Source organism: Squalius cephalus, assembly GCF_949319135.1.
Source record: "Squalius cephalus genome assembly, chromosome: 8".
In the NCBI taxonomy this organism is placed as follows: domain Eukaryota; kingdom Metazoa; phylum Chordata; class Actinopteri; order Cypriniformes; family Leuciscidae; genus Squalius; species Squalius cephalus.
In genome coordinates this window covers 16,570,435-16,714,613 of record NC_137129.1, presented here as the reverse complement: position 1 = coordinate 16,714,613, position 144,179 = coordinate 16,570,435, and the positions used below count along the sequence as shown (strand labels likewise).

Here is a 144,179-nt window from a genome sequence, read left to right as displayed (position 1 = left end):
GCTTTGAAAACAATGGATAATAAGTCAAATTCTTTTCATCATTGTAATATTTTAAAGAAACATGGTTTTTTAAACTGGGAAAATATGGTCAAATTTGCTGATATCTTGCTTGTGTATAAAATGTTCCATGGTTTAGCCCCCCCTCCACTCAATGAATTTGTTAAACAAAACCTTAACGCATCCACCAGAGCGACTTCTAGAGGTGACTGTAAAATATCATATAGGAAAAGTTCCTTTGGACAGTCAGCCTTTTCCTACCGTGCAGCGCATACCTGGAACACAATACCTACAGAAGTAAGAAACATTTCTTCTCTTACCACCTTTTCAAACACTATAAAAGAGTGGTTGCTGGACAATCAAATATGTTGTCACAATTTGCAGTAGTGCAGTTATTTATTCACAGGTTGACATATTCTATGTGTCATTATTTGTGCTTGTTTGATGTTGACTGTGTATATGTAATCTGTTTATGTTTTTAATGTGTATGTATGCAATGTTTTTTTATTTAGTTTTATAACAACAACCTGCCAGGGACTCCAGATGAAAATTAGTCTGTACGGCTAAATCTGGCTCATTTACATTTGGACATTGTCCTTATGTTCATTAATGTGCATTGCCCCTTTTAAATAAAAATAAACAAACAAAAGAGGATGGGACCCAAGATGGACCCTTGTGGGACCCCACAGGAAATAGGTAATGGAGCAGAGTAGTTATTCGCAGTCTTCACAAAAAAGGATCTACATTCCAGATAAGAAGCAAACCATTTTAGGACAGTCCCCTGAATACCAACAAACTGCCTTAAGTGAGTCAGAAGGATCTGGTGGTAAATGGTGTCAAAGTCTGCTGACAAATCTAATAAAATCAATGCTGCATGATTACCTGCATCCGTAATTAAAAAAAGATCATTAACAACCCTTAAAAGGGCTGATTCTGTACTGTGCCCACCCCTAAAACCAGACTGAAATTTTTCCAAAATATTATTCTTTGTTAAGAAAGTGGATATTTGTTTAAGCACAACTTTTTCAAGTACTTTAGACAAGCCAGGTAATTTTGAAATTGGTCGATAGTTTTTTAAGTCATATGGGTCCAGACTTGTTTTTTTGAGATATAGGGCTCAACAATAGCTTGCTTAAGGCAAAGTGGTACAATTCTATTCTGTAGACTACTATTAATAATAGATAAGATACTTGGGCTGCCTATATCAGCACCTTCCTTAAGCGCAACTGCATCAGAGGGACAAAATGATCGCTTTATGTGGAGAATGACATTTCTAATATCAGAAAGTTGTCAGCATCCTGCCTCCTGTTGTTAGTCTCCGTGCCTCTAGAGGTCACCTGTGTTCCCCTCTGCTTTTAGTTCTTCCTTGTTAGCGTTATCCAGGTCACCTGTGCCTTGTTTCCTCTAGAGTATTTAAGATGTGTTTTTTCCCCTTGTTCCTCACTCAGTTTTTGAGTCCTGGCTATGTGTCTCCTTGCTGTGACTCTTGAGTCCTTTCAAGTTATCTAAGCTATCCCAAGTAAGCTATTCTGAGTTATTTGGTTGTGTTTTTCTCCCCTCGTGGAGTTATTTTATTTCTCTCCTGTTATCTTTTATTTTGGATTATCTGCTTTTTAATACCTCTTTGTGAGAAGAACTTTTGTTGGATTTTTTTTTGGACTTGCAAAGTATCTTTTTTTGAATAAATCTACTTTGCCTGGATTTTTGGCTTGAGTGTTTCGTTTGGGTCCAACATTACCTCCTCTGTGGCTAAGTGGTAGAACACTCACTCTCCACACCTAAGACCCGAGTTCGAGCCCAGCTTGTGACAGAAAAACTGAGTCAGACATGGACTCAGAAACACTCGGTTCCAAGGACCTTTTGGCGGTGATCGCTCAACATGAGGCATCTTTCCAGCGCCATGAAGCTGTTCTCAGCCGACAAGAAGAGCTGATGGCCAGTCATTCTCAACTCCTGGCTGATATGATGAGTTCCATCCGCCAGCTCTTCGAACGCCTCCCTGTTCCTTCACCTTCCTCTGGATCACCCCCGAGTGGCGACAGGACTTCTCCAGTAGCAGAGCCCAGACTACCACCTCCCAAGCCCTTTGCTGGAGATCCAAGTTCCTGCCAGGGTTTCCTCACCCAGTGCTCCCTCACCTTCGAGCTTCAACCCTCAAGTTTTCCCACAGACCGTTCCAAGATTGCCTATATCATTACCCTTCTTTCGGACAAGGCGCTCTCCTGGGCTTCTGCGGTGTGGCAATCCCAGGATGCCTGTTGTGACTCCTACATGGAATTTGTGAATGAGTTCAAGCGGGTGTTTGATCATCCTGTCAGTGGTCGGGAAGCTTCCAAGCGCCTACTCTCTCTCCGTCAGGGTTCCCGCAGCACAGCAGATTTTGCTATTGAATTTCGGACCATAGCAGCAAGGAGTGGATGGAATGATGAAGCACTGAAGGTCTGTTTTCAGGGAGGGTTGTCTGAGCCCCTTCAAGATGAGTTAGCCACCCGAGAACCAGCTTCAGATCTTGAGTCCCTCATAGCATTGGCCATCTGCCTGGACAATCGTCTTAGAGAGCGGAGAGCGGCTCGCCGCCAGGTCTCTCACTCCCAAGTTCCTCTGAGCAGCTCTGTTTCTCCAGTTGGTGTTCCTTCATCCAGAGCTTCTTCGCCCCTTGAACAACTCCAGGATTCCCCAGAGGATATGCAGTTAGGCCGTTCCAGGCTTTCTCCCAACGAAAGGGAACGTCGCATGAGGGAGCGTCGATGCCTCTACTGCGGGGTTTCTGGCCACTTCCGCTCCACCTGCCCCGAGCTTTCGGGAAACGCCTGTCCCCGCCCGGCTACAGGAGGGCTGTGATGGGGAAAATTAGAGCTCCTCCTACTAACGCTGTCCTAGCTATTCCCGCCACTCTGTCCTGGGAGGGCCACCAGCATCAGGTCCAGGCTATGATCGATTCTGGCTCCGCAGGTGATTTCCTGGATCTAACCTTGGCTAAGGAACTTAAGATCCCTACCCAACTACTTCCTCAACCCCAGGCAGTTACAGCCTTGGATGGCAGACCTCTGGAACCAGGCAAAGTTACAGAGGCTACTCAGTCCCTGCGACTTACCATCTTTCAACACCAGCAGGAGGAGACCTTCTATCTCATTGACTCCCCCGAGTATCCTATTATCCTGGGTCACCCTTGGCTGTGCAGACATAATCCCCAGATCGACTGGCCTACTGGTACCATTCTAAGTTGGGGTTCCACTTGTCAATTCACCTGCATGCTTCAGAGTTCCTCAGCCCCTAGTACAGAGTTTCAGGAGTCGGTCGACCTCTCCCGTGTCCCCAGTGTTTACCATCGGTTCAAGGCAGTGTTCAGCAAGTCCCGGGCTACTTCCTTACCACCTCACCGCACTTATGACTGTGCTATTGATCTACTCCCCGGTTCCTGCCCTCCTAGGGGTCGAGTCTTCTCCTTATCCTCCCCTGAACACTCAGCTATGGATACCTACATTAAGGAGTCCTTGGCAGCCGGCATCATCCGTGCCTCTACTTCTCCAGCTGGGGCGGGCTTCTTTTTTGTAGAAAAGAAAGACGGGGGTCTTAGGCCTTGTATCGATTACCGGGGTCTCAACAAGATCACGGTTCGGAATCGATATCCCCTTCCTCTCATGGCCACTGCTTTTGAGTTGCTTCAAGGTGCTTCCATTTTTACTAAACTGGATCTCCGCAATGCTTACCATCTTGTGCGGATCCGGCAAGGAGACGAATGGAAGACGGCCTTCAACACCCCCACGGGTCACTATGAATATCTGGTGATGCCATTCGGGCTCACAAATGCCCCCGCAGTATTCCAGGCCCTGATTAATGATGTTCTCCGGGACATGCTTAATCTGTTTGTCTTCGTATACCTGGACGATATCCTCATCTTCTCAAAGTCACTGAAGGAGCATGAGGGGCATGTTAGCAGGGTTCTCCAGAGACTCCTTGACAACCATCTCTACGTAAAACCTGAGAAGTGTGAATTTCATGTTTCCCAGACTCAGTTTCTCGGGTTTGTCGTCACTCCTGGCCACCTGGAGATGGACCCCAAGAAAGTCAAAGCAGTCTACAACTGGCCCACTCCTGCCTCAGTCAAGGAGGTTCAACGTTTCATTGGCTTTTCTAACTTTTATAGAAAGTTCATTAAGGATTTCAGCTCTGTGGTAGCCCCCTTGACGGCGCTTACCAGGGGAGGAGGGACCAAGATTCACTGGGGTCCAGAGGCAGCAGGGGCCTTTGAGGATCTCAAGCGCCGCTTCACTTCCGCTCCGATCCTGGTTATCCCTGACCCAGAAAGACCTTTCGTGGTGGAGGTGGATGCCTCTGAGGTGGGGGTGGGAGCCGTCCTGTCACAGAGGGGTGAGGATGGAAAATTACACCCTTGTGCCTTCATGTCTCGCCGCCTGTCTGACGCTGAGCGCAACTACCATGTGGGGGATCGAGAGTTGCTTGCGGTAAAACTGGCCTTGGAAGAGTGGCGCCACTGGCTTGAGGGGGCTCAGCATCCTTTCCAGGTTCTCACAGACCACAAGAACCTGGAATATCTCCAGCAGGCTAAGCGGTTGAACCCTCGGCAAGCGCGATGGTCCCTGTTTTTTAATCGATTCCAGTTTTTCCTGTCTTACAGACCTGGCACCAAGAATGTCAAGCCAGATGCCCTATCTCGAGCCTACTCTCCCGAAATACAAGAGAAGCCCTTGGTATCGATTATTCCGAGTTCTAGCATTGTCGCACCTCTTCAGTGGGAACTTGAAAGAGTGGTACGAGAGGCCCTTGTCCTTGAGCCCGACCCAGGCGGTGGTCCCGCCGGACGCCTGTACGTTCCTCTCTCTGTTCGAGCCCGGGTCTTGCAGTGGGGTCATGAGTCGCCCTTGACATGCCATCCAGGTAGTGCTCGCACACTGGACTTCCTCCAGCGGCGGTTTTGGTGGCCGTCCATCAAGAAGGATGTTCAGGTCTATGTTGAAGCCTGCCCTGTGTGCAACCAGGGAAAGTCTACACGTCAGCGACCCCAGGGACTGCTCCATCCCTTACCTGTTCCTCGCAGGCCGTGGTCACACCTTTCTCTGGACTTTGTTACAGGACTCCCTCCATCCCAGGGTAACACAGTCATCCTAGTGGTTGTAGACCGGTTCTCTAAGGCCGCTCGGTTTATTCCCCTCCCTAAGCTGCCTTCAGCCAAGGAGACTGCTGAGCTCCTCATGAACCATGTCTTCCGGATATTTGGGATTCCCCTGGACATCGTCTCCGATCGAGGTCCCCAATTCTCGTCCCGGTTCTGGGGGGCCTTCTGCAGGCTTATTGGGGCCACCGCCAGCCTATCGTCTGGGTTCCATCCAGAGTCTAATGGCCAGACGGAAAGGATTAATCAGGATCTGGAAACCACCTTGCGCTGTATGGCGGCCAGTAATCCCACGTCTTGGGCCACCTATATCGTTTGGGCTGAATATGCCCACAACACCCTCCAGTCCTCAGCCACTGGATTGTCCCCTTTTGAATGCCAGTTTGGATACACCCCTCCATTATTTCCAGAGGAAGAGGTGCAAGTTGGTGTTCCCTCGGCCCAGCGCTTTGTCCTACGCTGTAGGCGGACATGGAAAAAGGCCAGACGTACCCTCCTTCGGACCTCCCAGAGATACCAAAGCCAGGCTAATTGCCGCCGCCGGATGGCCCCTAATTTCCGAGCTGGTCAAAGAGTTTGGTTGGCCACCAAGAACCTTCCCCTCCGGGTTGAATCCAAGAAGCTTTCCCAGAAATACATTGGCCCTTTTCGCATAGCAAGGAAAGTTAACCCTGTTTCTTATCGTTTGTTTCTCCCTCGCTCCCTTAGAATTAACCCCACTTTTCATGTTTCGTTACTAAAACCTGTCTTGTCTTCTCCTTTTACCCCCCCACGCAGACCCCCTCCACCTCCCAGGATCATTGACGGCCAGCCAGCCTACACAGTGCGCCGGATACTGGACTCCCGGAGGGTCCAGAACTCTTTGCAGTATCTGGTGGACTGGGAGGGCTACGGGCCAGAGGAGCGCTCCTGGGTTCCAGCGAAGGACATCCTGGACCCTAGTTTGATTCGAGAGTTTCGCACCCGTAGGCCAGGGTGTTCTGGAAGGAACGTCAGGAGCCGTTCCTAGAGGAGGGGGTCCTGTCAGCATCCTGCCTCCTGTTGTTAGTCTCCGTGCCTCTAGAGGTCACCTGTGTTCCCCTCTGCTTTTAGTTCTTCCTTGTTAGCGTTATCCAGGTCACCTGTGCCTTGTTTCCTCTAGAGTATTTAAGATGTGTTTTTTCCCCTTGTTCCTCACTCAGTTTTTGAGTCCTGGCTATGTGTCTCCTTGCTGTGACTCTTGAGTCCTTTCAAGTTATCTAAGCTATCCCAAGTAAGCTATTCTGAGTTATTTGGTTGTGTTTTTCTCCCCTCGTGGAGTTATTTTATTTCTCTCCTGTTATCTTTTATTTTGGATTATCTGCTTTTTAATACCTCTTTGTGAGAAGAACTTTTGTTGGATTTTTTTTTGGACTTGCAAAGTATCTTTTTTTTGAATAAATCTACTTTGCCTGGATTTTTGGCTTGAGTGTTTCGTTTGGGTCCAACATTACCTCCTCTGTGGCTAAGTGGTAGAACACTCACTCTCCACACCTAAGACCCGAGTTCGAGCCCAGCTTGTGACAAAAGTGACACCAGTTCAAACTGACTAAAAGAATACATCTCAGTTAAATCCGTTAGCACTGGATTAGCAACCATGGATGAAAAACTTGCTCTGATTGCATTTATTTTCTCAACAAAAAACTTTGAAAATAAATCACATGTTCCCGATGATAAAGTTAAGCCTGGCTTTGTGCTTGGACAGATCAGTCTATTAATAACAGCAAAAAGCTCACGTGGTGGGCAATCACATCAGACAAGTAACATGCTCTATAATATTTCACAGTCAATTTCAATATAATATTTTCCTCTAGACAGTTTATATAAATAGTGAATAAAAGTGGCCCCAAAATGGAGCCCTGTGGGACCCCTTCACAGATTGATACATATTTTGACGTTAGGCCATCAACTTGCGTAGCTTGAGTCCTATCAGCGAGGTAGTTGATAAACCAGCCTACAGAGTGCTGAGACATACCTATACTGATCAGTCTCTGAACTAGTATGCTATGGTCAACAGTGTCAAATACTTTGGACAGATCAATGAACAGAGACACACAGTGTTTCTTATCATCAAGTGGTTTGACTGTATATAATTAATTACTTTTATAGCAGCAGTGGTAGTGGTGTGTTTTTTCCTGAAACCAGATTGATGCTTAGATAAAATTGACTGAGCATTTAAATACTCTTTCACTTGTTCACTAACCAAAGATTCCAACACTCTGGCCAATGCTGAAAGTTTGGAAATGGGTCTATAATTATTAGGCAAGGTAGGGTCACCTCCTTTCAAAAGTGGTAAAACATAAGCAGACTTCCATACCTTGGGAATTTTGTTTGTGACCAGTGAAAGATTAAAAAGATGAGTAAGAGGTTCAGCTAGGATGTCTGCAGCTAATTTCAAAAAGAAAGGTTCTAAGTAATCGGGGCCCGCAGGTTTTCGAGGATTCAATTGTTTCAGGGCTTTATGAACATCAGGAACAGAGAAGGAGCTAAAACTGAAAGTTTTGTTGGCAGTAATAAAGGTGTCATTTACAGGCTCCGACACTATAGGGGCAACAGAATCAAACAAGAAACCAGATGATATGAAATCATCATTAAAACAATTTAACATTTCCACTTTGTCAGATATAGACACACCATTCTTAACTAGAGACAACAGAAAACCTTTTGGTATAGTCGATGCAGATAACGACTTAATAGTTTTCCAGAATTTTCTTGGGTCATTTAGATTCTCTGTGGTTCAGCTAGTAAAATTCAGCTTTAGCTTTTCTGAAAAGTGAAGTAAATCTGTTTCACAACAGTCTGAAAACAAACCAGTCAGCATCAGTATCTGATCTCCTTGCTTTTGCCCAGGCTACATTTCTCTCGTGGAGCAAACTAGAAATCTCAGAAGTAAACCAGGGATTGTCCCGCCCCTTAATTCTAAATTTACGAATAGGTGCATATCTGTTAAGAATATCAAGAAAATTGTTTTGAAAGAAAGTCAGGGCTAATTCCACATCATCAATCAAGGCAATTCTACTCCAGTCAAAATAAAATAAATCAAATAAAAAACCCTGCTCAACAAACATTTTCATATTTCGCCTTTCAACAATACGAGGTGCAGACTTGGGCACTTTAGTATCTCTAACAGCAGCAGTCACACAGTGATCACTCATATCATTAGCAAAAACACCTATTGCAGAGTACTTAAAAGGGGCATTGGTCAGGATTAAATCAATGAGTGATGATTTCTCCGGACATTTAGGATTTGGCCGAGTAGGAGTGTTAATTCATTGAGTCAAATTTAAATTGTCACACTGTTCTTTAAAAGCATCTGATATCGGCCTTAGCCAGTCCCAGTTCAGATCACCAATAGCAATAGTGTCATTACAAATAACTTGACTTAACAAATTTGATAGCGCCGCTATATAGCTACCCTCCTTCGGACCTCCCAGAGATACCAAAGCCAGGCTAATTGCCGCCGCCGGATGGCCCCTAATTTCCGAGCTGGTCAAAGAGTTTGGTTGGCCACCAAGAACCTTCCCCTCCGGGTTGAATCCAAGAAGCTTTCCCAAAAATACATTGGCCCTTTTCGCATAGCAAGGAAAGTTAACCCTGTTTCTTATCGTTTGTTTCTCCCTCGCTCCCTTAGAATTAACCCCACTTTTCATGTTTCGTTACTAAAACCTGTCTTGTCTTCTCCTTTTACCCCCCCACGCAGACCCCCTCCACCTCCCAGGATCATTGACGGCCAGCCAGCCTACACAGTGCGCCGGATACTGGACTCCCGGAGGGTCCAGAACTCTTTGCAGTATCTGGTGGACTGGGAGGGCTACGGGCCAGAGGAGCGCTCCTGGGTTCCAGCGAAGGACATCCTGGACCCTAGTTTGATTCGAGAGTTTCGCACCCGTAGGCCAGGGTGTTCTGGAAGGAACGTCAGGAGCCGTTCCTAGAGGAGGGGGTCCTGTCAGCATCCTGCCTCCTGTTGTTAGTCTCCGTGCCTCTAGAGGTCACCTGTGTTCCCCTCTGCTTTTAGTTCTTCCTTGTTAGCGTTATCCAGGTCACCTGTGCCTTGTTTCCTCTAGAGTATTTAAGATGTGTTTTTTCCCCTTGTTCCTCACTCAGTTTTTGAGTCCTGGCTATGTGTCTCCTTGCTGTGACTCTTGAGTCCTTTCAAGTTATCTAAGCTATCCCAAGTAAGCTATTCTGAGTTATTTGGTTGTGTTTTTCTCCCCTCGTGGAGTTATTTTATTTCTCTCCTGTTATCTTTTATTTTGGATTATCTGCTTTTTAATACCTCTTTGTGAGAAGAACTTTTGTTGGATTTTTTTTTGGACTTGCAAAGTATCTTTTTTTTGAATAAATCTACTTTGCCTGGATTTTTGGCTTGAGTGTTTCGTTTGGGTCCAACATTACCTCCTCTGTGGCTAAGTGGTAGAACACTCACTCTCCACACCTAAGACCCGAGTTCGAGCCCAGCTTGTGACAAAAGTGACACCAGTTCAAACTGACTAAAAGAATACATCTCAGTTAAATCCGTTAGCACTGGATTAGCAACCATGGATGAAAAACTTGCTCTGATTGCATTTATTTTCTCAACAAAAAACTTTGAAAATAAATCACATGTTCCCGATGATAAAGTTAAGCCTGGCTTTGTGCTTGGACAGATCAGTCTATTAATAACAGCAAAAAGCTCACGTGGTGGGCAATCACATCAGACAAGTAACATGCTCTATAATATTTCACAGTCAATTTCAATATAATATTTTCCTCTAGACAGTTTATATAAATAGTGAATAAAAGTGGCCCCAAAATGGAGCCCTGTGGGACCCCTTCACAGATTGATACATATTTTGACGTTAGGCCATCAACTTGCGTAGCTTGAGTCCTATCAGCGAGGTAGTTGATAAACCAGCCTACAGAGTGCTGAGACATACCTATACTGATCAGTCTCTGAACTAGTATGCTATGGTCAACAGTGTCAAATACTTTGGACAGATCAATGAACAGAGACACACAGTGTTTCTTATCATCAAGTGGTTTGACTGTATATAATTAATTACTTTTATAGCAGCAGTGGTAGTGGTGTGTTTTTTCCTGAAACCAGATTGATGCTTAGATAAAATTGACTGAGCATTTAAATACTCTTTCACTTGTTCACTAACCAAAGATTCCAACACTCTGGCCAATGCTGAAAGTTTGGAAATGGGTCTATAATTATTAGGCAAGGTAGGGTCACCTCCTTTCAAAAGTGGTAAAACATAAGCAGACTTCCATACCTTGGGAATTTTGTTTGTGACCAGTGAAAGATTAAAAAGATGAGTAAGAGGTTCAGCTAGGATGTCTGCAGCTAATTTCAAAAAGAAAGGTTCTAAGTAATCGGGGCCCGCAGGTTTTCGAGGATTCAATTGTTTCAGGGCTTTATGAACATCAGGAACAGAGAAGGAGCTAAAACTGAAAGTTTTGTTGGCAGTAATAAAGGTGTAATTTACAGGCTCCGACACTATAGGGGCAACAGAATCAAACAAGAAACCAGATGATATGAAATCATCATTAAAACAATTTAACATTTCCACTTTGTCAGATATAGACACACCATTCTTAACTAGAGACAACAGAAAACCTTTTGGTATAGTCGATGCAGATAACGACTTAATAGTTTTCCAGAATTTTCTTGGGTCATTTAGATTCTCTGTGGTTCAGCTAGTAAAATTCAGCTTTAGCTTTTCTGAAAAGTGAAGTAAATCTGTTTCACAACAGTCTGAAAACAAACCAGTCAGCATCAGTATCTGATCTCCTTGCTTTTGCCCAGGCTACATTTCTCTCGTGGAGCAAACTAGAAATCTCAGAAGTAAACCAGGGATTGTCCCGCCCCTTAATTCTAAATTTACGAATAGGTGCATATCTGTTAAGAATATCAAGAAAATTGTTTTGAAAGAAAGTCAGGGCTAATTCCACATCATCAATCAAGGCAATTCTACTCCAGTCAAAATAAAATAAATCAAATAAAAAACCCTGCTCAACAAACATTTTCATATTTCGCCTTTCAACAATACGAGGTGCAGACTTGGGCACTTTAGTATCTCTAACAGCAGCAGTCACACAGTGATCACTCATATCATTAGCAAAAACACCTATTGCAGAGTACTTAAAAGGGGCATTGGTCAGGATTAAATCAATGAGTGATGATTTCTCCGGACATTTAGGATTTGGCCGAGTAGGAGTGTTAATTCATTGAGTCAAATTTAAATTGTCACACTGTTCTTTAAAAGCATCTGATATCGGCCTTAGCCAGTCCCAGTTCAGATCACCAATAGCAATAGTGTCATTACAAATAACTTGACTTAACAAATTTGATAGTGTAGATGAAAAATCATTTCCTGAGTGTTGATTCAGACGGAGTTCTATAACAACCAACCAACCTGATATAGTAGTCTTTAGAGACTTCATGGTTTAAGGCCAAAAACTCAAATTGTTTACACACTGATTTTGAGAGCACTAAAGTAGAGTTGAATTTGCATTTGATATAAATAGCAACACCTCCGCCTCTTTTTGAGCGATCTGAACGATACACATTATAACCATCAATGCCAATATCTTAATCAAGGACAGATTTAATCCGCCAGGTTTCAGATAAAACAACAATGTCAGCATCAGTTGACCCGACCCATAAATTATCCATATCCAGTTTGGACATTAAACTCCGAACATTGTATAATACCTAGACCAGACCTTGATTTAAAATCTTCAGGTGTATTACATATCTTAAGGCTATCAGGGCCCGGATTAGGCTGAATATTTCCAGAGATTAGTAATAAAGTAATAACAAGGATGCTGTACTTAGATGATTTCCAGCAGAAAGTGCCATATCTAGAATTTAATGATATAAAAAAAAGCAGGAAGTGATTCTGCAGAGACAATAAACCAATCCTTCAAAATGGAGAGGCAGTGAAGGTGGAGTAGATTTGTAGCCTTGTAAACAAACAGAAATGAGTGACTTGCCCCCTGGGATTTAAGTTGGACAGTGGAAAAGTTTTCAGGCCTTGAGACTACATAAGGGAACTGCATATGGATGGACTCATGTTCTGACTGCAAATGGACAACCCCACTGTTAAGGGGGATCAGAAAGATAAACAAGGCTAGATAAAACTTCATTTTTAAAACACAAGACAGACAGCTTTGTGTAACAAAAGGTGAAAATAGATAATGCAGTGAGTAGTTAACAGGAGACCGTTAAGTTGAGGCAAGCGATGGCCCGATTGTGGTGGAGACAGCTGAGGCTGTGGCCGGTGACAGCCTGGTGGTAGTGGAGGCAACCAAGACCTTAGCAGACGACAAATGCGGTGGTGGAGAAGAAGGCAGCTAAGACTGTAGCTGATGATAAGTCCGGTGATGGAGGCAGCTGAGGCTGTAACAGACGACAAGTCCAGTAGTGGAAGATGCGCCTGAGACTGTAGCAGATGACAGCCCAGAGATGGAGGCAGCTGAGGCTGTAGCCGGTGACAGCCTGATGGTTAAAACAGCTAAGGCTGTAGCCACCGAGTCATTGACTGAAACATTGTGGCAAAAACAATTTAAAAAGCAAGGTTCTCAAATGAAAAGAAAAGAAACTGAGAGAAGAAAGAAAACTAAGACAGACAAGAGACAAGAGTAGTTAGATGGTTTGCATGAAGCTGTTCGGTCATAACCCATTTTCATATGATCTGATCTCAACTAGATACCAGCTATCAACAAGATAGCCTTTATCACAGTATATCATGCTATAAAATAATTTATTACATGGCTTGGTTGAATTCTAATGTAGAATGTGGTCTGTTATTTCTTGATAAAAGACCGCTGCTAAGTATAACACACCGTTGCCATGAAAAACAGAGCGTTGCTATAGACGCAGGATTCTAACCAAGACGGAACGGACTATTTTCTTTAGCGGAAGCAATACAATCGTTTTTAAATCAATAAACTCCTTTTTAAATCAATATTTTGTGTCAAATTATTGATTTATTTGGTAGGTAGCCATGTAATAAGTGGGATTTATACTTAAAAACTCCTCTTCGCGTCGGGGTCCTGATCAGCCTGTCGTGGTTGTATTCGCTATAACAACTGCCTCGCTCTACATTATCCCTTACATAATTTATTTTTTTAATTTATATTTGACTGATAACATTATTTATCTATTTTATTTTTCAAGATTTCTATAGATATTGCGATATATTGTCATCGTAAATTCTTTTGGCCAAGGTAATGTAGTGAGAAATCTGGTATTGTGATCTAGTTGGGACCATTTTTTATGGTCTTAATCCTGGTTGGCTAATGCCCAAAATGACAGGGTCTTTGGATTTAGGGTCCTGAGTGTTGACTCAGACCCTCTGGGGAATTCTGCTTCTTTGTCAGTTTGAACGAGTTATCTGTCTGATCCTCTCTTCGTTCCTACACTGGAATGCTGGTGAATCAAGAAACATGTCTATAACTATACGTTTTATAAAATTAATTGTAGTCTGGTACCTTTTGAAATAGAACAATGAACAAATAGCGTAGCTAGAAGATTTTGTATTCACAGTATGTTTTGGGCCTAAAACTTAACCCCCCACTTAGCTGCCTCGTTGGATCCAGTGTAAGGTAAGTGAAGGAGGATGAATGAACTGTCCTCCTTCTCTCTGAAATGTAGGTGGCTGTAATAAAGCCATGTCATAGCCAATGATTCCCAGGAAAGAGAAAAATAAACAGATTATATTTGACAGGAGTTTAGAGGAACAGAAATGAATCCTATGATTCCATTGTTGCCACGAATGGGCAACTTGCTTTTTCCCTATGCTAAAAATACAAGCCAAAAAAACAAACAAATAAAACAGACTCCCTTGGTGTCTGTTTAATTTCATTGTCAGTTGCTGCATGGGCTGAAGGATTGTTAATGGTGATTCACTTCTAATGACCAATAGCATGGCACCCACTGACTCCTAAAAATCAAAACCACGGTTGCATGACTTTAACATCACTTTATTTAAAAACATTTTCCCTGAAAGTTTGAGTTAGAACGGTTTGCAAGAACGGGTTAGTAGGTGAGTTTATCTATTTGGTGTGATGACATTTTAATGTCCCTTTTTCAAGACAAGTCAAAGCTTTACAAAAATAACTGATGTTTTTTATGTCATAGAATGAAACTTGATACTATTTTGAAATCGAGTTAATCACAGACTTTATTTCAGGCATTCACCCATAAAAAAAAAAAATAAAAAATAAAAAAAAAAGTGCTAAAATGCTCATTTCTGGGTTTTTAGCCTACAAAATTATGATATCCCTGCAGCACTCTACTGAAATAAAATAAAATATAAATATTAGATTAAAAAAACTTACACTTAAAACACTTGGCAACTAAATGAAATAAAAAATATATACTAAAATTACTAAAACTAAAATAGAAATAAAATAAAGATAAATAGAAATATTAAGAAAAACTAATAAAAATGATAAAATCACAAAACAAAATGAAAAAACTTCAACTAAAACTGAAAAGCTAAAAATAAAAGCTAAATAAATATATAATACTTTAATAGTATATAAATAATACTAAAATAACCCTATTTATGTGTAATTTCTGCACTACAGTGTCACTAAACATTACTAATTTGAATTTAATTGAATTGGAATGTGATCATGTGACAATTTATAGTAACATACTGCATCAAATGTATACTGTTGCATAATGTTTTACATACTGCAACAATGGGCAGTACCATATTATTGCATTCGTGACGTGTTTCCACACCTGTCACCAAAACTCTCCCTCTGTCTTCCATTGCTTGAACAAACAGACAACAAAACTCACACCACTGTTTGAGTCAGAAGTTGACATGTCAGACTGACTTAAACAGAGCAATGTTTCAAAAAATCCACAGTGCTTGCACTTTTCATAAGTCAAACTGTGAATGGCTTACATACAGTTCCCTCTGCACGATCACAAAAGAGCATCAAACAAATTACACAACTCGCATTTAAGCAACATGAGCAATTCTGACTACATTACAAACACGTAAACACTAAATTTGCTGGCTCAGCCTCTCAGATCATGTAAAGTGTTGATGTAAGAAGAGGAACGTAATCCTTTCTGCCTTTTAAGGAGCTGAGGTAAGTAAGTTCCTCTTTTTGAGCACTAAAATTCAAGTGTGACAAATGATGGTTTGGTTAGAAAAAAACTCAGCAGTTTCACTCCAGTGTACACAATGACATAAGTTTGATATCACTGCTGCCTCTCTGCTTGCCAGTACACTCACAGTCTTTCTTTAATCTTTTGTCCTGTTCAGTGTTTTTATCTCTATGTATTTTTAGTCCTACATTCTGTTGGCTTCGGCAAAGTGAATCAGCAGCCAGTACAAACACAAATACTCAATGGCCTGTTGTGAATCAGACTCCAAGATAGCTTTGTGTACTGGGAACAATAACAGATGTTCCAACTATTTCTATCCATCTGTGAGCAGATGAAGATATCCAGGATGAAAAGCCATGACCAACTCGGAGTGTTAAAGATCAATGACCTTAGGGAGAATTCTGGATTGAGATCACAGATTTTTTAGATGCAATCGTGTTCATCATGCTTGACAAAGATTAAAAATTGGGCACCATAGGCTTTAAAAGTTATCAAGTATTCAACTAGCATTTATGAAAAACCTAATTTTACATTTTACATGTTATGAATTAACATGTCATGGGATGAAAATGTCAAAAAAATATGTAAAAAGCTGTTTTATTCTGCATAAGGTGAGTCAAATCCTCAGCGCCATGTTGAGGTCACATAACCAGTTGAATACTAACTTTTTCTCAGTAATTATTCAGAACTATTCTGAGTGGATTAGTAGCTATTCCAAAAGCTATTGTGGTCCCACAATAGACATTCTACTGACTATTGTCACTAACTGCTCCGAGACTTTATCCAAACGCAGCTTTTATTGGGACAATTCAGGACTATTTAATGATTTGTAAAAAATAAATATAAGAATAACTTTTATATTGTTATTAATATTTCAAGGTGAACACTGAAATATTTCTATTATAAAAGTTATTCTTATGTTTACGTTTTTAGTGTTCTAAAATATTAGTGATTTTTAAAAAATAAACACAAGAATAACTTTTATATTGTTATTAATATTTCATGGTGAACACTGAAATATTACTATTATAAAAGTTATTCTTGTGTTTACTTTAAAAAACAATATATAATATAATAACTTTAATATTGTTAGTAATATTTCGTGATGAACACTTACAGGACTGAAAGTATTTAGGTTTACTTGATTGACAATACATCATTATTTAACAAATAAATGTTAAAATATTGGTATCAAATATTATACATCAGGCTTTAGAGTTCTCGTTCTCAATCATCATTGTAATGTATTGCATTATACATACATACATACATACATACATACATACATACATACATACATACATATATATATATATATATATATATATATATATATATATATATATATATATATATATATATATATATATATATATATATATATATATATATAGGAAGACAGAGAGTGACAACCACTATTTAAATTCAATTGAAATAATTGTAAATTAAATTAAATTAAATTAAATTAAATTAAATTAATGTAATTACTTGTCTGTTATTCTATTAAGTCTTAATAAAGATCTAATTTATTTACATTACAAGCGATCAGAATTTCATCTTGCTTTTTGGCCATATAAATCTGAACCAAATTGCATATTTTTGCTCAGTTTGGGCCCCTGGGGTGTTTAAAACAGTTTTTTTTTTTCTTCCTCATACTGTATGTAAATGTTTTTATTATTTAAAAAAAAAATTGTCTAAAGGTTCAATATAAGGTATATATATATATAGTATGTTCATTGGCTGAGCACTCATCATTACTGCTTGAAATACTTTAAGAATAAATGCTTTCATCATATTGCAAATAATTCAGGTCCTTTTCCAAACTTCTTTCACTGCCTCGGAAGTAGCGCTATTTTAAAGGAATGTAAATTAAGATATTCCACTAATGTTCTTATCTCAGTGGAATGATGTGTCAGGGGATGCCAAATGGCATGTTGCTTCCTCTGCTGTGCATGCGGACCACCCAAAAACACATGCAGAACACAGATGAGAGGCTGATGGCTGACTTCCGACCTTCTGAACGACCACAGCACATTTTTTTTGCAGAGCTGGCATTTGTGGCCTCCGTAAAAGGAAAGTAGCAATGTTTCTAAATGCATATTCTAAGTCTAGTATAAAGTCTTATATAAAGTCTTTTAAAGTCTAATATTTTAAGTCTAGTATAAAATGAAATAAAAATAAATGTATGTATATGTGTCATGTTCCCTTTTGGCTTAAATTACAGGCTTACTGCCTTTGCTCATACATTTTTATTAACTCATTATGCAGTTAGTGTATCTGTATGCATCAGGGTCTTGTGTCACAGTGAAGGGGGTTTTACCTTTCATTATCCCATTTATTCCATAGCTACTTGTCAGGTAAATAAATGGCCATGAAATATTCATTTGAGAATTATTTTATTATGTGAGAAGAAAGAAAATATGAATGAAATATAGGATAAAAAATATAGGAAAATATGAGCAATGCTAAAGAAATCATTAAGGAACTTTTTTGCCTTGGTCATTATCACAAAATAAACCCTGACAGGCTGATCGGGACTCCAACATGAAGCAGGATTAAATGCTATATAGTTTTCCTTGATTGGCAATTCACATGGGCATTCTTTGGTTGCTGTGGATTAAACAGTATAATCGCATTAAGCCCCAATGGTTGTTTTTCAATGGTTGGACTTGTTCCCAGGATTAAAAGTCTTTTTAAAGGCTCACTTAAAGCTCTTCTAAAAATGATCTGCTTGCACAAATGCATGCTCATATTGATTTTCACGTTATCAGATTTTTGCTCTATATATATAAATAGTGCTCTATCTACTCAGTGAGACAATAAATGTGGAAATGTTCTAAACTTGGGTGCCATTAATACATTTTATCATAGAAATGTGCTTAGAAATGTGCTAATTAATACAGCAGAACTCAATGGATGGGCACATCTGCAACGGATCCTGTTGTGGAAACGTAATATTTCCCAGGAACACTGATTATACTTACTTATTGTTATATACATTAGCTGTTATCCAGTCATTAGTTCTTGTTCTCCAAGAGTCCCTATACAACAGTTCACTGTTTGGTATCACTCAAATTTTCCAGTGGAGATTTGTCAGTTATACTCTTTTTGCATGTTATCATTATGGAAGTCGGTGCCAACAAGTGACTTTCTATAATGAGTAAGTCTTCAGTGAATCTTTCACTCAACCAATTCTTTCAAAAAGAATGATTCTGTTGTAGCTTAATTTAGAACTGTTTACATTGTTATATTGAATAAAAAAATCTAGGTTAAATTGTGTTGCATACTGTTATACTCAGACAAAAAAAAAAAAAAAAAGTTTGCATATTTTATGGACACTGTTGACAGGTGACAGGTCAAATATCCTTTGAATTAATATTTGCATCATCTAGGTTTCATTTTATCCTCCATTTTCAACTCAGGCTCATTGCAAAATTATATTACATTGCTTTCAAAGTCAAATGTCCAGTGAGAGGTGCTAAAATAGTTTTTGGTTTTATCTGAAACTGATTAACGTGAATCTGGAAATGTTTTACTACTTTGGTTGTTGTATGTATTGCAGCAATTCTAATGTGTTTGAAAATGACAAACCACCTACAATAAACCCCACCCTAAACCTAACTGACAGTATGAACAAAAGCAAACATGCCATTTTAGCTTGCTTTTGCAAGTCTTCAAGCTATATTATTGTGACTCGTACTGGAGCCTCTGCATCCAGGTGTAACAGGTGAGCTACCAAGCAAGTTCACTACATCAGAAAAGCCATATGGTTTACGAGCTGGTTATGTGATGTAAACATCAAAATGTATTCATTTTCAAATCATGCACTATGGTAAAAGTGTTTTGCGGTCCTAACAAAGCATCATGCAAGGAACTGTGCAAAAATAAGTCTTTACTAATCGATAATCTGCTTCACAATCATAATTTGTGTGAAAAGGAATAAAAGTGGGTGGTGTTTTACTGCCACTAGTATTAATTACAGCTGGAAGGAAACTGCAGTGAATTGTATCTATAGTTTTTGGAGTTTTGCAAAAATGTAAGTATAGAGCCATGTTTTTCCAATTAGCCTATGTGTCAGTTTTGTCCCATTAGTCTTGTTGTAAAGAGTACACAAATCTTTCATATCCTTATTTGTTTTTTTTTAATTAACATGAAGTGTGTTTTGGAATAGAGCTAGCAGTTCACTGATTCACTCTTCCAGCTCAGGAGGGGATGAGCCATTCAAACACACGCTGTCAGAAAGCATTTCTGCCTGGCTAACAGCTCTCTGATATGACAAGTCAGTGTTTCATGCTCCCATTTCATTGTAGCCCAGATAACATGCACCAAAGACTCCTTTTAGCCAATCAGCCACTCACTGACAACCTCAGCACTTAAGTGTGATTGTTTTGAAACCAAGTAACTGTCATTTTGCTCCAACTATCCTCAATTCGATAATGTATACTCATTGTGAATTGTTGTGGTTGGACAAGAAACAGTGCTTGCAAAATAGTTTGGCTTACATCTACATTTCCCCATTCTGTCATTTCCCCGCTGAGATTTGTTTGATGCTTAATTTCAGATGGAGCGTGAAGTTCTTTGTTGGAATTTGTTGGAGTTGTGTAATGGTTTCTGGAATGGTTGGGGGTGGCCTCTTTTGGTTGGGTTGAAGTGTCACACTGGTGGGGAGTTAAACGGGGTAAACCACTGAATGTAATGATGTGGGCTTATTCGCTCTAACTTAACTCATCAGAGTGAAGACCACAAAGGCTTGATTTCCATTAAACTCAATGTGAATGGACAGATCACAGGAATTGCAGATGAAAGCGCTTGCATGGAGAGAATCATGAGAACGGGATGTTGGGAAGAAGGCTAAGAGAGATGGATGAAGTTAAGAGGGAAGATATCAAAGAAGGAGAAAGGAAGCCTAAATAAAAATCTTTGAAAATGTATGTGTTTTGCTTTATAGAATGGTAAACACAGAGACATAGGCTATGTTCCAAAACCTAGGAAATTTTCTACATAGGCACAGAACTTGTTTACATGCACATTCTTATCCTGTAAAATGTGCTGTATGTAAGTTTTTGACTGTACTAAAGCATAAAAATACCATAATATGTTTGCAGATATTTAGTAAATATGAGTTCATATACTTGTTTCTCTGAAAAACTACAGCCAGTTATTTTACTTTGAAATGTGCGTTCCGTGTCGGAATGTATGTTTTTGTTTTGGTCTGTGTGATACCACATGTTGCCAATTTACCCTATAGACCTTTTGTAGCCCCGCCCCTTTTCAGCGCTGTCTTTTGATCTGTATTTTCACAGGATCTTGCATATTTATGAATGAACGGCTCGTTTTAAAATCTTCCCGGTCTACTGACATTTGTTTAGACATCTGCTTTAAACATTACAATCCTCATGATAACTTTCGTTAACTTTACATTAAATAAATCCACTTCAAAAGCGAATTACTCCTGGACAGCAATGCCATAGAAATATACAGAGCAACCGCAAAAACGGAAGTTCAAAGACAATATTCTAAAGATGGTTGAGCCCTCATTTCTCTGGCGCATAAGGTCTAGCCTATAGTATTTTCTCCACCACAGGTTGCCAGTTGGTGGAAAAAACAGCGTATTGCAACCATGGAAGCCAGCGAACAAACAGGGTCAGAGATTCTACCCCACCTAAAAAGCCTCCACACCCATCTAAAAATCTCTATGAACAGGAGCATATTAAAATGTGATATCAACTCATCATAAATCAATAAATCAACTTATCAACTTAGTCTCCTCGCCTTCCATTGTAAATTGCGCTCGTTCCTGTTGCGTGTCCTCAATCTGGCAACCCGCGTGTGTCGAGTCTGAGCAGGAGGGGGCGGGGAAAATATTTTATTTATTCTAATATTTTGAATTTGGACTGCAGTACCCATTTCAACCGCTAGCTGTCAATCTCACAAACCTCACATTTAATGCATGTGTCATGTAAACTCGTTAACCTGTTTTCCTTTTTCTGAGTACGGAAACGGATTAAGCATAAACCAATCAACAAACATTTTTTTTCCATACCCCGATTTCGCCTGGCATGTAAACACCTTAACCTTCATTCTGTTGGCTTATTGAAGTGAGCATGTGTGATATGTAACAGTAAAGCATCATTACTGTGGATTTAAGTGCATCCAGACAGATGTCCATAATTATTTAATTGAATATAAAATTCGACCCGCCAAAGTGGCTAGTGTGAATGACTGTGTTACATGTCACTGCGGAAATCCACCCGCATTTGGCTGGTTGGCAGGTGTTAATGCCAAGCCCTGATTTAGTCATAAACTGATCAGCCACAACATTAACACTACCTGCCTAATATCATGTATGTCCAGTCCACCTTGTGCTGCCAAAATAGCTCTGATGTGTCGAGACATGGACTCCACAAGACCTCTGAAAGTGTCCCGTGGTATCTGGCACCAAGATATTAGCAGTAGGTCTTTTGAGTCTTGCAAGTTGTGAGGTAGGGCCTCCATGGATTGGATTTGTTGGTCCAGCACATCCCATAGATGCTCAATTGGATTGAGATCTGGGGAATTTAGAGGCCAAGGCAACAACTTTGAACTTTTTGTCATGTTCCTGCTGGGTGCATTATCCTGCTGAAAGAAGCCACTGCCTTCAGGGAACACCATTGCTATGAAGGTGGTGTATGTGTTTCTGCAACAATTTTTAGGTAGATGGTACGTGTTAAGGAAAGATCCACATGAATGCCAGGACCCAAGGTTTCCCAGCAGAACATTGCCTAGAGCATAACACACTTCACAATGCACACACGCAAGTTATGTTTTTTTAAATATACTTTTTTGTATCCACATGATTAGAGTCCAGTGGTCTGCTGAATGATATCAGCATCATGGAGAAAATGGAGAATAGCATATGAAAAATTTGAAAAAGATTCTCTTTTAAGTTGCTTCATATTTCCATTTAAAATTGATAATCTTATATAAGAGCATATGGAAATGAGACTGCAAAGTTTGATTTGTCTAAAGAGAGAGAAAGAAAAAAAGGATAGACTTATAGAGGCATAAACTAACTTAGTAAGGAAGTAAAACAAGCTGCAGAGGGTTTGATTATTCCGTTTGAATAACAGAGTAACTTCTCTCTTCAGCTTTGTGAACTGAAAGATGATAAACAAACCTTTGAGCTAGAGAAACCCCCTACAGCACTGTTACACCATCCACACACACACACACACACACGCACGCATGCACACACACATTTTGGGTTTTCATGTCTTATGAGGACTTACCATTGCCGTAATGGTTTTTACACTGTACAAACTGTATGTTCTATCCCCTAACCCTACCCCTTCTCCTACCCTAACACTATCCATTACCCAATACCCACAACTTTATGCATTTTTACATTTTCTAAAGCATCATTTGGTATGATTTATAAGCCGTTTTCCTCATGTGGAACAAACAATGTCCCCACAGGGGCAAAGAGTTCTGTTTTTGCCATTTTGTCCCCATAACATAGAATACCTGAACCTACCACACACACGTAATGGGAAGTTTGGTCCCCACAATGTAGGCAATACGTGACCCACACACTGAACAATATCATACTAATTCAAAAAGGGCCAGAGAGTGTGTGAGCAATGTGAACAGAATAACACAACCAATTCTCAATCATACAGACACACTCACAAGTTTACGTTAATAATAATAATACTGATTTCCAAGAGGTTTATTGAACACTCCCTCCTTTGTCTTCCATTGGTCAATCAAACAGATTTTCTCACCCCAATCACATATTTGGCTGAGTTAGTTTTTCTATGTCAGTTCAGTATATAGTTTGTACTGTTTTTGAAAGACGTCTCTGATGCTCAATAAGGCAACATTTATTTGATCAAATATACAGTAAAAACAGTAATATTGTGAACTTTTTTTTACTGTAATATAGTTTCAAATTTAATTTATTCCTGTGATGCTAAGGCTGAATTTTCAGCAGTCAGAAATTATTCGAATGTATGCTGATTTGCTGCACATCGCACAATAAACATTTATTATTCTTATCAATGTAAATAAAATTGTGCTGATTTTTTTTTTTTTTTTTTTTGCAAACTGCGGTACTTTTTTTCAGAATTCTTTGTTGAAAAGAAAGACACAACAAACAAACAAACAAACAAACAAACAAATCATAACTATAGCATTAATCTAACCATAAAAGGAAACGTTTTGCATTTTTTTTAAATTGTTTACTTCATTAATTAATCATTTCTACATTTCAGGAAATCAGCCAGACACATGTAGCTAATTTGTGGAGAATTTTGAGACAAAGAACAGCACACACACAAACACAAACATCAAGCAGAACAGTGACAACACATGGACAATGACTGCAGCACACAAACACACTCTTCTTGATTATAAACACATAAACCATATATAGACCTGTTTTGCTACTTTCACATCAAAACACATTCATACATTTTATTTACTCCACATTTATATGTTCTCATACACTATTAATGTGACATTTGAGTTCATGACACAAGAAACCATGTGCCAGCTAAAACACACTCACTAAACACACTGCAGCATGCCATGTTACATAAGCATTGGACAAATCCTTAAAATCCTAGCATGAATTCTAGAGCAGAATCATTCTAAGCATAACTCAAAATGTGAGATTATAAGCCTTCATGCAAAGTGAACACACTGACCTCAGATAAAAAAAAAAGAACAATCACATGTAGAATGTATCTCAAATATAGACAGCATTGAGATTAAATGAAGAGAAAATGAAAACATGGTGAGCTGCTTCTCAGTCTCATTTATTTCTATTGTCATAACAACTAAAGAATTTTAGGAAAATTTAAGTCAAGTTTAAGTTAAGCTGAAAGCGTTCTCTTCTTCAGCCCTCAAATTGGTTTTGACACTCAAGAACCAATGCCTGATTGATTTGATGGTTGGATGGATGGATTAATTGATTGATTGTATTACACTTTACACTATTCATACACACAGTAAAACTTAATGTAACTTAATGCTAGAATGGGACTAAGTCTCATAAGATCCACAAATGAGTGTGGAAATCATGTTAACTGTGACTAATGAAAGTTTTCATGTCTCCATTTGAAGCTTTATAGCAGAAAGATTTGCTATAAGAAAGGCTTTGGGGGCTCAAGCCCCTGCCCTTTTTCAAAATTAATCAAAAGTGCACCTCTCAAACAAATATTAATGATAATATTGTGGCCAATAAAACAAAATGCATTTGATTATAATCAACATGACAATGTGTACAAAACTAAAGTAGCCCATAACGTGTTTCGGACTTTACTGACGGGGTCTACAGTGTTTTCAAAAGTCTCAGTTTTCGAGGGTCGAAAACTGCGGAGTAGTGTGGACGGCAGGCGTAACCGTAGCAAAAGTTATGATTTTTAAAACAAAAATGCACTATTGTAAACGTATTCCACAGTCTGCTCGGGAAACTGTGCTCTCGAGCCAAATATGGTTCTTTCAGTGAATACCTATGGCTCGACGCCAGGAAAAAATAAACCAACTTTTTTTTTTTCAATAATAAGGTAGTGTGTTGATTAAATTAAAAATACACATATTACATATTTCATAATTCACTGATGCCGACTAATCGTCATCTGGGCACAACAAGTTCAAATTGTATTGCACAATATGAAGCGGAGTGGTAATTTTCCAGTCATTCATAAATCGGTTGAAAATTACATGGACAGACGAATTCACATCTATGAAGCGATCTGAATCTGTGTCGTTGAAACAATGGATGTTAATTGACTACAAAACACTTTTAGTCTATATTTATTGACACACCGTTTACCATTTGATCAAATTATCATAGTTGGTTAAACGATGCCCATGGTGCATTAGGTGATAGGCCTATTATATGAAGTACTGGTCAAAAGTTTGGACACATTACTATGTTTAATGTTATGAAAGAAGTCTCTTTTGCTCATTAAGCCTGCACATATTTGATCAAAATATGTCCCTTTTTTTACATTTGAGCCCCTGCCCCTGAGGAGCACTCTGCACATTCCTGGTTATAGGTTTAGAAATCAATTCAGCAATGGACAGTCCACAACAGATTGTTGTAAATCCAGTAAGAGGTGGGGTCACATGGGTTACTAATCGGGTTACAATCTGGTTTGGTAGATTCTAATATCTGTAACCAAATCCTCAGCTCAGATACAAAGAGACTCCTTCTCTTTCTTCACCCCTGCTGTCTCAAAGGGAACTCATGAAACATGAAAGGTGTACGTTGCCAAACAGCTCTCTCCAAATGATCGATGGAGACTTGAGAGATAACTTAAAATAACTATAGCAGTCTATTGGAAGTGAAGATCTGAGCTGTCTGCTGGGAGATAAATGAGGAGTGAAAAAATTCTGGCTCAGACAGTTCTGGAATAGCATAAAAAAAAAAATAAAAATAAAAAAATAAAAATATATATATATATATATATATATATATATATATATATAGTGAGGAAAATAAGTATTTGAACACCCTGCTATTTTGCAAGTTCTCCCACTTAGAAATCATGGAGGGGTCTGAAATTGTCATCGTAGGTGCATGTCCACTGTGAGAGACATAATCTAAAAAAAAAAAATCCAGAAATCACAATGTATGATTTTTTAACTATTTATTTGTATGATACAGTTGCAAATAAGTATTTTAACACCTGAGAAAATCAATGTTAATATTTGGTACAGTAGCCTTTGTTTGCAATTACAGAGGTCAAACGTTTCCTGTAGTTTTTCACCAGGTTTGCACACACTGCAGGAGGGATTTTGGCCCACTCCTCCACACAGATCTTCTCTAGATCAGTCAGGTTTCTGGGCTGTCGCTGAGAAACACGGAGTTTGAGCTCCCTCCAAAGATTCTCTATTGGGTTTAGGTCTGGAGACTGGCTAGGCCACGCCAGAACCTTGATATGCTTCTTACAGAGCCACTCCTTGGTTATCCTGGCTGTGTGCTTCGGGTCATTGTCATTTTGGAAGACCCAACCTCGACCCATCTTCAATGCTCTAATTGAGGGAAGGAGTTTGTTCCCCAAAATCTCGCAATACATAGCCCGTCATCCTCTCCTTAATACAGTGCAGTCGCCCTGTCCCATGTGCAGAAAAACACCCCCAAAGCATGATGCTACCACCCCCATGCTTCACAGTAGGGATGGTGTTCTTGGGATGGTACTCATCATTCTTCTTCCTCCAAACACGTTTAGTGGAATTATGACCAAAAAGTTATATTTTGGTCTCATCTGACCAGATGACTTTCTCCCATGACTCCTCTGGATCATCCAAATGGTCATTGGCAAACTTAAGACGGGCCTTGACATGTGCTGGTTTAAGCAGGGGAACCTTCCGTGCCATGCATGATTTCAAACCATGACGTCTTAGTGTATTACCAACAGTAACCTTGGAAACGGTGGTCCCAGCTCTTTTCAGGTCATTGACCAGCTCCTCCCATGTAGTTCTGGGCTGATTTCTCACCTTTCTTAGGATCATTGAGACCCCACGAGGTGAGATCTTGCATGGAGCCCCAGTCCGAGGGAGATTGACAGTCATGTTTAGCTTCTTCCATTTTCTAATGATTGCTCCAACAGTGGACCTTTTTTCACCAAGCTGCTTGGCAATTTCCCCGTAGCCCTTTCCAGCCTTGCGGAGGTGTACAATTTTGTCTCTAGTGTCTTTGGACAGCTCTTTGGTCTTGGCCATGTTAGTAGTTGGATTCTTACTGATTGTATGGGGTGGACAGGTGTCTTTATGCAGCTAACGACCTCAAACAGGTGCATCTAATTTAGGATAATAAATGGAGTGGAGGTGGACATTTTAAAGGCAGACTAACAGGTCTTTGAGGGTCAGAATTCTAGCTGATAGACAGGTGTTCAAATACTTATTTGCAGCTGTATCATACAAATAAATAGTTAAAAAAAATCATATATTGTGATTTCTGGATTTTTTTTTTAGATTATGTCTCTCACAGTGGACATGCACCTACGATGACAATTTCAGACCCCTCCATGATTTCCAAGTGGGAGAACTTGCAAAATAGCAGGGTGTTCAAATACTTATTTTCCTCACTGTATATATATATTGGTGTGGATCTGAATATTAAGTCATTAATCATTATAAATGCAGTTCAGACAGAAAAAATAATAGGCTTCTATGATAAACATGTTTTCAGTTTTGTTTATTAACTGTAATTTTAAAAATGTACATGCAAAGACATGATTTCATATTATTCTTGAAAGTAATTGAGGTCATAATTAATTTATTCATGTATAATTATGTAAAAAGATCAAATTTAATGTTAAAATTAAAATAAAGCTCCACTTTGCTGGTTATGTCAACGTTTCCCTCTGGATAAAGTAAAAAGGATGTTCAAATGTCTTTTATGTTTATTTAATAGCATCCTGATGCTTGAGGCTCAACATGTAATGATGCACAACAGTACATTATGCAGATAAAAAGGTCTAACCAGTAAACTCCAGTAAAGCCTGGTATGTTGCGACCCAGCCCTTATGAAAAAGATATATTTAATAAAGGTATTAAAAAAAGGGCTTAAAATGGAAATAATATGCATAATTCAATGTACACTTAATGGAACTTGTCGCAACTTAATTTTATTTAAACTTGATTCCTTAAAGGTATTTCACGAAAAATGAAAATCCTGTCATCATTCACTCACCCTCATGTCATTCCATTCCAAACCTGTATGACTTTCTTCTGCAGAACATCCATACAATGTTGGTTCAAACCAACAATAAAATAAAAATGTTGGTTTAAAGAAATAAAAAACCCTGAGTCGTTGTTGTTGTTGTTAAAAATATGTTGTTGTTTTTTTCATTAACATATTCATGCCAACTAAGATTTGCCCCACAAATTTCAATGATGATTCTCAACAGATTCACATTACTGCAATGCAGAATGTTTTATAATAACAAGAATCAGAATTTAAGTTAATTTTTTTCTTTATTGTGATGTGAAAATAATGTCACATGCAAATGCAATGCAAAACATGCCTTATCTAATGTATTTTATGTTGTTACATGCTCTCAGATTCAAATAAGAATGTTCCCCTCATTTACCTGATAATATTTCAGGTCAGAGGTCAACATTCTGTATTGTTAGAATATTGATAAGCATCCTTCTCACTTAAAGTTCAAATATGCTCATCATGTGAACGGTGATTAATTGAGGAGTGTCAACAGACCTGTGGGACTCTCTATAAGAAACATGAAGCCTCGTTCTTCTGAAGTTCCATCACATACTTTCTTTTTTTTTTTTACATTTATTTATTTATTTTTGTTCTCTCTTCTGTCAGATTTGCATAGATTTGGAGATGTGTGCTCAGAACTCCTTTATAGAAGTAATCTCATGGGTATAGAGTGCCATAGTAGGTTTCTGGAAGTAAAAATCTCATTCATTTTCTATACAGATATATAAGCCTTTTAACACAGACATAAGAGAGACCTGAGCTCAGAGATTTAAAGAGATGATGTGTGTGTCTGCAAAAGCCACAAGTCAGTGGGATTTGTCCTTCATTTTAAAAAAATAAAGTCATGTTTGATAGCACAATTCCCAGGATAGCACAAACAGAGAGGTTGATGTTACCCATGACTGAAAAATCTGGTACAGGCTGGTTTTATGTTGGTTAGTGCTGGTATAGTGCTGGTCTAGCTGGTGTTCTTAAGCAAAACGGAGCTTGTGGGGAACATTTTATTTGTTTTAGCTATGATTATATTATTAATCAGTGTCATCTGAATAACAAAGACAAAAAGGTTTCAAAGGATCAAAGGATTTGTGTCCAGTTTTAAAGGATCTGTACACAGATCAGTTAAAAACGAGCTTGTGCACACTGCAAAACAAAAGCATTTAGAGATATATGTATAAAAAATAAAAATGCCAAATAAAAGTTTGTTCAATAACAGGGGTTATGAGAAGAGCTCTTTCAATGGTACAGTTAATAACAACTTGATTATGAAAGTTCAAAATTGAAAGTTGTTGTTTTTAAAGACTTTCATGCACATTTGGCAACTGACATGTCAAAATGCTGTCATTCACTGATTCCAAAAAGTGCACACAGTAAGAGTTGTCACGGCAGTCAGGAGCATAAAATATTAGACAACAGTGATAGCATGCACTGTCAACAAATTGCTGAAAGAATTAATTTAACAATTAATTTTCCTCTGGTAAGATATTGATTTATTTGCAGTTTATTTAATATAAGGCTGTGTGGCTGTGAGTCAGTTGTAGTTGTGTTTCTGATCGGCTCTGTTCTTGTTGTTTTTCTTATCTTCAGTGATTCTGCTTCTTAACCACATGTGTCATCATTAATGGTCAACCATAAAAAAAAAAAATAAAAAAAAATCTGAATCTACTTTATTTCACTAACTGCAAATCTGATTCATTGTTTACTCTCTATAGATTGGGGCCATATGAAAACTGAGCAGTGTTCGTTTAACACTGAGGATTTTGCTGTGTACAAGTAAACATGTAACCTGCAACATGCATTTTCTTTATTATTATTTTTTTTTTTTTAATTAATTGGAAAATTGTCTTGGTCTTTATTTAACTATGAGCACACACTATAGAAATGTGATATGTAACACATATTACTTTTGTAATGGTCTTGCTGGTATGATACCAGCACTCAAAATATAACATAATCATGCTCGGATCAAGCAAACCAGCAACCAGTATCCCATACTGGTCCCAACTTATGCTGGAGACCAGCAATGCTGGATATTTTAGCAGAGGCCATGGAAAAGATATATAGTCATATTTGTATATATCTGATAAATTAATACAAAATATATTGCATTTTATACTAATAATAAATGACTACAAGTCAAACGTTTTATATTGTGCTGTAATTTTTGAATCATGGTCATATGCTTCATGGGATGAGTAGTTCATTCCCTCTTAAACACATACCTCAGGTCTTTAGTGACGCGGAACGTCATTCACTACTTTCAGTCACTTTGATGACTAACTAAGTGCAATTTACAATGTCTGATAGACAATGTTGAAGTGACGTTTCACTCATAGTTACCGCAGGCAGAAAACAAAAGAATAGGAAGTATCATCAGCAAAACTTGAAATGGCTCAGCAATTTATTGCAGAACAAGTACTGAACGCAATCAAACATTAGTGTCACTGTCACTTAATGGTGGACCTGGTGAAGAAGCTGTCAGCGATAAAAATGTTGTTTTTGAAGATGTTGAAAATGATAGTTTTGACAATATGTTTGAGATGGTGAATATGAGCCAGATGCTGAATGTACTGGAAAAGAGCTCTGACGAGGACAGTGATGATGTTATAAAACATCTTCTCAAACTGAAACCTTCCAAGCTCCATAAAGTAACAAAAAATTTGTATTTTATTCTTCTGTAATTGTTACTCTAAAATCAGGAGAGTTTTATATTATCACGACAGGTATAGATCCAGGTCGCTAAATGCACGAATATGTAATAATGATTGGCGAAACATTCATACATTTAAAGGTTAAACTAATTACATAGTCCTGTACCTTTCTACCGATTTTTTTTCTTTTTTAATTCAATGTTATGAGGTTGTGATTAATCTCAGAGCTAGTTTGTTTGTTAGAATGTGTTCACATGTAAATGGGGAAAATGAATATGAAAAATACTTCCAGAACGATGATAAAGTGTACGATATCTGTAGCGTCCCATTAGCGAGGAATGCAATGTGTCAGCAGTGTCTTCTGCTTTTTTTCTAGTTGACTTGTGGCATACGTAACCATTTCACAAGATGGCAATTTCGTATGAATTGGTAAGATTTGATTTGTATGAAAACATACTATTTTTAGAAAAATGTAAGCAAGATGATCCACATCTAAACCTAGCCGTCACTGGGGTGTAAGCAGATCGTACAAAAACATACAAATGAGATCATACGAATTAGCAACCAATGAGCCAAAACGTAAAATAGTTATGAATTGCCGTGGAAGTGTGTTGTCACACCTGGATCCCATTGACTGCCCGCACACAAGCCAACGAGACTGTGCCCCGGGACACGCCACAGTAAAAAACAATTACATCCAGGCCGTTTATACAACCCTCCTGCTAACATCCTGAACACACACATATTAACAAACTGAAACAACATGCTCTAACACAAAGTTTTGAGTTACATGATGTATTGTTCAAAACTTTAATCCACTTGAATACTTCTGTGACAAGCAGTTCTTTGCATAGGGTAAACAGGCTGTATTATGGCTCACAATTTTTTTCCCAAACTCTGCATCTGGCTGTGTTTAGCGCAAAGAGGTGATGTTTTTAACAGACTTCTGTCACATGTTAAAGGTGCCGAGAGGACCTTTGAATCTGTGCAAGCTTTTACTAAACTTTTTTAATGCACTGCAGATGCTGATGGCGGATAATAACCGTGTGCCAGAGGATAATATATCTGGTAAAGCACAAGCTGCAATGCCGTGCCAATTTGTCTAAGATGAAGACCATGGTCCAGGACTGCCATAAAACTCATCAACTCTGCAAAATTTAATGGCTACGTATTTATTCATGCTGACAATGAATAAAAGCAAGACGACTAGGTGAGGGTGGTAACGCCAAAATCATATATACCAGTTTACAACGTATATGTAACAAAGTTATTAAAAAATGGGTTTATAATATATAATATTATATTATTATCTAGAAATTACCATTTTTAATAAAAATAATGAAATACTTGAAATTAAATTAAAAGGATAGTTCACCCAAAAATGAAAATGTTGTCATCATTTACTCACCATCATGTTGTTCCAAGCCTGAGTTTCTTTTTTCTGTTGAACACAAAAGAAGATATTTTATAGAATGCTGGTAACCAGTTGACGGTAGCCATTGACTTTCATAGTAGTATTTTTTACTGTCAACTGTTTGATTAACAACATTCTTTAAAATATCTTCTTTTGTGTTCAGCAGAAAAAAGAAACTCATAAGTTTAGAACAACTTGAGGGTGTATAGCCTAAGCGATGACAAAATATTTACATTTTTGTGTTATCTATCCCTTGAAAATGAAATGAAATACTTCCAAATTAAATGTATTTGATTTTCTTTCTTTTTTCTATGTGGAACTTGCTAGAAACAAACCTAAACTTAGATGTATTCATAACAAATGAATTACACATCTGTCATCAGAGCATATACAATTTTTAAACATATACAACAGTTTAAAACTAATATTATAAAACATATAATTCTGACTGTAATTTTTGATTGGATAAGTGAGTCACATTAGCTTGTGACACATTAACTTAACATTAAAATAGCATAAGTTAATTGGTCAGTAACCACAAACAACTAAATTTTGCATTGTGCCAAATAATCACACTGTTCACCATGGTCTTAACTTATTTGGAACATGCTCAGAATTTTTCACATTGCTCTGTGTTTCTGTTGCCCTCACATGTAAATATCATAAAGCAGTCCTGCCCTCTGATTTGTGCATATACCAAGAAGCTGTATAGCTAAATTTCAACCAGATGACACATTTGTACTGTGCCTGTATGTAACGCCTTGCCATTGTTTGAAACATCATATTCAAATTCACACACGCAAAACTGTTTTAGTTCTCGTTAGTTCTCTGCTCTGCCCCCTCTCCACCTATGGTACATACAACTCTTCCTCATTTAATTTTTGGCAAAAAAGGCTTGGGTCTTGCCTGCTAGCTTTACAAGCTGTTAGAATCGTAGAAGCCATCTTGTAAATGACCAATTAAATGAGAAGAGATCACGAGAGACTGCATACCTGCCCGGAAGGAGCCATAAAACCTAATGGGGGGGGGGGGGGGGGGGGGGGGGGGGGGTATTCAAATACTTAATAGGGGGGGAGTTGGCCCCTGGCAAACACTGCTGAGGATAATTACAGCAGGGGAATTATCTCCCCTATTCCTTCCTCTTCCATCACAGAAACTTACTGAACCAAATTCACCAAGTTTTTTTTCACTTCTTCTCATGTTTTACGTTGATCAGTTTTGCAGTTATATACAAAGTGGGTTGTTACTTATGAAGTTGGGGTATAGTTGACAAACCAGGTCAATGGAAGGACAATGGAAGAGGTACTTACACAAGTTTCTTGTGTGTATATATATATATATATATATATATATATATATATATATATATATATATATATGTGTGTGTGTGTGTAGGATTTACAATTTTCACTCAGAAACTACAAGTAAATATCACAAATATCACAAAGAAACAGCAAGTAACCTATTGTATTAAATGTGAAATTTTAATTTAGAAAGGCTGAAATTTTCTTGTAAAAAAGTTCTCTAATAATATTGTATAATATTTACAGTTTCGAACAATAATTTATTTCTTTTTTTTTTTTTACAATGAAGATGAAATTTTATGAAATTTTAAGGATACAAGTGGTATTTTCTGTCTTGTGGGATTAAACTGTGTAAGCCCCAATTCCCAAATGAATGTGGAAAATAAAGGTAAAACAAATAAATAATAATTCATATCAATTATAATTCATATAATAATTCTTGATTCAGGTCATTATAGTGTTGATAATAACAAAAGAGCACACAGTACCATAGTGAATGTGTCGTAGAAACATTAGGAACAGTTCACTTAGACTAATGTTAAAAGCATTATCAAATGAGGCTTTTCTCTCAACCAAGAAAAGTGTTTCTGATTTCAGTTTTTTATCATGTTACTTGCTTAATTTAGAAATTGCTTCAAGAAAGGAACAGATAAAAATGCATTGCAATGTCACACTTCATTGAAGCCTATATCGTTTTTTAACATATGGTACTAAAAGATCATATGAAATTTGTGCTGTTCACAGAAATCTTGTGTCTGTTTGGCGGAGCTTAACAAAGTGTCAATTATACAACAACAACAACAACAACACAATTATTAATAATAAAACATTTACAATTGTTTTAAATAAAGTATTGCATGTCACATTGCTTGAAATGTCATGTCAATTAGTGTGCGTTCCTTCAGAAAGAACAAAAGAACGGAACGTGGCCAGTATATCTACAGGAAATACATTTTATGAGGAATCATTATTGTTGGCAAAACTAAAATAGAGTGGGACTAAAATTTTTAAGACAACTCGGAAGATAAGTAGAGTTGTCAAAGCTGTAGTCTAGTACAGTGGTACTCAAACCTGGTCCTGGAGGAATCTCCAGGAGGAATCAGCAGTAAAATCAAAAGGAGAAATAAAAAATGTGCAGTGCCGTGGTAGTCCAGGACCAGTATGCTCTGATAGAAACTTGTGTAAGTACCTCTTCCATTGTCCTTATCAATAAAAGCCAGATATAGACCTAGATTTGCATTTCCTAATGGAAAAGGCAGCAAAATAAAAAAGTTACATGATGGGTTAGAAAGGTTGTAAAAACAGAGTCGGTGGATATAAAATGTCTACACAGGTTTGCTGTTTGTTGCGATGTAAAAAAATAAAAAAATAAAAAAATATAATATATATAATAAAAAGATAAAGATAAACCATATCAGAACTTGTCGCTGAAAACCAGATTGGCATATTTCAGAGAAAAAATAAGTAAATAAAACCTTGGAATTACAAACTGCATAAGAATGCACACCCTACTTAGTTCAAGCACCCTTTGATTTTATTAAAGCACTCAGTCAGTGTGAATCAGCTTGGCATCTTGACTTTGGAATAACTCTTATTTGCAAAAACATTCCATATCTGTTGAATTGTGAGGGCATCTCATGTGCACGGCCCCCTTCAAGTCCCCCTCACAGATTATGTTTTTAATTTATCTTTGTTGATTTAGATGTGTTTTGGATCCTTCTCATGCTGAAAGGTGAAAATTCTATTCATTTTCAGCTTTCAAGCAGACCCCATAAGGTTCTGTGGCAAAATCTACAGGTACAGCTATTCATGATTCCAGCTAAAGAAAAGCAGCCTTAGAACAAGATGCTGCCACCACCATGCCTCACTGTGGTTATAGTGTTCTTTTGCTGTGCTGTGCCGTTTTTGTGCCAAACATACCTTTTATCATTTTGTCCAAAAAGTTACATCGTGGTCATTTAGGCGAGCTTGGATGTTTTGTTTTGTTTTTGTCTGAAAAGTCTTGCGTTTTGCCACCCTGCCCCATAGACCAGAAAGATAGTGAATACTGGAGAAAGTTGTCAAACGTAGGGAGCAACCAGTACCTGCCAGACAGAGCTGCAATTCCTTTAATGCTGTTGTAGGCCTCTTCTCAGCCTCACTGACTGGTTTGCTCTTTGGAGTTAATCAGAGTCAGGTGTTAATCATTAAGACGGGTGTGTACTATTTCACATAAAATAGCATTGCTTGATTATAAGTTCATTCTGAACAATCAATTATAAAAGGTTTTTTTTCCCCTATGAAATGGGTCACTTTGTTTTTTTAGTGCCATTCCATAGTTTGGGTTCGGGCCAAACTCCAAGCTCAGAGCCCTCCCCCCGGAAAGCACGCCAAATACGCATTAAACTTTACTCCCTTTAATTGTATGTAAGTGTGAACTTGTGAAATCAACAAAAGAATGGCTTCACCAAATAAAGAATAATGTTTTAAAATGGTATAGCCCAAACCTGAATCCTATAGAAAATCTATAAGGACACCTGAAGACAGCTGTGCAAGGAGATGTCCTCGCAATTAAGCAGATTTGGAACATTTTTGCAAAGAAGAGTGGGGAAATATCCTGAAGTCAAGATGTGCCATGCTGGTAGACTCCTATCAAGAATGAGTGCTGAAATCAAATTAAAAGGGGGCTTCAAATAAGTATTAGTTCAGGAGCGTGCACACTCATGCAGTTAGTTATTCCAAATTATTATTTATTTATTTATTTATTTTTCTCTCTGAAATGTGTCACTGGTTTTTAAAGGTATTGCATAGGTTATATTTGTTAATTAACTAAAGTGTATAAGCTCTTTATTTCATTTTTTACATCAAAAATACCAGCTGTTATAACAGGGTGTATACACTTTTTATATCCACTGTAGGATAAATAGGGAGAGAAAGGTTGATAGATATATGCAGTGAAGACTGTAAAATGATGTAGCAACAAAAAGACCAATCATAATTTGGTATGCAAATGCTACAGTGACATTACCGTTTGCTAGATTTTCAATGTGTAACAATGAAAGGGATGAACAATGAAAAACTTAAATCTTAAATTAGTTGAAAAGTATAAAGATTTAATGTCTGTAATAAGTAGTTCAAGCTGAATTCATTTCTTAAACTTGTGTAGAAGAAAAATATAATGTCTAAGTGATATCAGTACAAGCACCATATTCACACTTATGAAAACAGTTACAATGCTTTCATCCATCATCACTGAAACAGGCCTTGCTTTTAAGGTTGTATGGTTGAGTGGTTACAGCAGTTTAACATTAAACATCCATAATTCTTGCACATATAACAAAGCGCATCCCTGAGCTCTGCTTCATTACAATAATCTTATGCCTCTCTGCACCTTTAAACAACAGGGATTCCTGTTGTAGGATTCCAAAATCAGGTGTAGTCAGAAAAAGAAGAAAAAAATGTCTTTACTTTATTTATAAATTAATATAAATGTCCTTTAGAGTTTAAAATACTAAAGTTAATAGTTAAATGTAAATTAAGTACAACATCAAGAGCCGCTTTGCCCGTCACACCTACTCCTACTCCTTTATTGACTATAGATCATTAAAATGATTTAAAAAAAAAATCTCTCAGTATGCAAATAGATATTAGAAAGAATACCACAATGCAGTAAGCAAATATTACAATGGCATTATTGTTTGTTAGATTTAACAAATAGTCAGTGGACGATTTTCCGATCTGTATACTGGCACCTTCATGTGCTCTCAGTTCTTTTTCTTTTTTTCTTTCTGTAAGACAATCTCTATGCTGAAAATGGCATATGAATGACCATTGAACACTAAAGTTTTTTCATCTTGCATATGAATGTCTATTGATGGAGAAAAAAGCTTTTGGCCTGCATCTACCAGCAAGGGCACAACAAGCCACAACTTGACCCCCTGATGCTACCTTGAAAAATCGTGGACAGCAAACAAACACTTACATTCAAAGTGGTTTTGTTTTGCCTTTTATTTGCAACACAGGCATAGAATTCAGTTCAAAGGTGGTGTAAAGTATCTGATTACTGATTGGTCAGTCTGTGGATATTGCTCAGTTTACATTGAGAACACACAGCAAACAACACAACGTACCAAAACAGGCTACACAGACAAAATAGAGACAGGGTGGCAGCCTTGTTTTTGTAAACAGAGTGAAGTTACACATTCTCACTGCAAAGAGGAGGAGCTCTGTCAAGCTCCACCCTTTAAAGGGAAAGCAATTATATACCCGCATTAGTGCATGCAAAAACACTGATCACCTTGGTTAATGAAGCCAAGAGGGCACTGCACCCTCATCATGAATGCTTCAGGCAAAGATGGAAGAAAGGTGAGATACAAGGAGAATAGACACTCTGGGAAACCATGGACACAGATTTACAGACATTGCAACTGAGGTTGCTCTACCTTAACTTGTAATCATTTAAATGAATTATAATAGACAATTCAATAGTATGCACATTGTTTGGATTAATCCATTTTTTGGTCAAAGAACCAGCGTTCTCTATTTTTGGCTCTTATCTCTATCAAATCCAGAGTAATGCTTTTGGCTGACCTGAATTCGGAAGTCAGAAATGTGTTTACTTTGAATCTAGTCACTGCCGAGGTCTTAGTTTATTCTACCTCATAGATTAAGAAATGCTGCTTACTGTGTCCTAGAAACAAATAGGACTTTAGCAACAGTAACAAACTGATCCCACCAACTGGCCTTTTACACATAAGCCGTGGGATCCATCCAATCATCTGACATAACAAACTGTTTAGCACATTCTCATGACTGTAAAATACCTCCATGCCTAGCTTCCTTCAGGACGTATATTTATATTCCCATACGTCAAGGGCAGCAGGGACCATGTTGCAGGTGTTAATGTTCTTTTAATTGACATTTCCATACTCCGCAAATCTCCAAACAAACTAGTTACAAAAATTAGTCAAGTGAGATAAATGGCCAGATCTTAGAAATTAGTTGGCCTCAAGGGATTCCAGAAACTGTGCAAATAATATCCACTGGAAACTGCCACTTTGAGTTATTCCAAGTGTATGTCACTCAGTGATATTCCTCCTAATGACCATGGGAACTGCCAATCCATTAATGTAATGATTAAACTGCAGCTCATTGGAAGGGACCTGAGCCATAGATTTTGTTCATCTGTAAGCATTGCTGCTCAAGTTGGTCCAGTAACTTGTCCACAGAGTCCTCTTTGTTCTCCAGCTTGAGATACCTCCTGGCGCTTCCGAGGTCTAGCCGAGGCCAGCTGCGGTGCCTCTGCTCTTCCATAGGTATAAGGTGATGGGTTGTAACGCCAACTCCAACCATGTTCACACACACCTCTGAGCTGGATTGTCCTGGAAGCAGTCTATGGTGACCCATAGAAGACACAGTCTTGTACTCTGGATGAACCAGATCCCTGGGTAGTATATGTGGTTTAGTCCTGTGGCTCATGCTATAGGAGCGTCTGGGTGGGATGGAGAAGATCTCACAGTCCTCCCCACCTAGTGTGGACATAGAGGATGTGGTCATACAGTTGCTGAGTCCAAAGTGACTTTCTTGCCGCAGATCCAGTGCAGAGGTGGCCCCCTGTTCCTCTGGGCAAAACATCTCTTTGCTGTTGTTGCAAGAGTTGGAGGACTGAATAGAGGGGGAAGAGGAAGAGTCCTGATGATGAAGAACCTCAGTGTGCACTGTGTCTTGCTGCTGAATGCTGTCCTCCTCATCCATGCTCTTCACTTGGAGTAGAGGCTCCGAACTGGACATTTCATTCAGGCAGAGGATGTTCAGGTGGGCTGCAGGCAAACTGCTGACCCATTGGTAGTGCCTGGCAAGAGAGTTCACCTGCAAGAGGTCAGCCGAAGGCATGGCTGCAGACACAGAACAAATGACGCTCCGCATCTGAGCCAGAAGCATTTGAGTTTCCCTGTCCCGATTCTCATAGAGTACTGTATTGGCACAAATAAGTATGAAAAGTCCCACTCCCATTATGACAGGTCCTAGAAGTTTCATCCTTTCACTATGAACCAGACTTGCTGCAGAAAGCAGTCCTTTGGACGCTATTCCCCATCCTGATGCGGTTCCAGAGGATCCTTCCTCTTCTGTGTCCACTGATGATCGATGAGCCCTGTATGGCCAGTAGCCCGCCACGGCAAGTGCAGTGCCAACAACAACAACCACCACCCCAAGCACCAGAAAGGCACCTGGCATGGAACGGATACGCAGCTTTCCCTGGATTACACATTCCTTCTTTCTCCTGGAGTGAAGACTGAAACGTGGCAGGCGTTGACGGGAAGGTGTGCCTGACGACCGGCCGCAGGACTTCTGAGTCCTCATGGCATAAGCTGGTCTGTAATGATCCCTTATGGGAATCTGTAAAGGTGAGGAGGAAAGGGGATATCAAGGTTGAGGTCAAGTGGTGACATGCATTCAGTACTTTATTCAAGTCAAGAGAATTTTAGACTATTAGAATTTTACTCTTGGCATTAACATGCAATCACCATGATCTGATCAAACAGATCAGATCATTAGCCAATAAGGACACGGCGTGTTTACATTTGTTCACATTACGTGGCCTCTGTATCTGGATAACCAATCATATTTCCCACACAATATTTCAATTATTTCTGTGGCGCGTTTGAAAGGCAGAAGCTTCAAATGGCTTTTAGCGTAAAACAAATTTCACTATAGCCTCTATCAATGACAGAGCACACAGCACAGAATTTGTGGGATTTATTCAACAAAAGAACAATTGATCACAAATAGAGTACTTAATCTATCAATCAAAGTTTACCAACATTAATCTTGTATGTTGAAAAGAATAATTTCATGATTAAAAGGAGCGTATGTGTATGTGGACAACATCTGTATACAGGTTGCATGTTAATGCCAAGTTTAAACGCAGCCTCAGATCATCTATATGTACAACTATTATAATCCCTTGTTTAAACTGTGTGATTGAAACATTGATGCTAATGCTCCTGTTATTTTTTTCTACTCAGTCCTCAGTCCTACTCAGACTTAGTTATAATGGCTTATATTAATATTTAATCCATAGGGGCTGTCTTGTTTTAAATAATTTAAGAAAACAAGTGCAGTGATTTCTCCTTCACAAACTTCAAAAAACACTTAATACATAGTAATAAATTACAGGAATGTTCCAGGTTAAATACAAATCAAGCCCTTGACTCATGGGCTGTGTAAAGAAATTAATAATTTGTTAATTTACACCATGGACTTTAATTGTAATTGCATAACATTTGTGAAGAACACTTAAAAAGACAAAAGGCTGCCCATTATCTGAACCAGTGCATATTTGATGAGAAATTCAAAGATAAATGGCACAAACAAAGAATGGAATGGAATTCTTCTTCGCCAGTAGATGATCAAATGATTTTCTTGTATTATAATGAATTGGAAATCATAGTTTTATCTAATTGAGTTGCAAAGGTTGTTTATTATTATGGAATGCATATGGCAATGCCAAAGCAATAGTCTCCAGTAGAGTTCAACAGTCTCCTAGATTAGAAGAGTCTTTCCGGAGTCTATGACTCACCTGTGACCCTTACCAGAGTTTGTTATGTATATAGAACAAAGTGTGTCAAAGATAATGTCTTTAAATGACCTAATTTGCATAAATAATAGAATACTATGTTCGGATGCTGCTAGAATTATCTGTACTGTTAACTTATCTGAACAGGTAGAAATGACTGATTATCCATATGACTAGTACTAGTGTTTCTGTATCCTAAGTTAGCTTGAGGCCAGATCCTCATTTTCACGGCCTTTGGAAGTATGGAGAAATGTGTCTTCTTCAGTAAACTCTCTGTCAACTGACTGAACTTCAACTTTGACTCCTGGTCTTCATTGAGCATACTGGTCTTGTTATGGGGTCTAACTGTAATTCCCCAACAATTTAGTTAAAATTTCAGAAACATAATAAATCACAGCAGATTGCAGAGATTTTCAGAGATGTGTACGATTCTGATTCCTCTGAATGGGGCACCACAAACAAATCATAAACTATCTATTTTAAATCTATTTAAATAAATGGTATACGCTCTAAATACAACCATCCTTACAAGTAAAGTGGCTGATGCTGTGTTTTATTGCAGCAAGAGTATTCCCAATCCCTCAAACAATTAGTAAACTTTTGCATTAGATTTGAGGCATAACATATTTCTACACTGACAGATAAACTACCCAGCTGGACTCCCAAAGGGGAAGCCTTGTGCTGATTGTATAGACATTGACCAGGGCAAATATAAATGAAACCACTTAAGAATCTCCAAAGTCCATAAATGAGAAATTTGATGTGGCAAATTCACTCTGAAATATCAAACGGAGCGTTGGTAGAGGTTTCTCAACAACTCTGAAAATGTCATTTACAATTCTGCCGACTCGCTTGGTTTGTTTAAACTCAGGAAATGCTCTGGATGTTCTGCTAGAGTACTTTGTCAGATAGAACTTGAAAGCAAAATGTCAGTATTTAAAGTAATATGGCCAATATAAACAATGAGGCTGTTGCCATAATTGTGTATAATAATAATAATAATAACAATAATAACAATAATATGTAATTTTAGTCAAAACTGTCTTTTGAAATCAATGCTGCATCATACAAATTAAACATCCTTTTACAACTATGAAAATGTTCAACTCTGTAAGTTAAATGAGATCCATATAGAGAAACAATGTATAGTGCCATGTATCTTGGAGCATATGTTTGGACTGATTAATCAACCCAGCAAACACATTTACGTTGTGGCAACGTCTGTGGCACGTTGCACTTCTACTATGGCGACGTCGCTGACTACGTGCTCGCAACATTGTAACAACGTACAATTGTAAGACGCAACAGGGCTGTAGCAACGTTGTTGCGCGACATTCAACAACTGAGAGACGACGTTCAGACCATTTTTTTTTTTTTTTTTTTTTGTAGATAGGCCTATAGATATCCCCCATATAGCATTTTATGTTTTGAGGTTAATTTTTAATTAGTCAGATGTTAGATAATTATATAATTTTTAAATATTGTTATCCTTATTAATGGGGCTATCAAATAAGTAAATTAGTAAACAAGTAAATTAGGCTAATTATAATCAACACCTGCAACACTTTGAAGAGTGAAAATGACAGAATGTTAACTCAACTTTATTAAAACTGCACATGGTAACGTTAGCCTAATCAAACTGCACTTCCAAAAGTCATACATTTGTGAAAAAAAAAAAAAAAAAACTAAATACACGAATATATACATTTCTTTTAAGTATAATAAAAGCATAACATAAAAAAAAAAAAAAACATAAAAAGCAAAGATCAGAACATTTAATGAACAAATGGCAGACAGATAAAGGTCGGAAACCTGAATCATTAACAAATCCAGAGGAGCAAAGAAATATCAGACAAATCAAGTGAAAAACTAAACAGTGCGAGCGAGGCTACATTAGTCACATTAGAAAATGAAGTTGTAGGTTGTGTTTGAATAATTACGTATCTTATTTAGCTGAGGTATATTCAACGCAATACTTAAGTAATGTTATCTTTGCTCGATGAAGAATGAGACAACACAATGTGCCCAACGGGCGGTTGAAATTTAAAAGGCTGATTTTCGCACTTCGGGGCAGTGACGAGTTCATGTCTTCCAGTGGTTGTCCAGACCATGGTCCAGACACACTAGAGTAGACACAACCTTAATGGCAATGGCCAATGGCCCTGAACGGTGGTTTAATGTCAACATTGTGACAACGCTGTAACAACCTTCACCACACAACGTATAGCAACCTTTTGACCATGTTGTTAAAACGTTGTTAGAAGGTTGGGTACGTTATGCCAACGTTATGTGTTTGCTGGGAAAAGACTTGACTGATGAATTCCAGACCTCTTTTTTCCATTACAAATTTCAGCTTTACTTTTAATGGCTGTTCACTCTGGTTCCCAAATGGGTGAAATTAATTATACAAGAGTATAAAATATAAACAGCAGATGTAGATCAATCGTTAAATCCAAATTGTGTTGAATGTTTCAAATTATTGCTTGATTATTTGTAGCCTACATACAATTATTTATGCACCCAAGACATCCCTTTGTAGTTGAACTTGACTGTCGTTTACATTCATGTCTGAACACTAAATAGTATTACTGGCATCATTAGTATTGATGCATGCATAAGGCTAGTCTAAATTGATTCACTGTGACACCTCTGCTGTATTTACCACTTTTCACATCACATCACGTAGAAAGTGGTATTCACAATTCACGAAAATGTCTGACATTGCAGTAAGCCTCATTCAAATATTTGTAAAAAAAAATCTCACTATAGGACTCATTCGCCAATTTATTTGTGCATGTTAAATAATGCACCACATAGAAAATGTTCAATAAATTCACCAAAAATTATCCATTATCTCATTGTAATTCATTGCCATTTTACACATAAGAAGCTTCTCAAAGAGTGTCTAGTTTGTGCTAAAAATATGACCTTTTTTTCTTAGTGGGCTCAATCTCAAATTCATGCATTCTAATAAATCTCTGTATATGACATGAAAATAAACAGCCCGTGTTGAAGGCACAATTTCTCGATTTGCGTCCAAACTTAAGATAGACCTAACATTTGAAATATATCGACCTCTAATAAGGTCAAGATATTGACATTGGCGCTTTGACGTTACAAGTAACAAAGTATCAGACGCGCCTCAAGAGACAATGCGTTTACTTGCCTTTGTTACAGTGTATTGCGTCCGCGTTCCATCGTTCTACCGCTCCGGACTCGCGTGTTCGTGATGTTTTTCATCCACTGCGAAGTTTCGCGGCTCTCCATCAATAATCCAGACGCGTGCGAAGTGCCGCGCGTTTCCCATGACAGCTCTTCCTCTCCAGAAAAGGACACTAAAGGGTTAAAAGAACTGACTTTCTAAAGAAAGAGAAGGTAGATATCGCCCTTTCATCAGTAGTTAACGTCTGTCCGTTCTCCAATGTCCACATTTCGTGTACTTCCTTCAGTAAAGTGTTGAGGAGAGCGCCTCCTTCGTCGTGTCTTTTTATGAGACTCAATGGAGTGAGTGACCGGACTTCAGTTCGCTTTCCATGGCACATAATACACATTCAACATGCTACATTACCCCCTTTAGGGTTTTGAGAAGTAAAGCCACAAAATATGTTGGTGGATGTGTTTATAAATAGGTTTATCATGTAATATTGAGGGAAAAGACGACGAAATGCCTGAAAGCAGGCACATAGATGAAAGTAAAGCAGATAAATGGTTTTTTTTTTTTTCTGTTATCTGAATGTTGGCGACATCTTGTGGAATTATTTTTACATGGAGAGGCGGATAAATAATTGTCCGCAAATGACTTTTATAGATTAGGATATATTCAAGATAAAACTGTTAGATGATGTACACTGTAAAAAATAATTGTTTTAAAAACGTAAGTAAACTGGTTGCCTTCAATTTGAGTTCATTGAAATAAAACAATTGAGATAATACAAAGGAGGAGATTGGTTTATTCAACAGAAACTCAAAATAGTAGGTTATCTGAACCACATTAACTATCTAATTTGATTTGACAAAAAAAAAAAAAAAAAAGTTGTAACAAATCATGAAAACATTTTTTTAGTGCAGTTAATAATGGGATTCAAACACTCAGCAATGAAAATGCTCTTCATTTATTCACCTTCGTCCTATCATTTCAAACCCGTATGGTCCAATTTTCTTTCCTCACTGGACAAATTCAGCTCTGATTTTTCATTCGCACTTACACATTCCCTCCTCAATCTGTTGTGGATTCAAAACTTGAATCCACAACAAAGACAGATTAGAGAGAAAGAGGGAAAATTAAGCTTTTTTTATACTGGTACTTGAACGGTTTTTCATTTTCATTGCATGGTAAAGTTCCTCAACATCATATAGGTTTGAATTGACAGAGTGTCTATTTCCTTTAAACACTTTTTATACTTTTGACCAACAATATTAGGAAAACCCACCACAAATCACCTTTGTAAATTAACTGAATGACACAAAGTATTGAGAGGCAGTTTTTTATTTTGCATGGAGAAATGTGTTGTAAAAAGACCATAAACTCTGCCCCATCTTAACAACATTTATGGAACATGTCTAAAGTATACAATCCAAAGGTTAGGACATCTACTGTGGGCTCAATTTTACTCAGTTTTTATGAATAAAATATATGCAAGCAGTTTTAAAATGAAAACACTACTAAACATAATGCATAAGGTTAACAATACCAGAAAATACTGAACTGTGAATAAGCAAGCATTTTCCCTAATACCTATCTTATCTATTTGACAAAAAGGGAAAGAAAAAAAAAAAAAAGAAAAAAGAAAATTGTGGTTTGCTTCAAAGAATAGAAATGAAGGGCAGAACAACATTTAGACATCGACTGCAAAACATAATTTTCAGTCTTTTGTCATCTTATTTTCAAGAAATAACATCTAAAAACAAGATAGTTTTTCTTAAAAATGTAACGTATTCAGGCTTGTTTTCAGATGAATTAAGTTTATTTTCTAACCCCAACAACAAATAATTTTCTCTTGTATTAAGCAAAAAAATAAAACATTTAGTTTTAATTTAGTGGAAAAAAAAAAAAAAAAAAAAAAAAAAAGGTGTCAGCGGGGTATTTAAAAAAAAATACAAAACATTAATTTAAGATATATCCTTGTTTTAAAGATTTTAGTTAGACTGGAAAACAAGATGAAAAATACTGATTGAGAAACCTTTTTTTTTTTTTTTTTGAAGTGGACTTAGGAACGAGACCTTGAGTGGGATCGAGATCGAGAATACGATTTTGAGCGTGAATGTGAGCGAGATTTGGATCTGGATCTAGATTCCCTGCGCAGATCAGCATCTGGTGGCGTTTGTGATCTAGATCGAGAATGAGCTCTAGAACGGTGCACTCTTTCAGCCACTCTGCCTTCATCACTGCCCTTGGTTGCCTCCTGAGATTTAGACCCAGACTCCCTGGAGAGATCCCTGTTGTTACCCGATTTGGACCGAGATTTGGACCGAGATTTGGACCGAGATTTAGACCGAGATTTAGACCGAGATTTAGACCGAGATTTAGACCGAGATCTGGATCGAGAATAAGAGCGACCTCTCTTGTTCTCCCGTTTGCTCTTTTTGCTCTGGGGGCTGCAGCTCAAGCTATTATCCCTGGCACTTTCACCTCCCCTGCGAGCTCCATTACTGCTCTCCTCCATCCTACTGCTCCTGCCCTTCGTCTTCTTGCTGGTTGACCTGCTGCGTGATCGTGAGCCTGAGGGTCTGGAAAGATGGGGGAACAAGAAAAATGTGTAAGAAAAATATATCAAATCAATATATATTAGCAAGACTGAAGCCACAGAATTTATTTTTATTATAGCAATTACTGCCCTCTAATGGACTCATCAAACACCAAACTGTGACAATTCACTTTCATTCGCCTACCTTGAGCGGCTACTGGTTCGACTGTGGCTTCGGCTCCTGCGAGACCTCCTGCTCCTGGAGCGAGACCTGAAGGATGTGTGCAAGAAGCAATAAACTTTACATATGTTCACTGTGAACCTCTAAAGTAGCTTTTATTACAAGCAGCTAATCCTTTTTGACACCAAATAACATTGGACATTTACGCAAATGCAAAATCTAGCTTAATTATCCGTTATAATCTCCCACATTTACAATATAATTCAATTATTAAAATTAATGTGTTTGCACCTGGAGGCACTGCGAGAATAGGAGCGTCTGCGTCTGGCACCAGGTCGGTCCTCGATGAGACGAATTTTCCTTCCATTGACCTCAGTGCCATCAAGTTTCTCCAGGGCTCTTTTCATGTCTGAGTACTGCCTGAACTCTATGACCCCCTCGTTCTTGCGGCCCTTATTAGTGTCTGCATACGTTACCTCACCAGCCTGACGCATGTAGTCCTGAAATGAATCAATGACACAGTGACTAGACAAAATCGTTGAACACGTTTACAGAACAGGCTTTCAAAATTACAATTTCCAAAATGCCTAAAGTTGGAATGAAACTGAAGTTGTGATTGTCTTTTCTTCCCTATTACATTTCCATTATATTTATGCATTTAGCAAATGCATTTATCCAAATCCACGTACAAAAGAGGAACAAAGCTTTCATCAAAGATCCAACAATCCAACAGCCAGGTTTATTAGACAACTATATTAGGAAACCAGCTAGAGAATTTTTGTAAGTGCATTGGTTTAAGAGTGTGGGGGGTTAAGTGCTCGCGGAAGAGGTGTGTCTTCAGCTGCTGCTTGAAAGATGTGATGTTCTCAGCAGTTCGGGTGGAGGTTGGCAGCTCATTCCAACAGAGAGGGTGAAAGTTTTGGAGAGTGACTTTGTCTCGTCTCGATTTTTGTCTATCTAATACTGATTGGAACGTTGTGGTTTGCTATCGCTATGATCTTGTGAGTGACAGGTTGTCCTGCCTCGTCAAACAAGAGATGTCTTTGCAAGAGGGAGGGGAAGTTATTATATTCGATCAAAGATTAGAAGAGCACATTCATTTAATTGTGCACAGATAAATCACTTTAATAAATCCTGCAATATTTCATAAATTGTGAATTTGATTTCATGGTGATTTTAAAAGACATAATAGTTTGATATGTAGGAGCAAAATGTAACTTGGCTAGTGGCAGAGATATTTGATTTAAAATAATTGGAAAAAGGGAGTGGTGCTTGCTTGTGCAATAACTCACAACAAAGCTAATGTGTTTTGGGTGGTTGCTAAAAAAAAAATCTAAGGTGTTTAAATTGATTTAGCATTTTGCTATGTAGTTGCTAGGGTGCTCCGAGTGGTTGCTAGAAATATATATATATATATATATATATATATATATATATATATATATATATATATATATATATATATATATATATATATATATATATATATATATATATATATATATATATACACATATATATATATATATATATATATATACACATACATTTAAAAAAAAGCCCATCTTCATATCTCTGTATTACTCTGGTCTCTAGAATTTGCGATATTCTTGATTCAGGTCACTCTTTCAATGCAAGTCTGTGGATTTTTTTTTAATCTGTTTTATCATCCGCCAGGTGAAAATCTAAGTCTGATCACACTAAAAACTAACAGCACACCTCTCCTCAACAAATGGAGCCATTCATGTTTTTGAGTGAGGGGTTTGTTCAAATCCCTAAACATAAGTAATAGTAACAGTGATGTTCGCCTTAGCAAACAAAAGACAACTAAAACTAATGTGTTTTTGTACCTTCAGGTCCTGCCAGCTGCAGCGACTAGACAGATTTTCCACAATCAGCCTGTAATCCGTGCGTGTAGGTGGGCCGTACCTGTCCCCTCCTCCACGCCCATACCGATTATTACCTTCAAAATGACGAGAATAAGATGGATACAGTTCAGGATTGGTAAAAGACAATGGAGTGTCCACACAAGCCTTTAAGACTTTGTGGATTTCACACACAGAAACACTAAAAGATTAAACTTATAACATCGACAAAAATAAAAAATTAAAGTTTTATTTATGGTTTAAGCAACTGGATTTACTTCTACTAGTGTAATACATTACAAACTGAATTCTACCCTCTAACTTAAAGGGACATTTCACCCAAAAATGAATCTATCATTTATTCACCCATATGTCATCTGTATAACACAAAAGAAGACATGCTGGAAATATGTCTATAAAGAATCATGTTTTTTTTTTTTTTTTTTTTTATCAGTAGGGTTTCAAAACTAGACAAACTGTTTGGACCAAAAAAAAGAAAAGTGATTCATATTTCAAAATATCTGGTTTTCTGTACAAAAAAAGTCATACACGTTTGGAATGACATACGGGTGAGTATATTATGACAATCATTATTAGGTGAACTATCACTTTAATATAGATTTATTCTTCAAGAACTGAAAATATTCCACCAAATAACATACTTACGCTGTACTTAAATTTTAAAGATTATTTAACAGGGGAAAAGGAAAATGTGAAAATAAATAAAACCAAAACATATTACAGGCACCTAAAAGAGCTCAACCCACATCTCCTAAACCCAATGGTATCCTCACCACCCGGCTTAATGGGAAAAGCGGTCCTCATTCACATTGGCTCGCTTTAATGGTCTGCCCAGGGGCCCAGTTTGGTCAAAGAGCCACACGCATGGAAAGGGGGACACCATGGCCAGCAAAAGGGGCAGGCAGTCAGACTCTTTTAATGAAACATTGAGGGTTAAATTTCTAGCTTTGACATTATTTTGAATTAAAAAGTTATTTCATTTAGAAAATGAAAAGAACTCATTCAATTATATTGCAACAATAGATATCTGCATATAGTGAAGCAGAAATTACAATATTTAGAATTACTAAAAATGTTCAGGGTGATTCTTCATTTAGGGAAACTTACTTGAGGCAATCCTTTTTTCTTTTCTTTTCTTTTCTTAAAAGTGAACTATTTGTTATATTGCTTCAAGGACAGAAATATTCTCCCATCTGAAGAATCACCCATCAATAACATTGTAAAGATTACCATCCAAACAATTTTGCTCCCTACAAAGTTAAACAGTAACTGCATCTGATGTTACAAAAGAAATTAACAAACATACTATTTTCAGGCTTCTCATACAGAGACTGGGCACTCTCAAACACGCTGTTCCATTCTGTTTTTAGATGAAGTGAGTCAATATGAAGACGAAAAACAAAAACAAATCAATGATGACATTAACATGCCTAAGGACAAGTGATTCACTGTTTTAAACCATCAATGTCTTACTCAACAGAGTTGTGGATGGAACTGTTGAAACCATGTCAGAGCCGATCTCCTTTACCTGAAGACCTGCGGTGACATCAATGGAAACATAAATTCTGGAAACACCTAATTCTGGTATAATGATTAAAAATCATAATGGGCATGTTGAGCACCAAACTCTCCAGCTGAGAAGCCTGAAAAAAAATCAGTGTTTGCACAATCCAACATCTACCAAAAAAATAAGTTAATATGAAACAGAAATAGTATATAGTATTCTAGAAGAGCGGATAAATGGATATCTTACTTCTCCCAGATCTGTTGCCTCCATCACGGCGCTGTCCTATGGTGTGCTCCACTATCACTCTCTTCCCACAAAGATCTTTGCCGTTCAAATCGTACACAGCATCATCTGCATCACGGGGGTCATCAAACTCTACAAAGCCATATCTGAGGAGATAGATGAGAGTTATGAGCTTTGAGGGAAAATATGCATGTTATGTTACAAAAAAAAAAAAAGGTCTAATCATCAAATTAGCTTTTTCAGCTATTCCCCTGGTTACTCTTTGTTACCCTATATGATCTAATTTAATGGTTAAAGTCATGAAATAGCTTGATGAGCAGTTTTATGCTGTATTAACTTATTTCATCTTGAAACACGAAGTTTAGGCGGGACATATCAAAATGTTCGTAGCTTTTTTGTTTGTTTGTTTTTTTGTCTTTAACAGTCAATTTAGCCATTAGTTAAATCCGTGGACTGTATTTTTTTTTAGTTTTATAAATACCGGTAATATATTTAAATAAAACAACACAAGCCAAAGTATTACATATACACAAAATTAAATATCACCTAACGTTATACAAAAAGCAGTGTCAAAAAAGAGAGACGTTGTGCAAGATAAAAAGAAAATGTGCGTTTAAACTCCACACGTTTTGTCAAAACTGATGATCATGCAACACGAAGGAGTTTCAATTGACGTCAATTGAAAGATAACGTTATGTCCAAAATTGTCCAAAATATAAACATTTTCACGAGGACATCAGACCCTGCTGTACCTGTATAATAAAAAAATAAATATCAACTACAGTTCATTTTTAGTGAATGGGACCAAAAAACAAAAACAAAACAAAAAAAAAAGACAAAATGAAGAATTCAGTCGAGGCCACCCTGGAAACAATGGGGTTAGCAATAGCATGCTGTGCTAAAACAGCTAAAAAATATATTAAAAATGACCGATTAACAGCCGAAAATATTTCCAAATATATTCTAATGCGTAATTAATTAGTAATTCTGCTAATGAATTCATAATATAGCTCGCTTTTAAATCACATGGATCAGAAGAACAAACAGTTTATCCTTCTTAATGACTCAATCGCTGTTCCGGCTGCACATTTAATTTGCTTGTATAAAGAGAATATTACTTACCCATTTTTCAGGTCCACTTCCAGTATCTTCCCATAGCCTTTAAAAAACCTTTCAACGTCTTTCTCTCTGGCGCGATAGCTCAATTTTCCCACGTAAACTCGAGACATTTTCCCGGTGCAGTAGCTAAGCGTGCAAAACCAGCAACAACATATGTGAGATTTAAAATAAGGGACACGCATTCGTGTTTTCCAAAATAAAAGTCCTAAAGACTAGTCAAAATAAGGGTCCCGGTGTTTTCCAAAATAAAAGTCATGAAGCCTGTAGTAAAAATTGTGCGGTTGTGAAGATTTTCAACCAGCAACAGAACATACGTTATTGCTTACTTTTCTCGCTACCGACCTTTTAGTATTAACTTTAAGACATGTAAATGAAGAGTTTGGTTCCAAAACGCAATAAATCCATTTTGATTAATTTGAGTAAAAATGTGTTTTCTTTACCAAGAAAGTGGCAAGATGAAAACCATTATTTTCTGTTTCAAACTTTAACATAGCATTTTTAGGTTATAATAACATAAAAATCCAAATCCAAAAAGATTTAGATTTTCAAAAATCACCCCCCATTTTCATAAGTTTCACAGACAAAAACACTACTTTCTAAGTCTCTTTGAATACGTAATCATCATAACGAAAGCATAACAAACAATACATCACAGTTGTTTAAACCAATGAGCATTAAGCTGTGTCATCAAGCAAGTTGTTTCCCATTGTGCTTTTGATCAGCGCAGTCGGTGGAGAGCAACTGCACTCGACTGCAGAATCCGACACGTCCGCCTTGCGTTCGCGAGAGATTTTTGACATACGTCAGCATGACATCAGAGCAAGGTAGACCCAGAGCCCGTCTACGGAGAGCCTGGCCGCTCCCTATTAAGTCCTATTGTACCGAATTTTGGCTGTAGTTCCACCAGATTTCCACTGGGGGCGATCGCCCATGAGTGCAAAATGAATGGGAGTCTATGGAGCTAGACGGCTAAATTTGTCTCTTTCACCCGATTGCCGTTGAGAAATCTCAGATTTGATTGTAGGTTTTGCAAGTTCAACATGGGTTATAGGTCGAAAGTTTAATGAACGAGTACTTATGTCCTTTTGATTTCTTACAGGTTGAGTTGTTGTTGCCCATAACATGCTAGCATTCTGCTAATGAACGCTGATTGGTCAGTGAAGGACTGATTACGAGAGATGGCATCGTGGCATCCGAAGCGGGACCAGAAACAAACAAAACAAAAATTCTTCTAGCACGTGTGTTTACCTGTGTCAGCTGTGTTGTCGATGCCTCGAGAGAAAAGAAAGTGCAGAGCTGAAAGCACCAAAGTGACTGAAGGATTGCCGTAAAGCAGTATCTCTGGTTGTACGATGTGTATGACGTCATTGACATTTTAAAAGACTTTTTAAAGCAAATAAGTGACTCTAAAAAATCTAACACCCAGCAATGTGTAATTTCTTTGCGTCTCCTTTCGAATACAACATTCCTAGACAAAAAATGCTCGATGGTGTTTTAAGCCCCCAATGGCTCCTTAGAGGCAGCTAACCCTACCCTCAACCTTAAACCTACCCATCCCCTCGCTGCCTGGAAGGCGCCGTTGGGGGCTTAAAACACCAAACACCACAAAAAATTATATCCTGAGAAAAGTGGATTTTGAGGGGTATAGCTCCATAGACCTCCATTCATTCTGCACTCGTCCTGTGAGCGCCCTCATATGGAACCAGAGTGGAACTGCAACCAGTTCAGAAGCCGGAAGTTTACTGAGAGTGGAAGTTCTCCCCTTATTAGACATTCTCTGGCGGACCGCACTCGGACACATTTCTAACCGGCATGCATCTCATCTCAAACAAGCCTAGTGTCAGACTCATGAATCTGAGTATGACGACGTCAGGCTTAAAGTGATATGGAGGAGATTAGGAGGAGAAACAGATTATGAGGAAACTGTTACTGCGGCTATGCCGAGCTCAACGGTTCTGGACGAACTGTCTGTGATATAAACGAAATGATATTAGCTATTAGCTATTTAAAAAAAAAAAAAAGGTGAGTAGGCGTAGCTGTTCGATATGTCCTGCCCTGTCTTCCTGTTGCAGTGGAAATCAGGACAACACATTGAAAAATGCTTGCGCGTTTCAAGGCACTTCAGTGCATTGTATATATGGATATAGCTAAACATCACAATTGTGAAAATATCTTTGTTCTGTGGAAGACAGAAAGTTGCATTTGAGACAACATAAGGGTAAATAATGAGAGAATAATTGAAGGTTTAAGTAGGCCTATCTGTATCAGGCTATTGCAAGAATTATTATTTTTATTTTATTTTTTTTCAGATCAAACAAGTTGTGTCAAAGTAACACCTCACGATTCCATAAAAATACTGATTTCTGATACCACAACGGAGAACTCTCCATCATCAAATTCTAGTTCCTCATGCACACCAAGTATCTCCAGCACAAACAGCTCCAGTGCAACTGTGGACTCAACTGCCTGAACACTTTAAAGTTCCCTAGAATAGGATGTCTTCTGCTATTAAAACAGCCATTGTGCTGGGAAGACGCCATACAGCTAAAGATCACAGAGAAATGGTAAGAAGTGGCTGCTCGTTCTCTAAATGCAGAAAACCGAAAAAGACCTATTCACTAGCAGAAGACATTACCCCAGCACCCGCTGACTAGTATGGTTGTGTGAGATTGCAGCCTGAGTGTCCTCTAGTTAGTAGAATCTGAAGAGTCTCCAAGAAATTTGAAAAGAAAGACCAGATGGGGTAGGAGAGGACATCTCAGTCAGTTAAAGTAGCATACTATCTGCAACCGAAATTCATCAATGCCTGCCCCCACCACCATCCATTGTTAAGTTGAAAATGACTGGCCATATCTTTTCACACCCAAATAACTCTAAAACCAGTTTAAATCTCTTACAAACATCACCATTCTGTAAGAAGCTTGAGAAGCCCATGGAAGAAAGGGAAAAAACATACTTCACTGAAATGCCAGCAGGGACTAATGCAGGTGAGATGCAGTGCATACTTATAAAGTATGATGACAGTGGAGCATCCTGATTCATCGCATGTGGGGTCTTTCTGCTTCTGTGTCACTTCAAAGAAAAACCCAAAGCACTCATTCTTCAGACCGATGTAAGACAGTGCTTTTTTATTATAAAATGTTGTGGTAAGGGGGTGTATTTTGATCACATATACTTTATGTAAATACATTTACATTTTTAAACTTTTTAATTTCTTATAGGTGTCAGCAACGGTTGATGTGGGAAAAGGTTTGATTGTCTTATGTAGTGTGCAATGTTCTGAAATCTGTAAATTATTTAATAAACCTTGCATTTTTATTAAGTATTGATTATATTTGATTAATTTTAAGCGAAATTCTTACTGCAACCCAGTGAATGCTGAGTAGTGAGGGTCAAGTGGTGGTGCGAATCCACACCCCAACTTTGTGGCTGGATTTGCAGCTTTGTTTTCATCTTACTACTTCAATCTGGTGTACCAGGACAAGGAAACCTGCACACTTGAATTAAGTTCAAAGGTAAAAATGTACTTAAATATACCCCTAATACAATATACCCCTTTATAATACAATAGTAGTGCAGCAAATGCTTATTGTAAAGAAATAATAATAATAAAAATAAAAACATTTTATTGAATTAGTTTCATTAAATTCTGCACATTATCCTAAATCTTCTGCTTGTGTTTTTCTGACTGATCTTTGTGTTCAGAGAAGAGGAACAACACAGTCAACCCTCATGTGTGTACTCTTCCTAGAAGGCTAATGGACTTTGAGTGATTAAGCAATTAGAAATGTATCAAAACCACAACTACAGTAGAAGATGTCTGTAAAATGACGCTTGCTTTGAGACATGTTTTTAAGTTCTTTTGTAACATTTCAGTATGATCTTGTTCACTGGAAAAAAGTGGTCAACACAAACAAAATGTAAAGTGCAAAAAAGTTTAAATGATTTTAGATGGAATGTTTTGGGTTTAATGGAAGATAAGCTCAATCAACAGCATTTGTGACAGTGTTATTTATCACAAACATTTTCTTTTTCTTTTTTTTTAAAGCAGGAATATTGGTTTCTGTATAGCTGAGGCATTACCACAAACACATTCTGAAAAGGCAACAAAAGCAGTGGTTTAGTGAAGTCTGTTACTGGAGCACTGGAAAGTTGACCAAACAGTTTTGAAAGCAAACGGACTCCCAGAGATATGGAATCAATGGGGTAGTTGAAAAAAAACAAAACAAAACATGGTCTGTCTCAAAATATTAATTCACCACATGTGTTCCTCCCGTGGAATGCACAATGTTCCGCACAACCACAACTGTTCCTTCAAGTTCTGTACTTCTCAGAAATATAAGCACATGACTCATTGAACTTTGCAGGGTGTCCTCGTTCAGTGTTGTGGAGTTTGTGGATGAAGTTGACCCTGATGGCTGCAAGAAAATGCACATCATTCCAATTGAGTGGTTCAAGGGCATAGACAGAAAATATTGCTGGTGGCCACCAACCACATTGGTCAATGCAACCAAGGCAGTGAAAGCATGCACACCACCAACCAGCAACTGGATAATGTGTAATAAGAAATGCAGGTAACTTTGATTTTCCTCCTTTAATAAATATAGTAACTCTATATAGTAACCCCTAACTCTTTCTTTTAGTGTTAATTTCTTTACACCATTGTTTTCCAAAATAATACATAAAGGGCTGTTATAGCTTTAGGTTTTTTACCAAGAATGATCACACCAAGCTTGACAGTTGATTAGTCATATCATGTGTACTCTTGCTTGGTAGGAAAGAAAACCGTAACAGCCCTTTGTAGATAAGATTTGACATCTGATTTATATGTAGTGCATACATTCTGCAACAAATGTTGTTTTCGTGGTAGTAAACGCTTATGCAAATGTCAACATCTGCCTTACTCCTGTTATTGTGTATCATTGTATTTTACAGCAACTTATGCAAAATCCATGATAATGCTACACCAAGCTAAGTATTCATCAGACTTGACTGACACTGAAAATGGCTCAAGAAAAAGTTTGAGGAGCAATGCAGGTCAATTTACATGCCTTGTAGAAATAATATGAAAGCAGTAGGTAAGGTGTGTCATATATGTTTATGTTAACTTCTCTAGGCCAAGTGCAAAACTTCTCCAGAGTCAACTGAGCACCCAACTAGAATCGAGTGAACATTCTGACATCCTGAGGCCACCAGTGAAGAAAGTGAACAACTACGTCAAAACCCCCTCTTCCCAACATTTCGCCAATCACACTCCCCAACAAGGTGTCAGCCCCACAGTCCAACAAGTTGCCAGCCCCACAGACAAATGAGGCACCAGCCCCACTTGCGAAGCTGTTCACTAAACTTCTAACAATTTTAGAAGAAGTGAAGGAGACCTAATGTGTTCATGGTAAGATTTTGAATGCCCTGCTGAAAAAGCAAGACAGATTAGTGATAGAGTTTCCTGAAGGAGTCGTCTTACCTCTGAAAGCCCAGGCTGACTTCGAGACTCTTAATCAGAAGCTGGGGGATCATAGTCTCATGTCTGTTGTTGTAAGTTTACATTATTTATTTAGAAAACACTAGCGATGTGCCTGAAGCAGAATACTATTTTTGGGATAGTCATATTATACTTATATCATAGTAATATTTTTTGCCACATTCTACGGAGCCCCTAAAGGGACATGACGATGGAAAAATATATATTACAAACAAAGCTGCTGCATTCTCTCACAATTATTTATTTGGATGATTATTATAGATGCTGATATTTAATCAATTTACAACCATCTCCATATCTGCTATAGCATAAAAAAGGCATATATAACAATCCAATGGGTTTATTAATTAACTGTGTCAAGGAACTGAGCTGTATAATGTCTGTTGCATAATCCAACTTTTTTCTTTGGGTAAAGTAATTAAATACTTGCCAATACTTGCACATCAAACATGCTGAATCAAACTCCATATAATATTATTTCACATAAAAAGAGAACAGAAATGCTTATTCAGTCATCCCTGCTTCCATTTATTTGTGATCACAGCAATGCACAAAACAACTCCATCAAGTGCTTACACATTTAGAAAAATGCGGTGGCCACTGAGCTTTGCACACCACAGTCACCAGCATGTCAACTTATATGGTCACTAGTCCTGTGCTTTCAGTACCTTCTTGTCCTGTGGTTCCCAGACCAGAGCCTCTTCACAACATGGCCACTGCACCAGAGCCTCTTCACAATATGGCCGCCACACCAGAGCCTCTTCACAACATGGCCGCCATGCCAGAGCCTCCAGTCATTATGGACGCCACACCAGAGCCTGTTCACAACATGGCCGCCACGCCAAAGCCTCCAGCCATCATGGACGCCACACCATAGCCTCCAACCATCATGGATGCCACACCAGAGTCTCCAGCCATCATGGACACCATGCTAGAGTCTTCAGCTGTCATGGACGCCACGTCAGTGTTTGAGGTCGTCGTGAACATCGCATCTGAAGCTATCAAGGCGATTCCTAGGTGTTTGAGACTGGCTTCCAGTTTGGAGGACACTCCGCTGATGTCGGTGCAAGCAGCTGGCATCTCTGCTGTGGTACCAAGCCTGGGGCTCTCAGAGGTGGTCCCACTGTCAGCTGCACTCCGTTACAGCAAAGACCATTTTGTGTGTTTAATAATAATAATTAATAATTAATAATTCGTTACATTTATATAGCGCTTTTTCTGAGACCTCAAAGCACTTTACATAGATGGGGGAATCTCCTCAACCACCACCAATGTGCAGCATCCACTTGGATGATGCGACGGCAGCCATATTGCGCCAGAACGCCCACCACACACCAGCTTACTGGTGGAGAGGAGACAGTGATGAAGTCAATCAGTATATGGGGATGATTAGGAGGCCATGATGGACAGAGGCCAAGGGGCAAATTTGGCCAGGATGCCGGGGTTACACCCCTACTCTTTTTCGAAGGACATAATGGGATTTTTAATGACCACAGAGAGTCAGGACCTCGGTTTAACGTCTCATCCGAAGGACGGTGCTCTTTTGGCGGTATAGTGTCCCCGTCACTACACTGGGGCATTAGGACCCACACAGACCACAGGGTGAGCACCCCTCACTAACACCTCTTCCAGCAGCAACCTGGTTTTCTCAGGTGGTCTCCCATCCAGGTACTAACCAGGCTCAGCCCTGCTTAGCTTCAGTGGGCAACCAGTCTTGGGCTACAGGGTGATATGGCTGCTGACTGTTTAGTCGCACATTGTTCTCCAACCCATGAGTCTGATCCAGAGCCCGTTTCAGCCCATGAGTCCGCTCCAGAAACCACTCCTGCCCCAGAGTTTCCTGTCTGCCCTGTTGCAACCATGGAGGTTGTCCCTGAGTTTACTGTCTGCCTTGATGCGACCACGGAGGTTGTCCCTAAGTTTTCTGTCTACACAGACACGATCACAGACGTTGTTCATGAACTTCCTACCTGCTCTGAGATGACCGCAGAGGTCAACCTAGAACACCCTGCCTGCGTTGACATGGCCCCTGAGGCCAACCCTAACCTCTCTGTGCTATGTGCTCCAGTTTTGCCTGATCAGTCGTGGTGGTCTCCAGTTCTGCCAGATCTGCCCTGGAGATCTTCAACTTCTCTGTGGTGCTCTTCGGCCCCGCCGCCAGCTTCATCATGATGGCCACCTGTCCAGCCTGCTCCACCTTGGTCATCTGTCCAGCCTGGGTCACCCTGGCCGCCCGCTCTTCATTTGTCTTCAGTTCCATCTCCATTCCATGGACCTGTCCCTCCACCCCACCCCCGGTCCCCCTCCACTCTGCTTCCCTCCCGGACTTCTCTGACCATATTCAGTTTTACCCAAAAATGAAAATTCTCTCATTAATTACTCACCCTCATGTCATTCCAATCCCATAAGACATTATCTTCAGAACACAAATGAAGATCTTTTTAATGAAATCCGAGAGCTTTCTGTCCCTCCATTGAAAGCCTACACAACTACCACTTTCAAGCCCCAGAAAGGCAGTAAAGACATCAATAAAGTAATTAATGTGACTCCAGTGGTTTAAACAATTTTTTTTGAAGTGACACGAATTTTCCACTATTTACGAAATATTAATCTCCAATGCGTGTTCATAACGTCTGCTTTTTCATTAACACAACACGCATGCGTTGTGGTGCTCTCATGAACGTGCGTTGGAGATTAAAGGTAGGGAAGGCAATTTTGTTTATAAACACTTTTTGTTTTACTGGTTGAAACTCTCTTCACATCCTGATAGCAATCAATAATAGAAGTGGCCTAAATACTAAAACATGTACACACAGTATATCTTCTGTGGAAGTCTCAGGCCCAAAACATGTTTGTCCAATCATTGCAGTCTGTCTGAATCTGCCAGTCAACATATGTATGTCCATACCTCTGTCACCCTGTTCGTGCAGACATCACGTCATCAGCACTAAGGCTGATGTAAGGCTATGCAGAATTGTAGACAAAGGATAACTGATCACTGTAAACAAACAGCAGCTGCCTTTTCTGTTCCTCCTGAACCAAAACAAGTGTATGCTGCGTTAACGCTATGTCCTAACCGTAATAATGATATGACGTTCTACCTGGAGCTGTTCATATTCTCAGACTCAGTACGATATCAGCGCCAAAATAAATCTGCAGCTGTCAGGTGTTACAAGAAAGAGCTCTGTTATTGTTTACGGTCATTATTATTGTATTGTTATGTGCTTTAAGACATGTGGTAATGTAACGTCGTCTCGTAGCGCTTTGCAGACTCTGCTGTGTGCGTTAATGTATTTTGGTGGAGGCGTGGCTTTGAAGATGCTCTGAAGGGAGGGTGGGATAATTTCAAAACTAGCTTGCTATTGCTAGCCTATCCGAAATTGTCTACCCTACCTTTAATATTTTGTAAATACAGTGATAAATATGATTCTTTCTTTTTTTTTTTGCGCAAATATTTAAAGCACTTGACTCGCTTCATAAAAAAGTCACATGGATTACTTTTATGATGTCTTAACGTCATGAACTGTTTGGAGTCACAAAGTTGAGGATCCAAATACAGTAGTTTATTAAAAGGGTAATCCACAATCGTAGTCAAAAACAGACAAAAGGTCATAAACACAGGTTAAACTGTCCAAACAATTACTGGGCACAGGAACACAGGCAAACAGGGAAATCCACAAAAGACAGGCACACATCAAATCGAGGGATGGGTAGTTCGACACCCACCCAGTGTCGACACGTCTCGAGTTTTCGACACACTAGTGCTTTTAAACAGTGTTCCGGAGTATTTCTTGAAATGAGGCTGTCACGTGTCCTGTGGAAATTAATCTTTGTTATCTCACTGACACGTCACGCCGGACTGCGAGTGCGCTGTCCCATACCTGGTATCTATTTAGTGCAATTTTATAATTATATCATTCCTATGTATGTAGATTTTTTAATGTGATGTATTGTTGTTGTCTGTTGTCTGAATGTAAATGAACACACCTTGTGGGCTCTACCACTGTTCCATTGCAACATCTGAACTCCAAGGGGTGTACAGTTTTTGTATTGCCAATGCACATTTATTTAAAGATGGAATATGTTACTTGGTTAAACACAGCACTGTCTTATACTTTGAAGGGGTTACTTTGAATTAGCTGCCTTTCAGTAGCCTATCTTTTGAGCCCCTGGTGAATATTTCACTTAAACTTTACACCGTGTCCTAACTACACGCAACGCAACGCCGCAACACGCGATAAAATGTATATTTTCCATGTTAATCAGAGTTTTTGTTCTAACCAGCCGTGTGACGGCGACACGCGACAATTCTATTTTAGAAATGGATTCTATTTTTCTGCGACGTCACGGCTGGAACAACAAACACAAAGTGTGGCAATGCTTTATTTAATGCTAAAAGCGTTTAATCTGACTTTGAATATCATTTAGTGCCCCCAGTTGTAGCCGTAAAAGCAACAATAGGCTACATAATTCACCTCAGATCTTGAAATTAAACAAATGGAAACAAGAACGTTCAAACTGTGAACAAACAAGTGTATTATTTGACAATTATTGTTTTAGTAACTCAGTATTTTAATAATGTTTTGGTGTAATATTTGTGAATTTGATTATGTAGCCTAGGCCTACTTATTTTTCTAAATTTTCTTTTAAAAGAGCCCATCAAAGGTGATAATTGATGTAAAGGTTCCAACCCTTATTAGCCACCACTGCAAATGCATGTACATCACTCAGTTTTAATCAAATCCTTTGAACATCTAAACATCTGGTTAGATTACCTAGGTTCCTCTGAGGTTTGTGTATGTGTAAAAGATCAGTTAAATAAGAGGGTGCCAAATTGTGTAGTGCTTTATATACTGTGACAGCATGAGAGGTTCAGGATTTTTAGTTTGTGCAAGTTCCCAGTAAACACCGCTTCAGCACTCTCTCTTTAGTATGCAGGTGTATTTAATAATCAAACAAAAATGTTTACAACTTAAATCTCTTCAGCTCAAAAAAAAAAAAAACTTCATCTTCTTTGTTTCACAGAGGTACATGTCCTTTCCCCAGCTACACACACCATCAACAGTTTATCACACCCGCTATTAGAGCCTGCTGCCAGAGTGCCGGTCTTATTAGCTGCAGCTGTACTCTCAGGCAGCCTGGGTTTTGTAATCCTAAACAGGCGGCCATCTTGCTCCAGCCATCTGAGGGCAATGTATCTGCCCTCTAGTACACGCCCTCTTATGATGCCACAATACTAAGATCAGTAATTTAAAAATCATCTGTAGTAATTGCAAGCGATTTAACAGTGATTGGCTCACACCCACATACAATGATATAACAATAGTCCAGTCTTACAGAAATAAAATCATGAATAATCTTCAGATTAAATGTAAAGTTGACCAATATTAACTGAGAAGGTCCTATTAAAGATAAAAGTAAACTCGGACCAATAATATCAAAAGTGTGTTTGATGATTTTTGATGTAATAATATCACAACAGAAATTTGTACGTTTCAGCTGACCAATTATCTCTGAATACTGAATAGCTAAATACTGAAGTGAAATAGGAGTGAACTGATAGAGCAACTGAAGGGTCATATGGACCAGGGCACAATCTGCACCCTGATATCCTTCATCTTCTGCAAAATATATATTTTTAACAAGCCACAAACCATAGCAGGAAGAGCAGGAGAAGTAACTGAAGAATTAAGGATTGAATTGATCGTATTAAACAGTTTTCTTGCAGGACATACGTGCTGCTGCAAGCTGGGTCTCTCCCCATATGTTTGTCAGATATTACAGTTACTAGGACCCTGGTAGCTCATACTGTCTTGGGTGTGGGCTCTTCGTAGCCTTGTGCTCTTAGGCCCTCTACCCCTCTTTAAGCCTGGGCTGGTGAGCTAAGCTTATTCATTTCACTAAGCATGTAATTTGTGTTGTCAGATTTATTCATGAATGCATGTTACTATGTCATTCCTTTCATTGCTGGTGTTGCATCCTCACGTTGTGTGTGGTGTGTGTCATGCACTGCCTTTCCAGGTGACAGTCTTCTGGCTTTCAGGGCCTCGCTGTGAGTGTGTGTATAGGGTAACCGGGGAGCTGTCCATAGGTTGATCTTGAACATTAGATGATGAAAGAGAACAATAGGTTACTGTTCATAATAATAATAATAATAATAATTCATTACATTTATATAGCGCTTTTCTCGGCACTCAAAGCGCTTTACATAGAATGGGGGATCTCCTCAACCACCACCGATGTGCAGCATCCACCTGGATGATGCGACGGCAGCCATATTGCGCCAGAACGCCCACCACACACCAGCATACTGGTGGAGAGGAGACAGTGATGAAGCCAATCAGTATGGGGATGATTAGGAGGCCATGATGGACAGGGGCCAAGGGGCAAATTTTGGCCAGGATGCCAGGGTTAAACCCCTACTCTTTCGAAAGACATCCTGGGATTTTTAATGACCACAGAGAGTCAGGACCTCGGTTTAACGTCTCATCGGAAGGACGGTGCTCTTTGACAGTATAGTGTCCCCATCACTATACTGGGGCATTAGGACCCACACAGACCACAGGGTGAGCACCCCCTGCTGGCCTCACTAAACACCTCTTCCAGCAGCAACCTGGTTTTCTCAGTTGGTCTCCCATCCAGGTACTAACCAGGCTCAGCCCTGCTTAGCTTCAGTGGGCAACCAGTCTTGGGCTACAGGGTGACATAACCCTGGTTCTTTAAAACATCGACTGGAGAGATCCACCAAGCGTGCCCCGCTTGCTGCATGAGAAGCGAATTTGCTCACTGAGGAAAGGTAGTAAGGTGCGTTCCCTTACCTATACGTTACAGTCAGATGTCGCATTTCATTTTTCCCATAAAAAAGAGAAATAAGAGAGAGTTTGATGTGTTACTTACCCTGTCGACTAGCGAACACGTGGCAACCTTGCAAAGGATATTGACTATCATAGGTTCCGCTACATATACCATAAATTTTCTTCCATGATAATGGCACCTATGTGCATTCCCTGCTTAGGAGCTTAACATGCACCTTGTCCTGAGCGTTGCAGAGCTGGAGATGAGGACTCCTAGAACAGCACATCTGTTCAGCCCCCCATGAGACAAGCGATGTGCTCCATCACTCGTCCCTCAGGTGTTCTGCTCACGTGGCCCTGAAAAGCACCCGTGCATCCAATCTAATCATCGAGCGAAACACAGATGATCTGGTTATGCTTCTGGAAAGCTTGGGTTTTTGTCTGGTGTCCTTTTAGAAAATAAACTGCCTGGATTCTAGACTAATTCATGTTATTGTGTCTTGATTTGATTGTTCATGATTGAAATTATATATATTTTTTAAATCCAGTATTGCACAAACCACCAACTCTAACAGAATAGCTCCACATAATTAAATCAGTGGTGTCCAATCCTACTGCTCCTGGAGGGCCACCTTCCAGCAGACTTTAGCTTTAGCCCAAATTCAGGGATGGGCAACTTCAGTCCTATAAGGCCACTGTTGGAGCTAAACTCTGCAGGACAGTGGGCTTCCATGACTGAAGTTGCCAATCCCTGCCATAATTAAACTGTCCTGAATCAGCTAATCAAGGTCTTTAGAATCACTATAAACATCCAAGCAGGTGTGCTGGAGCTAAACTCTGCAGGAAAGTGGCCCTCCTGGAGCAGGATTGGACAACTCTGACTGAATGAGTGTAACCTAATAAATACTTTATTCATGTTTATCTGTTTGTCTTACAGAAAAAAGAAAGAAAAATCAGTATGGTTTATTTTAACACTTACATTTACTATTATATCCATTCAAGACTTTTAAAGAAAAGGTAATGCTTTCATGTCTTGAATCGTAACTTACACTAGGTGGTGCCAGTGCTTGCACATTTGGAGGTACAAACTCCTACTGTCCTGAATGATGCAACTAGAGAATAAACTTGTGCATTAATAATAAAAAGAAAAAAATATATATAATATTAATAATTCATTGACACTGCTGTCCTGAGATACATTTTTTAATTTTTATGCCACATAAAATAACATTTCCCACATTTCTGGAATTTCATTCCATACAGGTACATGCATAGCAACACATTTTTTTACACCTTTTTTTTTTTCATGACATTATTTTGTTTTTTCTGTAGGAAAGATTACAATGAGTCATCCATACCAAGTGTAAACCCTTCTCCAGGTAGACTTCAGTAAACACTTCACTCTTTCACACTTCACAATTTCTGGGGTCCAAGTATAAAAAGTTTCCCTTAATACTGCTTCAAATAACATTTCATCTTTTAAAAAGTATTGCATTAGAAGCCAAATATTTAAAAAACAAAAAAAGGAATCAAACACACATACAGGTCACCTTTTTAAGAAGAGTTCTGCATTGACAAGAAAAACATTTTGAAGCATAAAGAAACATCAAGGACAAACTAGACTCTACATGTATTGACAATTATTAATTCAGAAAACTTGATTGCAAGTATTTTAGGATATGTTGACACAGTCAGTCAGAGGTTGCTCCACCATCTGTATATTTTTCTTTTTAATCAATTTCTACAATTCATGTGGCTTTCTGTAATTTTAAAACTTTCATAAACTTGTTTTTTCATTTCAGATCTGCATTTTTTTAGAGCTGCAACTATTATTAAATAAATAAATACATTAAAAAAAAAAAAAAAAAAAAAAAAAACACACACACACACACACACACACACACACGAAAACTATCAACACAGAATATTCCCAACAAATATTTTAAACGTTTCTAATAATTGACTGGTAGGATAAATCTCCTGATTTGATTGTCCTCCTGCTGCCATGTACACCAGCATGGAATTGTAAAAATGTCTTATGTTTTTGACCACAATGGGAAAAAACAGTGCTTGTGAAAAATCTAATATGACTGGTTCAAGGCTTGAGTCCACTTTAAAGAGGAGGGAGCATATTGTCACTTTTAGTCGTCACAAATAATAGCCAAGCAAATGGTGTCAGATTTAAAATAGCAGGGCCGTTGTCAAGTGGCTACAACTGGAAATGTTGTCCTGGGCCCTGTGCCTGGGGGTTGGGGCCCATGTGAATTTAAGAGGCAACGCTGGTTAACAGCACTACCTTTTCTACTACTGTGAACTAGATTTAAGACAGGGGGCAGGTCCACTATTTAACGTGCTCCGCTGTGTGTGACGAGCAGTAAAACTTCTTGTGTGTTATAAAGTTTGAGAGGTTGTTAAACTGGATGTCACATGGGCGGCAGTACTTTAAATTACTTGTGCTGGCAGTGGAGCCGTTCAACATTCTCTTGAAGCTCTTCCTCTCTTCCTCAGTCTTTGGAGATGGCGTAAGCGTTGTGCTTTCCTTATAGTTGATGGAACTGTCATGGCTGTCTGGTGTAGCAGAACCATGTTGCTTAGTTCCAGGATCTTCCATCTTGTCCTCAAATTCAAGACCGTCCTTTAGGGATGAGGACTTGTTCTGACTCTCGGGGTTATCTGTGCTAAGATGGCTACCATCAGGCATCGGCTGGTCTTTCTCTCCTTCACTGCCCTCGTTTGGACTCTGCCTCCGATCGCTTTGTGAGACCAGCATCCCTGTAGCATAATCAGTGGGTTTGATTTCATAGTAAGGCCAAATTTGCTCATCAGGTCTCATTTTCTTTGCAGGACTTGGGTAACCCCCAGTGGGTTGAAACACGCCCCTCGGGTCATCTTTTATTGACATTAGTTGTTCCTCGCTGGAAACCTGTATGTCAGAAGTTGTCGCTGCATTTGGATGCTCAATCTTTCCATGCAGAGCTGGGAGCTCAAAGAGGGTGTTCTCTAAGAGATTATTGGTATTTCTAGGACCTTCTTTTTTGATGCTTTTGTTCTCAGTGGAAGCATTTTGCAAAATAGTACCTGGGCAGAAGTTCTGTTTGTGCTTAAGATAGTCCTCAACTTTGTTAAAGCTTATCTTGCACACAACACACTCATGGTAATCCATAAGTCCTTTAGGGGAAACCGAAGTGTTGCCAAACTGTGGCATGCATTTTTTACTGAGATCTATTGGTGCATCACCTTCTTCCTTAGAGATTGTATTACATTTGGACACAAGAGCTGATTTTGTAACTGTCAATGAAGCCTCTGGATATTTGGGTACTAACCCCTGGATCATGTTGTATCTCTGATGGTCCCTAAAGCTATCCAAAGTTTCCTTTGATAAGTATGGACCTCCAATAGTGGGCATTCCAAGAAATGATGCTAAACTCATAGGTGGCATTTGTTCTTGTTCAGGAGTGGCCAGCTCATATGCCTTTCTTCTTTTACGTGGACGTACTGACTTCTGATTGGCTGCTCCTTTATTGTTGGCACGTTTCACTTGAGGATCATGGCGAGTGGCACAGTAATACTGCTTGTGCACCATGTAGGTCTCATGTCGACTAAAGGTGATTTTGCAGGCCTCACATGTTGTGTGGTTGGGGTCAGTTTCAGTTGGTGGCAATTTCTGGCTTTGTACATCCAGCTGTGTACCGTTTGGTCTTTCCTGTGCACCAGATGGAGTTGACGCTTTTTTAACTTGCACTGACAGCTCATCTGTCACTTTTCCACCTGCAATGGGATTGTAAGGGTTAGACTCATGCCCTTTCACTTCAGAGGGATGGCTGGCATTTAGCATAACAGCCAAACTGGCTCCAATTTTAGGGCTTACAGTGCCTGCTGGTTTATCCAGTAGTCCAGGGAAGTCATTTGACTTGTGTGTGTTTTCCCAGCGAGTGTTGCAGTAGTGCTTCTTGTGCACCAAATAATTATCAAGGTTGTTGAAGGTTATATTGCATTCAAAGCATGTTGCTCCTTTTGGCACAAGTGTGCTGTACATTACTGGAGGGTAAGAGTTTCCCCCATGACGTAACCTGCGATGGACCAACTCAGACATTTTGGCCAGTATCTCAGATGCCTGCGGGCCCACCGTAATATCCTGTGAGAATGGGACATGTGGTATGAAAGGGGGTATGGGAAAGGCAGGAGGCAGGTGGTGCTGAATGGGTGAGGAGGCTAAACGGGGACTAGAAGGTTCTGACTTTACTCTGGAGTATGAAACACTAGCCTTGTTTCCTGAGTTTCCCTCACCCTTAGTGGATGTCTGGCTACTTTCTGTGCTTTCCAGCTCTGAAATTTGACTTATATCATGCTGTACTGTTCTTTCCTGAAGGTCTTTTATGTTTGTGTTAGCTCTGACTTGTTGAGGGCTGCCTGAAATGCTGCTAGGAGAGTTATCAGCTTTGTCTTCTTTGATGAGTTTGTTGACAGTACAGCTATGTCCATGTAGCTCCTGGTGTTTGGCCAGTTCTCTGGGAGTTTGGAAAGTGAAGTGGCAGTGACCACATCTCAGGCCGGTTTGGGACAGATGAGAGAGGATGTGGTGCTGGAGTACCATAAGAGTTTCAGCGGTGTAGTCACAAATTGTGCATTTCAAGTTGCTTCCAGTTGATATCTCATCTGACTTGAGAGCTTGAAAAACAAAAACAAACAAAAATCAGGAATGGTGTTAATGACCAACACTATCATACACAGTTTAGTCTAACCAAGGCAGTTTGTGCACAGGCTCCTACACAAGCTTGATAACATTAGTTTGAATCCAGTTTGGAACATTTCCTGATCCACTATACCCATCATTTCCTGTCCTCTCTATACTAAACTATAAATAAAATGTGAGGGAAAAAGCCAAACAAAACCTTCATTTTTTATTTTATTTTTTCAACAAGGAATATTTTTTATTAAAAAACATTGGCTCTTGAATAGCTACAACTTTTCTCTTTTTTATTTGTTGCTGGACAAATGGTTATTTGAAATAGAAGGTCTTACTGGTTTACTCACAGTTATGTGTGGATAAGTGCATTTCCAGGGCATGGGAGCCTGCAAAGCTCATATTGCATTGTGGGTATGTGCAATTGCGGAGCATTTGATGGCTGATATTGGTGTTTTTCTCTGCTACCATCTCAGGGTCCCTTTGTCGCCCACTGCAGTAATACATAAGGTGGGCCTGGAGGTTTCTTTCACTCCGAAACCAGATGCCACATGCCTTACAGAGGAAGATGTCTTCTACAAAGACAGAAATGGAGACAAGCATATCCATATTGAATTATCTAAAGCTTGTGAAAACACAACATTAAATATAGTGGGGTCAAGAAATTTGAGACCAAAAGATAAATGCTTCAATTTCAATTTTTTTTTAATTTAATACAAAATAATGACTTTGAAATAGTGCAAAATCTTAAATATATATATTTTTTGTTCATGTCCAGATTTAAATGTTTTTTTTTTTTTTTTTTTGCAATTTAAAGCAGAAAATGATCATAAAAAAGTAAAGGTAATAAAATTAGGCTCAAGAGCACATCAATGATCAGTCCCAGTTGGAAGCAAGGATACAATATGTAACTGTAATTTTAATTGCGCAGTAATAAGATGAACCACATAACCCAACCCTATAGACCCCATCAAAGCAAATGTGCTGTTGTTCTCATCAAATTCTTGTTAACTGTGATTAGAGAACGGAAGAGGGTAAATATCTAATTCCTGCAAACTGAAGGTCAACCTCGACCCTTGGTAATTCTCTTATCCATGGCAAACATGCACATCAGAGCTGTGATGACTCTTTGACATGGATTTCCATTTTTAACCAAGCACATTAATCAGTCTATCCACTGTGGCAGAGGTCTGATAATGCAGGACTCACTGTTGATGATAGCGCCGGGCAGTATGGATGCCATGGCGGCCTGCTGAGGAAGGAGTTGGATGCTGTCCAGCTGTCGGGCCGGGTACATCCCTTGACTATAGGGAGTTTGGGCTGGTGTTTGAAGATGCGAGTGCAAATCCACCACACAGGCTGCAAGTTCATCTCCTTCCATTATGTTTTTTGTTGTGGAACACCACACATGTCCTCCTGTGAGTAAAAGCAAAGATTAGGGTTTAATAGAGTATTTTAACCATTTAAAGTTGTTTATGCTATCTGAGGTTCCTTGAGATTGAAGTAGTGCAACATACATATAAGGTGCTTTCTATTATTTTTCTGACAGAGTGGATCCAATGCAAGAACCCACAAACTTGTTTTTTCAGAACCAGAATTAAGCTTCTCCTTTTATCTGTTTTATACTCCATACATAAAATCAGCATAATGGTAAATGCAAATATAATACTTTTTGATCCCACATACAGCATGCTGTCCTACACACAAATGCGTGCATTGCTTTGAAGCCACAACAAACAAGTGAGGGACAAGTATATTGCCGAAGACGCTGCACATTTTCCCCGCTGCTAAAGAGAATGGACATCTGGGATAAAAGTACAGCATTATCAAATTGAAGGGCTGCAGATGAAACATTCCACTGGAGTCCGCAGAACAAACTCATTAGCTAGTTAAAAAGGAGAGGAGTGCTTTGTGACTGAGATAACATTTATCTGTCTAAATGACGGACTTTCTGTCTGCGCGTCATCTTCCATTGAGGGGATTAAAGTTTTAAATATGACTATTTACAAAAGTCTGGAACGCAAGATAACAAGAAGAGACATGATATGCCAACACTAAATGCTAGAATTAGGATTGTGGACTAATTGAGGAGTTGGACAATGAGAATGAAGTACACTCAATGCTACCTTTCAAAGATGTGTAAGCGCTCTCTGACAACATGTCGAAGGAGAAAAAAATGACCTGTGATGCGGTCGTGCCTCCTGCAGAGAAATGCTAATTGCATGTGCTTGGATAGGACTTGTGGTATTGTGGCCGTGTTTTCAATGTCCATTCAATTAGACAATGGTTTAATGCATTTGCACCAGTTGCGAACTGGTTTTGCTTCAGGACCCAAATTTTACAATGAAAAATCAAGTGGCAACCCAACAGAGTACCAACATTTTTTATCATACAAAAGTAAAGAAAATTAATAATAATAATAAATATCTTAACCAATTGAAACAATAGTACATTTTTATTTGTAACGTTTGGAGATGACAATGATTAAACCAAGTTACCAGTTTTATTGTAGTAAAAAATATATGTTGTTACTGGTATTTTGTAGACACTATAATTTAACAGGGAGCATTTTTGTAAACAAATCTAATTACTGCACAATGTATTGTAGCATTTGCAAACCAATTTGAAACAAATATAAAGCAAAGTAAAAATGTTTTAGTTCTGGCAGTGAAACAGAGCAATCCAACATTTATTTTGACATGACACACTGTACTAAAGACAATGAGAGGTATAAATGAAATACATGTGCGTCTTTCCTCCCCTGCCTCTTTAACCTATGAATCCAAGGACATATTTGTAGTGTTTGAGCTTCCAATATGAGAATGGGCTTTAAAGTGCTGTATGGACTGAAGATTGTGGTCAGGCTTCATTTATATAGTGCGAGTGCTTTCTGAGGAATCTGTGAATGTGAGGAATACAGCATAACTACCAAACCTTTACCACAAGGTGGCGACATCATCACCTTTGAATGTGAGGTCTTTCGGGATAATTCATAAAGGTAGTTTGATTGCTTCTCTATTAAATGCCATTAATTTTTCTCATTGCTGTTAATTAATAATTAATAGATATGGTTTGTCATTTCGTCAATTTGATTTAAAAAACTGTTTTGGCATTTAAAACTCACACATTAAAAACAGTGGAGGTTTCAATTTTAGCAGTAGTCATTTTCACCCCTCATTTCCTGACAGTTTACATCTGTTGTTGTATAAGGAACGCCTAAACATGTGTTGAGCTAAAAAGTAAAAAAAAAAAAAAAAAAAAAAAAGACAAGACATTTGTAGCATTATAAATGTAAGATTCAACAAATAATTTAACAAATAATCCTGAAAAAGTTTCCACAAAAATATAAAGCAGCAGAACTGTTTTCAATAAATGTTTCAACATTTTAAAACAATCTTAAAAGCCTGAACCTTTGAATAGGGAAGAACAAAGAAAAGACAACAGGTTTCTACAGGTCATTTGTGTGAAAGGTTCAGTTACTTTACAAATAACATGAATATTTAATGAAGCTGTAACAGCCTACCACTGTATTGTTTCAAACTGTACAGGTCTACCATTGACACCCCAAATGCTTTAAAATTTGGGGTTAAAAGCATTTAAACCTCTTTCAAAATTACAAGAGTGATTTTAAAAAAACAACAACAATAAACTATGACTTTACCTCCACCTTTCAACAACAACACTATGACTCATGGCAGAAAACTAGCTACATTACTTTAACACAACCATCTTTATTTCACCCCAAAAAAATGTTTAATGAGAAAGTCCCAAGAAAATGCAATACACTAGACAAAAAGTCTCCCCCAAAAAAACAGAGACTGAGATCTTGCAAGCACAGCGGCAGTGTGTGAGACAGCAGGGCGCTCACTTTCACTGCTCTGTTCCATAAATCACATCTCTGCCTCGCTGCATCCCAGAGTGCATCAGTCATATGGCTCTGTTCCCCTGGGGGCCGCCCTCATGGAGCTTCTGTGTTCCTGGCCCGGCTGAGTTTCAGCGCCCCGGGTATCACCTCTCCACCATCTGCCCCGCACACCTGCACCCTCATTGATCTAGTGGCCCACGCGCTACATCAAACACACACCAGAGGGGCATTGTGCGGCTTCCTGTGAGGCACGGCCAGTCATCTGGCTGGGGTAGCAGGGTGTGAAGTTATGTGCCTCTTTTTGTATATTCATGAGGCAGTGCAGTCAGTGTTTATTTTCCCCCAGCACACCACACCCCCGGCTTTCAGGTTCAAATTGAAGAGCAGCGGTAGCTTGACAGGTCTGCCAAAAAAATTATCCCGCCTTTTTCCAATTTCTAAATATGAGCTTTGAGAAATGAATCGTCTTCCTGACAGCTAGCCTACTGGTCCGGCTAAAGCCAATGCTGGCAGAAAGTGAGATTTTACTGGCTGGGTGAACTAAGCTCCTTATGAGTGACAGGTCAAGACCTGCATCTGTCTTACTTTCTTTTTTGCTTTCTTTCCATCAGTCCAGCGGATTCATTATGGCATCTAAATGACCTTGAAGAGGTCAACCTTTGATCTCCACAGCTGTTTACTGATAGAGGGAATTATATGGACGGGATTTCACCCCTTATCACTTAAAGTCCCCATGAAATCAAAATTGACCCTATTTACTTTGTTAGCGCATATTACTAGTCTTGTGGTGAACAATTAATCCGTGCAAGAAAATATTTAAAAAAAAATGTTTTTACCATGGTAATCTTTAATCAAAATCTGAAAATGCCCCTCCCCTCTGCATTGGAGGACCTTCTCTGATGACGTAGGTTTGAGGAATTGGTTTGGGCAACGCTTATAACCACTCCCCTCAAACCGTTAGTCTGCTATGAGCAGAGATGGAGAGGAGGAGCGCTAGAGTAAAACCCTGCCCTCTGTTCAATATTCCTTTTCACTGGGAAATACGTCATAACACTGGAGAAAAGTCGTTTGCAACTTCCGGTTCACGGGGACTTTAAGGCCCGATACACTCACAGCAAAGTTCTTTTTCGTAAAAAGAAATTTAAAATGCGTTATATAGCGACAAACATCCAGGCAGCATTCCGGTGAATATGTAAATATGTGCTGATCGTTTTCCTCTCAATAACAAAATAAACACACAACAAAAATGACATCGGTGAGAAAACAGCAGTTAAGAAAGCATCCGATTATAGCGATCTGGATAAGATGTGTTTGCCCGAGCTCTGCAATTCAAATCAAGACACTTCATATATCCCTTTATAGATTTAAAGCAAGCAGCTTTACAGTATTAAATATGAAAAAAAAAAAAAACTGTGTAGCACCTAAGTCTGGGACAGCTTAAAAGAAGTCGAGAGGACTCCTAACTCACTAAGACCTATTCACAAACCGCTTTTTGTGGCATTTCACGTTGCGATGTTTTGAAATGCGTATGCGGCGGCTACAGGAGCTTCCAATCGCGAGGGAACAATTCTGCATTGTAGGCATAGGGATGCAATAACGCCACCAACAACAACCAAAACTAGGCTACTCATTGCATGTAAACTAATTGTAACGTATCATTGTGAATCAAATTAAAATGTTCTTCTCTTTGCAAACGTAGGCAGAGGCATATAGTGACAGATTAATTCAATAATGTTGCAAAGATATTGCATCAATCCATATGTTTCATTAGGCTACTAGGCTATTTGTTTTGCCTTACTCTTTATTCATTTAGGCTATTTATTCAGTTATTCATCATCTTCCGTCCTTCGCACTACTTGTGTAGCGCACGCATTCTCAGACCTGTCACCTGTCACACATCATCGTAGGGGAGGTGTTTGGAATCATTCCCGCGTTACAATCATCAGCCAATCAAGGTGGTCACTTCAGTTAAGCTCGTGCATGATTAATGACGTCATCCATAGCAACGAAGACTCACTTAGTTTAGGAGTTGTCATTTTTCTTTACTAAGAGTAGGTCTGAAAGGCGTTGTGAATAACTTTTAAGAGAAAACTCCTAGCTAAAATCTTTTAGCGCGATTTAGGAGTACTCCTAGTGGCAAGATAAAATGCTTTGTGAATACGGCCCCTGATTTCCAGTGTTCATGTTTTTTCTTGTGTCAGATCTCGACGGACTGAGCAGAAGAAATTAACTAGAAAAGATTTCCTTGTCAAAGAAGGTGGAGCCTCAAAGCACACCTAATTATTACATAATGGCCACAGACCATAGTTCAAAGGTGTTTACCAGCCGGAGCGATTTTTTTTTTCCTTTGGCAAACTGTTTCAAACTCCAGAAATTAACTCTAAACAATTTTTTTTGGCCTGATCTTGTTCGAAAATTATGTCACACCAGTTTTTTAAGTGTATCTGGGCTTTTACAAGGTTTTTTTTTTTTTTTAAGTGAACAAATTGTACCTTTAGTGATACAACAGCTTGTCACAGGAGCAGTGCCTTAAAGGGACATATTTGTTACTTATTTACCCTAAAAGGTTAGTAGTACCTTAGTACTATAGTAGTACCTTAAAGGTATATATTACTACTGTAGGGTAAAATATGCACCTTTTGGTGTAGGTAAAGAGTTGCCAATTTTGTACCCATTTGAATTGTTTACCAGGTGAAAACCTGGCATGATAATAACAAACCTCTTCTCAAAACGGCATACAATATGATTCATGCACTGAAGTTTAATACTTAGGAGTTTGTTCAAATCCCTAACCGTAAGTACTCTTTTAAAGTTTTAATAAAACAAAGATAATTGGAGTATGTTTTTACAAGATTTTTTTTTTACTTAATTCAAAGTGTTACTTGCAGTTTGTGAGTTAAAATAGTTTCAAAGTAAATCCTTCACTAATTTTTTTTTTTTGTAACAGTAATAGTGATGCGTGCCTTAGCAAACATCACTAATAAAAACAAGAACTTTTTGTCAAGCTGAAGATTCAAACTCCATGCAGCTGCACCTCTGAGAAACACAAAGATGCACATAAATAAACGTGTCTAAATATGGGACAATTTGTTTGTCGCTGCACCTCCACACCCTTATGGAAGCCCCCTGAGATTCCCATAATGAAAAGCAATGTCTCCCACTTAACACCGGGATCCAGGCGCTCTCTCTGATAGAGGCCGGGGCTGTTTATTAAATGATGGAATTTGGCTGTTTCTTCCGCAGAATGTTATCAGCTGGAGAACAATCGTGCCCATGGTCGCACCCTCACTGGCTCGCCCGGCTGCTCATTAGCCACAGCATATTTAATCCAGAAGTTTCTTATCAAACGTGACACCTGCATCTCCGAATGGCACTTTCCCTGTTCATTGGCATGTATTTGGGTGAGTAGACTCCAAGGTGCTTTGTGGAGATTAAGAGAGGAAGAGAGAGAGAGAAAGTGAGCGAGAGAGTGAATGAGCGCTTATTTTATCATTTAGCGGGTCTGGACCGTATCCAAGCAGTTTTTGTCTTGTTGTTGTAATTAGAAAGCATTTTAAGCGATAACAGCTGCTGCTGAATATGAATATGGATAGAACCACATCAATTCTGCCTGAGATAGACCCCCCGCCCCACTATTCCTCCCCCATCATCCCTCCCCCTCACTTACTGTTTCATACTGTGGTTATCTTAATAAAGGAGGAAAGTGTAGCTAGCCGTTCAACTCGGTTATTTTAGCATTTTTGATTGAAGTCTTTCTTGACAGTCTCTGTGTTACATGTGAAGCATTCAAATCACAGAATCACTGACAGGCAGCAACTCATTTCCATACACGAATATGTAATTAAGCTTTGTGACAGCTCCTTAATAGCTTTGCGCTACCCCGTCAGTGCTATACGTTGCCCAGTTGACGTGTTGTTGAATTGAGATGCACATACAGCACATATATGCTTGACACTTCAAAGGTGAGCATTTAGCTTACAAAATAGAAAATAAACAATAAAATAGATAAACATGAATGTAAACGTAAACATACATGCAAACTTTAAACAAATATGTAAACATAAATGTTACCATGAAAAATCTTAAACATTAATAGGTAAACAAAAAAAAACCAAAGATAAACGTAAAAGAAAATTCAAACTAAGGTGTAAACATTATGTAAAGGTAAACATTAACAATAGCAAATGCAAACATTACATAAATAGGTAAACAAAGCCAAACATTAATATAATTAGTAAACAAAGGAAAATATAAAGGTAAACATTAACAAAATAAGTAAATGTAAACATTGCCTTAGATTTGCCTTTGTTAACCTATTTTTGTTAAAGTAATCGTTAACAAAGTTGCTATATCTAAAGGCAAATGTAAAGGTAAACGTTAATAAATTAGTTAAATATAAATGTAAATGTGAACATGTTAAATGTAATCAAAATAAAACTGTTTAATGTAAACAAAATACAAGGTTAACATAATGGTAATAATCTGGTGATGCTAAAAAAGTTACAACAGATTTCTAGATTTCTAGTTTCCAAATCTGTGGAATTCTGTTAAATAAAAAGCTGCACTCTTACACTTATCCGTCACCTTCTCTTTCTTAGGGATTGTTACACAGGACACTGCCGGGGCCTCACTAGGGATTATGGTCGATGATATATTATGCAAATCACTTTGTTATTTCTCTCAGTAGATCATCACTCTGCTCACACTGGGAAGATTTATGCCACTTAGGCTAGTTGAGTATCCTCTGACGTTTATGACCCTATAGAGTCATACTGTACCAGTGAGAGACTTTGATCTGTGACTGAAAAACAACTGCAGCTTCTATAAAAATAAATAAAAAAATCTTAGAAGAAAATGTTTACTTTTATCTTGGGGTATTCAGTATTGTAGCTTGGGACCCTCTTCTTTTTTCCAGGTAATGGGATAGAGTAGGAGAGAGGGTGGGAGGGACGGAAGGAGGGAGAGATTGGGAGAAAGGGAGGAGAGATACCCCTCAAGCGAGCGCCTCAGTGGGAAGAGGATTATGTGCTTCTGCTTTTCTACCTTCTAGCAAAACTCCCGATTGGTTTCAGGAAAACTCAATTAAACTTTGTCTCTGTCGACTTCGTCTTCAGTGAGAATCAAACTGAAATTCCTCTGACATAATGCTGTAACCCTGAACAAGGAGACACAATAAGGTAGACACAAGACTGCCGTTTTAGACCCTCAAAAACAACAACATGATAGAATAGTTCACCAAAAAAAAAAAAAAGTATTCAAGGGAATAGTTCACCTAAAAATCATGTTGTTCAAAACCCGTACACTGTTATTTTTCTATGTAATACAAAAGGAGAAAATTTGAAGAATCTTCATGCAGCACTTTTCCACACAGCGTACATAATTCAGAGTGACCACATCTGTCAAAAAAGAATGTGAATGTGTGTGAAGGACTTAATGACTTAAATTGATGTCTGTTCTTCATTTAAAGCCTGACTAGAAGGGGGGCAGTTGCATAAACTTAGCCACTATGTTAAGACTGTGTCTTAAAGGGGCATTCCACCCATTTGAACATTGTTTTTTATTTAAAGTGGGTCATATATGTAGTCGAAATGTAAAATAAATTTTGAATTTGGTGCCTTCGTGACCGAGGAAAGACAAAAAATAACTTCAGGACGCATTTGTATGAAAGACAACAACTCCCACAATGCACCACATTGCACAGCGCCGCAAGCCACTCCCACTAATCCAGAAAGCGCATATCTGCCTATAAGAGAAATCACTCTTCCGTCTACAAGGCTAGCTACCACCAGAGCTTGAAATTCATTTCACATTCACACAAAATGTCTAGTTAGTTGGCGAACTCATTAGTGCATTACTCCTCGTTTGTATTTCTTTCGAAAAGGTGAATTATTGCATGGTACCTGGATGTTCAGTCAGAACATATGCGGTGCGAAACTAGGATAGTGTCCTCGTCTGATTCAGAGATTTCGTCCAGGAGAAATTGTCATCGTTGAAATTCTTTGCCGCAGACGGACTCTATCTCTGTGTTCCTAGTTGCATCTTACAGTCTATGAGTTGCATAGTGAGATCACCGGCGCCACCAGTCCGCCCTAACTCGAGCCAGTCCGGGCTCCTCGTCCGCGGCAGGCAGGTCTTCTGCCTCGGCTGCTCTTTGCTATAATGCGGCTTGTAAAGGTAGCCACAAACACCTGATTCAAGCATCAGACTTCCGAAATCCTCTTCTTCTAACGTTATATCATATTGAGAACTCTCCTCCGCTATTGTCATTACTTTACATCTGTCTCCACAGCGTCTGTTAGCTTAGCTTCAAACAAGATGGAGGATATTGCTTTCAGTTTCAGAGAGTAAAGTCCCACCCACTGATCTGTAATAGGTCTGTAGCGTGAGCGGGTCCCGCCCCCTGGGAAAGATGAGGAACTAGTGCTTGTAGTCTCAACAGAAATCCCCCCCTCTTACACTTCCTCCTACAATGACGCAAAATGACGATTTTTGCGTCATTGTAGGAGGAAGTGTAAGAGGTAAATAACGGATTTCTCCCGTCTCAGGGGAAAATGAGAGAGTGTTGCACGACCATTCAATAGTATGACTGGGTTTCTAACAATGCAAAGCTTAATGCAAATGGGTGGAGTGTCCACCCAACTAGTTTGGTCAACTAGCAATGAGAAAAGGAAATCAGTTTTACTTTTTCAAATTAGACCGATCTACCTTTTTTCTTAGGACCAGTTTTGAAGAAAAAAAATTAGATGACTAACTTTTAAGACTAGTCTAAGCAGTTTTTGCAGATGGACATTGTGTGGATTTTTAAAAAAAAAAAACGTAAATTGTGAAGTTCATGATTTTGTTAAAACAATGCATTTTTAATTGTATTATAAATGATTAAAATCTTATCTGCAAGGTTGACTGAATCATCCATTTTAGGTGGATTAATTTTCTAGGTAGAGGAATTTAAGATTTTATATTTAAGCAACATTATAAATGTTCCACATGGCTTTCTGGCTACTATTCACTAGTACTATCACAGGAAACTACAAGTGATAAGCCAACGACCACCGTTTCCCCTTGCTGTGATGTGCCAGGACTTTTTTCTTCTTTCTGTTGACCCCAGATTCACCTTAATAGAGCTGCTCCTTCCCATCACAGACAGCCATAAGCCTGTCAGATATCAGTCCATCAAGAAATGAGACAGAGGGAGAGAGAAAGAGAGAGAGCGAGACAGCAATGAAATATGAAGGGAAGAGAAGGAAAGTCAGGGGGGGTTGGGATGATAAATCAAAAGATGAGGTCTACATCGCCTAATGACCAGAATAAACCTCTTTCCTGTTCAGTGACAGAGCTCAGAGTCTCTGCAGTCCTTAAGCCGTGTCCCTCCTGATCCAGACATCCACTACCATCAAACCAGGATTTATGACGCATCACAACCCCATGACAACATCCAGCAGCTTCATAATCTCATATTTTTTTCTGCCCGTGCCTGACATTTCCAGCCTCGACATTCACTCAAGATAAGCCAAAAGCCCTCTGACAGGATAGAGAGCACATATAAAACACACGCTTAAGAATTTAACTGCCCCCTTCACAGGAACTCAGTTCATGAGACGTGACTGCAACTGGCACAACATTTCAAATCAGACAACTCAAGAACCCATATTCTGTTATAGAGAACACAGGTCTGGAACCACCACAGACCCTCAATAGGGACACACTGCCAACAATATGTGTGGTCAACCAGCACAGGCTTTTAAATTAAGACTCTTTTAGGAGAGAGTTTGACGTAAAAAAAAAAAGTTTAGTTTGTCATTTGAACTCAAATTTTTCAGGCAAGTGAACTTGAAAACAGAGGTGCATAGGGGAACAACTGTACTCATTAGGCCCCGCCCAACTGGGGCAGAGTTGACAATCTTAATTTTGATGATCCGATATCGATTCTTAAATCCAAAGATCAATCTTTCCGTCTATGCTGTTTTCAGTAGATGTGTGAACAAAACTTCACCAAACATTATTTGTAGCACACCTCCTATCATCTCTTCCTCTTTACTACTAGTTACAGCACAAAATAAACATTAATGAACATCAGAAGGTTGAAAGATACAGAACAACTTACAGAAATGTATCATGTCTCATGTAATTACTCAATCAGTGTTTTAACTCCAGAAAGACATCAATAAAACAGCTTGTAAACAATATGTCACGTAACATTATTTACCTCAGGAAAGCCATTCAATGTCCATAAACTTGTTAGTTAGCTAAAAAAAGTAACTCTAGTGGGGAACATTTGTTAAATATATGCACTATATTACATATTCATCATATTTTTATTTGATGATGTTGGAGTAATATTTGTTATTATATATCTTTAATATAATAGACATGCACCAACTGACAGGGTTCCCTGTATAGTTTACATCATTATTTGGGAGATTGTTTTCCTTAAGAAAAATTCCACTGTTCTTGAGATATATCCAAATCAAAAGCTTGTGAATCAAATCGAATCAATTTGGAAAGACAGTATCACACAATTTTTTTTGTCTACATGCCCACTGAACTTAAGTGGCCCCCGTACCGATGATACAAACATATCACGGTTCAGTGCAAAATAATGTGAAAACAGACCATAGGGCACTCGGGGTTCAGACTAAGTAAGTTAATCAAATGTGAAAACCGCTTTGAAACTCGAATATTTCATCCCCCAATCCAAAATACGTGAATATAGCCTTGTAATATGCATACAGTATATAATTCTCACCCCCCAAAACCTCTGATGTGACCAGCGTTGGGAGAACTAACTCTGCAATCTGGTATAGTACGCCAGGGAGTTCGAGAGATATCCAGCCGCCTGGCCTAATCGATCCCGTCCCTCTTTCAGTTCCTTAATAACTTCTCTGCTGAAAGCCCTTCAGTTCATCAGCGTTGTCTTTTAATTAAACGCAATCGCTGTGCCGCTCACTGGTGGAAAGTCGACTCCTCCAGGGGGGCGGTGCTGTTTGAATACACTGATAATGAAATTTGACATTGCTGGAGATGTTCAACCATTATTCTATTTCTCTGTGTTCTCAGATAACTGCGATAAAGGCCTTTAAGTCTTTCATATCCTCAAGTCTTATTTCAAAATGGAGAAGGGATTGTTCTCTGTTGAACTTACACATGTACTGTAAGAAGATTAATCAATTAAGCCCCTGCAGATAATAAAAATAGTGAAGCACTTTAGCGGAAATATCACTTTTAGTCAAGGAGAGAGAGCACCAGCAACAAAGAGTTATCTTTCTGCTCTTTAAACATTGAGTATTTGTTCGTGGAGTGGCAAGTTATTACTGCTCACTTTTTCTTCTTTTGGAAAAAATGGGGCCATGGTCTTATCTTGGAAAAGGGTCCATGTTTTTTTTTAGATCCACTGTACATATAAAGTCAAGACATGGGGGTTTTAAGACCCCATGAAATCGACATTATGAGTTCTGTGGCTTTTAACCCATGTGTGCTAGCTTTGAGATCATCTACAGTATATTGTAGTGCACAGGTTTTAAACTTTTTAATGCCACAGACCCCTAAATTTGATGATCTCATTGTGAGGGACCCCTTCTAAAAATGCAAATACAGATAAACACACTACTGTTCAAAAGTTCGGGGTCGGTAAAACTTTTTAATGTTCTTGAAAGAAGTCTTCAAAGCTGCGTTTATTTGATCAAAAATACAGTAAAGAATATTAACTCATTCCCCGCCAGTAACGGAATTTTCCAGCTTTCCGTGTTTTCACTGTTATATGGTAGGGGGTGCTATTACGAGAATCTCCAGATCAAAACACAGGCAAAAAAGGAGCAGAAACAAGCGATAAAAGCATTGCTTATGCACGTTATAGTGCATATTATGCATTTTTTTTTGTTCAAAGTTTAGCTTTTTTTATGAAACCTACCCACATTCAAGTGTTAATAAAAAAATAATGCATTACGCTTTTGTTTAAAAGCAGAGGCTCTGTTCTTTCTTTTGACATATTGCATGTTCAGATAATCCTACCACAAAACATTCAGGGGCAATGAAGTTTTTGTGAAAATGATCAAAAACGCTGGGGGTGGCTGGCAACTAAAAAAAAAAAAAAAAAAAAAAAAAAAAAACGCTGGCAGGGAAAGAGTTAAAAATAACAATTGTTCTTTAATATATTTTAAAATTAATACTTTTTATATTATATAATATTTTAACATTTTTTATATTAATACATTTTGTGAAAACCATGATACATTATTATTTGGGATTATTTTATAGACAGTTCAAAATAACGGCTTGTATAAATTGTACTAGCAAAAAAGAAAAGTAATTTTAAGTTGATGCAGCAGGAATTTTATATGTATAAACTTCAAGAGAAACATAAAGCAGTCAATTTAATAAAATAATTACAGAATAAATAATTAATCTCATGATTTCTAACCAGTCGTTAGGAGGCAAAATTAAACAGTAATCATTTTAAATGATATACATTTTAATTCTGTATTTAATTTTGACAATAACATTACCAATTAACATAACATATTTAACCACCATTTTTTTTTTTATAATATATTTTACACCAACAATTTCAAACTAAAGCCAACAAATCAAATGCTCTCTAGAATTAGAATGTGATCTAATACCACCTGCAACTGTCTTGCAATAGCAAGTCACACATCATTGGTTGGGTCTCATTCCACTCCCTTGTTCCCTATGATGTGAATCAGTAGATCATAAACAAGAATTCAGGCACTAGCAAGGGCCTTGATCCAATAAACACTGATAACTCAATATTACCCAAAACTCAATTACAAAGTCAAGCATTAAAAATAGTTTGTATTTATCAAAACGTTTCTGCTGATGGATTCCTTCTGCTGTCAATTGTTGTCAGTTGTGTTGTCCTGCCATTTCATGGGGTCTTTAACACCCCGTTCAAGTACACACACTCTCAGGCACAGAAGCCTGCAAGAATTACAAATACATTCATAAGCCCAAATAATAAATTCTCACCTTTAATGTAAACAGCACAGTTGCTCTTTCCATCTTCTGCACTGACCCACATCATGTCCATCAGCCAGCGAGGACCTCCACTCAGAACCAGCGAAACCTGTAACACAAAACACACACATCAGCTGTTTCTAAGACCCGCCAACTCAAACAAACCATCTGATTGACATATAGATCAACCAACCACAACTTGCCATTTCTGTGTTACAAATACATCAGACGGTCAGTGGCGTACTGTGGATACGCCATCCAACGGTGGGACTGTCCTAGTGAGCTTGTTTAAACAACTTCAACCATGAATTCATCATTCCCAAAAGCCCTTCCAAAGATATATTATCTCCATGTATGTGTGTGAGAAGAGAGGCGAGCAGGAAGCCACACCCTGTCCCGCTCACCCTATGAATGCCTGTATTGTTAGAGACCCTCTGAATGTTCAACCTGATCAGATCTCATCCTTTGGGAGGTTTGGAATCCAGAATGGAGCGGCATGGACTTGGAGACAGAAGAATCGGAATGCTGAGCACTGATCTTTAGACACATTGTACCCCTCTATCACCAGCATCACAGCTTCCTGAAACCGGCACACTGGGAATTTAAAGAACCGGCATGGGTTTCAAAGGGATGGACAGAGGATTTGATTTTATAATTGGAAGACTTTCTGTTGAAATAAAAATAAAATTGTGCTTACAATTGTGGGATATCTGTGATGTTGCTAAGTACAAAAATACAAAAACATCCCACATCCCAAACACCCTAACTGCAGGACAACGTCATCAGGCACAATTTTGTATGGCTTCAGAAGACTTGGAATGCAACAAGTTCTTTAGTCAGGTTTTTTGCAATAAATACCTGTGACTATACTTTTATCTGTCTGTTACATGTTTTATGTTGTTCAGAACTGGTTAGGTTCAGAGTTGGGGTGGAGTTAGGTCCTTAAAAAAAATCCATGAAAGTATAAATATTAATAATATTTATTATTTTACAAATACATGCAAAAATGAAATGCTTCTTAATCGGACACATAAGGCAAGTAATTGAAAGCAATTGTTTTCCTAGTTCGTAGATATAGCGATGCCTAGGGATACCTTTAACATCTTGTAGTGACACTAAATTCGCTTTATCATGCTTCAGTTTTTGACACCTTGGGAGTGAGAATGCGTTGTCATAAATAGTCTTTTTCAAAAGTGTATATTTCCTCTTTGTGTCTGCTTCTCTATTTCTAATAGGCCGTAAGACAAAGCCCTGCCGGCCCTGTCTGGGATTGACCAGTCGGCAGGAAGATGATACGATTCAGCAAAAATGCAGATTTGGCCCGAGAGAGAGGGAGCGTGTGCTCCCGGAGAGATAAGCACAGTGATAACAGTCTGAGAGTCTGGAAAGCATTTGGTTTCCTTTCCTCCCCCATAGGGATATAAAGGGATGATGCTGTTTTAGAGCTGGATGTCTTCTGATCCCTACAGGTAATAGAGATCATATCCACTTCACCTCATAGGGCTGCAATGAGTTAATCTGAAATTAGTACAAATTGGTGACATGGGGCTTTGCTTGGGGTCCCTGCATGTAAGTAGAGACATTTATGCCAAACTAAATCAAAATACAGGGGCCCCAATAAATCAACTTAAAGGAATAGTTCACCCGAAAAATGAAAGTTCTGTTATCATTTAAGTTGTTCCAAACCTGTATGAATTTATTTCTTCTGCTGAACACAAAAGAAGATATTTTGAAGAATGTCGGTAACCAAACATTTGATGGACCACATTGTCATCATGGAAAACAAATACTATGGAAGTCAAATGATGATGACAGAATTTTCATTTTTGGGTGAATTATTCCTTTAAGGCTGGAATACACTACACAACTTTTAGAATCTTTTGATTCATTTGTAAATGGTTAAAAAGAAAAAAATGTGGAAAAAAAGAGAAAAAAACACTAAAGGACTGAGGATCACTCACTACCAGGCTTTCATATCGTTTCAAACACAAAGGTCACACACAAGATGTGTCCCAATTCAGAGCCTGTATCCTGAGAAGGCTGCCTTTGAAGGCCGAAGGCTTACAAATGCATCCTTCCTTTCCTTGGGCAGTGAAGAATAGAACAAGTGGATACTTTGCAGTTCCGTCTCCATTATTGTTTACATGGTCATCGAGGTTGGTCTCTAACAGAGCCATTGAGAAAGTCAGCTCTGATCTGTTATTGTCATGATCCGATAGCGTGATGTGGGCAGCCACACTTTCGTTTTTTTTTAAGTCTGGTCTGTTTACACTGAAACGTAACCCTGGAGTTTTCAAACTAAAACAGGGTCTGCAGCGTTTCCAAAAGTCTACGTTTTCAAGGGTCGCAAACTCCGGAGTAGAGTAGACACCAGGGCTGCGTTCAGCCCCGACAAAACGTTGCACAACGTTTTTTAAACAGAAACGGTGATGCGTTGAACACACTGTTCTGATGACGCAACTATGGCAGCTGAGAAGGCCATTCTTTGTGTTCTTTGTGAAGAATTTTCTGAGCCTGATGAAGTCGGTATAAATATGTTTTTAATACTACAAAATATGCCCGATGTTACAGTTACTGCACTTGCCGCCCAGAACAAAAGAGAACATCCCAGTGAAGGGATTGCTGAAACTGAAATGGAAGCACACATCATACCTAATTCAGACTAAAACACATCTATTTAGCCTCACATACTGACTTTTTTTTGTAGTTCATACTGTTTTAATACCCTGTATTTTCTTTCTCATTTTTAGGAAAAGCACTTAATTACCATTTTTTATTTCTATACCAAATGTCATACACTTGCAATGAAGCAAAAAATATAAACAACTACATCATTATGTTGATATCCTATATTTTTACAATAAAACTTACGACAAACATGTCTTCTAATATCCTCAGTTGTTGCGTATACCGAGCTGCATCGAACACATTTGTAAATTACTTTCATTGAACCCATTGTGCGAGTTCACTTTAATACCGCATGCTTTATATACATGTTGCTGCTGATTGGACTGCAGTTCTGACACACCCACCAAACAAGAGAAAACGTATCTCAAACCCTGTTGCACACCGGTGCACGCCGTTTCCAGGAAATATGACGTTCAACCCGGAAACCGTAGCAAAACGTTGTGCACCGTTTTGAACTTGAACATGCCCCATGTGTAACCGTAGCAAAAGTTATGTGTTTTGAAACGAAAACACACTTGTGTAAACTGGGCCAAAAAAAATCAGAGTCTGTGTCCATCATACACTATGCAATTTTCTGTGAAATCTGTGAACTCTGACTGAAGACTGCAGACTTTCGGCCACTAGTCTAGTGTTGACTCGTCCAGACTGTAAATCGGGAAAAAATCTGGACAAGTCATGTAGTGTATTCCTTTAGAAGAATTTGATGAGAAATATTCATATTGATATTGATTCATCTTTTTAGATGGCAGATTTTGGTGTCTTGACAAATCCATAAGTACATACATTTTCATTGGTCTTATTGTGAACAATTAATCAGTGCACACAATTTTAAAGAAAAAAGCTTTTCAATCATTTTTCATGATTCACTTTCTTTAAAGTCCCCCTGTAGTAAAAATTTGTATCCCTTAAAACACATCTTTGATCACCAAAATTACATATTTAATTACATATTTTTTCCTTGGAAAAAAATTCTTCATGCCTTAAAATAGCTTGAATGTAACTCTACACCCTTGCCTCGTTTAGTATACGCGGTTCAATGAATATGCAAATTAGCCCCGTCTCGACTCACTCACAGCTCAGAGATCCACTTGTTGACAATCACTCATTGACGTGATTGGTTACAAGGTAGTTTGTGATGTCAGAAACACCAGCGACTTCAAACCGCTTTTTTGAGACCGCTTTTTCTTTGGTTCACTGCGGTTTTAAGGAGAAAATACTCAGCCATGGTGTTGACTGATGAATTTGCACATGGTTTGTCTTAGAGCATATAAAAAAAAAAAAAACATAGACACATAAACAACATTAAAATCTTGATTTTCACCACAGGGGGACTTTAAAACTTTCTCTGTCTCCCAAACAATTTTTTTTCTACTGATGCTGCCAAGGCTACCATTTAGAGAAAAAAAACCTAATTATTATTATTATTTGTATTATTATAATTATAACAATACTCTCTGGAATATTTGATTCTGATGGGGCAATTGTGGCATGCTGTTGTAAAATGTAATTTTTTAATGACGCTGAACTGTAATGGATCATTGTCCCAGGCAACTGATTTAATGTTTTCTGAATATTTATGTTGCTCGGGCAATACAAAGAAGCTAGGGCAGTGGTTCACAACCTTTTTGACTTGAAGGCACCGGTTATCCAACACAATATTCAAATTATTTCAGTTTAAATTATGATTTGCATGTGTTTGTTTTTTTTTAGCTTTTAATTTTAGATTAGAGTTGTGATATATTATTAATAATGTATTCATTTAAATACCTAAGTCAGAGGTATCCAATCCTGCTCCTGGGGGCCACTTTCCAGCAAAGTTTAGCTCTAACCCCAATTAAACACACCTGAACCAGCTAATCAAGGTCTCACTAGGTCTCACACCAGGTCTCACACCTGAACCAGCTAATCAAGGTCTCACTAGGTCTCACACCTGAACCAGCTAATCTAGGTCTCACTAGGCATACTAGAAATTTCCAGGCAGGTGTGTTGAGGCAAGTTGGAGCTAAACTCCGCAGGACAATGGCCCTCCAGGACCGAGTTTGGACACCCCTGACCTAAGTCATTGCAGCAATCTTGGAAGTTTGCTGAAGCCCCCTAGTAGGCCCCGGTCCCATGGTTGAGAACCACTTGAAAGGGCATTTTTCATACACTTGCCAGTCTCTAGATGTCCCAGGTGTTGCTTTCAATGCAAGTTGAGTTATGCAAAGAACTTTATTACTTATGGATTTGTATGAGGTTTGTATGAAAAAAAAAAATCATACTTTACCTTCCACGTGTGACCTGCGTACTCACTTACAGTACGTATAGTGTCTCTTTTTAAAGACTCACCGTCAGAATGGAACCGCAGAAAGAGAGAGAGGTTTGTGCAGATCTGACTGTGTGGGAATACTTCATGAAAAAGACAGAGTCTACACAGCACTCCACTCTCCTTGAGTCATTTCTTTCTCTTTTTGCCTGTCTCTCTCTCCGCTGAATCCTCTTTCCCCTTATCAGGCCAGCACAGGCCTCCATCGGCCTCTCCCCACTCTGACAGGAGCAACAACAATGGGCCTGCGATACCAGTCCGCTTCACAGGGTAAACCTGCCACGGGCACAGATTACCCGTGACACACACACTCACTCTCTCTCTGGTACACTCCAAAACACAACACCACCTTCTCCAAGGCCTCAAAATACAAAATGGACACAAAAACCTTTTAAATGATTTAACTTCTCTCCCTTGCTTTCTTTTCAATCTGGCCGTCTGATCTCTATGTCTGTAATTACCCACAATTCACTAAGGCTGTATACCAAGTAAGAATTATGTGGACAAAGCCAAATCACAATAGTACAGAGTTATGTTAAGTCACGTGATAATTATAGTATTTATGAGATGAATGCACCAGAACAAACACCACAACAATGTCATAAGTATCAAAACTATGGGCACACAATTTTTGGGTGTCAATTAAAGACTCATGATGGAAGCAAACTAGTTATAGGTCATAATAACAAATTTATTGAGAAGGTTGATAGTATAATGTAGTTTGCACATGTTTTCTCAGTTGAAGATAAAGAATTCTGATAAAAGTGAAGTTGTTAGCCCTTTTGCTAAAAGTCTAAACAGACAACTACATCTCTGTAATCTTAATGTGTTTTTTTTTTTTTTTTCATTTTATTGCAAGCATAAAAAGGCATAAAAAAGCTTCTTAGTTGGTAAGTGAAAAATAAAAAAATAAACTCAATTGTGCTTCGATTTGTCAACTACACATTGCTCTGAATTATTACCTAATTAGAAAGAACTGTCCCAAGAAAATCAAGTTAGCATGTCCACATTTTGCAAATAAGCAAAACAAACAACCCCCACCTTGTCACTTCCTCCTGTGGCCACCTCAATCTTCCCTGGGAAAGGACCCCATGTGGTGCCTAGTAGAAGTGCCTGACAAGAAAAAATCCTTCTCTCCCCTCCTTCACCAACCATTTTCAGCTGACCTGTAGAAGACAATCAATCAATAAATCAATCAATAAATAAATAAATAGTATATATATATATATATATATATATATATATATATATATATATATATATATATATATATATATATATATATATATATATATATAGTTCAGCCTGATTCAAACTTTTTTAATTTTTTTATGTTACACTAAAAACATCTCTTCCAAGTGCACAACTGTTTAAAAGTGTGGGGTTAGTAAGATTTGTAATATATTTTAACAAAGTTTCTTATGCTCACCAGGTCTGCCTTTATTTGACAAAAAAAAAAAAAAAGTAAAAACACCATTTGAAATAACTGTTTTCTATTTGAATATGTATTTAATTCCTGTGATGGAAAAGCTGCATTTTCAGCTTCATCATTCAGTCTTCAGTGTCACAAGATCCTTCAGAAATGATTCTAATATGCTGATTTGCTTCTAAAAATTTGTTTTTCTTATTATCAATGTTGAAAACATATGTGCTGTAATGTATTATTGTATATTAAGTGCATTTCAACTTTAGGGACAACCCATCAGGGGTAAACTGGGGATTAGAGTCTTGCTCAAGGGCACAATGCTGAAAGTTCATCAGGTTCAATAATTTTTTTACAGTTACCAGCCCGGATATTTAGCCAAAACACCACACCACTCCATGAGCAGACTAAGCCACAGTGTGAGCACATAGGAGCTCAATTAGAAATCATACACCCATCCATTGGACCCTCTCCTGGGTGACCCTGCCTGTCTCTTTGATTAGGCTTTCGCTCACTGCTTTGACAGGGTTTCAGATAAGGTGGATTAAGCCTCTTTCTGCTGAAAGTTTTGATGTGAACAGTGCAGAAGCGTGGTAAATTATCCAGTTTCAGGAGGAGATGTGGAATGCCGGCAGATGGATTGATAAATAAAGAGAATCTTGAGGCAGTGCTTTCAGGAGATCAGGGTTAAGCCTTTACACCCATCCCCTCTCTGGATTAATAGATGTATTTAACTACAGACTGTATTTAACTAATATAGCAGTGGGGGCTATATTAGTGTGTGTGTATATATATATACAACAATATATTGTATATATATATATATATATATATATATATATATATATATATATATATATATATATATATATATTGAATCTATAGCACAACAATACTTTACATATGATGACATATATTTGTACTTCAGAGCAATTTAAGGGCAAAAATGTCAAATAAGTCTTGTAACTGACTGCAACTAAATGAATGCATAAGTATTTTGAAATCAAAAATTCAAAATAAATTAATTTAATAAATAGTAATAATTAATAATAATAATGTAAATTGTAAAGAATAAAAATAATTAAATAATAAATGAGCAGCAGCGAAAAGGCAATCATTTTTTATGAAAGAAAGAAAGTCATATGGGTTTAGTGCAAATGAGGGTGAGCAAATAATACATCTGAGACTATAAATTTCAAGTTAACATGAAACCACATTATAATAATATTAATTATTAATAATAATTACATTCCAGAACTAAGTAGATTTGTGAAGGTTAAATAGGTATAAAGATATTTATAGCCAAATAGTTTCTGTCCTCCTCATTGACTTCTATTGTACACACACACACACACACACACACACACACAATGAAAGTCAGTGAGAACCAAAACTGGTTGGCTACCAACTATTTTCAGAATACTTAAGGAAGTCAGATGAAGTATAAAGGATTTTTGACATAAACCAATAAGGAAAGTTGTCTTAGCAAGTTATTACATTTTGAAAAAAAGATTACAAAATATATATTTTTTTATCTCTGCAATAATGTGCACAGATTATTCACAATAACAACAGCAACGTGTATTAAAAATAATAAAAAAGAGTCCATTCTGATTTTAAAACTAAGAACAGACTTAAAATTTAATCCATTGGTTGAGAAAATCCAAGTTAAAGGCTACTTCGTCAAATTGTGGAAAATATATATATATTTTTTTTAAATATTTTTTGTAGTTCCACTTCAATACATCAATTATACATTAGTAAACTCACAATGAACTTCATTTCATCTAAAAAATGTAGTCACAGTCCAAAGCACTTCGGGAACATTGGAGTACTAAAATAAACAAAAGTCATTATCAAAAAAAATTACTGAGGGAATATATGCACTGTTCTTCTACATCAGGGCCAAAGTGAACTAATCAAAAGCTCTGTCTGCCACAGAGAAACCAGCAAACCGCCCTTTTCTACACCTCTCTCCTTCCATACTGTCCCTCTCTTCCATCTCTCTCTCTCTCTCTCTCTCTCTCTCTCTCTCTCTCTCTCTCTCTCTCTCTCTCTCTCAGTGGTCTAATCTGTGAGGGACTTAAAGGGACCTTATCTCCGGGCTCTCCTGCTTCATTTCATGCTTGATTTACTTTAATTTGTCTGATAGGGCAGCAGGATTTGGAGACGGCCCATCTTTGGCTTGGGTGACGAGTGAAAAAAAAAAGCCACTCTGATATTTCTCTGGTACATTGTCGCGGGTTTTTGACTTCTTTCCTCTCTCTCTCTCCCTCTCTGCCACGAGTTCCTGGAGAGAGAGACTGGAAAAGGGCAAGAGAGAATGCGTGAGAGAATGAGAAAGATCTCAGTGTGGTGTAGCAGGCTGTTTGAGTGTCCTTCAAGTCAAGCAGCCACAGAAGAAAAGGATTGTGGGAGTATGGCATGATTGTGTGATGTAGTCCTTCGCAGGCTGAGATTGACGGAGGCAAAGTGCACTACTGATCGTCTGCCCTGGACATACAAAATACACATGTTATACTCAGTGTATTTAAGAAAATGATGGATAAAACACAATGGGTCTTATTTATGAAACACACATTTTTGTGTACATTTTTGGAGTGTAAAAAATGACAGTAACAAAAGAATAGTTTTACAAATGATTTACTGGTAACACTTTACAATAAGGTTCATTAGTTAACATTAGTGTTAATGTACATGAGCTAATAATGAACTGCACGTATGCAGCATTTATTAATCTTTGTTAATGTTAATTTCAACATTTACTAATACTTTATTAAAATCTTGTTAACATTACTTAATGCACTGTGAACTAACATGAACTAACAATGAACAGCTGTATTTTTATTAACTAACGTTAACAAAGATTAACAAATACAGTAAAAAATGGATGCTCATTATTAGTTAATACATTAAGTAATGTTAACTAATGAACCTTATTGTAAAGTGTTACCAATTTACTCAGAAATTGTGGCCTAATAAGTCTAAAACTTAAGTAAGAAGATATAAAAAATAATCAAATATAGCACACATTTTTATTTTGGAAATTAATAAAATATTGTGTAAAATATGTACATTTAATCTCCATAATTTTGTAAATGACTTATTTGTGATCAATCAATTGCATGGGCACTGTATGTGTAATCCATAAGATTAGACTAAGTAAATGGATAAATGTCAATGTAAATTGAACAATAAATATGGGTATTAGGATGGAAATTATGGTAAAAGTATTGCAAATGTATGCAAGGAACAACATGTGATTTTGGGAGCTCGCTTATATGTGCATTAATATCGGTCTGATGCCAGCAAAACATCCATTCATTCATCATATTAAAGCCCATTCAAAGGTGTCTGTCTGACTATCTTCCCCGTCGAGGCCCTTAAAAGGGAAGCAAAGAGTTTCGACTTCCTCTTGCGCGTGTTTCGGGCTAAAGCGATTTACTCTCCGGGCTCTTTTTTTTAGCTGAAATAAAACTGACGAATAAATTCATCTCCCAGCGGTGAAGGGCAGAGGGCTTCACATTGACAGTCTCTGTATTTGAAACTCGAAAAATCCACCTCCTCCCCTCCCAAAAAACCAGCTCCAAACCAGAGAGCATTGAAATTCCCCTCGCAGCGCTGCACGGGATTTGCTAAACGGCGGGGTGTGTGTGTGCGTGGCTGATAAACGGAGTGATGATCCAGCAACACGTCTTTATCCTCGCGCTCCGCTTTAATTAACGCCGGCTTGTTTGTTGAAAAGATGATTAATATGCCAGTGAAAATGGCCTAATTGAATACCGCAACAACCCACACAATCAGGGAGGAACACGCTGTTTTGTTTTGTGTAGATTAGCCCTTTTATCAATGTCATTATTTATATTATTATTATTATTACGTGGTATTTTAATTCAACTGACAGCCCCATCCCCCACACCCCTCCTCCAGGCATAAGGAGGGACAGGCGTATCGTACAGACAATGAATGAGCCACATTGTGTCCGTTTGAGGAGGGGTCAAGAGGAGCCAGAAACTTTTGTCAGCCAGTCAAAGATCTCTCGGCTCGGGATGATTTTTGAAGTGAATGCTGTCCTACAGAAAGGTCACAAGTATGTTTTATGTGAGTTATTTCTATTTCTATTTTAGACTACCTCAGAAAATAATTTTCAACTCATCCCTCGGTTGGACAAAACAAGCAATTTTTGTTTACTGGGAAGGATGGTTTAAAGTCACAATGTAACAGAAGTAATGGCAGATATTTTCGTCCATATTGTGATGTATACACCCAAGTGAAACATTAATGAAAAAGAAAAATATTCATGCTGGATCTATCTATCGACTGTTTATAAGATGGAGGCAGATCTGAATGCGAGCTTGCAATCGATTGTAAGAAAGAGACGGGGTAAAAGGTTGAGTAATGGCATTGGCAACTTTAGTCTTTGTTATACATGTTACACGTACTTACTATATTAATGACAGTAAATGATTCATAATTATAGGCAACTTACTCCAAACCACAGTCTGTCACTGTAAAATAAGTACATGTTGTTAATTAATACTACTCAGTACTTAATTGTATAATTAATTAATGTGTAACAAAGACACAATGTAAAAATGTGCAACCTGACATTTTTCATTAATCCTTAAACACATACCCGGGACATCATTCACTATCCTCCTCCTCATTCATTTTTTAAAGTTAGACATCAAACTTCTTAGTATTCCTCAATCAATTCATTCTAAACAATATAGCAAGAAAAAAATAATAACATGATAAAAGAATATCTGGTTTCCCATTAATTTTTTGTAAAAATTGTATCGGGTCACTAACAACCCAGATGTGTAACAGAGTAAGTATATTTTTTCAGCACAAAAATAATTGAATCTTTGATGCAATTCACCTTTATTCAACAAGGTGGCAATGTCTGATACACAATGAAGTGACGTTTCACTCGAAGTTACCGCAGGCAGAAAACAAAAGAATAGAAACTATCATCAGCAAAACTTGAAATGGCTCAGAGATTTACAGCAGAGCAAGTACTGAACGCAACCAAACATTAGTGTCACTGTCACTTAATGGTGGACCTGGTGAAGAAGTTGTCAGCGATCAAAATGTTGTTTTTGAAGATGTTGAAAATGATAGTTTTGACAATATGTATGAGATCGTGAATATAAGCCAGATGCTGAATGTACTGGGAAATGAGCTCTGTAATATCTCTCTAATATCTGGAGAGTTTTATATTATCTCGACAGGTAGAGATCCATCTGTGTTAGATATAGCTAAGGACACAAATATGTAATAATGATTGTCGAAACATTCATGCATTTAAGAGTTAAATATATGAGCTAAACAAAATGAATAAAATAAAACATATGAATGAATGAATCATTCACAATAAAATCAGCAAGATTAATTTATAAAATAAATTAATTTCCATTCCAAGCCAACTTTAAAAGCTGAAATATTTGCTTTGTTGTTTCATTACTCTGTCATTTTCATTCATTGAGTGAAATGATTTACAAATGTTTACTGGTTTTGGAGGTCATTTACTGTTTCTGTTTACTCTAGTCTCCTGTTCACATGTTTAATGTTTAAGTCTTGTGGCTGTACTTCAAACAATATGTACATTATTTGTCAATTATTTTGCGTTCTCTCGCAAATGTTGGACGTTCCCCCGAGAAACTTTACGTTTGCTCGCAAAACCGAACGCAAAGTTTCTTGGCGGACCACATGTTTTTGCGAAGGAACGCAAAGTTTCTCGGGGAAGACACAACATTTGCGAGAGAACGCAAAAGCATTAACATATTTTTTACTCCATCTCACTTTTTTCTTTTCATTCACCGTGTCCCTTAAGGCCTCCTTAATTGTAAGTGCATTACTATAAATGTGATTTATGCTTGTTTTGAGGGGTGACTTGAAACGATTTTCCGTGGTGATCAACAGTTTACCACAGATGCTGTCCATGAGTTTAGGCTTGTACTGAACTCAGAAAATTCGACTATCTTTAAAAGAGTTGAGAATATCTGCGAAAACAATCTGAAATCAAGGAGGCCATGTAAGATGATGAACACCCTCAATTTGATTCAGTTCATATCCCATGACGCTCGTCTAAATGTCAGAAGTCTGGAATCCGTACAGGTCTCTCTCTCTCTCTCTCTCTCTCTCTCTCTCTCTCTCTCTCTCTCTCTCTCTCTCTCTCTCTCTCTCTCTCTCTCTCTCTCTCTTCTCTCTCTCTCTCTCTCTCTCTCTCTCGGTTGGCTGTCGAGCGCAGTGGTCAGCTGCTCTCAGCTCTAGTTTACATGTTCTCCGCCGCGTTCCCGCTCCCAGTGTGAAAAGGCTTTAGGGGGCTCAATCAGTGGGACTTTGATGTCGACTGCAGCTGTAATGATTTCATATTGTTCCAGGGATTTCTCTAATCCACTACACTTTCATTAAAATCCCTCACTCCATCCTGTCTTCTTCTAAGGCGTCGGACAGAATCGGCCTCCTTTCGTTCATCTCTCACTCTCTTTTTTTTTTTGACATTCCTTCATTCCTTCTTTCGCTGCAATATTGATTGGGAAGTTATAACTGTAGATGCTAATTCAATTTGAGATGTTGGAAATCATTCCATGCAAAGCTTTAATTAGTAAATTATGAGGTTCAGAAACAAGAACTAGTGACAGATATAGCAGGTTGAAAGGGTCACGAAACAAAACAAAAAAAAGTTTGGTCTGACACACTAAAACTTCATCACTCCCATCAACAAAACAAATGGTGGTTGCAATTTAACGTCAGACATGCAGGTCTAGTTGTGTTTGTGGAAATACAAACTGCTGTATTAACTATCCACATCCTCACAATTAATCTAACACATTCCTATTCGTGAAACACTCTGTTTTCTCTAGTCTGCAAGTACCCTTTGTCTTGTTGTGTCATGACACTTGCTTGCAGTACAGATTGAGTGTGTTGTGCATTGAAAAAGCATTACAGTAATGGTTTTCAAAAAAGATGCATGGGGGTAAATGAATATGCAAACAAGACTATTGTACTTCTGTAGCAAGGAAGATTCCCTCCTCTATGAAAAAAAAAAAAAAAAACTAGTGAAACGCAAGAGTGTACGTGCCGCCTCTGTTCTATGATTAACCAAATACTGCATTGCTACTTTTCGTTTTACATTTTTATGGTGATATCACTTGACAACATTATAATCATTATATTTCTAATGAAATATACACAACCATTCAAAAGTGTGGGGTCAATACGATTTTTTTTTATGAAATTAATACTTTTATTCAGCGAGGACACATGAAATTGATCAAAAGTCAATTATAAAGGCATTATAAAGACATTTAAAGTTACATCCGATTTTAATTTTAATAAATTATGATCTTTTAAACTTTCTATTCAAAGAAAAAAAAAGTATAACGATTTCCACGAAAAAACAAAAAACTATTAAGCAGCAAAAACTGTTTTCAGTATTGATAATAATAAACGTTTTTCTTGAGCAGAAAATCAGCATATTCAAAAGATTTCTGAAGGATCATGTGACTGACATGTGACATGTAACTGGAGTAGCTTTGCCATCAGAGAAATAAATTACTTTTTAAAATATGTTCAAAAAAAAAAAAAAAACTTTACATTTACATTATATAAATAGTAATAACATTTCACAATATTTCAGTTATTACTGTACAATTGTTTTAAATCTTATGAGGTGAGACTAAAATCGGTGCCGGATCCAAATCCAAAGGTGCCAGTATAACACAAATTAAGCATCAATTCTAGATATTATGTGTCTATTGGCTTGGCATACTGAGGCTCAAACTGTTCAGAGAAGACAAAAGCACTCTTTGCTGATCAGATAAGAAAACACAGTGCCTCATTATTGTATTCATTCAGAGGATGGAGGGAGAGAAAGAGAAATCCAGCGATAGAGACCGCAACAAAGAGCGTGAATATCAGAATGCAGTGATATCTCACCATCAAGACCTGATTACAAAGACCCGTGATCATATATAAAGATAAAAGAGAAGTCAGCTCAGTTTGGCTCTGGCACTAGTGACTGTATTGTGTAAATCTAGTGTGAACACGCAAGATAAAGCACCTCCCAAAATGGCATTATTACATTATCAGATTTCATGCTTTTAAAGAGGACAAGGCTTATTACAGTACATAATTTGGTTGCACCTTTCAGACTCACTGTATTTTGCCTTACACTGTTGTCTCTGTGCAATTGTGACATATAAAAGATTTTTTGTGGAATTCAACAATTCAACATGCATGCATGCATACTACTATTTGAAATATTTCACTGTGTATTCTCTTCCACAAAAAAAATAGAAGGTTGTTTACAGTGTTTATCGCAAAGTATAAGCAGTGTGCAAGTATTCCATTCTGAATGTATACCTTGTGAACTGCCTACCTAGACGCCATTTATGACCACAGATGCTTCTGATTTTGGTACTTTCTGAGCCCACTCAGAATGGGAAAATTTTAAATGTATAAACCTACTACCTATTTTCTCATATTCTGTTTTGTTCATATTCTACACTTTTAAAAAGTGTACTTTGTAACAATGTCAAATTATAACTTTAAAGTGCATTTAAAATAATTCTTTTTAATAATCTTTTGCCATGCTTTAAAGAAGTACACTTATTTTGATGTGTTGACTAACATTAAGCACATGTAAAGTGATTAAATTAAATTATTTGATTAAAATTTAAATTGTAGTGTGTTATTTAATATTACATTTAAAGTTAATGTTTTAAAAGTACTAAATTGCAACTTCATTATTACAAATGTGCAATTACAAATATATTGTAATATATAACACATGTTGAAATGACATATTAACTTACCATAAATGCTTGTCAGTACATTGAAGTAAGTAAACAGAAGCAATTATAAAATTACATAAAGATAAACTGAGAAACTCTAAAGCTCAACTAATTGCACTTAATTTTAATTTAAACTATAAAGTATTTTCATTTAATTGTAACTTAAGTGTCTGAAAACCTCAAATTTAGTTTGTACTTAAGTATATTATTGCCATAATAAGGACTATTTTTTATAAGTATCCTAAAGCATACTTCTTTTTCACAAGAGTATGTTGAATTGTATAAATGTAATGTGTGTTAAGAGGGTTGAGACGTGATTGGACAGCTGTCTTACTTGGACCGTCCCATTCCTCTGCTGTCAGTGGGCTGGGCTGGACTCTCTCTTCTTGTCCATCACTGTCTTGTTGTTCTACCTTTAAACTTCCGCCCATTTCACCTGTAAAAAAAGACATCAAAGCTTAACTGTATGTGAACAAACGGCTAAATCGTAGCACAATCACTAAACCGGACAGTGACGGCCGTTCTGGCTCTCGCACCGGCAGCAGCTGTTCATTTTTTGTAATTCCAATATGCAGTTTCTCATTTTGGATTCTTTCAAGTGTCTGCTGTGGGATTTTATGCTCGTTTCTTTGGAGAGAATGGAAAAGAGACAGAGAGCAAGTCCCTGGACCCACCTTGATCACAGACTCGCTGCCTGTGTTAAGCCCTGTGACGAAACTTATTGGAAATGTTTAATTACAGTGTTGGGAAAGAAATTAAGCTACAAGATGATTCCTTAATTAAGCTGTGATTAAGGATTTTCTGCCTTTGGCTCTGACACCATGGGCAAAGTACTATTTAACACCGTCACAGGCAAGAGAAGTTAACTCCAAGAACAGGCCTATTTACCTCAGATCCTCATGCAACTTCTTTCACACACACACACACACACGCACGCACGCACACAAAATCACACAGACACACACACACACACACACGCACAGAGGGAATCAGTCCATGTCCTCTGCGGACAGGAAATTCCTTTCTAGCGACAGGAATGGATAAAACCTTATGATCTTAAAACTCAAGCTGAATAAATACAGGGAAAGAGCCAAGTATTAAACCTTCTTGAGGGGACAAGACAGCCCAAATATCACTTAAAAGCTGGTGTGAGTTCAGATAAGGGGTTTTTAATGCATTTAGACAAATTAAAAGTAAAAAAAAAAGAGCAATATATTAACAAAACATATGGTAAAATAAGAGCCAATAGGAGTAGGTGACATAATCTCAACACACCTTAACTGGAAACGTGCAATTTTTACAGATCCATCAATTTGTTCTGGAGTAATTAATTAATTTGTTAATTGTAAATATTAAATCATTACTTATCAAGGTGTCATGATCTATTCTGTTATTTCTGACATTCTCATCATACTGTTCACAGATGAACTATTCTATTATATAACTTAGCACGTGTAATGAAGCTCAACCGGAAAACTGACATTTTTACATATTTATTTATTCGTGCTCGAGTAATTAATAAGCATTCCTGCAGTCCAGAGAGCGGCTCGAAATGACCCCGCACTGAGGAAATCATACACGCTAAATCATAACTCATTTTCATCAGGTATAGGTGTCATGATCTATACTTTAACTTTTGACATTTCCATTATACGGTTCACAGATTCAAAAAGCAATTATGTGATCAAGTTTGGAGAAAAACAATAAATATTCAAAAATGTTTCTTTGCCATTGCTCTTCAAAACTTAATAGGTCAAAACATATGAGAAAATGAAAAAGAATTGCCCCTCTTCCTTTTCAACAAGAACAAAAGGAAACCGCCACACATCGTTCCGCCAATTTTGAACAAAAAAAAACAGCGAAAGTGATTGTTCTTTTGAAGATTGCATGCTCGAAGGCAAAGCAGGTAGTTTACGCAGTTCACTTTGCCGTAGCAAACTTTTGGACGTTGGGGATAGCGAGACAGGCATTTCAAAGAGAAGATTCATCGTTTACAAATAGAAAAGCATAACGTTAGGACGCTGAGTGAATTTCAAATGTCTCGGGGGGTCTCTGAATTATCCCGTTGTGACGGTGAGGTGTGGCCGGCAGAAACGCCTGTAATTGAATTTCAGTTCAAAGAGATGATGCTATTAGCTCGAGTTTGATGGTGGAAGCCTGCAGCAAATACCAGCAACTCTGTTGTTATTTACTATGACCAATAACCCTGTTAGTAACATATACAGTAGGTCTTCCCTCAAAATGCCATATTTCTTCAATCTTCTCTTTCATATTCAAATTCAATTTCAGCACAAAACCAAACATTGCTTTGAGCTAAAGGGGTGGTGGGAAGGTGCAAAAAGATTGTGTGTTCTAAAAAAGGTTTGATACTTCTAACATTTACAGAGGATTGTGGAATACAATATAAAATATACATCCATCTATACTGGATTACAGAAGAGATGTGTTTGTTTACGTATACAAACAAGCCTATATATGTGATTTAAAATGATCCACACAATTTCATGGAACTATATGTGAATTGTAGCAGACTTCCAATCAGATACATGCTACCTATCACCACAAAACATAAACATGCTGATGTGTATTTGTGTTTTAGAGTGTCCTTGTTACGTGTTACATGTAGCTACTATAGTAATAACTATAAATTATGCATAATTACATCATGAAACTAACCCTAAACCAAACCCTCATCCTAACCCTTGCCCTATAATTAGTACATGTAGTTAATTGTAGAAGTGTAACCGTATATTTTAACAGTCTCCTGAGCTATTAAAAGCAAGCTCTGGGCAATAAAAGTTTCTCTTTGACTCTTTGTGCTGGGAAATGAGCTCACCATTCTTCAAGTGTTCTCCGTCTTTAGAGATGATGTTCTCTGGGTCAGAGAAGTAAAGTGGGTCGTCCTCCACAGACCTGTCTTCTTCTTTCGATATCTCCTTCTCCTCACACACTGTCTCCTCAGACTCTGTCTCAAGCCCATTTTCAAACATTCCTGTCAAATAATGGACAAACAAATGCGCAACTTTAACACTTCAGAAGATGCTATAGTGAATTCATCTTTTTACTAAATTGCATGTTAATTGCATGAAATGAAAATGTATTGTAGTTTGAATTTATATTCAATGCAATTAGCTGAACTTTAGAGTGATTTTTGACCTACTTAAGTAGGACTTAAGTACATCTTTAATTGTAATTTCATAATTACTTCTGTTGTCATTGAATGGTTCAAGTGTAACCCTGAATGTACTGACAAGCATTTATGGTAAACTAAAATATACTTTGATATCTATTCATATTTCTATTGAAATGCCTATGTCGTGTATTTAAATATACTGTAATTACAAGTGTGCATTCGATGGACACTTTACTATCCCATGAGGCCACAGGAGAGGATTTGTGAATGACAGTGAATGACCCTGGTATAGGTCACATGATAATGACAACATAGCCAATGTCGTACGTCCGGATTACAACTATACTACACACATTCAAAATTAGTATCTAGAGAGTATGCGATTTTGTATTCCATAGTCATGAAAGTGTACTCTTTTTAAGTAATTAAGTAATCTAATGTCCTTAATATTATATGATCTGCAAGTAGATATGGGCCAAATCAAAGTAAGTCTGATCTTTAAAAAAGCAACAGTACACCTCTCTTCAACAAGCAACATGTCATCATGTCCATCAAACACTGTAGGATGCAAACGCCACTAACAAGTCATAAACCATGTGCACCTTGCAAAATATGACAGTACATCTCTTTTATAATGTTTTTGTACCTTTCATAAGTATAAATGAAGGCAACTGCAAAGTGTTCAAGCAACGCCAACACAGGAACAAATCCAAAGCCTAAGGTTATGTCTGCTCCAAGATAACTTGTTCACGCAAGCAGCAGCATTGAAGGTAGACATAGCACACTTTCTTATGAATTTGCCTTATCAGTGGGTACAATGTTGATTTTTCATTTGCTTGCCATGCCTTTGGGTGGTACACCCATGCAATCACAAAGTTCATTTTTCTCTGTTTGATTAATTTCTTTCCTCTGTCAGAAAAAAAAAGACATTGGCAACATTCTATCAAGAGAGTCCTTTTTCCTTCCAGCTGTACCAACTTTGATATTTGCATATTAATTTTTTTTCCTCAATCGGAGGGCATGAGGAGTAACACCCACCTGAACGAAATTAAACAGAAGTCTTTTTCACCTTTGATTTTAAAATATTCTGGCTTCTACATTTCCATGTTTACAGGGATGGAAACTGTAAGGATGAATGTACATTCAGTGAGAGAGTCTGTGTGTTTTTTTAATTTTAAAACATGTTAAAGGTTTTCATTTAGGGTTAGGTTTTTCTTTGTGTGTGCGTGTGTGTGTGTGTGTGTGTGTGTGTGTGTGTGTGTGTGTGTGTGTGTGTGTGTGTGTGTGTGTGTGTGTGTGTGTGAGAGAGAGAGAGAGAGAGAGAGAGAGAGAGAGAGAGAGAGAGAGAGAGAGAGAGAGAGAGAGAGAGAGAGAGAGAGAGAGAGAGAGAGAGAGAGAGAGAGAGAGAGAGAGAGAGAGCTGTGATGTTGTGATCTGGGTGAGTAAACCCTTTCTTTTCATTAGCTTTATGAATGGCCCTTTTGTAGGAGGGCAGCAGTGACTGTGTGCATGAAAGGAATCAAGACACAGATGTAATGAGAGGAGACGTGCTGAACAAGGTCACTGTTTTACCATATTTGATCTTGTAGCAAAAACATGAAAATGTTCAGCCTTCCCCAAAGGACAATGTTATTGCTCAGAGGTTACTCCTCCACAGCTCAGAAGACTTAATGAAGCTCCCACTTAGGCATAAACTTTAGTATAAAAAGATTTCTTCAAAAATTGCTTTGGAGTTTAAATAAAAGTGCTCAGCAGACGATTTAATCTTTGAATAATTCATTGGCAAATCTTTAACGGAGTTCTAAGAGTAACTATTGATATTGAATACACTGTTTTATAGTTATACAGCTTATAGATTTTCAAGGTAAATAGATGCAAAATGACCAGTAAATTACAATAATATCATTCAGTATTTAACTGTGATATGCATTGTTTCATGGATAGTTTGTCACATCACAGTATCTTTTTATGAATTGATCCCATGACTGTAAGTTACCGTAATTGTAATTGTGAATAAATTTGTGAAACTAATAACATTTATATAGATAACTAGAACTAGAACTAAATATATTGCATCTGTGAATTTTCCTTCCATCTTTAGATATTTTCAGATTAGATTTTTCTAATTTGAGATTTTTTTGTTTTTGTTGAGAATGTGTATTTACTGATTAATTTTACTTCTGCAATAATTCAAACAGAATTTGCAATAAATAATCATGCTAAGCTTGGAAAAAGAACGCTTGGTGACGTCAGCCAAAAAGGAAGGGCAATTTGGAGGAAGAGTAAGTTATTATAATTTGATTACAGTTTAAATGGAGATTGTTTTTGGCATAACATGCACTGACAACAAAAAAATAAGACTATAAAGAAATATGAAGTAATTTTTTTATATTGACTTTAAATTTAACAAAAAGGTCACTATTTAAGCGCTCATGCTGTTTGCAATCTCCTAACCTCCTTCCACCAGAACACACGGCACTTAAAATCCAGCTAGCCACTGAAACACTTCCTCTAAAACACACACACACACACACACAAAGCTGAAAACACACTAAGTGAAATATGCAAGTATGCGGGCATGATCTGAGTGACTGCTAATTTCATGCTTGGATTTGCTGCTCGCCTGCGATGTTGGAGGCGTGTGTTTGCATGGTGATAGCGGCCCGGCTCTGTATCAGCTGGCTTCAGTGTAGAGCCATGCTGCCCCGTCGCACACCGCAGCCAAAAGCAGGACGCTCTCCAGCGCTCTAATTACACCTGAGCTAATTCAATCTGACAGCAGCGAGCCGCATGGAAATCAGCCTTCTTTTCCTTGTCATTTCAGCCTCCTCGTTCTATTCTGGTATTTTACAGTATAGTTTATACATCTGGCCAAAGATTGATGAGTTAAAATGGTGCACGAGACAAATTTTCCTACATTCGTCAAAATATGCAGAATACTGTATCCCACAATGCAATGCACTTAACTTGACCTTCCATTTCCAATTTGATGAATTAATCAAACTATGAGAGTAGTATAAACTTTTGTCAATTTTAACATTTGTTTTTTGACTTTTATTTTACTGGACTGTCAAAAGTTAAGACGCATTTTAAAAATGCTAAATAATTGTTTTATTTTTAAGATGGTAACTGAATGGCCCTCACTGAATTAAACTGAATGAATACAGTAAAATAGCACACTATTGTTTTGTTTGATGCATTAACTGTGTACTGTTTCACACGTATTTTAAAGTACTCAGTACACAGCATATTAGTATGCCAGTGTTGCATTAAGATCACACCACTTACACTGTGCATAAACTGTGTATTGCAAACATGCACATCATCCAAAAACTGACCTGGCCCTAATTTAATATCTGCAATTTTTAAATACAGTTTGCTTTAAGGACAACATAACACAAAAACTAAGATGCAGCATGCTTGATTGCATTTCCAAACAGAATCAAATTTTCCATGCTTTCCTCTGTGTGAATGTCAGATTTGAATTCCTCCTCCTAAACATCGGCACAACATCAAACAAACAGCTGTGGCAGTCTGCCACTGTATTGCATGCCCGATCACCTCATGGCATGACATCTCATTCTCAGTCATTCTGCTGGGTGAAGGAGTAGATGGACCAGAGAGATGTGGAGAATGGAAAGAAAAGAAGAAAGAGACAAAGAAAGAGAGGGTTCAGAAAAGTTGTGAGCCAACAAAGTAATTTAAAGTGTCTCGAGGCCTAGGAGAACATCTACTTGAACCTCCAGAAGACCTTAGTCAGAGCAGACGCCTCATTTAATTTGATGCAAATAATAAAATCAGGCTGAGATAGATAGGAGTACAGTATTTTCACTATGTTGTACTGTTGCGTATCTAGCCATGTGTTCAAGTTGTACCCTTGTGAAAAAGAAGTGTGCTTGTTGTACTTTAAATATTAAAAGTACATATATTTTTTTTAAACTGTACTTGTAAATGATAAGATATTAATGAAAATAAAGACCACTTGAGTCTACTTAAAGAGTTCACTTTCATGACTGTTTCTTAACACACTTTTAAAAAGTGCACTTTGTAATAATGTCAAACTAAAAGTTTTACTTTAAAATACATTTAAAATCAACATTTTGTCCTGTATTAAAGAAGTACACTTATTTTGATGTGTTGACAAACATACTAAAGTGCATGCAAAGTTATTGGTTATAATTTAACTGTTGTTTGTTATTCAATAAGTTATTATATTAAATTGCAACTTCATTGTAAATGTGTAATTAGGAATTTAAATACACATAGAAGTTCCAATAGAAATTACATTAAAGTATATTTTAGTTTATCATAAATAAGTTCTCAAGTCCTAAGTGTGTTAAAAAGCTTTCTAAAGTTCCGCTAACTGCATTTAATATAAATTTAAACTATAATACATTTTCATTTAATTGTAAAAAAACAACAACAAAGAAAACATGCAATTAACTGTCCGTTACATGGCATTACATTCAGTTCACACATAAGTATGTACTTTTAAAGAATTATTTCTATAATAAGTACTCTTTTTAAAAGTATAGCAAAGTGTACTTTTTTCCACAAGGGTATAGTGTTGGTGTAGTTACTGTGTTTTTTTTTTTATTGTTTACAAACCTAGGAACTAAATATAATATCTGTACTTACTGTAGTAATGACAGTAAATTAGCCATAATTAATTACATGCAACTAAGCCTAAACCAAACTTCTACCTTAACCTTACATTATGTTGTTAATTAATATTACTCAATATTTAAATGTACTGTATAATTACACTATAACAAGGACACCTTATGAAGATTAACCTAATATTCTCATACAGCTGCATCTCAGTGATATACATCTTTGTTTGCTCTGTGATGGTTAGGAAGAATGAAACATAAACCCATGACTAATCAGTCAATAATAACTTTTTTTTTCTTTTAGCATAGAGAATCCCCAATAGCGATCACCATGTTCCCATAATCCCCCAACATACACATGCTCAGTCCTTCCCATGAACAGCCTTTGTGCTGCTGTATCTTTAAATGAGATTAGATGAACGATTAGTACACAGCCTAGAAACATGAATAAGATTCAGATCCCATCATATAATACACTCTCTTATCCTTGAGCTAGTATTTAAGGGAGAAGTGTAGGAACAATGGCTCGTATAAGAGCTGACATCTGGATGGAGAAACTGTGTTAACTGTGATTGAAGAGGAAACAAAATGACCTACAGCACCCTTGTCTGAAAAAAAAACGATTTTCTGACTTCAAAGATCTGAATTCAACATCAATCCACCATAAGATAATCAATTCTATTAAATCAGAGCTAAAGTCTCCATTATCCAGGCATTTACTCTACTGAATGGTAAATTTACATTAAAGTAGGCTATTTTATAAGACAGAGATTGAGGACATTATGTTTAATTTAAGTATCAACTATGATTATCAATACAAATAAACAAATTAGATATTATTTTTGGTATACAGTAAGATTATGGAGCTTTAAAATAAATGTAGAAAATAGTAGTATTATGTAATTTGTTTAGATCATACTGAGATTTCTGGCTTTTAAATGGAGACTTCACAAAACTCTTCTGAAAGTCTAACAGGAGATCCATGTGAGAGTTTGGGTTGTTTTCCCAGGAGAAAAATCTGGGAAGCGGCAGACTTACACATAAGTCTCCATTTGCTAATTGTTAATATACTGTCTGGGTAAAACAACAGAGATATTAAAGAGATCTTTTTTGTCATCTGTCATGATCCTTATTCTGTTCATTCTTCATGGCAAATAAACCACTCCAAACAACTGACATGCAATTTTCTGAAAAATCCTTGATATAAACAGAAAGCATAACTATTAATTAAGCTTTAACATAATTCCAGTATCCTGGAAGCGTGCTGTGCAATCACTAAGGTAATTAAAGAACTTAAAGGCTGTCACTTGATATCAACAGCTTTGCAGACTGAACCCCAAAAGCACTTTGAATTATGAACTTTTAAGCGCAGTTCGCAAAAGATGCTTGCACAAACTTCAGCTATCACCTATTAGTCCCCCGGATTTGTGCCATTAGCGATTTTCCACTCCGCATTTAAAAGCATGCCATCACATTTGCTGTGGAGGTGCTGAAGTTAAAATTAGACCGCAGAGCTCTCTAATCCCAACAAACACCATATATTGTGGCACCAACAGCCACTGTACAATCAAACATATTTGGCTTTTTTAAATAACTCATTTATTAAGCATTTTATAAGACTTGTTATGCCAAATACCAGATCATTTTTGACCGTTTCATGTTTTGAACATCTTTGTTTGGATAGACACTAATCATTAAACAAACAGCTCTGAACTCTGCTGCACTATATATATATTATCTCTCCATAACTTAAGTGATATTGTAACCATCTGATCTAATCAAAATCCCAGCACTTCCCTGCAGGTAACAGACTTAACATATACAGAACTCTTAACATTCACAGAAGGAAGATATACTTCATTTCCACAACTGGCCAGGAGAGAATTTGCTCGGTTGTTTGGTATTTTGAGACATTTATCAATCTACAGAAGAAAGCATATTCCAAGATCGCTCATTTGAGTACATTTATGATACATCGGCATGGTTTCACAGACAGAGCTTAGATTAAGCCAGGATTAGTTCAATTAGGACATTTAAGTAGCTTTTATAAACGTGCCTTAGAAAAAAAAACATTACTGGTGTGCATCTTGAGGTAAAACAATGTCACTGATATATTTTAAGATTTTTCAGTGCAAGTTGCTTTCAGTTAAAACAACTCAAACATGCATTTTAGTCTGGAATAGGCATAAGCATTGACTGTGAAACCGGAGGATAATCTCTTTAGTTTGTCAACAAAGCAATTCCTTTTTCATGGAGCCATTAACAGGATGAAAATATTCAAAAGTCTCTCTCATAATATTAATGAAAGTCCTTTGATTTATGAAATAAAATAGTATAAGGAGGAGAACATGGAGCACTTTCAATAAATGGAAGAGTAGTAAGATGAGTGAGTATTGAAGTACCGCCTTTCAAAAAGCTAAATAAGCTAAAGCTAAAGAAGTGAAATTATGGTTGTTTTATTTGCTGTATGATACCCTTGTTATCAGAATGTATTGCTGATTTGACATATATTGTTCAAATGTAATCTTGATCAACAGTTTTGGCAATTTCTGTCTTTTCCCATTTAAGTAGACAACTTGCCTACAGATGACATAAAAAAAAAAGTTACCAAGATGGCCGTCATGTAAAATGGCATGACTTAAAGGGACATTTGTGTAACTTGAAGGACAAGCTCTTTAACAAATCTTAAGTACAAACACTCTAATTGAGCCGTCTTTTTGTTCCCATTCAAAACCAACCACCAGTTTGTGCATCTGACAACAGTTATTGATTTAACATCATTGAACTCTAAAGGCTCAATGAAGGTGAGGAGAATAAAAGTGGCGTGTTCCCTTAGAGCCGCTGGACCTCACTGATAGGACATCTAGCACGGCAGGGGCATCAATGATAAAGGCTCGTCAAATAAACATCTCGCTTATCTTGTTTTTGGCATTGATTCTGTCGGCCTCTTTTAGAGCTACTGTCCCAGAGGCTGCCTACAGATGCTGTTTAAGGACAGTCTTTTGTACATATGTATTTTTGTCTGCTTTTTTTTTTTTTTGGTTCTTTTTTGTATTGGTTGATTGATACAGACGTTTCAATAACTGAAGCCAATATCAACTGAACAATTAAATAAATACATTTATAATATTACAAACTATTTCTATTTCAAATAAATGTTTTTTGTTTATAAATATTTTCAAAAAAAGACTTTCTATTTATCAAAGAATCCTGAAAAATGTCACAATTTCCACAAAAATATTAATCAGCGCAACTGTTTTCATCATTTATAATAATAAGAAATGTTTCTTGAGTAGCAAATCAGCATATTAGAATTATTTCTGAAGGATCATGTGACACTGAAGAAATTACACTTTAAAATCTATTCAAACAGAAAAAAAGTTATTTTGAATGTTAATAATTTTCCTCAATATTACTGTTTTTAAAATGTATTTTTGATCAATTATGCAGCTTTGTGAGCGTAAACGAGACTTTTAAAACATTTAAAAAATCGTACCGAACCCAAACTTTTGAATGGTAGCATGTGTGTGTATATATAAATATATATATATATATATATTAGGGGTGTAACGGTACGTGTATTCGTACCGAACCGTTTCGGTACAGGGCTTTCGGTTCGGTGCACGTGTGTACCGAATGACTGAATGCAATATTTTGTGTGCGGAACATAGGTACATTTTCGTGTTTCCACACGAACATATTAAGTGGCGGAAGTCTCCGCGTTCAGCGCAAATCCCGCCCTGCAGCTGATTCTAATGTTTTTTCCTATTAGACATTCTCTGGTTTTACCCGTGTTTTACCCGTCGTCACTGTAACAATGAAATAGACTGCATGGCGAAAAAAAGCTTTTCCGCTTCGTGTGCGCCGCCGCACTCTCCGTTCCGTGGCGTGCGCGCGCGCGCGCGCGTGTGTGTGTGTGTGTGTGTGTGTCGACGACCCGCTGCGCTCTCTGCTCAATGTTCGAGTCCGTGTTTGCGCTGCGCGTTCTGCTCTGTCGTTAACGGCCCAAACACCCCAATCATGTACCGATCACGCACTGGAAAAGCAAAGTCCGCTCAAATAAGGTGAAATTTCTCAGTAGTAACTTAGATTTCTGTTTGCTGAGCTGGTATAGTCATGCTGGCAACAATGGTAAAATGACCTGCTCTGATCACATGCTCTGGTAATAATAGCTTTGTACTATAGCTTTGGACTATATTTTATTTTGATAATTATTAAAAAAGTGGAAAAAAAAAATCTTAAATTGATTATGTTGATTGATTATTGAAAAATAATAATACATTAATATATTTGTTTAATATTATTTTAATATAGGGCTATTTTCTGTTCCTGCACTGTAATCATAGTTATTTATTTATATTTTTCATTATATTTTATTATGTGATATTGGTTTGAGACTGAGAGTATTTTATTTAGTGGAGAACTTTGCAGCAGTATTTTATTTCTTATTCTTTTTTTATTTTATATCTATTTTATTATATTTTATTAAAAAGTGTTTAAAAAAGTGTAAACAAATTGTTAAAAAAAAGTTTATATAAACAACCTGCAGTTTAATGTTTGCATTTCTTTCCCTTACTGTACCGAAAATAAACCGAACCGTGACTTTAAAACCGAGGTACGTACCGAACCGTGATTTTTGTGTACCGTTACACCCCTAATATATATATATATATATATATATATATATATATATATATATATATATAAAATTATCATCCGCCGTGTTTCTATGCTTCTTTATTATTATTTTGGTAATAATTTATATTGTATTGCATTCGCACCATTTTTTTAAAAGTCCCTCAAGGCTGTGGACTGCAGTGATTTTACCCCTTACCTTTACTGTAATGCACAGCCTCTTATGGCTTTTTGCTTTAGACTACAATCCAGGTATATTACAAATCACTGAGTTGTGGAATTGTTCTGTGCAACTAACAAAGACAAATAGTGGCTACATTCCTAAACTGTCCGGATTTCTCCAAGTGTTCCTAGAGAAGGGTGAGCCAGTTGCATGGCGTTCCTGTCCTGTCCTCTCCATCTCCCCTCCTCTTTTTGCAGCCTAGTGAGCCACAGCACTTCATAGCTCATTAGTGCTGAACAGATGCTGGGGAGAAAGTTGGCACGCAATAAGCCCTCTCTTCATATTGCACTGATCTGTGAGAGATAGCTCACGAATGAGGGATGCCTCATGCTGACAGTTGGCAGATGAAGTTAATCAAAACGGATTAAAAAAAGAATAAAGGAGAGGCAACAAATCTGACATCCTTGATAGGGTATAATAATGAAATAAATTATCATATTCTGACAGCACAAAGTTAGCGCCGACAACTACGAATGACAGCCATCAAATAAATAATTTAAGTATTATGAACAATGAGAGCAAGAGAAATACTTTGACAGTTCACTGCTGCAAGAGCTGAAACTAGCTTATGTGGCAAATCTTCATTGGCAGTTACACCATATTAAAATAGATCACATTCAGTAGTTAGAAGCATAGACAGTGGCCCCATTTGGACACTTAAAGGGCTCACCCAAAAATGATAATTCTGTCATTAATTAGGGTTACTCACCCTCATGTTGTTCCAAACAGACTTTCGTTCATCTTGGGAACACAAGAGAGCTTTCTGTCCCTCAGTTGACAGCAACGCAACTGAAACTTTGACGCTTCATAAAGTTCATAAAGAGATCGTAAAACTAATTAATATGAATTGAGCGGTTTAGTCCAAATTTTCTGAAGAAACACGATTGCTTTATATGATGAACAGATTGAATTTAGGCTTTTATTCACATATAAACATTGATCAGCGAACATAAACTGAGGTATTGCTTGACCCTCGAGAACAAACCTCATTGCGGAAGCTCAAATGTGCTGCGTAACACGAGAATGAACCTCATGTTCTGGCACGTCAAGCGATCATGCTTCCGTTACCGTTTACCACAACTGATGTGTGAGTTGATGAATGTTTATGTGAATAAAAGACTAATTTTAATCTGTTCAACATATAAAGCGATCGTGTCTCTTCAGAAAATTTTGGACTAAACCGCTTAATTCATATAAATTAGTTTTACAATCTCTTTATGAACCTTATGAAGCGTCAAAGTTTCAGTTGCGTTTCTGTCTATGGAGGGACAGATATCTTTTTGATTTCATCAAAAAGATATTTTTTTTGTATTTTTTAAGTTACAGTTGTGGCGCATTCCATTTGTCCTCGGCAGTGGGAAAGTCCTAGTCCTTAAAAGGAACTTTTAACTAGAATGTCCCCTCAAGTCGGAGTTGCGACTGGGAAACTTGAGGGGAAGTGCAACAACCTCGAATTTAGAATCCAATATGGCTGCTCAGTGCATCAAACATAGTGAAACAGTAGTACTTTGTTGTTTATTAGCAATTCTGTTTGTCTGTGTCTCAAACTAAGTGGTGCACGCAACATCCAACCTCTTTTTGTGGACATGATACTCGGCATTATCTGTGCAAAATCTGTGCTTTTTTGTGTGTTTGTATTCCGAAAGAACAATCACAACAAACATCTTAGTTTTCTGACCAGTTTACTGGAACGCGGTCAACTCGGGTGTGACGTCATTTCCAGATACGACGAGGTAAATGGAACGCATATGTCAGTATCATTGAAGTAAATATCAAAATATCAATATCAGCACACAAATGCTGATTTGACTCATTTCTGGAAAGACTTTTTTTTTACTGTCAAGGTGATTTTAGTAGATGTATGTATCAGTTCACCTCATGTTCAAACAGGTATCCTAACAAAGCAACCAATGTCACATTAACTATGACCAAAAACATTTAGTAATCCAAATACAGAGGCCGCTGCATTTTCTGAAGTGGTTCATTTTGCATTAATGATGGCCTGACCGTACATTATATGGATATCAGTTAAAAACGATTATAATATTGGGGACGAAAGAATCTTTTTGTTTCTTGCATTAGAGACAAGGCACTTTGTCAATCTGTGAAATCTACAGTTTGGCATTAAAAATACAAAGATATTCAAAGATAAAATGCAGAATCAGTATTCACTGTTTCATAGACAATAAGAATGCCCTCAACATAACAATGAAAATGAAGTTTAAGTTTGAAAGAAAAATAGATGTTATGCTAGTATGGAAACCACACCTAGACTCGTCGCATTCTGGCTTTTTAATCCGCTGTCATTTATTTGGAGAATCCGCCTTGCACCGACCAACAATTTGGACAAATTTACACTGCGTTTGGCCATGGAGGTGATAAGAGGTTGAGATGAACAGCTGGTACCAGCCTGTGCCTGAGATGCTGATCTGATAGCAGTGACGGCTACTCTCCCACCAAGACACCTTGGCCATCCAATCTCACTTTACCATCAAACTCTTATTACAATAAAACCCTAAACAGCAGCAGAGGGGGAGGGCTGCATGGGAAGAGAGAGAGAGAAAAAAAGATGACCCAAAATGCCCTTTTTATCTCTCCATAAGGAGAAAGACAGATCCTTCAATAGGGCTAAAATAGTTGGAGAAAAGAAAATACATAATTTATCACCATATTATCGGAATATCCAGGCGGGCTAATAAAGAGAGTGCGGACTGACTATTCCTTGTCTTATCATGCGAAGTGGAGGATGGGGGAGGGATTATCAGGCTGGAACAGACTGCTGGCCTGGAATTCTAATGGTAATAATGGGGTCTCTGATGGTATATCTTCCCCAGCTTATCTAGCCCATTATCTGCCCTTATCGCCACAGTCATCGGGGCAAATTAATGGAGCTCTTTCAGTGCTCTGGCTTTATCTGCTTCACAGAGGGCACACCAGAGAATGGAATAGGCAAAATATGAAAATCCAGGGCGAATCGCCAGGGTTCAGATAACAGGGCAAAGTGCGTTCAATTGGGAACAAAATGTAACAAAAAAAAAGAGAGGAACGTCTCTACCCATAACAACCTCTTTGTCCTTTGCTATGAGCAGGTGGCTGGTAAAGCTGTGCTCTTTACAGGTGCTGCTGCGCTCTCTAGCCTACAGTCATTTCAAGAACTCTCTGCCGTGTGCTAGTGTTTCAAATCACTCCAGAAATATGTGGGACACGTCTGCAGATTGAGATATCACAACAACTGCCTTCTGTATAATGCAGACCTTGAAAAGCAGAAACAGACATGATGAGAGCTGATATGCCTGGACTGCTAAGCAAACAGTTTCAGCACTATAAAAACTCCAGTGAGGTGTGTGCCATGACTGAAAATAAATTACGTCTTTTGGAGAGCTGTCCTTGTGTTATTTCAAGTCTGCTTCAATAAAAATTGAATTTCCTCCAAGCGTCAACCAAAGGTCTTCTCTGTAGTTCCGAGATGCATTAACAGATATTTGCTATTTTGCAATGTCTGCCTTATTCAAAGAAGTGTCGTAGTATTGCCATTTTTAAAACTTGCAGGTTGCACTATTTTCACTCCAAATACATTTTATTCATTACATTAATTTCTCAAACAATATAGAAAAATGTAGGAAGTTCTGATTTAAAAATATACATTTTGCCTAAATAGTGTATACTTCTCAGTTTATTAAAAGCACTGTATTAAAAGTAATAATAATGCACATGGTTTATACTTCACAAACATTGCATGCAGCCATTCAGACAAATCAAGAGTTGTACGCTACATTTCAAACTTTCCAATGATCTCAAAATTTAAATGTTCTATATTATAAAAGAAGAAGAATCGTTTTTTCATACACTGAAACAAAACAAGCCTTTGATTTTCTGATCCACATCTGACTGCTCCGATCAATCAATCACTTGATCAATAGCTTAATGCATATCAAATATCTTTAAAAGAAACGTTAGTTTCAACTTTATCTGCATTAAAACTACTATAAAAAACTGTCATCTGTTTTGAGAGAGAGAAAAAAGCATGAGTAAAATCCGCGTTGGCAAACTCACGTTTGAATTGCTTTGGGTTGCTCTGTTTCCTCCGGGACATTCCTGCTCCGCGCGCTGGACTCGAGATTAAACAATGATACTGCGATTCATCCAAACACAGATAAACGCGCTGTGTGTAAGCCTCGGGTGTGTTTCAGTGTCTGTCTGATTCCAGTCAGGGTTAGTTGGTGTCGTCGTGTAGAGGGTTAAGTTGTGTTGTGATGCGAGCGCACACTGACAGCGCAGATGAGCGCGTGTTGTGCTTTTGTTGCAGGAGGTTTGAGCGCAGCGGTGCGCCGTAGAGCTGCAGCACCACTTACACACTCCACACACACTACAGCCAAGTCACATTCACTGCACTGTAGTATTTGATACCTTTTCGGAGTTCTTCTTCTTCTTCTTCTTCTTCTTCTTCTTTCCTCCCAGGATGTTTTTGTATCAGGTCTAATTAAATACGGTGAAAATAGAACTTTCTGGATTCATTTTGGAGTTTTGTTTTGTTTTTAAAAAGTGATGTTTTGGTTATGTTTATCACATTAGCTGGAAATCTTTGGAACAACACAATGTAAAAGGTTACATTAAACAGATTAAAACTGTGTCTCAAAACCGTGGCTGTGTTCAGAATTGCATACTACCATATTATGCATACTATTTCTGCAGTATACAGTATGCATTGCGTGGTTTGCAAATGTTGTTAATTTATGGGATGTTATGACTGAATAATCTACTACATTTTGGTAAAATGTGCCGTATGGAACAGAGCCCTTGTCCCAAATGGCACCATTAGACTTTGAAGTCCACCTCTGAGTCCACACCTGATGTATTGCCATGTAGACCGTTGGTCCTGCAAGACATAAATACACATCAAGTGCACCATTTGAGACAGGGCCAGAGCTTACTTTGTGCAACACTATATCCCACAATGCAATGCGCTCACTTTTACTTTTCCAGTGTGAGAAAGAACTGGAATAACAACCATGATTTTTAGCATGTCCTTGTTAACTGACTGATTGATGAGACTACAAAGAGATAAGACTATTTTGCATAAAATTTGAAACAATCATTTTTATTTCCGAGATGATGGCTGGATGCCAATTGCTGAATTCAACGTGCTTGCACACTACTATTTGAAATGTTTCACTATGCATTCTCTTCCATAAAAAAAGAAGGCTGTTTACAGTGTTTACTGCACACCTAGACTGACTACCTAGAAAGCAATGACCATAGATGCTTCTGATTTTGGTACTTTCTGAGCTGACTCAGAATGGGCTAAATTTTTTGAAATGTCAATGAATATTACTTAAAAATATATAAACCTAATTATTAACTTATTTTATCATATCACCCTTGTGAAAAAGAAGTGCACTTAATTGTATTGAATGTACACAAGCTGTGTGCTTCAAAACTTAAACGTATATATTTCATGTCCACTTTCATGACTGTTTCTGCACACTTAAGGACACTTTTAAAAAGTGCACTTTGTACTAGTGTCAAATTAAAAGTATTTTAAATAATTATACTTTAATAATCGTTTGTCCTGCTTTAAAAATGTACACTTATTTTGATGTCTAACATAAAGCATGTAAAGTATGTGATTATAATTTTAACTGAAGTGCATTGTTCAATATTACATTTAAAGTTAATATTTTTTAAACATACTAAATAGCAATTTTATCATTTCAAATATTTGTGTCACATTTATTTGCATAGAGCTTTTCACAATGCATATCTTTTCAAAGCAGCTTTACATAAAATTCACGTGTCTACATTACAAGAGTGATCTGTTATCAGAGGTGACTGTGTCCAAGTTATGTATTTCAGAAATGTACAAATACAATCATGTAGTTAGTTAATAGTGTATTAATTTAGGGCAGAAACAATGAACTAATTGAAGTATTTATTACAAGTTGGGAACAATGATTACAATGTATGGAAAATATAGCATTGGTGCATGTTGATTCAGAGATTGCATCATTAGTCTTCAAAGGTGTTGGGTAGCTGAAGGCTTCATGATGATCAAAACTGGAGCTGACATACTCTCTAATTACCTCGGGATGGGCATTCTGTGATAAAAACAGAAAAGCAAATGAAAAAAAAAAATGAAAAAAAAACATAGCTGCTGTTCATAACATTAGGCAAAGTTAATCTTGTGAATTTGATCTGATTTAACTGGAGTGTAAATTTATGAGATGCTTTATGTGAATGCTTGGCTAAAGAGATGTGTCTTTAGTCTAGATTTAAGGCTGAGCCTTGAACATTATTTTGGAGCCAAATGCGAAAATGTTCTCCCTCCTTTAGTGGACTTAGGGAACACCAAAAGTCCAGAGTTTTGCGACTTTAAAGAAATTCTGTTAAATAGTAGCTAAACCATTTAGGGCCTGATAGGTCAGTAGAAATACTGTGTAATCGATGTGGAACTCAATAGGTAACCAGTGTAGAGATGATAAACTTGGTGTTATATGGTCATATTTTCTTGACCTGGTGAGAACTGACGCGGCTGCATTTTGAACTAATTGTAGCTTGTTTATTGAGGATGCAGGACAACCTAGTCATTTTTACACTAATTTAAATACTTGATATGCAAGTTACAATAGAATTTACATTAAAGTATTTTTTAGTTTACCATAAATGTTTGCTAGTCATTTGGCAGTATTTCAAAGATAGAAGTAATTATGAAATAATATAAAGATGGACTTAAAGGGATAGTTCACCCAAAAATGAAAATTTATTTACACAAAATAAGTTATTTTAAAGAATGTTGGTAACCAAATGGTTTCTGGTCCCAATTGACTTCCATAGTATTTTTTTTTTTTTTTTCATACTATGAAATTCACTGGGGTCCAGCAGCTGTTTGGTTACCAACATTCTTCAAAATATCTTCTTTTGTGTTCAGCAGAAGATATAAACTAAATGATGACAGACAATCCCTTTAAGTTCTACCTAAGTGGGTCAAAAAAACACTCGAAAGTTCAGCTAATTGCATTTAATATAAAATTTAACTAATACATTTTCATTCAATCACAATTGGCAAGTAATTAATTGTCCAAAAAAATGACATTCAGTTGTGTCAAGTGTAGGCCAACTATATACAACAGACTGAAATTCCTCCAAGTGTGTCACCAAAACAGTCAGTTTTGTTTGTAATTTAAAGTATAGATGCTGAGATTTAGCGCAATGGGAATCATGTCTTCAATCTAAGGCTCAACTAAAGGATTTGCAACTCTCTTTTTATGGGAGATATCAATGGAGAATTCCAGTTCCATTGAGACGCGGGAACGAGCGCGATAAGGGCGGGGGCACGCCAGAGATGGATTAATTATGAGCGAGCATAGAAAGCAGGCTTATCATCACTTAGCACAGGAGACAGGCTCACACGATCACAGAGCACGGATAAGACGGGAACAATGTGATGCTACCTTACAACCCATCGCCTTACTTTTTTATAATTAAAAACTAACACGCAATTATGCCCCTATCTTGCTCAACCGAGAGGGCGATGTAAATAACTGTGCTGTAAAATGATGGCAGGGGAAAGACAGTCTATAAAACACAGAGGACAGAATGACCTCTGTGAAAAAGAAGATACAGAATGGGTGAAAGTGCATGCAGCACTCTTACAGTAAATCACAACCACTTAACCTTTAAACCTCCTAAAAACAATAAAACTTCTTCAATGGTTCTTTGAAAAGGTTCCTGTCAAGAAGCATTATTCACTGTAAGTTTTTGAGTATATGTTTCTTTGGTGGGTATAAGTTATTGGTGTTATATTCTTCAGAGCAAACTATTTCTGGGTTCTTTAAAACACAAGATCACTGATGTTTTAAAGAACTAGAGAATGACATGTTATTTTTGAAACTTTCTCTTATGGCTGTAAAGACCTAATGGGTTTATATATTTTTACTGGACCCTTTTATTTTGAAGAGTGTTAGATGCAATCAATAGAGACCAATATGAGTATCCCTTTTTGGTTAGTTCAGACTGAAGTGTTACCCCTTGTGAAAAAGAAGTGTGCTTAATTGCACTGAACTTGTAGAGTACTTAAAATGTTAAAAGTATATATATATATTTTTAAATGTTCTTGTAGATAATATAATATTAATAAACTAAAAGGTCACTTAAGTGTATATAAAGAGAGTAAACTTTGATGACTGTTTATTTACAATCTTAAGTATATTTTGCAATGCTTTAAACAAGTGCACTTATTTTGATGTGTTGATCAGCACAAAGCACATGTAAAGTACTTCATTATAATTTTAACTTAAGTGTGTTATTCAATATTACATTTAAAGTTCATCATTACTGTAATTACAAATGTATTCAAATACATGACATGCAAGTTTCAATATAAATTAGATTAAAATGTATTTTAGTTTACCATAAATCCTTGTCATTTTGGAGTAATTATATTTCAAAGACAATAGAAGTCATTGCGAAGTTACAAGTGGCTCAGAAAAAGTACTCTAAAGTTCAGCTAATTGCATTTAATTAATACATTTAAGCTATTAAATATATATTAATTTGGTATAGCAATTAACATTCAGTTAAGTATCCGAAAAGATACTTCGTAAGAACTCAACTTTTCAAAATAATGTTAAAGTGTACTTTTTTCATAAAGGACAACATTCTTGAAATGTCTTATTCTCAGCAAGCTACACTAAAAAAATTGCCCTGTTTTGCTTTATGTTCTAAATGAAGGTTCTGGATGAGTAAATTAATCTAATCTTGTCAAATATAATGCAAGTGTTGCATATTTCAGGAAACCACTTTACAATAAGTTTTCATTAGTTAACATTTGTTAACTACATTAGTTAACATGAACTAATAATTAATCTTTGTTAATGTTAATTTCAACATTTACTAATACGTTATTAAAATCAAAAGTTGTATTTGTTAACAAGTTAATGCATTGTGAAGTAGCATGAACAAACAATAAACAGCTGTATTTTTTTATTCACTAACGTTAACAAAGATTAACAAATACAGTAACAAATGAATTGCTGATGGTTAGTTCATGTCAATACATTAAAAGTTAACAAATGAAACCTTATTGTAAAATGTTACCCATATTTCAGTACCGTGAAGTACCAGTTCTTCCAGCTCCACGTTTATTTTTATAAATTTTATAACAAACTTCTGAGCTGAGTGACAAGATCAAGACCCCTATTTTGGACAGCAAGCCTAATTTGTTTTCCATCATTATTTTCCATCATTATATTCAAAGATTACATGAGCATATGTGACCCTGGATCACAAAACCAGTCACATGTCGCACGGGTATATTTGTGGCAATAGCCAACAATACATTGTATCGGTCAAAATGATCGATTTTTATTTTAAGCCAAAAATCATTAGGATATTAAGTAAAGATCATGTTCCATGAAGATATTTTGTAAATGTCCTATCGTAAATATTTAAAATATGAGTGAATGTAGCAATACCGCGAACATAAATGCACAACTTTAAAGGCGATTTTCTCAATGTTTTGATTATTTTGCACCCTCAGATTCCAGACTCTCAAATAGTTGTATCTCGGCCAAATATTGTCCTATATCCTAACAAACCATACATCAATGGAAAGCTCATTTATTCAACTTTCAGGTGATGTATAAATCTCAATTTCACAAAAATTTACCCATGTGACTGGTTTTGTGGTTCAGGGTCACATATGAACTTGTGAAACAATAATTGTACCTCCCAAAAGTAAAAGTGCCTAAATTTAGTTGATAACCTTGATGCATTAATTATTCAAAATGATAAATTTGAAACACTTGTCCACTGAAATAGAGATGCATCAAATGTGCCATGTTCAATTTATTTTGCAGAAAAAAAAGTTATATGCAGTATCCAGTAAATAAAGAGAACAGTCATAAGGGACAAAGTTAATCACCTATGATGGTTTTGGATGTAATATCAAATCCTGAATTATTTAAGTGCTCTTAAAGATCTATCAAACAAACAATACTGAGATCTTTCTCAAGAAACTACGCAGCTAGGTCTGGACTTTTGTGGCATGCATCTCCATGCGTTTCCCCCCATCTCTCTGAGAAGATTGACTTGACCTGTAACAATTAAGGCACAATTCATCCTGTTACTTTATCTGGCTTGTCTGAAGCCCTCAACTCCTTGCACCTACCTTCCATCACCTTCACATTTCTGAAGGCCATTAAAAGGATATCTGATAGAATTATAGTGTGAAATGGGGTAGGGTGAAGCCTGTGTAATGGGTTTTGCATATGTTTTCGCCTCTGGCGTGAGATATATTTGAAGTTCGTTTTTATTCATTTGATAAAATAAATTGGCAAAACATCATCCCCGCCAACCTTTTACCCACCTGTGTGCTATCCATAAAGAGAGAAACAAATCTAGAACGGCCAAATCTTGCTAAAATAACTCAACTCCTACAAGAGAGCTTTAACTCCCCCCAAAAACAAAGTAGAAGATTATATTTACAGTAAGGCAAACAAATTTAGTTTGATGTATTAGTCTCTCAACATTGTCTGCGAAGGATATTTTGTAGACAATGTTATCCCTTCCTTCAAATTGGAGGCATATTATGTGAACATATGGGTCTTTGGTGATAAGCCGTGAATGGCAAAAGCTGCTTCCTACTACCTCTGATGTTTACTTCTGTGGTCTTACCACATTTACACAGTGCAGAGAGAGTATGGAAACTCAAAAGGCTTGATTCAATTAAACAGGAAACAGATGCACCGTCAGAACATGGAGGTTGGGAAACCAATGCGGTGGAAACATGGAGGACGCCGCACGCAACGTGGTGAGGAAGTGGAAGTGCGACCGGGCCGAAAGGGTAACGTCCACTGAGGTGACGTCAAAGTTATCTTAAAAAACAAATGAAATTGCCATTACACGGTTCGCAGCGACACGGATGTCGACGGGGGCAGTGAATTTTTCTCCTCCCCACGGAAGCGACCGGTCCGCTTGTGTTTGCTGGATTAATAGCTTCATTTAAAAGCTCCAGGCGAGAGGAAAGTTAACAGTGACAGTGGCCCAAGTTTTGAGCACCCTCAACGAGCCATGAAATTACTGCATGCCACCTGAAAACGGCTGCTGATGGAAAGGGAACGAGCTTGGGGCCAGAAATCGGGGGCTGTTCCACATGTACATGGACACACCTTAGACACACACACACGCTGTGATGCTATCGCACATTACCGAAGCATAAGGAATAAAAGGGCCGGTTGTCGCAATCTTGTTTCTGTGTGGATACTAAAAGCATCGCATGCTCTAAATCATTTTTAAAGTTATTATAGCCTATATCACAAATGACATTTCTTAATTTTTTCAGTTGTTTCTCCTACACAACAATGAGGTGCAAAGATCATCAAATGAAAATGTTGGTTTCTCAGATTTTTACCTGATATAAAGTCTCCAAAACCGTCTCCTCAAGAGTTTCACAGATCTCACAAATGTCTCACATGATGCTCAGATTTGAAGTCTGGAATCTTCAAAAGATTTCAAAAAAGATTTCAAAATGAACATTTCTCCTAAATTTTTTTGACTGTCCAAGACCAAATTATCTGTGCTAATTTAAGTGTTATATAGCAGGGGTTCTCAACTTTCCACTTTCCTGCCGAGCTTAGCTCCAAACCTAATCAAACCCCAGACAGCAACAGTGTAGGTCCAGAACCGGCCCACATCTGGTACGTGTGGATTCCACGTGTGCCAGATCTGGGCAGACACTGGCTGCATCCGAAAACGTAGACAGCTGACTTTTTGCCTCGCTGCCCTATCAGGCAATGACTTTGCAGGCAGCGTTTGCACACAAAGGTACCTGACGAAACTGATTTCAGACAGACTTCTGTGTTACGGTTTAATTATCTACAGCAAAATAGAGCGAGCTTTAGTGAAAACTACATTGTAAAAAATGATCGTGATTTTAACAGTAAAAGACTGTAAAAATGCTACAGTGAAAAACTGTTAATTGGTTAACAAAAAGTTTCCTTACTATATACGGTAAATAACTGTGATAGATCTAACGGTACATTTAATGTAATTTTACTGTAAAATACCGTTAAATTTAAAGTTTTTGGAAGTAAAAACGAACAAGTCATTGTAGAATTTACAGTGAAAAAACGTAAATTGACATTCCCACAATTCCCTGCGTGACACTTCACATTTTATGTATTTTTGTTGAAATAACTATGGTTTCGTCATAGTTTTCTTAGTTTTTTTCTAATCAGTTATGTACATTAGGGTTTTATGTTACATTTAATGTTGTTAAATTAATGTTTATTGTATTTTTAAAATTTCATGTGTGTTACCATGATGGTGTTTAATGTTTGTGTGAATGACACTGTGCAACTTCTATAAATTAATATTAACTTTCTTGTGGAAGAACTACTTGTGATGAGCCTTGATTAATCATGTGACTTTCATTACTGCTGTGATTGTTGGTTTGTCAGTGTAATACTATGGTACAAAACAGATATTAATACTTAAATAGGTCGGTAAATTAAAATTATATCATATTACTGAAATCCAATGTTAAATATACGTTTAAAATGTTAAATTTACATGTAACTCGTAAGTATGTTTACGGTTTGATGTGTTTTTTACAGTATTGTTCTGGTAACCACAGCTGCCAGTTTTTTTTCCGTAAAAACAACGGGATTTTTTTTTTTACAGTGTATGTAAATATTTAATTACTACAATATGAATTTCTTGCTACAAATGATATCATAAGTGGAAAACAATGATCAAAAATTTACATTTACACACAAACTGACGACCAGCAGCAACTTTCAGACTCCATCTTTATTTTTCTAGCTCAACTGTCACAGACTGGAAAGCACAGGATTGTGGGATATCAAAGGCAGGGAAGGATACATCTATGCTGCCTTCAAAAATCGATCAAATGAAGGTATCTCAGGAGACAGGAAGTGAAACTAACATTCCCTTTCATGGTCACTCCGAGTTACGTCGGATGACGACGATTGGGGTTTCGCCTAGAAGCCTATCACCTTCGAGTATATAAAACGAGCCAATGGCAATGAAATGCCATGGGTCTGCGGAATTTGCATAGCGTAACTCCGCCCGCCGCAGGGGGTATATAAGGAAGTACGCGGCACAAATGCAGATATGTTTTCGCTTCGGAGCCGAGAACTTCTCCACTCCTGTAAGCCATATATTCTGAGTTAGTCTTCTCTTACCTTCGAGACGAGCGAACTCTCCGGTGTTGGTGTGACGGCGATTTCAGCGAGTGCTCACTTCCCTGCTGATCTGTTCAGTGATCTGACAGTTAGTGTGTTTCTCCCTGTTCGCTTCTGCATCCGCGGAGTTTATCCTCTCACAAAAAGAGCATTGCACGTGGCACGTCTTTTTAAAGATGCCTCGCCCGTGCACTTCTGGTTGCGGTCGCGAGATATTTTTCTCTGATGGGCACGATCTCTGCTTGGCGTGTTTGGGCGTTGATCACGCTAAAGCAGCGTTCGTGGATGACTCATGTTCCCATTGCGGGAATATGACCATCTCCATGCTGCGGTCGAGACTCAATGAACTCGTCAGAGCGAGAGTCCCCCTACCCACACCCCGATCTACTGACTCCGAGAGGGCTAGTACTTCGGCTGGTGGCCGGGGTGACCTGAGGGTGACTGTGTGGGACATACCGCCGACACGTCCACGGTCCACACACCCCTCTTCAGCATCGGGACCCGCGAGTGTACAAACTGAGACCGCTGGTCCCTCTTCGGAGCCCCAGCGCGTCTCGTTTGGAGCTCCAGAGGAAGATACCATGTCGATCGCGGCATCACAAGGTGGGCGCGAGTCCTCGGGAAGTGAGGATTCGGCTGTGTTGCCGCCCTCGGGCGTGCCAGCATTGTCCGAGTCTGATCCCGAGCTGACCACCATGCTTTCCCGGGCAGCCGCGGCCATTGGTATTGAGTGGTCCCCGCCACCTGATCCAGTGCGCTCGCGGCTGGATGATTGGTTTTTGGGAGCGGCCGCTGACACTCGTCGCCGCCCAACCCCAATACCATTCTTCCCGGAAGTGCATGAGGAAGTCACGCGGTCCTGGAAGGCTCCCATGTCTTCCCGCGATCGTTCGTTGGCTTTCTCCGCCTTTCCTCCCCTCGATAGAGCTGATGCTTGTGGGTACACTGGGATTCCCACGGTTGAACGTTCTGTCGCGATGCAGCTGTGTCCGGCAAGCGCTTCATCACGTGGCGATCCAAAGCACCCGTCCAAAGCCTGTAGATTCTCGTCTACTATGGTGGCGAAGTCTTACAGAGCGGCGGGACAGGCAGCTGCTTCTCTGCATGCCATGGCCATCTTGCAGGTTTACCAGGCCAAGATGCTCCGTGACATGCACGAGGGTAGGACAGACCCAGGGCTCTTTGATGAGCTGCGCGCCGCCACCGACCTCGCTCTCCGGGCGACGAAGGTGACCGCGCGCTCCCTGGGTTTGGTGATGTCCACAGCTGTGGTCCAGGAGAGACATCTCTGGCTGAACCTGGCTGATATGCGTGAGCCCGAGCGGACTCGTCTGCTTGACGCTCCCATATCCCAGGCCGGCCTTTTCGGCGGTGCAGTCGAGGATTTTGCCCAACAGTTCTCGACTGCCCAGAAGCAGACTGAGGCGATCAAGCACATTCTGCCCCGGCGTGCTGTTGCTGCTAAGCCACCGGTACAGAATCCTCAGCCTGCTCGCCGCCGAGGGCGCCCTCCTGCGGCTCCCGCCCCTCCCACACGGCCCCAGCTGCAGCCTTCATCTGGGCCGCGTCGTGGAGGAAGCCGCAGGAAGGCGCCACAGCCCTCTCCAGCCCCGCCGCCCGCTAAACGCCAGGCCAAGCGGCGCTCCTGAGACGGGCAGCTCAGGATTGGCTTTCCTTTCTGTCCAGGAGGTGGTAGCAGGGCCACTCCTTCCCCCGGTGGAGGGCCGGGGGAGAATCTTTTGTTCTCCACTCCCCGCTGCTCGTCCCACGACGGGCAGCACCCTAATGTGGTTAAAGACAGAATCGAATTTCCCAATCCTGAGCCCACAGAGCTCGAGGGCCACAGTGCGCGCCACCCTCGGGTCCCGCCACTGCCGCCCTCCTCTGTCCCAGAGGTGCGGGATGACAGCACGCGCCGCCCACGGGCCACGCTCCTCTCATCCCCCTCTGTCGCCAGACCCCTGCCAGAGCACGCCCCCGTGGGACGCGCGCCCTCCCCTGGCCTCCTCTGGCAGGACGCGGTTAATGACCGTGCCCCCGCACAGGGCCGCTGTGCCACCCTCGCCGGTGCCGGTCATTCCGCCTCGCTGCCCCACCGACGGTACGTCTGTGGTTCGTATGACCCCGCTGGTGCACTTTCTGGAGGCCTGGCTAGAGCTTCCCAGACTGTCCCGCTGGGTCGCGAGAACCATCAGGCTCGGCTACGCGATTCAGTTCGCGCGATCTCCTCCCCGCTTCAGGGGAGTCCGCTTCACTATGGTCGGTGGCAATGCCCCTGTCATGAGAGCGGAGGTCGCCATCCTGCTGGCGAAGGGTGCGATCGAGATTGTCCCTCCAGCCGAAATGAAGTCCGGCTTCTACAGCCCTTACTTCATTGTACCCAAGAAGTCCGGTGGGTTACGGCCAATCCTCGACCTGCGCGTCTTGAACCGCTCCCTTCACAGGCTGCCGTTCAAGATGCTAACGGCCAAACACATCCTCCAGTGTGTGCGGCCGCAGGATTGGTTTGCAGCGATCGACCTGAAGGACGCCTACTTCCATGTCTCCATTTTACCTCGACACAGACCGTTTCTACGGTTTGCTTTCGAGGGGCAGGCATACCAGTACGCGGTTCTCCCTTTCGGGCTAGCCCTGTCTCCTCGCGTCTTCACGAAGGTCGTCGAGGCAGCCCTTGTTCCCCTCCGGGAACACGGGGTTCGCATCCTGAACTATCTCGACGACTGGCTAATCCTAGCTCACTCTCGAGACCAGGTTTGCGAACACAGGGACCTAGTGCTTCAGCACCTAGTTCGTCTGGGCCTTCGGGTCAACTGGGAGAAGAGCAAACTCTGCCCCGTGCAGAGGATCTCTTTTCTCGGTATGGAGATCGACTCGGTCGCCATGTGCGCGCAGCTTACGAGCGAGCGCGCGCAGTCACTGCTGACTTGTCTTCGCCAATTCGAGGGCAAGAGTGCGGTTCCACTGAAACTATTTCAGAGGCTCCTGGGGCATATGGCATCCGCAGCCGCAGTAACGCCGCTGGGATTGCTTCATATGAGACCGCTTCAGCTTTGGCTTCGCGATCGAGTCCCGAGGTGGGCATGGCAACACGGCACGCTCCGAGTCCCAGTGACTCCAGCCTGCCGTCAGACCTTCACCCCGTGGGCGAACCTCAATTTTCTACGGGCCGGAGTGCCCTTAGAACGAGTTTCCCGGCATGTTGTTGTATCAACAGATGCCTCCAACACGGGCTGGGGCGCCATGTGCAATGGTCATGCTGCCGCGGGCTCCTGGACAGGACCCCAGCGCCTTTGGCATGTCAATTGCCTCGAGTTGCTGGCTGTACGTCTCGCCCTGCACCGCTTCCATGCGCTGCTCAGGGGCCAGCACGTACTAGTCCGATCAGACAATACCGCAACAGTAGCGTACATCAACCATCAGGGTGGTCTACGCTCCCGCCGTATGTCGCAACTCGCTCGCCACCTCCTCATATGGAGTCAGAAGCATCTGAGGTCGCTTCGAGCCATTTATATCCCGGGACACCTGAACCAGGCGGCCGACAAGCTGTCTCGAGTTCGGCCTCTCGCTGGAGAATGGCGACTCCATCCCCAGACGGTCCAGCTGATTTGGGATCAGTTCGGCGACGCACAGGTAGACCTGTTTGCCTCCCACGACTCGTCCCATTGCGACCTGTTTTATTCCCTGACCGAGGGCACGCTCGGCACGGATGCACTGGCGCACAGCTGGCCGCGGGGCCTACGCAAGTATGCGTTTCCCCCAGTGAGCCTTCTCGCGCAGACCTTGCGCAAGATCAGGGAGGACGAGGAGCAGGTCATTTTGGTTGCCCCGTATTGGCCCAACCGGACCTGGTTCTCCGAACTAGTACTCCTCGCGACAGCACCTCCCTGGCCAATTCCTCTGAGGAAGGACCTCCTTTCTCAGGGACGGGGCACCTTATGGCACCCTCGTCCCGATCTTTGGAGCCTCCACGTGTGGCTCCTGGACGGGACGAGGCAGGTTTGAGTACCCTACCACCTGCGGTGGTGGCTACCATCACTTCCGCTAGAGCATCGTCCACGAGACATGCCTATGCGTTGAAGTGGAACCTCTTCGTCAACTGGTGTTCTTCTAAACATCAAGAACCCACGAAATGCCCGATCAGTGTCGTGCTTTCCTTCCTGCAAGAAGGGTTGGAGCGAAGGCTGTCACCCTCCACCCTGAAAGTGTATGTTGCCGCCATTGCCGCACATCACGAAGCAGTTGATGGTAAGTCTCTGGGAAAGCACGACCTGATCGTCAGGTTCCTGAGGGGAGCGAGGAGACTAAATCCTCCTCGTCCTCCCCTCGTACCCTCTTGGGACCTCTCAGTGGTTCTAACTGCCCTGCAGAGTGCTCCATTTGAGCCTTTACAGTCAGTGGAGCTTAAGTTCCTGTCAATGAAGACAGCGCTCCTGGTTGCATTGGCCTCCATCAAGAGGGTAGGGGACCTGCAGGCATTTTCGGTTGACGAAGCGTGCCTGGAATTCGGGCCGGCTAACTCTCACGTGATCCTGAGACCCCGGCTTGGATATGTGCCCAAGGTTCCTACCACACCCTTTCGAGACCAGGTAGTGAACCTGCAAGCGCTGCCCTTGGAGGAGGCAGACCCAGCCTTGGCACTGCTCTGTCCAGTACGCGCCCTCCGTGCTTACGTAGACAGAACGCGGTGTTTCAGGACCTCAGACCAGCTCTTTGTCTGTCATGGTGGGAAGCTGAAGGGAAAGGCTCTCTCAAAGCAGAGGTTATCTCACTGGATAGTGGATACCATTGCTTTGGCATACCAGCAGCAAGGTCGTCCGTGCCCCCTTGGTGTGAAAGCCCACTCCACACGTAGTGTGGCTTCCTCTTGGGCTCTAGCGCATGGCGCCTCGCTAACAGACATTTGTAGAGCTGCAGGCTGGGCGACACCCAACACATTCGCGAGATTCTATAATCTCCGAGTAGAGCCAGTTTCTTCTCATGTACTCGCTTCAACCAGCCGGTGCTAGATTCTGCTCAGGTGTCTTCGCTTGCTCGCCATTCCTCTCCACGGACGGGATACGTGCGATCATCTTCTCAGGTGAGTCTGATAAGCTCTGAGTTCCTCCAGCACTGGTTACGTCATCGCCTGAGTTATGCCAATTTCCATAACACAGCTTTCGCGCTTGACTAGGTGCCTCCATGTGCATGGTTCCCCCTCTGGGCGACCCCCACATGTGTATTCCACTGTAAGTCTCCTTGTGAGCGTGTGTCTTTCCCTTGGCAAGCCACCTTGCCACCCCTGGGGTTTAAAATTCCACCTGCGGCTGGACACCCCAGTGATTTTCCATATGCAGCCCTCTGGGTCATATGTGTATTCTAAGTCCCCCCCATTAATGGCTGGGCATAATTGCATATTTCTCTCTGGAGATATGCTTCCCAGTGTACCTTGGTATCCCTGTGTTAAGTAGGACTCCTTCGTTCGTGCTAGTCTCACAACAGGGAGCTCAGACTTACGCAGGGCACTGGAAGACAGCCGAGGTGGCGTGATTAGACTGGAACCCCAATCGTCGTCATCCGACGTAACTCGGAGTGACCACGAAAGGGAACGTCTCGGTTACGGATGTAACCCTCGTTCCCTGAGTGGGAACGGAGACGTTACGTCTTCCTGCCACTTCCGCTGTACCGCTGAAAAACGCCTGGGGCCAGTCTCGGCTCCTCAGCGAAGACATATCTGCATTTGTGCAGCGTACTTCCTTATATACCCCCTGCGGCGGGCGGAGTTACGCTATGCAAATTCCGCAGACCCATGGCATTTCATTGCCATTGGCTCGTTTTATATACTCGAAGGTGATAGGCTTCTAGGCGAAACCCCAATCGTCGTCATCCGACGTAACGTCTCCGTTCCCACTCAGGGAACGAGGGTTACATCCGTAACCGAGACGTTACATTCGGACGTGCCTTGATGCCTTCCAACCTTGGAATGTGTCCTCCGAAGGCAGCATTTATCAATTTTCGGACGTAGCCACTATGTTGCTGTCTGGGACACACCTGAACAAGCTAATCAAGTGTTCAGGTTTACTAGAAAGTTATAGGCAGGTGAGTTTGATCAAGGTTGGAGCTGAACTCATGTTCAAAAGTTTGGTTGAAATCAAAAATACTGTAAAAACAGTTATATTATGAATTTTTTTACAATAAAAAATAACTGCTTTTTATTTAAATGTTGGCCTATTTTAAAATGTAATTTATTCCTGTGATGGCAAAGCTGAATTTTCATCAGCCATTACTTCTTCAGTGTCACATGATCATTCAGAAATCATTCTAATATGATGAATTGCTGCTCAAGAAACATTTCGTATTAATATCATCAATGTTGAAACAGGTTGTGCTGCTTAATATTTTTGAGGAAACCGTGATAAGTTTTTTCTATAGAAATCACTTATGATATTATAAATGTCTTTACTGTCACTTTTACTTCATTTAATGATTCCTTGCTGAATAAAAGCATTATTTCTTTCAGAAAAATATTACAGACCCCTAATTTTTTAACGGTTTTGTAGCTCTGTACTCTCTGTATGTCTACAATTGTCTCATTTATGCCTGTTTTTATTTATCTTTGGAGAAACATCAACAAACAACAAGCTTGATACTTAAAGATCCTCAATATCTCCTGAGCTATGAAAGACATTTGATCAACAAAAATTTTCGTCTGGGTCATCCAATCCAGCAGGAAAGGAAAATCTTAGGGGGCATTTACATGACACTGTTTTACTAAAACTAACAAATAAAACTAAAAAACTGACAGCTAAACAACTAAAAACAGACAACTTTTTATGCATTTTAGGAGTTAATTTACATGACAACGCCGTTTTGGGGGCCCAACGAAAATTAGCCATGATTTTATTATAGTAAAGGTGTAGTAACCATGTTTTTGTTTTGACGTTGTTCACACTACGATGACGTATAGTGTGCATGCATATTACGTGTTCGGTCTATTGGTGCGTAGTGTTTCTTTACAATGTGAAATCACCAACTTCTGGCCTGGCATGAATAATACAACGTTTTAGTCATTTTCGTGGATCTGGGATCGTTTTGACAACATCGTCGCCTGTATGCGGGGAAAAAAATAAAATACAAAGGAAAAACGTTTCTGTTAGTACATCGTTGTCCTGTAAATGTAGCCTTCAATGAGAACTCATAACAAATGATCTGTTTCTCCTAGACAATGCGACCAAATTGAGATCAGATTAAGATGTCTTGTCAAGAAAAAGACCCTAGTCAGTCATCTCACGTCTCCTCTAAAATTTTAGAAGATAACTCAATCATTTCTCATCAAATTCCTCCAAGACCGATTTATATGAGGTACGGAAGAACATTATATACAGCTCTGTCTTAGGCAAAGGTGATCGATTTTGAGCATAATAAGTCCTGCTTCTGACATTAACATCAGAGCAATAAATGTAACTTTGGATAAAGTTATCCAAATGTTGCATAGATATCTATGCATTTCCTGTAATTATACACATTTTAAACGCAAGATGCAATTTTTTAGCAAGACGCAATATACTGTCATATTTCAAATGCAATTCTCAGACTAAATGAGATTTTGCTGACTGACCACAGAGGGAGTGAAGCATCAGGCTCGTCATTATTGAGACATCACCTTAACATCCTTTTGATAACAAATGATAATTAATTAATTGTGTAAATGCTACTCCAAAAAGCATTATTAACACTCTCTCTTCGGGTTAAATCCAGAGGGGTTTCTGTGTGCCTGTAAATGAGAGCTTAATTAATTTAGGCCCTGCCTTAAGAATTGATATGAATTGTTAACACTGTATGTGGCCTCATTAATATGTGTCCCTATGGGCTTGGACTGCTAATCATCACACATACTAACAACCTGACGGAGTCTCTGTGTGTGGCTACCCCTCGCACAGACACGCTGACATTAGGTAATTAATCATTAAGAAAACAACACCTCTACTTATAACACTCGCACAGAGCAAATTCAACCCCTGTCACTCCGACTCTGGTTATGAGATCTCTGAAATATATTTTTACAAGTCATTAAGCAAGGAGTCGAATTAATTATCCATTTTTAAAAGTGGTTTTGTGTGCTTTTACGGTTTACATAATCAGTGTTACATTATTAATAGCAAAAATTATCTTTACAATTCCAAAATAACAAAAATACATCTATTATAAATGCAAAAAGACCAATCAAATTAAACCAGTATGTAAGCAATACAATGTAAAGGCCTTTATTAAATAAATCAATACAATAATAATAAATACAAATACTAAGGACGCACATTTTATTTTTATTTTCATGAAGAAAATCCATAAAGTGTCACTTTTGCACAAAGCTCTCTAACATGTAAAAAAGGTAGTTGGTTTCTTTGGAAGAAGTGCAGCTTCCCCTTACCCATACAAGTCTATGTTTTTAATAGAAGTGATAACACTATAACAATAGATTATGAAAATAAGATTGAATAATTCTGCTCAGGTGGCCTGTAGATTATGATGAATAGCTCCCTACCTCAGTTCCCTCCTACATGTGCACACTCCCTTCCGTCAATTAAGGTCACTCAATGTGCGATGCCTTTAATTTTCTTCACAACTAGACAAAAAGTCACTCCAAAACCTTAACCCTCTCTGTTCCTCTCTAGTGGAATGAGCTGCCAATCATATATTTTAAAGCTCCCATATTGTAAACCTTTCTGAAGTTTTATTTTAGGTTTTGATGTCCTTAAGAATATATATTTGCGGTATAAGTACCAAAAACCATCTCAATATATTTTTATGTAACGGAGGCCAGCTAGAAGTCGCTGTGCAAGTAAACCTCACTCCTCTGATCTCAATAGGCGCTCTAGCGATAGACACTAGAGGCTGCAGTCTTTAGCTTCCTTGTTCAAACGCCTGACTCTCATGCCAGAGACCCGGGTTTGAGACCCGCACAGAGCAGGGCGAGTAGGACCCGGGTGGAGGGGTTACATTTACAGCTCTTTTCTCAGGAGCTCTGCCAAGAACAGGTCGATTTTGGCCTGTCTACTTAATATTCATAAGCCTCTCTTCTGATTGGCCTGTTGTTTTCTGAGTGACGCATGGCCAGGCCAACCACAGCTACTACATGCATAGTTTGGCATGACAGAAATAGCGCAAAGTGCGCTCCCTTAATAATTCCTAAAAAGCTGATATCTCAGTTCATCACGATCTCACAAAGCTCCGTTATTATCAATGAAGCTGACTGCACAATAAATATTTCATAATGTCAACACTTCGTTTGTTATAGCCTAATCAGAGGATTTGCCAGCATGCAGAATTCAGCACTGAACATAAACTCCGTTTTGAGCGGTGGGTGGATTCTATCTTAAATGCATTTCATTGACCTTTGCGTTCAAGAAATCAACACATGTCTGTGATTGGCTGTATTGCTCAACGCTGCAAACATGTTATAGAAACTCGTTCTGGCCTGTAAATAGTTTTTATTTAGGAAATTAAAACGGTCAAACTAAATTCTTAAATATAAAAGAAAAGCAGAAAAGCGATAAGTCCGTGGAAAAACACTGCTCATTCACGTCTGTCAGATGCCGTGTGCTCAACAGAATGAATGAGCTGCTGCTCCTCTCAGCCATTCACTGAACAGGGTAGACGCAGCTAGAGAGAATGACGGCAGGGAGAAAGCAAGAGCTCGCGCTCGCAGGACTGCCAACATTTGGAGGTTACTGAGGTTTGTCCTAAAAGTCGCTAGATTTGTCGCTAGTCGCTTTTTTGAGAAAAAAAAATCACTAAAGGGGTCTGAAAAGTCGCTAAAAATAGCGACAAAGTCGCTAAGTTGGCAACACGATGGTTGGGCAAAAGGAGGCATGGACGGTGGGCAGTGCTCGAGGTGGTGACTGAGGCGGTGACTGAGTAGTTCTGACATCACATTTTTACGGAAGTCACAACGGCTGTGAAAAAGCACTGCTACTTTATGCAGGCTGTGTGCATTTGTCTGTGGATTGACTGTTTTGAAACTTATATGGTAGTTATATAGCCCCTAGACCTCTGCTATCATGAAAAAAGCCAGGAAATTTCATTTTTGACAATATGCGACCTTTAAAGGGTTAGTTCACCCAAAAATTAAAATTCTGTCAGTAATTACTCACCCTCATGTTGTTCCAACCATGTAAGTCTTTCGTTCATCTTCGGATCACAAATTAAGATATTTTTGATGAAATCTGACAGCTGTCTCACTCCTCCATAGGCTTTCAGAGGGACCGAAACTCGCCGGCCCAGAATAGTTATTAAAAACATCGTTAAAATAGTCCAAGTGACTACAGTGGCTCTACATTAAGTTTATCATGCGACGACAATACTTTTTGTGTGGAAAAACAACAAAAATAACGACTTTATCCAACTATTAGTGTTCTTCAATGTGGGCCTCTGACGAGAGTTCACGGGAGGGCCAGGACGCATGCGCGAGAACTGAGATTACGGCATTCTTCTTCTACTTGTTACTGGCTGCTCACTCCTTGGGAGTATTACCGGCATCTACTGTACAAGATGACGTCCCGACATTGCCAGAAGCGCAAAACGGTCTATTTATAAGCAGAGGAAGACGCGCGCTGTATGTAAGCTATTGAATTCGACACTTATTGTGATTTAGGTCTCGATGATGTCGGTACGTCATCTTGTACAGTAGATAGCGGTAATACTCACAAGGAGTGAGCAGCCAGTAACAAGCATAGACAGTATATAAACGGTAACAAGTAGTTTAACTAGCTAACTAGTACTAACTAGCTTTCTTCCTGCGCAGGAATAATCGACAAACAGACTTCAGCAAATGTCCTTTAAATGCTTTAATCACGGCCAGGAGATCTTCCTGAGCAGTTCTCAGGGAAACTCTCCCAAGAAGCATTAATTATTGAAGTATTAAATCACAGTGCCATTATTTAGGTCAGGGGTGTCAACTTCAGTTCCTGGAGGGCTTCAACCTTAATTAAACACACCTTATCCAGCTAATCAAGTTCTTCAGGCTTTTTAAAAAACTACAGATGTGTATGTTGGAGCAGGGTTGGAACTAAACTCTGTAGGACTGTAGCCCTGATTTAGATTAATTAATTAATTTAATTAAATATGTGTACAGCGTTTTTTAAATGAGGAAATAAATTACAGAGTGCACCTTTAAGAAAGTAAATATGGTCCATTTTAAATTTATGTTGTTTTTAAGTAGGAAAAAAAAATTCAGCAGAGGACACCTTAAAATTCTGAAAACAATATCAAGCACTTGCACATTTAAATAAAACTGTTTTCCCAGGGGGCTTAGATTATAAAGTCGTTCATCAAAAATAAAGTGCATTGATGCTTTGAGTCGATCAAGACAACAGCTCTTACATTGTTTCCATATCTTCCTCCATTCCGTCATTGACATTTTCAGCTTAGATGAACTTTGGCCCATTATCATTTGCAGTGAGACAGGTGCACGCTTAATGAATGCTCCCAGTGTTTAATTAGCTCCCTGTGGGACAGTAGACAGGATTATCAAATGAACAACTCCATAATTACTATCCATCACATGCTCACTTCCTCTCTCTGAGAACATCCTCTCCTAGCGCTGTCACCGCTGTAGCATCTCGTGCATCAGAGCAGCGATGGGGGCAGAGAGAGTCATCACATGGGGTGAGGGGAGTTCAGAGGCCTGGACAAAAATGCCCTTCTTCCTCATATAATGCCCAGCACCTGATCATTAGAGGTTTTATAATGGCATGCCACCATTATGGTTCAAATATGCAGAAGCCGACATGTCAATTAGCTGCTGAGAGCCTTGAACTGAAGGGAGAGAATCAGTGTAGTGCTGGTAATTAACTTAAACAGTAATTAGGCTTCTGTCAGAGATTGTCGTGTCATAACAAAAGATAAAGACAGCTGTTAGCGTGCGAGGAGACAATAGCTCTCAGAGTGTCATCTCTATATACGAGGATCTCTTATAGAGTTATGAAACATCCATCATTGTGCTGCTTCATGATCTGTATCATACAATGAATGTCTTTATTTCCCATTTGTTTTTACTTAAGTTTCAACTCTGACCATCATACTTATTCAACTGGCCTCAAAGAGTAGTAGCCTTTTAGACATCAATGGATCATTGCATTAAACAACAAAATTGTAAAATTATTATTATTATTATAAAAAAATAATAAAAAGAAAGATTGCACATCATAAGACATCCAAACAATGTTTAATAATGTGATTACCCAGATAATGTGAGTATCAGACTGGTCATGTGATTGCAATGCATTGGGCAACCTGTTCCATGTAATATAAATCAGCTAATATGACTGGTGTCTGCATCACACTTGGGCTTTAGTGATTTTAAACTTAATTTTTAAAAGTAGGTTAAGATGGGAGAAGAAATCCCTCGGGAACAGTGTACATCCATTCATCCATCCATTTGTTAAACCACGTTGTCCTATGTCCAAACACACTGGATGGATTTGTCAGTACATCAGATGGTTTCAGAACAGTGTACAATTATTGCTAAACTTTAACATGTTAAGAGCTGAGTTTAACATGCATCATACAATAGAAATAATTGGAAACATCTGATCATTTACAATAGTGCAAGACTGAAAATCATGAAAGGGGCCTACAATAAAATGAAAGCAATTTTAAGAATGACCTCATTGTCTATATCAAAAAAAAAAAATAAAAAAAAAATGCAATGACAGCAGTACGAGCCCAGGCATTTTTAAGAAGGCTCAAACAACATATCAAATGTGTCCCCTTAATTTTACAATAAAATGCTCCTCAGCTCAGTTTATTCATTGGTTTTGTAATTAAAAGGCCTGAAGGTATTAGAAACCGTGTGGCTCGTTGTGATTTTGCCCTTTTTCAGTATGGCTGTGTCTTGTAGGAGATAAACGCTGAAAGGGAAAATATGGGAGTAGCTAATCTTCAAATCCGTGGCATGCGGTGAGGTGACTGTGATAGAGGGAAGGGTTGCCGTCGATCTGTGCGCTGATGAAATGGAGGGGAAGCAGATGGGGGAATCTCACAGTGTGAGGTGAAGAGAGGCCATTCTTTCAAATCAGCAGCAAAGAGAAAGATGAGGAGACACAGAAAAACATTCCGAACACTTCATCATGGACAGCATCTGTGACATGATGTTTAACAAAACAATTTACCGTATTACACTTACTCTGTAAGTCAGAATAAATGTTAAAATACAAACTGTTTCAATTGCTGATATGTAAGGCTTGAATATTATACATGTTAACATGAAAGTAGAACAGTAATAAAACAGAACTTAGAACAGTATTCCCACCTCAAAAGGACAATTTATTGAACTTTACAACTTAAACAACACACAAGGTTGCATGGAAGACAGTAAGTGCTTTAATAAAACCTTCACAGTTATTCCACTTTGCTACTTTGCAATCCACAGGAATATCTTCTCCCATAGGTGTCTGTTGTCCAAGTGCATTTACTATATAAAAAAGGGGTTCTTGCCTGTGAAAACTCCCATGATGCTTTTTTTGGGGGTAGTGGTCAGAGCTGTGTTATGTGGCTGCTATAGGGGTAGTTTGTAGCATATTGCTGACACATTGTGTATTCTGATGCTGTATCCGAAACCGAATAATTCCCTATTATATAGTATGTGAAAAACAGTATGCCAAAAGAGTTGTGTGTATTACAAATACATAGTATTTGAAAAACAGTAGGTGAAAGTCCCCGGATGACCTATACCAGAATTCTGCCGAAATTTTGAAGTTCACATTCGATGCACATTTACTATCCCCATGAGGCCATGGGAGAGAATTTATGAATGGAAGTGAAGTGAAGCAATGGAGGCCTGTAGGTCACTTGACAGTAACGAGATGGATGTGTTACTTCCGAATTGCATTCATTCTACCAATAGTGATACTATATAGAACATACTTTTTTAACAATCGCAAAGTAAATTCAAATATAGTACCTACCTACTCAGACAGTGTGCGATTTCGGATGCAGCGTTAGATTTTTTTGGAATGTTGCTGTGGTTGCAACTTGCAAGGATTTTGCTAGGTTATTTACATCAACAGCAATACCATTTTGAAATGTTCAACAAGGATACCTTTTTTAAATGTAAGTGAATTTAGATGCCCCAGTTCCCGAAAATAAACAGCTTTTGTGTGGTAACAGTTCATCAAATAATAAATTTAATTTTAAATGACACATTTTCTTAGTAAAATTTATTTGGGTTTACAATGGAAAAAATTAAGTAATTTACTTCAATTAAGCCAATGGGACTTTTTATCATCAATAAAGTTGTGGTCACATTACCAAAGTTTTGTAGGCAAAAAGGCCCATTGTTTGTTGTCAATAATGCACACACCTTCAACACGGAAGTAAAAGTCTCAGGTTGTGTATGTAACCCGGTTTGCTGAGAGGGGAATGAGACGCTGTTAAATTAATGTCCTGCTCTTATATCAAAAATAAGGTGTATAAAGCACAGCTTACACAGAAGTCACTTTAAAACCAATGAGCTTTCTGTTGGTCAATGCAGCAAACTCGCATGATCAACTTGAACCCGTTGTGAAATTGACCTCACACAAAATTCCCAATCACGTGGATTTCAATTGAAATGCCTGGATTTAGCCCATGAAAATTCTATTAATGTGACCACACCTTAGGTCTAAAGTATTAACACACTTCAGCAAGTCTTATGATTTAAGGTATCATTCATGTATGTAACACAAACATTGAAGACAAGTTACACACCAAAGTTTAATACTTTAAACATTAGCATTAGGGCTTTGTTCATACAGTATATGACCAATAGTAATACTGATGCTTGCTTTAGCCAGCCCAATAAAAAAGGGGGAAATCTTTAACATGCAAACTCCTTGATGCTGATGAAGTCTTGGCTAAAGAATGACATCAGACTAAGCAAAGGTTCATTAATAGCAGGTGTGCGATGCGTTTCCTCCTTATCAAGTTAAGCCCGGCAAGAGGACTGATAAGAGACTAATGCAAATTCACTGATAAGAACTGAGTGCAAATATTTATGATGTACCTTCAGAATGACGCATACGTGAGCCAAAAACAAGAGCTTCCTTTGTGTGGTCTTGAGAGATGAGCAGAAAATAAGTTTAGTGGACGCTCTATTCCTGCAACCACTTTGTGTTGTGTGTGTGTGTGTGCTTTCTGTGTGCTAAGCTGTTCATTTAGAGAGGGTAATTAGTTACGGTAATTACAGTGATGTCATTGGCTTAATTGTTTTTGAAACTGACTGTATGCCTGTAAGAAAAGATTGCTGGGCCCTTTACAGGATTTGAGTCGGAAAATGTTCACTTCAACACCAAAGTCTTGTTTTTGTAGGATCGACTAAACAACCTTTCTCTGAGGAAAGATGTGTGTGAGAGAATCAGCTAATTTAGACTAATTAGCAAGCGTAATATGTGCTCTTGGATTAAAAACTTGAAATAAACTAAGGTTTGAATGAATTACTGGTGGGTCGAATGTAAATACAATGAGTTGAAAGTGTTTTGCACATTAAAAGTCTGGCAAGGTAAGAGCGAGTCAGTGGCTCACTGCTCTAGCACACAGCGGCGTTACAACAGACAACATAACATCATTTAACCTTTACAACGCTCGTATTGATTTGTTTTGTGTTTATCAAGACTGCGATCAGAGCTCGCAGCTGGCTCTGATGGTGGGTGATTGGGTTAATTGAACGGTTGTGAGAAGACAAAGAGATCCACCATGTTAGCCTAGCCTCTGGGAGTATACAAAAAAGTTAGCAGTAGCAGTTAGCGAAGTAAGAACAGCTATTGTAGTGAAGCACGAATGTTTAGGGGCTTATCACATGCTTGATTCCATACAATTTAACCAAAGAGGGGACTGTTATTTACAATACGCACAATATAACAAAGGTGGTTCAAACAAAACCCTACGGCTGTTTTTCCCTCTCTAGCGAACTTCCTCCAGGAGATCTCGGGACAAAATTGGGAAGGCACGTTTTAATTAAATCCCTTTTGCAAATAACTACTGACCATTATAAATCATTTGGTATCACATAAAACTATTTTACTCTTCTCTCTGTGGTGAGCAGAGTGAAAGGCCTTTTCAGGTCTAGATAAGTGTTAATAAATTACCCATGTTTCCCCGTTAATGGCTGTCAGCCTGCCTTGGAGAGATATCATTGTGTGTCATGAATATTTTGATGTTGTGATTAGATCAAAAATGCTGTGAATTCCTAAACAGCTCGACGCAGCACCGCTGATCAGAAATGGCTATTTCACCCAAACAGATTATAGTGCTTGCATATCAGCAGATAGGGAATAATTAGAATGACACCGGGCCTGTATTCTGCTGTAATAGCCCTGCTACTTTAGCCTATCCCTGTGATCTGGAGACTGCACGGAAACGCACGTGTTTCTGAGATTCAATGTACCTTGGCAGCTGAGATAATGACTATTCTGATGCATAAGCAATTTGTATTTACTGGAGGAGGGGAAAGAAAAATAAAATAGGGAGAGAAGAAGAAATAAACCCAATTCTCATCCCTGTGAGAAATTGATTAGATACTTGCAGCCATTTGTGTATGGTAGTTTCACTGCCTGTCCTCATTATTTGTGGAAGATTATCATCGCGCAGCATGCGCATGCTACTTGATGTTTTAATTGACAGGCACAACAAAGGAAGAAGTGAGCTGGATCTCTGAACAGCACTGCAAGACTATTTTTGTGCATTTATTCTGAAATATCACATTTGCACCATACTGTGCTTGCTATTTCAGGTTAAAATAACATAAGATATTTTCTGAATCTCATTAGCTTCCTCTAGCATTGAGATAAAATGGTGATCAAAATGAGACTTTTGATTAAGTGTCATGGACTTTTTCTCTTGAGAAAAAATACCCAATTTCACGTGTTTCCTCTAAAGTTTCGAAAGAGATCTCAAAAGTGTCTCATACTGTGCTCAAATTTGCCAAGATGCTAAAGTCTGCAATTAAAAGTTTAAATGCCATCAAGATTTCAATATGAACTGAGATGTGCTACCACATTTATTTTTGTAGCTCAATACTTGTGCCAACGATTGGCTAGTTTGTAATTACCCTGTAAAGCCTGACATATGAATTAATTGTCAGAGGGAAAAAAAAATCTTTAAAAAAACTGTTTATTAAAACTTTAGATGAAATACTAAAAATTAAACCGTTTGCATTTGTGTTTTGTGTATCATATTTGGATCAGGAATTTATGGCTCAGTATGACATGGGAACTGAAAAAAACATCTAAATTTTATTTAGAGACCCAAACTGAGGAAAAAATGTACTTTGCTGCAGTTACTGATATTTATATGGCCACAAAGCAAGATGAAATTCTGATAGCTTGTAAAGTTAATCAATGAGATTTTTTATCAGTATAGCAGACTACTGTTATAAGTTATAATTGTTATACTGTTATATTTATATGCTTTATAACAGTAAAGCATATAAATATCAGTTGTCACTGTATAATAGGCTATGTGTTAGTAAGATGATATTTAGTTTTATGATCAAATTTATTTATTTATTTATTTATTTATTTATTTATTTATTTATTTATTGGTTGGCAGGGCACGAGTCATGGAATAATGATTGAGATGTACGTTCCTCAAAAGCCTGATGTATCATACTTGATACTCAGATTTAAAAAAAAAAAAAAAAAAAAAAAAAAAAAAGGATATGATATGATCAAGTAAATCTAAGTGGTAACACTTTAGAATAATGGTCTGTAACTATGCAGGAAGTAATGCTTTTAACTAATATGGAAACAAGATTAACTAATCAGTAAGTAATATCAAATGTATAAGTTCCTTATTAGGTAATTAATTACTAATCACAACATTATGTGAGCATACTCTCAATGTGGTCATAAAATGGATCACTAATTACTCAAGTGTTACCTAGTCACTCTTCAAGAACTACTAGTGATCTGGACCATTATTTTAAAGTGAAAAATACACTTTTAAAGTAAAAATGTAACACTTAAGTAATTAGTGATGCATGACTGGTAAAAAAAAAGATGACCAATTATGTCTCAGACACACAGTAATGTTGTGGTAATTTATTGTAATTTATTGGTAATTCTTTATAATAAGTTTATTGTAATTGATGAGGCTAATCTCGTTCAGTAATTCTTTGTAATTTGTCATAGATAGTTATTAGTTCTAATCTCATTCAGTAATTATTGATTACAAGGAACTATCTCTGTCCTAAATTTGATATCACTTACTGATTATTTAACAGCAGTAGCTGAAGTGATAATGTAGCCACTCTAAAACATAATTCAGTGGCTTAGTAATATCACAGTAATAATTAACTTTATTAACTTAATAAAAATCTCTGAATATCATTTACTTGATTGTTTGAGTAGGCCTACCAAAATAATACCAAAATAATTGACAAAAAATCCAACAGTTAATTTTGTCTAAAATGTACAGTTATATTTAAGGGGTTTTTTTTCCACTAAAATAATTTAGTATATGGACAAGCCGCCACTGTATTTGACCAATTATTTATTTATAATACACTTAATATATTTCTGAAATTTCGATTGAGAATGGAGAATTGAACTGATCTCTTTCAAGAACCACAAAAATGACTTAATTCAAATCAATATTATTAATATATTTAACACATTCTTAAGAAATTGAGTAAGTTTACTCAATTAAAACAATGCACCCCTCCCCCCACCCTCTGACATGACAACAACTCAATGGTTGAGTGAGCGCGCGCTGTTTGAACTCTCTCCAGTCTCCAGAACAGTTCTCTCTTCTCTTCTCAGCAGCGTATAATTGGTGCATTTCCACTGTGAAATTCAGGTGTGTGTATGTTTTATTTTATCTATAAAATCATTACTGTGCTTTAAGTCATTTTATTTAATGCAAAACAACATATGGGACGCAATGTGAGTCACCTAAAGGAGTGCACGTCTGTCTTTTCGCTGATTGAAATGTCTGATCCCTTGCACAAAACACACTTTATTCTTATGAATATAATGAATTTGGATGATAAAATGTCCTCAGAACTGTGCACTGTTTGTTTATTGGCAGGTTATGGAGTCAGTCGCGTCGCAGCATCTTTCGGATCTGAGTGAAACGCAGGACGGCGGTCTGAAGTTGAAGTTCACCCGCAGAGCGCGAGTTCATCTCAGGCACGAGAACCAGCGCTGATCTGGTGGAAATTGGATAACAGACCAGTTGATTACACTTGAATTACTTTTTACATTTTTATTTTTTACTTCTAATATTTTTGTTATATGAGTTTAAATGTAGGCAATGGTGTAGGCCTATACATGTTAAAACAATATAAAATATGGGTAACACTTTATAATAATCGTCTGTCATTAATAAGTAACTATGCAGGAAGTAATGCAGGACTAATGAGTAGTTCTACATTAACACTTCAGCTTCTACTATTAACTAATATGGAAACAAGCTTAACTAATCAGTAAGTAATATAAAATTTAGGAGATAGTTCATTATTATGTAATCAATAATTACTTAATGAGATAAGCCTCATTAAGAACTATTAACTAACTGACTAATTATTAAGAATATTATATTGTTTGTCTGAGATGTAATCAGTCATCATTTTTACTCTGAATGTAGTCATAAAATGCATCATTACTCAAGTGTTACCTTGTCACTCTGCAGGAATTACTAGTGATCTGGACCATTATTTTAAAGTAAAAAAGATGTTTTTCACTTTAAAATAATGGTCCAGATCACTAGTTCCTAGTGACTAGGTAACACTTGAGTAATTAGTGATGCATTTTATGACCACGTTGAGAGTAAAAAAAAAATACAATTGCTAACGTCTCAGACACGTTAATGTTGTGATTAGTAAT

At 38.4% G+C, this 144,179-nt stretch overlaps 3 protein-coding genes across 5 annotated transcripts; all 3 read right to left on the bottom strand.

The window, feature by feature from the left end:
* Positions 1-37,117: 37,117 nt before the first annotated feature.
* On the bottom strand, positions 37,118-44,604 carry tmem200b (transmembrane protein 200B). The gene is made up of 2 exons (XM_079879205.1): positions 44,072-44,604; positions 37,118-39,725 (listed from the first exon to the last, which is right to left on the bottom strand). Exon 2 carries the CDS (start codon positions 39,687-39,689, stop codon positions 38,478-38,480), a length of 1,212 nt encoding a protein of 403 aa, XP_079735331.1. The 5' UTR covers positions 39,690-39,725; positions 44,072-44,604; the 3' UTR covers positions 37,118-38,477.
* Positions 44,605-44,837: 233 nt separating this feature from the next.
* Positions 44,838-51,706, bottom strand: srsf4 (serine and arginine rich splicing factor 4). Of its 2 annotated transcripts, XM_079879204.1 has the most exons (7): positions 51,529-51,706; positions 50,410-50,552; positions 49,430-49,568; positions 48,621-48,733; positions 47,062-47,270; positions 46,795-46,860; positions 44,838-46,632 (listed from the first exon to the last, which is right to left on the bottom strand). In XM_079879204.1, the coding sequence occupies exons 3-7, from the start codon at positions 49,458-49,460 to the stop codon at positions 46,113-46,115; spliced, it is 939 nt and encodes a 312-aa protein (XP_079735330.1). In that variant the 5' UTR covers positions 49,461-49,568; positions 50,410-50,552; positions 51,529-51,706; the 3' UTR covers positions 44,838-46,112. The 2 variants fall into 2 exon arrangements, with proteins under 2 accessions (XP_079735330.1, XP_079735329.1); XM_079879203.1 differs by lacking the exon at positions 49,430-49,568 and having other exon boundaries at positions 51,529-51,705.
* A 13,288-nt stretch (positions 51,707-64,994) lies between these two features.
* On the bottom strand, positions 64,995-115,497 carry zfpm2b (zinc finger protein, FOG family member 2b). Of its 2 annotated transcripts, XM_079878272.1 has the most exons (8): positions 115,196-115,497; positions 101,375-101,530; positions 98,873-98,974; positions 89,356-89,480; positions 83,334-83,430; positions 69,695-69,901; positions 68,836-69,060; positions 64,995-68,469 (listed from the first exon to the last, which is right to left on the bottom strand). In XM_079878272.1, the coding sequence occupies exons 1-8, from the start codon at positions 115,233-115,235 to the stop codon at positions 66,143-66,145; spliced, it is 3,279 nt and encodes a 1,092-aa protein (XP_079734398.1). In that variant the 5' UTR covers positions 115,236-115,497; the 3' UTR covers positions 64,995-66,142. The 2 variants fall into 2 exon arrangements, with proteins under 2 accessions (XP_079734398.1, XP_079734399.1); XM_079878273.1 differs by lacking the exon at positions 98,873-98,974.
* Between the last annotated feature and the right edge of the window lie 28,682 nt (positions 115,498-144,179).

Excerpts from the sequence above, each read along its gene's own strand:
- tmem200b (XM_079879205.1), bottom strand. The coding sequence starts at position 39,689 with ATGAGGACTCAGAAGTCCTGCGGCCGGTCGTCAGGCACACCTTCCCGT.
- srsf4 (XM_079879203.1), bottom strand. The coding sequence starts at position 51,635 with ATGTCTCGAGTTTACGTGGGAAAATTGAGCTATCGCGCCAGAGAGAAA. Across the intron at positions 47,271-48,620 it reads GCAGCTGGCAGGACCTGAAG|GACTACATGCGTCAGGCTGG; the intron begins GTACAAAAACAC and ends GATTCATTTCAG. Across the intron at positions 46,633-46,794 it reads CGAACCAGTAGCCGCTCAAG|ACCCTCAGGCTCACGATCAC; the intron begins GTAGGCGAATGA and ends CCATCTTTCCAG.
- zfpm2b (XM_079878272.1), bottom strand. The coding sequence starts at position 115,235 with ATGTCCCGGAGGAAACAGAGCAACCCAAAGCAATTCAAAC. Across the intron at positions 69,902-83,333 it reads CTGTGCTGTTTACATTAAAG|GAGGACATGTGTGGTGTTCC; the intron begins GTGAGAATTTAT and ends TTTTACTCACAG. Across the intron at positions 68,470-68,835 it reads GCACTTATCCACACATAACT|CTCTCAAGTCAGATGAGATA; the intron begins GTGAGTAAACCA and ends TTGTTTTTCAAG.